The 144,179-nt window shown below is 36.9% G+C and overlaps 1 protein-coding gene across 1 annotated transcript; it reads right to left on the bottom strand.

The window, feature by feature from the left end:
• Positions 1–2,108: 2,108 nt before the first annotated feature.
• On the bottom strand, positions 2,109–87,960 carry LOC133518133 (transcription factor Sox-21-B-like). The gene is made up of 5 exons (XM_061851715.1): positions 87,653–87,960; positions 72,285–72,514; positions 49,368–49,562; positions 22,019–22,155; positions 2,109–4,197 (listed from the first exon to the last, which is right to left on the bottom strand). Exons 1-5 carry the CDS (start codon positions 87,655–87,657, stop codon positions 3,751–3,753), a joined length of 1,014 nt encoding a protein of 337 aa, XP_061707699.1. The 5' UTR covers positions 87,658–87,960; the 3' UTR covers positions 2,109–3,750.
• Positions 87,961–144,179: the final 56,219 nt, after the last annotated feature.

The raw sequence follows: 144,179 nt of genomic DNA on the forward strand, positions 1-144,179 counted from the left end.
TTCAGACGTGACTGTACCTATTGACAACCAAATCAGCTTGAACCGTGAATGGGTCAATTAAAGTCTGACTGTACATACATAGATAGATAGATAGAATACTCTTTATTGGCACACCTCAGTAAAAAGATACAGGAAAAGAAATAAGTTTTTGGCAAAAATTTCATTTTTGGTACAAGCTTTTATCGCTGACTGTACTTTTTTTCCACAGGCAACTAATACTCATCGAGACAATTCTAAAAACTCGAAACACAATTAGGTTGCGTTGTTTTATCACAGAATTCACATGGCTACCTCCTGTCGCTATCATCAGATTAGCTTAATGGTACCATAATACTGCATTGTCACCCGACTTACATATGTATGCAAATTTTCAGCTTCATCGGAAACCGGGAAGTGAATCAAATTTAACGTGCACGATTTGTTCCATACATACTAACAGGGCAAGTTAGATAAAAGCTTGTAGCAATTGATTAAATGTAGAAGTAGACAACAGGCGGTCCTATCGCTAAAGAACGATCTCTTCCAGACAACCTCTTACGCATAGTTTGGTAAGTAAAAAACAACTGCAATTATAGAACATCCTGTGAACCTATTTCCACCTTCCAACACAAGAGGGTGCCCTGTTTATTGTTCCATCGTATTTCGCCACCCGTGTTTATATTATGCCAAATCACTACCCCAATGATATCTATCAACGCATATTTTATCAAAAACCTAAGAAAAATAATAAAAAATAAAAACATTGGGGAGGGTGCGCTCTTAACTAATTTCTACGTCATTATTCCATCTCCAATGCCAAACTAATTTGAGTTTTATTTCTATACAGTTAAGGTTTGAAATAGCTTGGAGTTTGAAGCGAGTGTCGATTGTTTTATTAAAGGGGTTGCCAGTGTTATTGCAGCGGTTTAAAAATAATTGATAGGTGATAATGACAGCATAAATATTGCTGTATTATGGCTTGTGAAAATAGTTAGGAAGTGGGGTTTCATTTTACGCACTTAAGTGTGGTTTAGTAAATTGCACTTGGATTAATACTGAAAATTCATATAAAAAGTGGCGTTTGATTTAAGTGCCTATCATCATCATCATCATTATCATATCAGCCTTTTATCGCCCACTGCTGAGCATAGGCCTCTCTTCCAGTACGCCACTTGTCCCGATCCTGAGCTAATCGCATCCAGAAGTGTCCCGCAATTTTCCGAATGTCGTCCACCCAACGAGCCAACGGACGCCAGGGGCTTCTTTCATCCGAAAGCGGCCACCATATTGCGTTATAAGAGGTAGGTGTTGTAGTTGTGGTATAATATATTATATACAAATACATAACATATCAATTTTAATATCAAATCTATGAAAGCTATGATTATTTTGGTTTGATTTTAGTATTTAAACTACCTAATATTTGGGGCAAAAAGGGCTACTTTACCAGGGACGTGACACGTATCGCAGCTATTTTAATAATCTCCAGAAATCTGTACTACTTCTAATAACCGTTGCGTTAAAAACTAAATTAAGTATCAAACGTTATCATGCTTATAGGTATCGAATTTAAGAGAAGTGATAAAAAATAGCGTTACGTAGGTACCTGGTCCTTTTCTGTATCTGATAGAATGTGTTGCATGTAAAGCTGACCACTGACTAACATATCGCCAGACGATATCGGCCGGTCATTTATTCGGAACTTTTGTCAAATTTTTGTTCTAACTGACAGTCTCCAACGCAAATAAATCGATCCAGTCCCGACCCAGTAAGCTCAATAAGGCATAGTGATGTGAGTAGTAGGTAAAGATATATACAATAGATGTCGTGGCTAGATCATATAAATTGATCATTATATGTCATTCGATGTCACTTAACGTGATATGGTCCTTTACTCGAATATTTGCTCCAAATTGAGGACATTATGAATAGCTTATGACTAACGTTGCAAATCAATATATTATACGATTTATACGTCACATCATTTTACAGAATTGGACTATAAAATCCCACAGAGGAGCAAACTAGGACCAGTTATGGTACATTACTTACATACACAAATAAAAACATACCAAACGTCTGTCTGTAACATCGATAAAAATGTAGGTTTAAAAAATTAAAGCACGAAATCGATTTTTCAATATTATTTTATTTACGTATTTATTATAATTTTTAATCAAGTTCTAGTAAATAGTCTCATCTATACATTCGACTTTAATATACAATAATTGCCTTTGCAAAATCAGCCTAGATTTGAAAGTGTTTTACATCGAAATAATTGAGCAAATAAATAAAATACATAATTTTATAAATGAATTGTTTTCTTTTTATTTCAATCAGTGCATATGGATATGTAATTGATAATTATTAACAGAACAAAATGATTGAATAGTAAAACAAAACAAAACACAAATTAAATCATTAATTTATCTTAAACACAAAGCAATGATTTGTATTTAACGATGGAAAGTTAAAAACAGTACCAAAATCATCACAATGCGTTTGTTGTAACTTTAACAAAAAAAAATAAGGTAAGTTACCCTTACCTTAAATGGCTTAAATAAAATAAAAACAAAAAGACCGTTCTCCGAAGAAAAAACAAACATTTGTACTTCTAGTATTATTATTCAGAAATAAATTATGATTGAGATATAAAAGGTATGGCAACATATAAATGCATGATTAGGGCATGGCCACTGACACTAAAACCGCTGCGTTTGGGCGAGCGTCTCTTTAACCGCAGATGAACGAAAACAATTGCTTCTAAGGCCTTAATCTTATCTAGATCTAATGACGAAACTATTAATTTAAGTTAGCTTAATCCTTTATTATATACAAATTAATATATCCAAATATTTTATTTACATTGAGTTAACACATAGAATCGTTGTGAGTGAAATTGGACATATTGTTTAGAGTATTTTTTATTAATTTGTAGCTTTTATATTAAAAAAAGAACTGTAAAATCGGTGAAGATACATATACACTTGTACATAAGTACGTACTAAAGTATGTAATGGTAATTATCATCAATAATAATTGAGATACAAAATACATCTATACATTGGCAGCGGCAGCGTACATAATAAAAATCATGTGAGCCTGTGAGTGTGTCAAAAAAATATGACGTAGGTTAACAAAGTAAATGCGGGTAAGAATGTACTGTCCTCATTTGAACTTTCCCCTATTTATCTCCACCTAATCTTATTTAAATTATTGTTGATAATATCTTACCAATCACACCAACCAAAATATACCGGTTTCGATTGAACTTTGATCATAAAACTTCGTACGACAAATATGAAAGCCATGAGGCTTGAAACTTACATTTGTATTGGACTATAAATATCTACCAATACTTTACATTTACTTACGCACTAGGAACTTCAATATTTACAATATACAAGAATCTAAGTCACAATATAATTTCTAATCCTACAAGAGGAAACGAAAAGAGGAACTTTGGAAAACACGAAATCGTGAAAAATAGGAAACAAAAGAATGCGCGACTGGGCTAATAACACGGGGCTAATACGGACATATTTCTGTTAAGATAATGACCTTTCTAAATTACTGGGTAAGTATGTACCCGTTGTCTATATTGCATGGTGCTTACACCTAGTTGTAAACGACACAAATGTTAAAAAAATACAGTCCGCTTTACCCGCAGTGGAACCAACACAAAACTGCAAAACTCCCAAACTTAAACAAAAACGAGCACAATAAATAAACCGCTCGCGCAACTTTTAACGAACGCGCTTACGTGTCAGGTCAAAATATAACTGTTAGCGGCCGTCGGAACTCGCCACCTTGGCTAGCCTGGGTATATTGAGCTGGATATTGTGGCATGAGGATTCCTGGGGATCCTTGGTAATATGGGAGTGACGGGGATGGATTTGATCCTGAGGATGAGCTGCCTTCAGTACGATCATGCCCCTTGACGGCTGTGTCGGGAGATTCTGCTGGGGAACGTGGGGATAAGCTCGACGGTGCTGGGGCAACTGAGTTTAATCCAGCCATGGCCGCCGCGGATGCTTCGGAGTACATCTTACTGATGTCCATGGGGTAAGACCGTTGCTGCTGCTGGTCCATGTACATGTAGGCCTTGGAGAGCGCGGCGGAGTCGAGGTAGCCCCTTGAAGGGTCGGGGTACATGCCGTAGCTCCGGTATTTCTCGGCCTCGATGGAGTACTTGGACATGTCCATTGTGGAACCCACCTGTAACAATGAAAAGGACAATTTAGTTGCTGTTGTATTGCGATTCAGCGGGGTAATTCTGCCAGCATCTACGCAACCTTGTCATGGGTGATTTTTTGTGTTAGTTTAGAAGTAGGGTTTTTCTAAATATCATTTAGGATTGTATCATGTTAGTTTATAAGTTTTATTTATTAATTTTCTGAGATTTTGTTGTTGGTAATTACATCCATAAATATAAGTAAAGCCTATGCTTCTCTATACACATATGACCATCGTAAATTATAGGTAAAAAACTTTTGTTTTGTTTGTGTGTGTCGTTTAAACATGTATTGTCTATTCGAACACGTCACAACTACATACAACAGGTGACTTACTTAAGTTTTTTACCTAAGTATAACTAACTTTAACGCAAAAAAAACTAATAAGTGTAATTCAATAGTAAATTATTTAACCATAAAAGTATGCTCATTCTTTTTCTATTCAGCTACTGAATGCGTTAAATGCAAATCAAATTAAGATGAATTTATTGTTTGGCTATAATGTGGCTGGCTACATGTCAAAATATTTTCCGATCACCACCTTCACAATCACAATGCATTTAAAAAAGTAGTTAATTTTATTTAAATTATTATCAAATGTATGAATGGCCACAACTGGTTAAATCCGGCTTTGCATTAAGCACCTCATTAATAACTTCATTCAAAATATAATTTATTTATAAAGTGATTCATATAAATTGAATGACACCTACAACCAAGACCTTTACGTCCTTATTATTTGACTTTAGGTCGTAAGTACCAAAATGTACATACATCATATTGTACCTTTGTACACATTAGGTTTTTAAAGCCGTTTGGAAAAGTGTGTGATTGTGTGTCTACAAATCACAGCGACAAGCGCACAAATATATCGATTATTTGGAATTTAATGAACCGTGTCAGGTATTGTGGGAAAAATATTATATGAACGATACACACTGCTCGTGCGCTGGACGAACAATACTCATTTACAGTACATATGGTTCTACTTTTCCGCACTAGTGCGTAAATTAGCCCATTATGTAACTATGTCGAAAATTTAAAGGGTCATAGGTATGTACTGTAAAACGTTGTACGATACATGTGCGAATAGGTAATTCGCAGCTCGTTTCGATTTAAAACACTCCCTTCAGTCGTGTTTTAAGGGCCTACTAAAGCCGTGAATACCGGTTCGTAAGCCACGCCCGATAGCTTCCTCACTCCCCGCTAGCACGCACACATGGAAGCGCTCCGCGGAGTCCGCGGCGCACGTGAAGGTGAAAGCTCCATCTAGCGTTACAAAAGTTAACTACGATTATACGCGGTCGGCCAGAAACTTAATTCTTAGAAAATAAAAAAGATGGCGTTATTACTTGCTACTAGAAAATAAAAAATTATATTGTTGTAAATTGTAATAAATCTGAGACTACAATATAGCCAATTTTTATTGTTGATTTTTGGAAGATGTCAATAGTATAGATAATTGTAGGTATAACACTACCTATCTTTTTAAATTCGGTATCTTACATTGTTAGTTATCATATTTTATTTAGTAATATATTGTTGAGGCAGGAAATACAGGGTGCCGTTTTCCGACGACCAATTTTTCGGATGATAGTGAATCACAGTTGTCACCTACATATAAAAAAAAAAGTAAGTATATGGTAACAACGAAAACTACAAAAAAGTGAAACTTTTAAACAATTACTCAAACAATCAGGGTGATTCTTAAATTGTGTCCAGAAAAATATTTTTCACATATTGTTACGTATAAAAAGCATTTTTTGATGCATATGGTCAAGCTTAATACCCTCAGGAAAGGTAAATAAAATGAGTACATAATCACGGTTGTCACAAAGTGTCCCTCAGCCGTGACGTTTCGGCATTTTGGCGGCCAACTCCACTATTTTGAATTATACAATATTTTAAATATAGCCTAAGTTACTCCCATGACTACGACACATCGAATGACAGCTCATACGTTGAAATTCGTCAAACTAACGCTGTAGAGCGTGACAAAGAATCGGATACACATCATACATCCACATACACGCGGAAACCATTTTTCTGCTTCGGCAGTTGGGCAATAATAACAAATGAACGTAGCTAATAAAATCCATTTCTAAAGAGTGAATATGCCTCTAAATTAATCAAACGAATTGAGAATGTTACGACCACGTATCTATATGACACGAACGTGGATTCAATAGTCCGTGGCGGGGAGAGAATTTTGAGGCCACTGTCGTGACAATTTGAAACATGTTCGGTATTACCTAAAAATTACCTTTTTGCAAATATTAAATAATTAGCTCAATCTCGAATGTATTAGGTATATCTTATGTTACAAACAATAACGTGAAATGAGCACTGACTTTTAAAAACTCAAACATGGCGGTGACGCGTTAAGGTTGACCTTTTTTTTTTAATTAACGCAAAAAAATAATTTTCGACAACATTTCTCCCTTCAGCCATTTGCAAATCTGACACCAACACAGTATTGCTGTTCTAAAAAAAAAGCGTTAAAAAGGCTGCCAGACGTAAAGGTAACTTTCTACCGAGTACTGCATGTTTATGTTACCACGCGCGGCGGTGACACGAAAACTGATCACAAGATGTATGTTATTAAAATTGTTATAAAGTCGTTATATATCCATACAATTTTTAAACCGTATTGTGGAATAGGTGTAAGTGTTAACATTTGATATAAAATTCTTCCAAAAACACTTTCAAAGAAAAATAAAATATCATAAAATCCGAGGAAGTCACACTACACGTTCCGTGACATTTAGAACTTCTTAATATGTTTCTAATAAATGATTTAGGATATTAGGTTGACATAAAACTAGAGGTAAATTACTAAGGATATTGATATTTAGTTTACTTATTTTCTTAAAAATATATGCTATTCTTACAGGTAACACAAAATTGACGTATGATTATGATTGTTATTTTGACTGTTTTTAATTTAAGTTAATTTGTATTGTATTTTCGTTTGTTTGTGATGTAATTATGGGTCTTTCACCTGAAATAAACGATTTCATAATATTGTTCCCGTGGCTTTGGTTCACTGTGATTTTCATTCCCGTGTGTTTTGATATAAAATGTATTCCTCATGGGCATGTACAATGTAAAATCATATGTCAAGTAAATGATTATTTACTTTCATGGATTAAGTAAAAATTATCGTAATCATAACAGTCGATCAAAGACATACTTATTTCTTTTCCCCTGGTTCTCATTCAATGCCTTTGGACTGGGGTTTCAACTAAAATCAACGTTTGGTACTTCGTTCTATAGATCTTAAAAATAACATTAAGTTGCTAAGAGCGTTCTATGATTCAGTGTATTATTTTGGAAGTAATTGTTCCGAAATTCATTGTCATTATGTCATTCCTTGTCATTCCCTTGTCGGTTTTTTTCATTCCCTCGTCGCTTTTACATTCTTTTTATCGATTTTATTATTCCCCTGATAGGTAAGAAATTGACCAAAATGTATGCCTATTCGATTGATGGGCTTATATTGAAATTATATTTAATAATCTGATTTCAAAGAACGACCCTTCAATGCCCGCCATAAGCTAATTGGTTGGCTAATGGTTTCAAGAGCATGGACAAATAAAGTATTGACTAACATTATCAACACAGAATCGCGTTCCTCTGAAATGAAAAGTTTGATCGGGATATCCAAAATTGCACAACGCCGTCTATTAGGAACTACTTTAATTATCAGACAGTTAGACAAGAGGTTGAAGCACCGAACCAAGTGTAATGAACTGATACTGCTGTTAAATGGTGGTATCTGCTATAGCAGTTGCCTAAACTTACAGGAAAGACATTGTTAGTAAGCGATTTTGCTAAGTATAAAACTTTAATCGTCTTTGTCAAGACTAAGATATATTATTAAGGTAAAAAAAGTATAATTTTAAAATCTGAAAAAAAAAATTAAAAACAGTGTAAGTTCTAAGATATACATTATCAAAAACCACCTGTATATGTTAACATTTATAGTATTTTTCAAACTCGATGGGTAGGGTGACAGGTGTTATCTCTATATAATTATTAACCTAAAAACGCCAAATCTCGCAAAATCGTATTGAAACGACAGCTGTCAGCGTACCCATATAAAAAAACTATAGATAGCACCATACACGAGCTGAATTTTCTTTTTTTTTTTATACTACGTCGGTGGCAAACAAGCATACGGCCCGCTTGATGGTAAGCCTGTATATGTTAACATTTATAGTATTTTTCAAACTCGATGGGTAGGGTGACAGGTGTTATCTCTATATAATTATTAACCTAAAAACGCCAAATCTCGCAAAATCGTATTGAAACGACAGCTGTCAGCGTACCCATATAAAAAAACTATAGATAGCACCACACACGAGCTGAATTTTCTTTTTTTTTTAATACTACGTCGGTGGCAAACAAGCATACGGTCCGCCTGATGGTAAGCAGTCTCCGTAGCCTATGTACGCCTAGAGGAGTTACATGCGCGTTGCCGACCCTAAACTCGCCCCCCCCCCCCCCCTCGTTGAGCTCTGGCAACCTTACTCACCGGCAGGAACACAACACTATGAGTAGGGTCTAGTGTTATTTGGCTGCGGTTTTCTGTACTGGCTGTGCCCTACCACACAAAGCGTGATGAAATTCACAATGCCCATACCTCTCTTATCACAATGCCCATCTCTCTCTTTGAATGGCAATTTTAAGAAAGGGACGATTCGGTACGTTTTTCTTATTGCTCCTTGTCAAGTAAAATCAAACTGAAAAGCATAGTTACTTTACTCTTTGCTGAAAAGTCATATTAGTCATTGACGTTTTGACAGTATCCTGTTAAATAAATTATGTGAATTGTTCTTAAGGCATGCGGATTACAAATCAGAGGTCGCTGGTTCAAACCCCGGCCCGTGCAAACGAGTTTTTTTTTTCTAATAAACATGTTGATTTTTTTCGTTTTTTTTTATATAATAAGTATATTTGTTTTACATAAAGATTACCTAGGCTATAGAAAAATTGGTATGAATAAAATAAAATAATTCGTGTCATTAAAATATGTTTTTAATACACATATTTAAAAGAATAACTTTATTTCTGTATAAGACAGACAAGATTTACTTTTACAATAAAATAGAAAATAAGCAATAAAGATATTATATAGTAACAAAAAAAGAAAACAAAAAGTTACGATTAGATTCGATTGGTCTATAGATGTCTCGCATTTTTTCTTTGGTGTCTACACGACCACACAGCTACCGATACATTACAGATGCTGTCGAAACTTCCTTACCCGTTGTAATTGTTCAAAGAGTATTTGACTTTGACGTAGCTAAGCAAACACGCACACATGCGTAACGTATAGGCCTGTAAAGATAGCTCCATTCGTAGTAGACCTCGGATTCCGTTACTAGTTAATAGAGCTACGACTCAACGTTTATTGGATATGTCGATTTTACGTAATTTGAAGCGCTGCGCGATTTGACATAGGTCTTACCTCTTTGAGGCACCACGGCCATCTAACATTACTGGCATAAAGGACGCATATATGACTTTGACGCATGACAAAAAGAGAAGTCGAACTGCGTAAAATGGGCGTTTTCTGTTGAATTCATAAAATCAAAAACGAGAATAAATCCGTTTGTATAAGATAATAAGTTAATATTTAGTTGAATGATGTTTAAGACGAGATGAAAACCTTTACTTTAAAGTGGATTATGCTGGATGAAGATGTGTTTTCTAGTTGCACTGAGGTAAACACTAAAAATGTAGATGTAACTTTGGATTTATATTCTATCGAGAAAATTTTAAGCCTTTTTGTTTCGACTAGTATCATACCTCTTATCATATAGTCAAGATACATATATCCGAAAATCACGTCTGTTTGTTCCCGGGGCTAGCCACTGCCACGCTTCAAAGATCCCGTTATTTTTCGATGCAGGGCCTTAATGTATTGCCACTCGTTACGAGTTTCCTATTTTTTCGCACTTGTATCGTAAATAACTATTATGAAGCACAAAGCGAAGTACTTTAAATTTAGATATTTTAAATGCTGGATTTAAAACTTTGTATTTGGTGCATTTATAACTGGTAAGCTTAGGCCTTAAAACAGTTTTGAGTTGTTTTTTTTACCTTTATTGGGGCAACTTTACACAAAGGAATGAATTAAATTGTAGATGAACCAATGTATTAACTATATATATATTAATAGTTTTAATCCACCCTAGTAATTATTTAATAAAACGGTCATAAACATCTAACATTTGTTAGATAGATGTTGGTCATTAAGTGGGGACGTAGGTTGATTACCTAAAGTAATAACTGGTCTGCATTATGCATGTTTGGTTGTTGGTTAATTGATTATGTCCACTCTCCATCAGGGCCGGATTTCCCCTTAGGTCCACAAAGCCCGGGTCTTAATTCCAAATTCCAAGTGCCATACCAAGTGCCTAGAGACCCTAGGTCTAAATCCGGGCCTGCTTTCCATTCGTACCAGCCGTGTGTCCCGCATTACCCCTAACATACGACCGCGCAGCGCTAAATCAGGCTTATCCAGCGACAGCACTTTACGCACAATACGCCGCTATTTTATAGCGTCATAAACTGGTGACGCTGCTATAAGCTGTGTCCGAGCGTTAAAATTTTAAATTGTTTACGAGCGAGATTATCCAGGTTTAAAAGGGAATAATGTGGTAAGGATTGAATGTCACTTACGGCTATCTGTGTGTGGGGTGTGTTTGTGTTTAGCCTAAAGGTTTGATCAGACTTGTTTATATAGAGGCGATGGCAAATAAGTAAGAAGTATAATAGTAAAGCAGTAACGGAATAATGTATGTATGTATATACTTTATTGTACATAGAAATAAAAACACGAAAAACACAGTTACAGAGTAAATTAAATACAACAAAGGCGAACTTATCCCTGTATGGGATCTCTTCCAGTTAACCTTTGAGGAAATGAGTAAAACAGAAGTAACGGTGAATGAATGACAAACACAAACAAAAGTGTACAATCACTGAAATTAATGAAATGCACGTTTTGAATACACATTGATACAAATATACATAGATAGAAAAATAACCATAAAATAATGCATACATATAGATATAAATAAAAATAAATAAATATTCAATATATAATATAAATAAATATGAATTCGAACCAGAAAAGTAAAGGAAATTAAAAAATTAGAAGTACTCAATAGAACTAGGAAGTCGTAACCAAAGTATCGGAAAGCCACAATTTTTTAAGCTTCTCCTTGAGTGATGCGACAGATTGGGATTGCCTCACGGACACCGGAATCTCGTTCCATAACTTGACGGCATGGACAGTAAAGGATTTGCATACAGATAGACGAAGGTTTCGGAACATTTTTGACTTCTTTTAATGGTCCACATGACTGACATTTATCTGACACATATGACTGAAAATTATTCCTTAATATTAAAAAAATACGCAATTCATATTTTCCCGCTATAAAATAAGTTGTGATTTTTTAATACAAGTTTTGATAGGCTAAAATAGAATAGAATAGAATAATTTTTATTCGTAAACACAAACAAGACACATTAAATTACATGATATAACAAAAACAAAGAAAGTATAAAGTGCCACGAAATGGCCTCATCTCAGCATGTTGCTGGTGGCTTCCAGCGCTGATCTTCCGATGAGACCATCAAGTGAGAAAAATCACGAAAGGTAACAGACAAGAAGCAAAAAGACATAGAATAATATAGAGTGAACAAATTGAAAAATAGATAAAAGATAACGACTAAATTAAGTAAAGATTATTTATATATCAAGCATCGTAAACATAACACTGTATCGGTCCGGTCCAACCATACCTTGGCTAATTAAAGAAATGAAATGAAATGGCTACATGAAATTTTAGTGTTGCAGAGATGTACTATCATTAGTATTTCCGCACCGTAACGAATTTCAAACCTTTCAGGGAAGAGCGTATTCCCATCTTAAAGGCCGAGAACGCAAGGTGTCGCAAGTGGTCATGGGCGACGGTAATTGCTTATGATAAATAAGTTTTTGGCAAAAATTTCATTTTTGTCAGTGACTGTTTTCTTACCACGGGCAACTATCATCGAGATAATTCTAAAAACCCTTAACACAATTAGGTTGCGTTGTTTTGTTTCATCACAGAGTTCCTATGGTCACCTCCTATCTCCATCATCAGATCAGCTCGTCTCGCCTTACATATGTATACAGACTTTCAGCTCAATCAGAAATCGGGAAGTGGGTCAAATTAAGCTTCCAAGATTTGACACTACCAAAGATAAATAATAAAAGCTTGTAAAAAACCGTGATATAAGTTTTTGGCATGTTATTCTAGCCGCGATCATTGATGCTGGTTGTACAGTTATCTATCGATTTTCTTCTGAATAAGCTTTTCTTAAAAAGTTTGCCGACTTAGGGTAGAATGATGGACAAATGAAAGCAATAAGAATACGGGCGATGTCAATGTCGTCCTCGTATTGATGAAATGCATAATCGATACAACAGGTGGGGGACGATTGGAAACATTGATCGAGTTCTGTGGAAAGGTCAGTGGGCGTCGTATTTTCTTAATATTTAGTTTATATTACGTGAGGTATTGCGTTACTATTTACAGTACGTATTAGCTTATCTTATTCAGGATGGGCCTCAATAGACGGAATAACTTGAACCACAGATTCCGAAGATGAGAGATAAAAACGAATAAGCTAAAACGTTTAGTTTAAAGGAGTTTAGGAGGATATGTTGCGTTGCGGTGTATTGGCTTGTCTATAATGCCGTGTAAATATATTGTTAATAAATAAACAAATAATAATAATAATAAATATATATGTATGGTGTATGTGAAGTCCCCAATCCGCATTGGGCTAGCGTGGGGACTATAGCCCGAGCCCTCTCGCACATGAGAGGAGGCCTGTACCCAGCAGTGGGACGTATATAGGCTGAATTATTATTTTATTATTATTATAATATCAAGGCAATCTCACCTTAATTAATCGAACGTCATAACTCATAAGTACATCGCTTTCTGACATTTTAAAGTGTAGCGTAACTAAAAGCGTTAAATAAATAAATAAATAAATATTATAGGACATTAGTACACAAATTGACTAAGTCCCACAGTAAGCTCAATAAGGCTTGTGTTGAGGGTACTTAGACAACGATATATATAATATATAAATATTTATAAATACTTAAATACATAGAAAACACCCATGACTCAGGAACAAATATCCATGCTCATCACACGAATAAATGCCCTTACCAGGATTTGAACCCGGGACCATCGGCTTCGTAGGCAGGGTCACTACCCACTGGGCCAAACTGGTCGTCAAAAAAGCGTTGATATGATAAAGTCGGGTGAGCGAAATAGTTTTTTTTTTTTTTAAATACAGTAAATCTACCTTTAATAATGTACCCGTAATACCACCAGGGTTCGGGGTCAGTTCTGGTTATCAAGAAAATTATCCAAAATCACATAATGGCTATACCTGGCTGATATAAGTACCTGTAGTCTTGAATGTGCTTAATATGGAGGTGAATAATTTGGGCTGGTACTTAATCTTGCCCAAAATAAACCTTTCCTTTTGTCTCCAACATACTAGTTACTTTATGAAGATAACTACGCAGTACCCATTCCTCCCATTGCTGTCAGTCTCACAAACAAATAATACCTTAATTGAAACCCTATTGTACGGGGCTCCCTTTGTCCAAACTATGACGTAACTAAACGGCCATTCTAAAGCAATTTTAATTGAACTAACACGAATGAATCCAATTAATTGAATGCGTAACGATTGTAGGTACTTTTATCGGGATCGACTTTCGATTTCGAAAGGATTCGGCGAAAGCTTTTGAGTAAGTTTGATGCCTTGAGTGCTAGGTGACCCAACCACACCACTATGCCCGCCTACTACCACAGCGCAAGACCTCCACCAACCGATTTTTCTCAGCGCGCGCGCAGCGTGCGACGCGGCGCGGAGCAATACGCGAAGCACGGCGGTTAGTGCTTGAGAAAGCAGACCTAGGCTCTCCGCAACATGTCGCGCGAGTGACTAAAAAGTTAAAATTAAAAACACGTGAGTGTAAACCGTAAAACTAGTTTTTAGTTTAATGGTAGTATACCTCATGACAGTTTAAAGTTAAATATTGTCCCACATTTGTCGCAAACGTAAACAACTCCGCTAATTAGCCACGGACAATCTATAACCCGGTGACCCAAACCCGACCCTTGCCCATACCATAATCGAATCACCACAATGATTCGTTAAAAACGCGCACTCACCATTTTTAATACAGGTAAAATACTGTTCAAACTCAATGGTAGCTGATTATATTGTTTCTCGGACGGGGGTCGATTCCAAACGTAAATCGAAAAAAATGCGTTTCATTCGATAGTTCGGGGTCTATTAAAGTCGCACAATGGGTGATGGATCGAGGGGCTACTGATAGGTTTTTCTTTTCAGTTTAGTAATAGACTGTACAATATCTGTCTTCGTTGGAGAAAGTAATTTTGTGGATCTAATAACAGTTTTTGGATTAAGCCAGGGGTGAAGAGTTCAAAATGGCTGAATAAAAATAAACAAGGTGTACGTGTAATATTATATAGTACTATTTTCTTCAGTAAGCATCATGTAAAATCACGAATATGAATGAATTTGAAGGAACAATTACTAAAAAACAATTTTGCCGTTATATTAATAAATAATAGTTTCTTATATGATATATATAATTTTGCTTAAAATGTCAGTAAAAAAAACAGACGTATTTTTGGGCCAACCTGTATATTTAGAGGTTTTTTTCTTTCAAATAACACAGATGGCTTATATGTACCTGACAGTGGCTTTAAATACCCTACATATTTATAAATAAGGCCCATTACTTTTTTACTTTATATCAAAGAAAAAGTGGAAAAATTCATCGCTTCGGGAAAGGTTCGAGCTTGCGACACCGGCCCGATCGCTCTTAACCAACTAACCTACCGAAGCTTACCAGAAGCATGCGAATCATTCCAGTCCTTCCTTTTCCTAAGGCCAATAACCTAAATCAGTGTTAAAATGGACTAAGACATGAATCCGCACCCCAACTACGCGACACTAACTTGTAAAATTCAATCCTTCTCTCTGTTTTAATATCCCGAAAATGTGTTTAAAACTACGCCATCTACGCAAATGGTTGGCGTAAGTAACGTGCTACAGGGTGTCTGTAACATCAGGGATTGATATAGAACGTACTTTTTAAATAAGGCCATTAACCTACCTAAATCAAAAATAAGACCAACTACCTAACACAGTGCTAAACTGGACTGAGACATACTCTTATTTGCTACATACTCTTATCTCAGCTACTTGATACTAGCTTGTACAATTAATTCCGCCATCCTCTCCTCTGTTTGGCTATTAATCTCCCGGAGATGTGTTAACACTACGTCATCTATGCTACTGCGCGTAAATAACGTGCTACAGGTGTCTGTAACATCGGATATAGAAAGTGCTTTTTTGATAAGGCCAATAACCTAAAAATATGGCCAACGACCTAAAAATAAGGCATTACCAAAAAAATAATAAGTCTGTTAACCTAAAAATAAGGCCAATGACGTAAATCAGTGCTAAACTGGACTGAGACATAACGCACCCCAGCTACTTGACACTAGCTTGTACAATTAATTCCGCCATCCTCCCCTCTGTTTGGCGTTTAATCTCCCGGAGATGTGTTTAACACTACGCCATCTACGCAAATGGGTGTAAGTAACGTGCTACAGGGTGTCTCTAACATCGGGGTCAATTAGGACGTCCTGGGTACGAATCCCGGAAAGGGTATTTTTTTGTGTATATCACGAATCCTGAGTTATAGATATATCTATGTCATTCAGGATGTATTTCTATATAAGTGTGTATATTATCGCCTGGTACCTATTATTTGCTTAGTTAGGATTTAGGTCGATCTGTGTAAGATTGATCCCGATTACATATTTACATAATTTAAATAAATAGAAAGGATATAGTTTCCCAGATATACCTATATTAGGCAGAATTATCTGCCATCAAAGCGAAAGCCGAGGTTTTTATATCATTTGTGGTAGATGGATGACAGACGAAAATAACCATAGGAATATTAGGATACTCGTAGTTTGAACACCTCGGCACAGACCGTTCTAACGTGACTCGGATCATCCTTTAAACACTAAAAGAAACTACACAACAACTAGACAAGCTATTTCCAAAATCTGTACCTTAAACCCAAGTTGGTCCTCGTAATTATATCACCAATAACACCCTGTATACTCAGTCACTTACGTCACTCTACACGGAGTGTAAAAGAGGGTTCCACCCCGGCCTTATTGGATTAACATTGCTTTTTGCCATTTTTTAATTGTAATTTTTGATTGATTTAAATCTGGTGGGTTGTTAGATTTAAATTGTTTATCTTGAGAGTGCATATGCTTCAGATTTCGGCGGGTAGTAACCGTCATTAAATTTTTGAAATTTAAATCATTGTGGACATAGGGACGAGTAGAAACAGTTTTTTAAATGTGAGATACATTATACCTACTTAGTTGGCAGGTTGGTACAATGTTTTTATTCAGTCTTGGCCTCTAGGGGTATATTCGATGTCAGTATACCCTGTACCTATACCTAAGTGGTCTATGTATTATGTGCATCAATTTGACTTTGTATTTTCTATCCCCCTTATTCATAAACGTCTACTAAACTTCTTCTTCTTTTAAAATATGCCTTCTATCAAATCTATGATGATTTTGCCAATGTCAAGTTTCGTTGTAAGTTTTATGTGTGCTCGCAGAGCATGACGTTGTTCGGTAGTTGCTTTTAAGAGATAGCTGGATTTTACTAAAAGCAACGATGGATTGCCGGATGTTGATTAAAACATGGTTAAACGCGTTTCAAGATTAGTTTTTCATTAATTGCACACTTCCACGATAGTTCACTGCATAATAAGCTATCAATACTACACTTTGAACAACATAAATGAGCAAAACACAAAAAAATATTCTCGAGACGTCTTCGCCATCTTGAATCTCAACGACAACCTCTACTAAACTTGAAAAGCCGCTAATAATCGTTTGTTCATTTCCATCATACCAATACGTCGGAAAGGGACAAACGATTATTAGCGGCTTGTCATCTTTAGTAGACGTTTATGAATAAGGGGGCAAGTATTTAAGTATTTATAAATATTTATTTATTACTTACCTACAACACAAGCCTTAATAAGCTTACTGTGGGACTTTTGTAAATTTGTGTAATAATGTCCTATGTCCTATAATAGACACAAAACCAAATAACTTAGTTCATATGAAATAAAACTATGAACAAGGATTATATCGCGAGATTAGGGGATAATAATTTTATTTCACGAGTAACTCTCGCGGTAACCGAAGACAACGTAGTTCATAGATACGAGGTATGTTTCATATTTGTAAATGTTGAACGATACTTTTAGATCCAGTGGATTCAACACCTATGTACGGTCAGCAAAACTCGTATCGTGTATCCTTTTGCTGTGAATTATAAGTTTTTTAGTAATTTTGCTATGACCACCACATTTCTGAGTCCATTGGTACATGAGCCTCCAGATTATTTGATATTTTAAGTTCAAAAGTTTTTTTAGGATATTGACGATGATGTGTCGGGCATATGTTATGAACGTCCCTTTTATTATACGCCCTCTTACACCGCAATGTTTGTTGTCGTAAGTCCTCAGTCAAGCGATGCGCTCCCCGATCCTCCGATGAACAGATTAATGAGATCGAGTCGAGAGCACCGCCCCCTAGAATTAGTCACTGATTCTTTCTAAATGTTGAGTTCAGTAAGTACTTGTTATTACATAAGTCTGAAATGATTAGTTGTACTTATACTAAAATAATACTGTTATCATGGTAACTTCTTCTTCCTCGCGTTGTCGCTTTTCGGTGAAAGAAAACATCGTGAGGAAACCGGACTAATCCCACAACAAGGCCTAGTTTACCCTCTGGGTTAGAAGGTCAGATGGGAATCGCTTTCGTAAAAAACTAGTGCCTACGCCAAATCTTGGGATTAGTTGTCAAGCGGACCCCAGGCTCCCATGAGCCGTGGCAAAATGCCGGGACAACGCGAGGAAGAAGTAGACAATCAATATACCTACATATTGCGCTATCCCGGCTTTTGTCCACGGCTCATGAGTACTCCGGATTGAAACTCGTAAGCTCTTACCACTAGGCTACCAGCGCTTCTACTTTTAATTCAATAGACTTTAATTTTTTTTGAATTTCTGCAATTTTGCGGTATACCCCTCTTTATAATCCGTTATGCTATAAATAACCCAAGAGAAGGAACCTAATAAATAAAGGTAGACATGAAGCATACGATGGGTAAAGACAAATGATGACATTACAAATCGGGCCTTGTTCCAACTGTTACCCGTCGCGTCTCGCACCCTCGCAGATTAATGATGTTGAGTCGCTTGGAGATCGCACCCAAATTGGTGTAACTGTCAGCTTTATTTTATCTAAGTTCGTTTTGCTTTCTTTGGAAATTAAAACTTAGATTTAGTTATTTACTGAGGTTGGGTGAGGATCGAGTTATTTACTGAGGTTGGGTGAGGATCGAGGTGTTAAGAGAGCTTATTTGGGACGACCGACTGGTCGCCGTCCAGTGGGTCGGCTCAGATACCGCTGGAGCGACAGTGTACAGGCGGATCTGTGCCAACTCGAAGCCGATAACTGGCAGGAAGTGGCACAGGATCGGGACAGGTGGCGTTCTCTCGTTTGAGGCCAAGACCCTCTTTGGATCACTGCGCCACAATAGTTAGTTAGTTAGATTTAGTTACAAATATGCATAAGCACGCAACTATTACTAACAAAAAGCCTAAAGGAGACGTAATACCTAACCGGAGACTACATAAAATGCTGTCAAGGAGCATACGATCTGCACAGATACAGATAAATGTTGACATTAGTTACGAATCGCTTGTTACCGCTATGGTTCGCACCCTCACAGATTAATGATATGGAGTGGTTTGGAGATCGCACTCAAATTGGTGTAACTGACAGATTTTCTTTTAGAATTAGGGTTGAGCATAATTTACGTTTGTTAGCTGGTTTTAGCTACTTTGGAAATAAATGTATAGGTATGTTAGTTGCCTACTTTAGAAATATACTTTGATTAAGTTACTGTTAACCGCCATATCGTCTCGCACCCTCGCAGATAAATGATATCGAGTGGCTCGGAGATCGCACTCAAATTGGTGTAACTGACAGATTTCTTTTACAATTACGATTCATTATTTTTTATAGAAATATTTTTAATCGTCTCTCAAAAAAAAGCATGTCAAAAAATCTTATTTGAAAAGCAGAATGCTATTTTGCTGCGGAATTCGTTTTTAGGTTAGGTAAGTTACTTCTGATCGTTTAAGTACCCTTTTTTATGTAAGTTAGCTGGTTTTGGCTAATTGGGAAATAACGGTGTAGTTTCGATATTGATGGCGTTCCATTATAGAAGGGTCCTTATGCTTCATGTGCATAAGGACCCTTCTCTATGGAAAGCCACATTGATTATCCCTATCATCGCATCGGAAGATCAGCGCTGGAAGCCACCAGCAACATGCTGAGATGAGGCCATTTCGTGGCACTTTATACTTTCTTTGTTTTTGTTATTTTATGTTATGTAATATAATGTGTCTTATTTGTGTTTACGAATAAAAAATATTCTATTCAATTCTATTCTATCATAAAATAATGAAAAAAATTACAGCGTGCGTGTGACGCAGGCAGTTAGCGATATGTTAAATCGTCCGTCCCTTTCGTACTCGTAGGTATTTAGGCTATGTCAAAAAGTGACGTTTTCTTTATAATGTCGTCATCGGTAAACGGATTACGGATTTATAAAAAATATCAAGAATTTTCCGCCGCCGGTAAATTTCTAACACCTGCAAGTTACCTCAGGGATTCTACAAAAAATAATTACATCAACTTTTACACGCATTTTAACGCATTTTATGTAGTTAATAATCTTGTTAACAATACAGGTTTTTTGCTCAAAATTATTAAAAAGGTATGGCTGAAGATGAAGACAATATGTCGTTTCATTACACGCCTGTCCAATAATGGTGCATGACGCCGCAGGGCTGTGAAACTGACTTACATGGTTCGTAACAGGTACTACGCCCATTATGGTTAAGGTGCTGCAAAATCCGTGATTATGGATGAAAAAAAAAATTAAAAAAAAAACTTTATTTAGCTACATGATAGCTCACAACTGCTTACAAGTAATAAATGATACAAGGTGTACTTATAAATAATTTGTACACATAAGTTTTTAAGGTAAATACAATGAAACATTGAGTAAGCGTCATCTGATCCCCGTACTAGTAAAATCTGTATCACGGTGGAACAGGATTCTCCTTGACGTTGTTTAAAAAATAAACTGTTTTTTTTTATACTACGTCGGTGGCAAACAAGCATACGGCCTGCCTGATGGTAAGCAGTCTCCGTAGCCTATGTACACCTGCAACTCCAGAGGAAAAATAAACTTGCTTCAATTCCCGATTGAAGTGCGTCTTGACATTCCATATTATAGATTTTAGGTTAGTTTATTTACCATTTAGTGTTAAACATAGTTTTTTTAGCTTATAAGTAAATGACCAATCGTTTTTTTATCTTATTAAATTGTTTAGAGTAAGTAGCTTACTATTAATAGTATTAATGCATGCTATGTTCCCCTATAATTGATGGCGCAATTGCATTAAATGGGACGCAAATGTATTAGTTTATAAAATGTTGTTGCCACTGTTGGTCCTTAATAAATAAAATAAAAAACTACTCCCAATAAAAAAAAATATTAGTTTCAAATCGTATATTACGGTAAAAACACAGCAAAAAGTGATAGATACAATTATAAGCCCATTGTTAAGTTTTATAAGCAATGCTACTTAGGTACTTATATTTGACAACGAAAATTATTTTGGGTTTTTGCACGAAAAAAAATAATTATTTATAATTATGATGATTTAAACCCAACAATGTTTATCTTGTGTCAGTGGTACATTGAGTTTAATTTATTGACATACCGGCCCAGAGAAAATTCAAAAAAATACCGCCAAAAATGCATATATGTTAGTAATAACTACGAATACCAGTAGCAAATTTTCTCTATACTCATCTTCCAATTGGCAGTTTGTTAGATCGTATTCTCCACGCACGCTCTCCTTATTTCACGCGATTTACCCAATCACGGGTGTAAAAATAGCAAACCCGCTAAATGGGTGTAAAAGTGATTTCAACGCTTCTGGCGTATTAATTATAATGTGCTCGATCATGCAACAGGTAATTATGGAAGATATCGGTTATCCATTAGCACGATTTTGTACGGTTAGAAATGGGTCTTGGCATAAAATTGTGATGACTTTGTGATGTATGTTAAAGGAACAGCTTACCTGCTTAGTAAAGATCGCTTCTCCATACAAACTTAGTCCCCATTATTTTGATTATCGTAAGGGCATTAAAAATAGGTAGGAGATGAGCGGGCCCTACCCCGCATCATTAGAAATATGGAAAATGAAAATAGGACTTTAAGACACCCAAGGCATTATGATCCTATAAGTGTAAGATATGTTATATGTTACCTGTGCGTTAGGCGTCAGCGCAGCAGAAATGGCGTTTTGCTGCGCGGCTGCTGCCGCCGCCGCCATGCTGGCGCCCAGCGGCCTTACGCCGAGCCATAGTACCCTAACTACGTCAAGTGACTCTCAAGGCATCAATATGCTCGTTAGATAGGAGCTTCAAGTGACCTACAAGTGATCCTAGAAGTTTAACGTGTGTTGTTACCTGTGCGTTAGGCGTTAGCGCAGCAGAAATGGCGTTTTGCTGCGCGGCTGCTGCCGCCGCCGCCGCCATGCTGGCGCCCAGTGGGCCGTACGCCGCGCCGTAGTAGCCCCCCATCTGGCCCATGCCGCCTCCCATGCCTGTGAATAAAAATATATACATAGTTAGTTACCATCCTGAGGATGCACAAGACCGGGCAAAATGGAGAAGATTAAGCAGGAAAGCGGACCCTGGCACTAGGCCGGGAAAACGCTACGTAGAAGAAGAAGAAGGTATTATCATCATTATTATCATACCTAGGGGTTTTGGGTGCGTTACAGAAACTAGCTTAACATTTCTAAAGACATTTCGAGCTTACTCTTTATTCTTGATTCATAGTTTGGTAACTATTTTACAATAAAGAATGCTATACGCACACCCTGAAACAGGGTTATTACTGCATTAGCTTTGAAAAAATTATAAGTTCAAAGTTAAAAGTGTGAGACCTATTCGCTACCCTCTACCACCAGTTTCACACTGACAAATTCGCTAGTGTGTGCGTAACCTCTGTGCATCTCGCTCAAACTCGTATATTAGTGCGAGCGAGATGTATAGAAAGCAAGTTACGCATTAGCGAATATGTCAGTTTGACACTGCTAAGGTAGTAAGATAAAAAGATTGAGGTTCCGTCGTGTCGTAATAATTATTATAGAAAAAGAAGAAGGTACCTGGTCCCCAAATTGTATATTGAAATACCGTATGATATAAGGGAATGTAAATCATTTAGGATGTTTAAATGTAAATTGAAAACGTTTCTATTAAACAAAATGAAATTACCACCACAGTAAGCAATAAGACGTACTAAATTATTAATTAACTAGGCAATAAGCTAACCCATCTGTATTTAAGGGAGTTCCGTCTGCTAACAAATTGTCTGCAGTTTGGCAGAAGAAAATGTAAAAGCAGGGTTTTTTTACCAGAATAAATGATTTATTTATTTATTTATTTTTAGTGGATGTAAGGCTTGCCCGTACTATCGTTGGTGTGCCCAAATTACTGCACCTGTGCAAACTGCACGAGGCCATGCCCTTAGTCAGGTACAGGAGCTATAGAGGAATCTGTTCTTCAACAGAAGGACATATCATGAATGTCAGCATTGAAGGTATGACTGAGAGAATTGTAATTTTTGTCACCTGGAAATGTTGTATACCTAAACTATAGCAAACGCATATAAAACTTCATAAAGACGAATAACCCAGAGACGGCTTCGGCTGGCCACTGTCCATGTTCATCAATTGGGCACTAAACTTAATACAGTACAACAGATAATTAGATTTCTTGTATATCTACAAGTCTTTTTGTTATAGGTAACCACTGAAGTTAAACTACGGAATCTTTTACAAGAACTGAAAAGAATGCTAAAAAAGTAAACATTCAACCAAATAGTATATTCAAATATGACTTGCCGTCATAATCTATGCTTTATTTACTACCTACCTATGTTTGTCTATGTACTGTGTAACCCTATTGCGCCCAATGTTGACGTAAATAAACTGCATGAAAGAGGGAAATTAAAGCGAGCTCTCAAATTTCAAAACCAGCACTCAAAGGAGCCAAACTTCGGCTCAAAATCGAACCATTGATAGTTAATTTGATTTGCAGAACCCTTACAAAACTCAAAAGCTGCATTATTAACCCTAAAATAGCTGGCGAACTTCGATCGTCTCCGCCGCCACAATGACGACAAAAACTCAATTAATTCTCGCAAGAAAGGGTTAAATTTACTAGCGAAACCGCAAAAATGCGCCTCTAGAATCAAAAGTGTAACTTTGAATGGATAAATTTAATTAACTAAAGGCTTTGCTTTAATTTCAAACGGAAAATATACCTGAGAAGTCTTACAACTTTAAATACATTAGTTTAAGGAATAATTTCGTACGGCCAAGACTGTTTTTTACTTTAAAAACGTAGCCCATGAAATTCCGAAGTTGAGAAAGTTTTTATGTTTTCATTTGAGATTACAATTTGGAGTCCTCTCCGGTTTTAGCGTGCGTCAAAGTTACTTTAAAAGGTTTTGTTTGATTTCCTTCAACTTGCTCGGATCGTGTTCAGAATTTTCTGTTACTTGTGCACGTGTTTAACCTTTTATTATTGTCGCCAATTGGCCGCATTCTATATTTTGGCTAACTTTGTTATTTTCATTCTACGGTGACTTTTCGTCATTGCGCTCATGTGTTTTTCATCACTTCAGTACCCCTAGTGTAAATAAATTCGATTTCGAAACGTGACGTACGCGTTTGCGTTTAGTCTCATTTTGTATGTGATTTAGAAAGAGCGCGCCAAGCGGGACGTTTTGGAAACTCAAAATCCTATACAAAATGACACTTAACGCAAACGCGTTCGTCACGTTATGATGTCGATAAAACTTACACTAGGGGTACTGATTCCTTTCAAGTTTTCAGGTTTATTACGGTTTTCTTTAGTTTTTTTTTTATACTACGTCGGTGGCAAACCAGCATACGGCCCGCCTGATGGTAAGCAGTTTCCGTAGCCTATGTACGCCTGCAACTCCAGAGGAGTTACATGCGCGTTGCCAACCCTAAACCCGCCCCCCTCGTTGAGCTCTGGCAACCTTACTCACCGGCAGGAACACAACACTATGAGTGTCATCTATCTTGTATCAATCTCCACTATTAAAAGGAAAAATGACTGTAACCGGCTTTTCCTTTTTAGGTATCCCCTATTTGAAAAGATTTCGATGTTGCTTCCCCATTCTCATTACCACCCTCAACGTGATTTGCATACAAAGAGCGCTCGTGAAAAACACCCGATCGTCCAGAAAATGTCCATTTTCCGTAAAATTTAACACATTCGCCCCACAATAATTGAAAAGAGCCCCGAAAGGAGACCCTTTCAGGTACGAGAGGTAAGCCAGCAATGCACGTTATAATATAACATGTTATAATGGGCATATTGTGCGGGGAGAACCGTCATTATGTCCTGGACAGTGAGATATCGCATTGAATCTCTGGGACTGCAATGTTACATTGTTAAATGGGCTTAGGGAGTAAATTAAGTACTATGCAGCGGAACTTACGTAAAGTAACGATTTTAGGTTACTAAAATGTCTACACACTGAGCCAAATATTATATAAATTAAACAATAAGTAGATATTATATACAACACCAGGATACGCACGCACGACACTTCAAAAAAATTAAGTTAACAAATTGATCAATGATGGTCCCTGAAAGTACACATCTATTATACATGTGTTGAATTAAAATAACTAAATAAAACAAATTGTGAGATATCACCATCATCCGCTCAAACACTCACGGACCACTTCATTAAATAGAGTTCCAGAGACCAGAAAGCTTCCCGCTCAAAATTAATAAAACCCTTCAATAGATTGAAGGAGAAAATTCATCACTTTCACGCCAATAGCAGACAGACTAGAAAATACCACAGAGATGACAGCGGATTTAATTATAAAATATAATAATAAAAAACCCGATCGTCCCTTACAAACATCCCTGCATCCCAATCAAGCCATTTTCAACCTTAATTCCTTTTCCACTCACACTTTTTTCATTGCAAGTAAAAATTGTCGGCGATCGTAATAAATTGTAGACTCGACGTCACCGTGAGGGCGTCATATTTTTATTTAAATTCAAAATTCGAATCTTCCCGTTCGATTTTCGAATGTGAGTGTACGTTGACATCCTAATTCGGTAGCTATTCTAACTCGATGAGATACTCAGCGAATTATTTAATAGAGAGCGAACGTTTGACATCGATTGCCGATTAGGACGTCGAGTGTAAATATAAATAAATTAACTGGATGGAATTCGAGCTCCTCTATAATGAACCCGATTTTCCTGTTGATTCTGTATTTCTGTAGGTGTTACTTTCGGAGATTGCCAATTAAACGAAACGTAATTACTTTCTACAAATACATTGCGATATAACTGAATAAGCTAAATCGAATAGTCTCGATTAAATTTTGGATGGCTGTTATTATTTCTGAAGCTCACAGGAATATTTAAGCGAAATGAAGTCCATTGAGGGTTTCTAATGCAAAATGACTGTTTCAATATTTATAAATTATTACTGTCAATTCATTTAATTAAATTGATCAACAAAACAACGACCCAAAAATAAAATATAATAAAGAAATTAGAAAGCAACTCCCACAACCTCACTTTAACGTCAGTTAAACTCGGTACCAATTAAAATTGTCCCACTACATTCATAGCACGTCAAATGAACTCCCAACTAAGGCATGTTTGATAAACACCTCTAAGGAACTGACCGGTAGTTAATGGTCCTCCAGTGACCGACTGTATTACTGCCGAAACGTCGTAAGTTACTGTGAATGCTTGGTCGCATACGCCTTTTCTTAGTTACTTATGCCTTTATGGTTTGGAGGTAATGCAAGCGGTATTCGAGCACAATGAAATAATTAATTGGTGCTCAGGCTTTGTGTTGTCATTGCTTACAGAGCACAGGAAAATCGAACACTTAGGCGGACGAATATAACTGAATTAGAAATCCATACTAGCTATGCTTGACCGGGGAGTGCTTTTATACTGGTTCTCTGGATCTATCATTTCACAAGCGCTTGGCGAGCGATTTAAATATGAGCTCTGGCCGGCCGTTAGGAGAGGGCTTAACAGTCTGTCTGAGGTGTGAATTTGAATTTGGAATGTTTCGAACTATTTCGAATTTCGGTGTGTTCGAAATTTTGAACTAAAAAGTTTCACCTTCATTCATTCATTCGTCTGTTTTCGTTTTAAGGCATATCACACACGAGCAGATTTCTTTTTGTTCATAAATTTAGGCCTGAATGTATAAATTCAGATATTCCGTGATCATACAGATTTTTTCATACAAAAAGACAACTGCCATAAGCGATATCTGATTTCATATAAAAAGGTGCTGAATACTGAAGAAAATTATCTCGTATGTGATGAACCTAAGAGTCTTTAAAGATGCGACTTCTCTGTAGAAAAAATAAATTGGTTACAAAACTATACTTCAGAACAAATAACAAGATTACCTACAAAAGTATGAAGAAATAAGAAACAACGTTGTTTTCTTTAATACGAGTATCTCACGTTTCTATTATTATTATTGTATATTGGTAACCAAAAACTTACATTAGGCAACTCCAAAAATATTAAAACATCCTATATTTTGTAAATAATATAAAAATTAAAAGGAAAAAGTTACGTCGCCCTTTTTAATTGCCTTAAAAAATGTTGACCTGTTACGACTTACGACACGACGAATTCATCAAGATCATCATAGAAGGGAAAGTAGAAGGAAGGAGAAATAGAGGAAAGCCAAGAAGGGCATACATGGATCAAGTGAAGGAGAAAGTGAACGTCGTGTCATATCAGGCCGTCAAGGAAGAGGCCAATGAAAGGCATGCCTGGAGATTGCTTCACCGACAAGAGCGCAGCTCTTAAATTTGTGATCTGTGAAAAAATGTTATCGCAACCAGAATTTGAGTACCTACCTAAACTTACTTTTAAAATGTTCTATTATCATTTTTACTATTTTGTTTTCGTCAATATCGGTATAAAAATCCGTCGCATGAAGCTTTTTCCCCCATTTTGGCCTAGGGTTCATCTATTGTCACATGTAACAGAAATTATGAATTTGAATCGGTATTGCATTTGAAACCATCTCTATTCGGAATAATAATCGGTCCTTAGTCCGTAATCCGAAATGAAAGAAAAACAAAGAGGGCCGAATTCCTACTGGGTTCTATTGAACGGAAACTTATTTGCATAACGTGTATTCTCAGGAATGTATCTAAACTAGTAAGATTTCTTGCAGTATTCGCGTAGTAGCTCGATATTTATTTTTTAGGGTTCCGTAGCCAAATGGCAAAAAACGGAACCCTTATAGATTCGTCATGTCCGTCTGTCTGTCCGATTATTATGATTATAAGACCACCACCGGGTTGATGATGAATATTATTACAAGCTTTTATTTACTTTCACCTGACCGTTGTCTGTTTGTAATCAAATCTCGCAAGTTAAATTTGACCCACTTACCGGTTTCCGATGAAGCTGAAAATTTGCATACATATGTAAGTCGGGTGACAATGCAATATTATGGTACCATCGAGATGATCTGATGATGGAGACAGGAGGTGGCCATAGGAACTCTGTGATAAAACAACGTAACCTAATTGTGTTTGGGGTTTTTAGAATTGTCTCGATGAGTATTAGTTACTTGTGGAAAGAAAAGTACAGTCAGCGATAAAAGCTTGTACCAAAAATGAAATTTTTGCCAAAAACTTATTTTAACTTTATTTATTTGTTAGAAACATAATAACAACCAATTCACAATAAACATTCCAAGACGTCTTCACTATAGCTGGTCCGTACTCGAACTGGCCGCTCGTAACCGCTTACCCGCCAGTTACCCGCCTTTTTATAACAATTCAAAATGGCGGGAACCAGTGACAAGTAAGAGTCAATTGATACTCTTTTATAAGCTTGTCATAAATGAAACTAATTAAAGTAAGAATAGTCATAATATCAGCTATTTATAAATAATGATCCATACATGATATAGGAGGTAGACGTGCAAGCGAATCGCCTGATGGTACGGACACTTGCAACACCATTGAGGGTCGCAAGTGCGATACCGGCCTTAAAGATTTTCTTGAAGGTTAAGGTCCGGAAATACAGTTCATTTCACATGGCCCGATTCGAAGAATGAGATACGATAACGATAAGTTCTGGTTTAGATAAGTTATCTTTTAGATATCGTTTGTATGTCGTATAATTGACAGAAGCAGCTCGATTCGGGCAACCAACGTCACTTTGGCGTTAGAAATATCGTAGATAGATCTTATTGGGATAACAGCGGAATCGAAATAAACGTCAATTTTGACATGTCGTTTAGTTATCGATCTTTTAAAGATCTTAAACGTGTCTTAATCATTCTTCGAATCGGGCCGACAGTAGGTTTAGCTATGAAAGACAGGAAGTTTCTGGAGAAACCGCACAGTTGAGGACTGCCAACTATGTGACCAAGTGGTTAGTTAATACAATATATATTGTATGTAATTTGTGACAAAGATTAACTTTCTAATATCACCTGGTAATGTTACTGAACATTTTCAAAGGGTTGAGAAATAATAAATAAATAAATAAATATTATAGGACATTAGTACAACACAAATTGACTAAGTCCCACAGTAAGCTCAATAAGGCTTGTGTTGAGGGTACTCAGACAACGATATATATTATAATATATAAATACTTAAATACATAGAAAACACCCATGACTCAGGAACAAATATCCATGCTCATCACACGAATAAATGCCCTTATCAGGAATTGAACCCGGGACCATCGGCTTCATAGGTAGGGTCACTACCCACTAGGCCAGACCGGTCGTCAAACAAGACAACACAAGTCATTTCAACATTAATATGATTAACTTAAAAAAAATACATTAACACTCTAGTAGGTATTTTAATAGTCACCACCATACTGGCTGTTCTATAACGTTATATAACATCGTGTGACAGGGACAATATGATGATGTTAGTGTCTTGTCACATAATGTTATATAACTTTTTATACTAATATTCAGCTAATGTGTGACCACCATAATGTTGCCGGATTTATAGAAACTGGCTTATATCATTCGTGATAGTTACAATTAGACAAATACATTTTATGTTTCATGGAGGCCATTTAAGTTCCATATGCGTAATTAAGTTTCCCATTTGTCTTCATCCCTAACACAAAAGTAATAAATAACCTCACCATGATTAGCATATTATATACGCCATATTATAGCGGAAGTGTCCAATCGCGTGCGTCCGGAAGCCCTCTCCTTCCGGCCGCGTGACGTCATTTACATGACATTGGCAGTTGCGCGCGGGCCGCCGGCGCGGGCGGACGTTTTTTGGGGAAATGACGCTGAAATGGCGTGTCATTGTTGTTGGGAAAATAATGCACATTAGTTATTATTAGTCATTGGATAACTAGCTCTTAAATATAGACGCTGGAATTGATGTGCGCTGCATATATAGACAAATAAACACCAAATTAAAATCAAGTGTACAGTACAGTTAGCTACAGAGATAAATGACCCTGCATATAAATTTGCAACTTTGCAGTTGACTGTACTTATTTCCAAATTAAGAGAAAGCATAGTAATAAGAAAGGACACTAAATGATAAAAAAGTAGACAGGCAGGTGATGAATGACAAATGATACTATTAATGCAATTACATAATTTGAACTTCCTTTTTCCGTTTTCGAAAGAAGTGGCGCCATCTACTAGAGCATAGGACAAAGGTTATGGCGCCATCGCTCGAAAAGAGGCCGCCATACTTTTGGCCTATGCTCTAGTAGATGGCTCAACTTTTCGATAAACAAATTAAACACATATAAGTGAAAGCACAAGGATCAAAGTCAAATGGCGTTCTAAAAGTTTTAATCATGTGTCGAAAGATGGCAGTAAATTTACTGTGGCTACAAAGTTTACTTTGACAATCCACCTTAAATTCCAATTCTCGTCCAACGTACTAAGTAGTCGATGGTATTTCAATTCAATGATACAAAAAACTGATATATTTGCAAAAAATATAATTACTTATAAATTTTAATAACCTTTATAGACACGTTAATTACTGGATATTCCCCGAAATTACCGAAAAGCAATAAGAAGCACAATGCAAACATTAACCGTGTCGTGATTTGCAGAACGCGACTAATCTATCAATTTAACCACGGTTTGTTAGGCCCGTAACAACCGCATGTTCCGAAAAGGCGTAACTACACTAACATGACTGTCTTATTCTCATTCCCTACCTAACACTTGCCCAAAACATATCAGTATTTTTTTTGAAGTTTTATAAGGGGTTGTTGTTCCAAATTTAAGCTGTCTCCATCAAACGGTCTCTGAGAAAACCGAATTTAACCAATTTGGAAGACCGAAGTGATTCCATGAGTGTTCCGTGAACAAATCATCCTTGCCCTGCCCTCAAAATATAATCAAACTAAATAAGTGCGCTCTACGATTATGCTTATAAACGGGGCCCTACCGCGAAAAACGATAATCGTAACTTCTTTAACTACCTCTCTATCGCTCGGTAAGCCCGCTACAGTCTGTCAAGCAAAGTATGTCAGTGTACAGCAAAGTTAGAGCAACACTCAAAAAGCAGTATTGCGTTGGTATTGCGCTAAAAAATGCAGCAATATACATCGAACCAAAATATGTAACTATCATAACCTCAAACTTTACAAATATTTACGATCAACGAGCGTGATTGTATATTGTAGGCACCTTGACTTAGCTTAAGTTCATGCACAAGCTTATTTAATATATTGGTATTTAATGGTGACAGCAGAAATTTCTCTTCAAATAGCAATGATTCAGAATGTAAACAAACATGATGGATGCCATTCATTATCCACATTCCACAGATAAAACAGAGATGTCATACGATTTTGGAATTATTCGAAAACACTAACCCGCGATTTTCCAAATTTGCCGCCTTTTGCTACTGACAAGATTTGCTTGACCGAGTATATAGTCACACTTTGACAATACTCGGGGCCCTACCGTGAAAAACGAAAAATGTAATTTCTTTCTGTCTGCCTCTATTGCTTGGTAAGCCCTCTGGACACACTGATCAAATCCGAAACTCCGACTCGCGAACCAATAGCAACACACAGCAGGGACTGGCACATACGCCTTTCTTGTCAATTTGTGTTTTTGGGCGAATTTTCGCTTGTCATTTGCTGGATGTCGGACCGGTGATCTATTTTGAGGGTGACGAATCTATACATTTAAGGGATGAAGTGGTTCGTTCGTAAACAGAGTAAAAAACTTGAGTGTTTTGGCAGACGGGTGCTGATTCATTGGGATGACTAGATATATAACATAGTATGAAAAGTAAGGCTCCACCATTTCTCGAGACGGTCGTAGAAAATGTTTTGAACGGAATGTTAGAATTGGTGCTGCATACGATATGATCTATCCTCATGGTCTGATATAAACGTTAAGGAACGCACCTATTGCATTTACATTTTTTTTTTTTATATACTACGTCGGTGGCAAACAAGCATACGGCCTGCCTGATGGTAAGCAGTATCCGTAGCCTATGTACGCCTGCAACTCCAGAGGAGTTACATGCGCGTTACCGACCCTAACCCCCTCCCGCCCCTCGTTGAGCTCTGGCAACCTTACTCACCACATGCAAATGAAAGAAGCGATAATAAAAGGCATATGACAGATCACTTCACATTTAAAACTATTGAATACTCAATACTTCATGATAGTTAATTTCAGGGCGATGATCCATTCATTCATTTATTATTTTAAAATTATAGCTTCAGTCTAGTGGGATGGGACTATTTCAGTATCAAGGTATTAAGAGCTCTAAATACGTCTAAAACTGTACAGTTAGTACAAGAAAATGTACGGTGATTTTATCAGCTCTTGTAAAGCGATAGCTGGACTTTACAAGTAGCACGTGGACTACCGGCCGTTGACTCCAAAATGGTGTTTAAAAGCCTTTCAAGATTAATTATCCATTCACTGCACACTGCCACATTAGTTTACTGTATAATGAGCTATCGATATTGTACTTTAAACAATATTAGTGATTTTTGCTCACAAAGGAATTAATCAAGATGGCGCTCGAACCGGAAGCCTCAGGGCGATGATAAAACGCATATAACTGATCACTTGACATTGACAACTGTTTATACTCAATACTTCACGATAGTTAAAATTTTTAGCACAAGATTAATCAAACTTCTTAGATAAAATAATAATATAGGTAAAAAACATTCCATATTTGAAATATTATATGTAACTTTCGCATCACTTGCAAACTTAGGTATAGGTAAAAAACTTAAGTAGGTCACCTGTTGTATGTAGTTGTGATGTGTTCGAATAGACAATACATGTTTAAAAGACACACACAAACAAAACAAATGTCTATTCGAACACGTCACAACTACATACAACGGGTGACTTACTTAAGTTTTTTACCTATACCTAAGTTTGCAAGTGATGCGAAAGTTACATATAATATTTCAAATATGGAATGTATGTCCTTACAATACAACCATAAATTGAGGCTAACGATTACAAATCATAAAAATTTAATATCATAATTAACTTTTTATTTTGATTAATCTTGATTAGCAGACTAGTGTCACCATATACTTACATAATTTTAAAAAGCGGCCAAGTGCGAGTCGGACTCGCCCATGAAGGGTTCCGTTCCATTTATGACGTATTAATAAAACGAGAGAAGTTTGAACGAAATTTAGTAAGTAGTAAAAACTACTTACTAGATCTCGTTCAAACCAATTTTCGTTGGAAGTTTGCATGGTAATGTATATCATATATTTCAGGGGGGGGGGACACATTTTACCACTTTGGAAGTGTCTCTCGCGCAAACTATTCAGTTTAGAAAAAAATTATATTAGAAACCTAAATATCATTTTTGAAGACTTATGCATAGTCATCCCACACGTATGGGTTTGATGAATTTTTTTTTTTATATGATGTATTAGAAAAAAACTACTTACTAGATATCGTTCAAACCTATTTTCGGTGGAAGTTTGCATGGTAATGTACATCATATATGTTTTTTGGGTTTATCATTCTCTTATTTTAGAAGTTACAGGGGGGGGGGGACACATTTTACCACTTTGGAAGTGTCTCTCGCGCAAACTATTCAGTTTAGAAAAAAATGATATTAGAAACCTCAATATCATTTTTTAAAGACCTATCCATAAACACTCTACACGTATGGGTGTGATGAAAAAAACATTTTGAGTTTCAGTTCTAAGTATGGGGAACAGTTTTTGTTTTTTTTTTTAATATATTTATGTGTGAAAATCTTAATGCGGTTCATAGAATACATCTACTTACCAAGTTTGAACAGTATAGCTCTTATAGTTTCGGAAAGAAGTAGCTGTGACATAATCGGACAGACAGACGGACATGACGAATCCATAAGGGTTTTTTGCCATTTGGCTACGGAACCCTAAAAACAAACGTCAGGGACAAAAATAACTTACTATATCAATAAAAGCAGGGCTGATTCAACTACCATACAACCAACACAACTGATATTGTAGGTGATAATATTTGTGCAGGACATTCCGTGAATACGAGTTCTTTTATCGGGGGACAATGGGGTGCATGTATGTCTGTTTGTTTTATTGGGATGGTACACTCAGAATAGTGTCAGTTTATTAATTATTTACTTACTTGACTAGTCCATAAGCAGGATCCAACTGATTGCCATACGACCGCCAAAACTAATGTTTTAGGGCGACAACGTATAACGCCGTCCTCCAAACGTAAGTTTTAAAACATATTTTTACGCGATTTAGTCCCGTCCCGTTGTAGTGAGTTATAATTACTTAGTAAAAATGGTGATAGTTTAAATCACAGATAAACAGACAGGCAGAGACACTTTCACATTTAAAATTTTAGGACGGATTTATACACCGTTCGGATTTGAAGGCTGTTAATGGAGTAAAATACCTAATCATCAAATAAAAGTAGTATACTGACATTTGTTCATTTGACGTATATATTAGTCACGATACAAGAAAAAGAGTTGATAGACGAAAAAGACCCAAAGCCTAGAGAAAGTCCGTCTACTGACATGTTTTTGTAAAAAAAACATATTTAAATAACCAGCAGTACCAGATATTTTATATAAATACTTTGATACAATAGTAAAATAAATGCTTAACCTGTTACATTCATCAAGTTTATTCTTCTTCCTCGCGTTGTCCCGGAATTTTGCCACTCATGGGAGCCTGGGGTCCGCTTGGCAACTAATCCCGAGATTTGGCGTAGGCACTAGTTTTTACGAAAGCGACTGCCATCTAACCTTTCAACCCAGAGGGTAAACTAGGCCTTATTGAGATTAGTCCGGTTTCCTCACGATGTTTACCTTCACCGAAAAGCGACTGCTGAATATCAAATGATATTTCGTACATAATTTCCGAAAAACACATTGGTACGAGCCGGGGTTTGAACTCGCGACCTCCGGATTTCAAGTCGGCCGCTCTTACCGCTAGGCCACCAGTGCTTCAGCTTCGCTCCATTCACCAAGTTTATTAAAGAGTACTCGTATATAATATCAACACAGTTATGGCCAGCTAAAGTGAAGTTATAAAAAAATATGACGGTATTGCCCTCGTCGACCTTACCCGCCAAGTTGACACAGGTGTGTGTTATTGGTTCTGTTGTACTTTCCACTTGTTTGATTCGGTTTAATTTAAATACTGACTTTAAGACAATTGTCTCTAAGGGGCGTTCGGTAGGTACGGTTAAAGGGAATTGTTATATACTGTGTTTAGTTTGTTTTGAGTTATGCCCAAAAATGGACATCTATAAGTGTTATTAAATCAGTACGGCTACCACGAGCTTCTCACTGACGCTGACATATTTGCTAACGTCTGCGTAACTTACTTGCTATACATCTCGCTTGCACTAATATGCCAGTAGTAGTTCTCTGGAGTAGTTACGAGGTTTGCAACTTGGGACTCTTGGGAGTCAGTCATATCTGCAGCTTACTGTACATGTATAGGTTGGAGGTTGGAACATAGGGATGTTGTTAAAGTTAGGCCTGGCGCCCACTATCGGCATGGCACGGCAAGGGATCCTTCGGCATATTACCGAGGCAGTACCTGGGCGACCGAGCTTTGCTCGGTTATAACTATTTATTGTAATATGGTGGTATATAGGTGATAATCTTAACTACATTTTTTTACTAAATTAAACTTGACTAAAACAATAAAAATTAAAATATTATATATAAGCATGAACATATAAAAAAAAAAACAAAAGTTAGTCACCGGGCCGGATTTGAACCCGTAACACTTGTTGTTTCTTGCCGCCCGCGTCTTAACCCGCTGGCTGGCAATCTAGCAATTCTTGTATATATATACAAGAATTGCTCGTTTAAAGGTATAAGATACTTGGGCATGCCAGTAATATGCCGAAGGATCCCTTGCCGTGCCATGCCGATAGTGGGCGCCGGGCCTTAGAATGTTCCTAAAGTTCTCTGGTTGACATGAATGACGCCATACATATGTAAGTAGTTTCCTTTTATTTGATCATTAATTTTTTTTCGCTACAATTGATTTTGGGTAGTCGTAAAAAACATTATCGGAAGAATAATCCGCTGAATTATCGAACTCCGCGGCTATACATACCATATAACAATACCGACAATAAGCACCTTGTTATACATAATGAATGAAAAACTTATAAAATTATTTATAATTGTTGAAAAGACATTAATCATTCAGAACAATTGTTCTCAGAACAATAGTGAGCAAACATCAGAATAATCGACCAAACTGCGTCAATTAGCATTATTACATTGAAAACAAGTATCTACGTAGGCCGACCATACAATTTACTTTACAAACATGCACAGAACACAGGTTGCGAAACAATAACCTAATTATGAAACTGTTTGGTCAGGCGAGCACTGTGTACATAATATGCGACCTTTACATTTCAAAAAGGCGTTAACTGTACAATATTTCATAAGCACTTAAGACTTTTTTAAACTAAAGGTGCGACGGCGTATTCAATTGTTGAATTTATAAATTGAATTGGAACAATTACTTTGTATTAAAGAAGGTGGCTGTACCTAAAAGAAAAGCATTCATCTTTTATTTGAATTAAAATACGTGGCATTTGTTATTTCAGACCTATAAATATCTCCTAAGATGTAAATACAATGATTTTATTCAACTGTTGCTCCAACATATTAGATCTAATTTGATATTTCCGCCAAAGAGAATTTAGTACTTATAGAAGCATCACTACTGAATAAACCGCCCTGCAGATGGACCAATCGGCTAGACTACTAGCCTATCCTGGCCTAGCGGCCTCACCTGGGACCAATATATCGATAAGGTATGCTCTAGGCTTGGCCGCGCATGCTTTGCGCTCCGTCGCCTCGCGGGTACCGCGTCTCGCAGCGGCGTAGTATCGTGCTACTTTGCAACCGTCCACAGCCTCTTCACCTGTACGGCGTGGAGCTGTGGGCGCGGGCTGCCGATGCCAATCGAGTCTTTAGGATGCAAAAGCGGGCGATACGCGCAATTGCGGGTGTTCCCGATGACGTGTCGTGCAGAGAGTTCTTCAAGGAATTGGCTATTTTGGCCCTTCCCTGCGTGAGCACATATTCCAAGTTGCTCTATTTACATATAAAAACTACGATGCGTTTAGACAACGAGGTGTGAACGAATCCCGCGCGATGCGTAGCAACAAGCTTGCCCATCTCCTCGTCACTCCCGCACACAAAATACGCAAATCAGAAAAGTCTGTATACAATGTATACATCTCTTGTTATACATACATACCAGCACTTACAGATAAACCTTACGTACTAATAGTGTTATGTGATTATATACTCTAATATTATATTCTATCAAATATTTAATTATTATGTCATTATGAAATTACATTAAATTGTCATCATTATGTATGTCACATTAATAACAAATTTTTATATTAACAAATATTACAGTACAAATAATCCAAACGAAATTTCGACCAATCATCATTATTTCACAGTAAAATTAAATTCACACCAACAAAATAAATAATACATCATAATATCAAACGATTATTAACATTATACATAATAGACTACCTGACGTAATAAAAAAATATGCAACTTCTGATTTCTCTAGTCAGTATTTGAATGTTTTACTGTAATATTTCAATATGTATATTCAAATCAAATACAAACCGCTATCTTTTAAAATCGATATTTGACGGGCTTTTCTGAATATATTATTGGGCGTATGATATATGTCTAAAACACATATCATTATGTCAACACTTATTAGCCGAAATTCCATACATTATTCCTAAATTGGCTTGCTGGGAGCGTGTGGCGGCACCCTAGCGACCTCAATATGTACCAATCCTAATACTATACAGTATAATTAGGGTCAGAAAAACATGCACTAATACGCCAGTACGAACGAGATGCATAGAAAGTAAGTTACGTAGACGTGAGCAAATATGTCAATGTCAAAACTGGTGGAAGCCGTACTGATCACTTTTTTCTGAAAAAAACACTACTTTTTAGAAAAAATAAGCCTGGTCAGGTCAGGGATGCAATACTCGTACATTAAAAAATGCGGATTTTCTATTATTAATTAAAATGCTTAAAATTTACTTGAAAACTTGCTATCAGTCGAATTACACTACTAGTTTACTAGTTATAATTAAAATAGTATAATTTTAGATTAGTTTTAGGCTAAGTTTAGGTAATCTCACTGTGATGCAATGTAAGCAGTCAATGTTAGATACTCCATAATTGTTGTATATAACAGTATTTATTACCTTTTCAAATATTTTTAGTGTAAGTTAATATAATATGTATGATGTGGATGTACTTTAATAATAAAAAAATAATTACTTAAAAATCACTTATTTGGCTTAAAAAAAAATATTTTGAAGTTTGTAACTATTTTTCAACGTGACTTAAATGCAAAACTGACGTTAAGTTAAGCATATTAAGTTTTCGAATCAAAGATATGTATGTGGTAACCCTTAGTGTGAACTTACCCTATATTAAAGCTAATGTGACAGTGTGTGCGAGACTTTAGCGGCACGTGCTCGTCGCGTGTGCAATGGCCCTTTTTATAGGGCTCTTAGTAGGTATAGTTTAAGTAGATATACGTAGTTATATGGTATTTTAGTTATAAATGGAAGGGACATTTTAAAAAATGTATTTTATATCAAACATCAAACATATATTGTGCAAATAGGCCACAATTTTTTACAAATAATAAAATGCAATGACAAATATGGAATCAATGAAATACTTTAATAGACATGTATACAGTCTCTAAATGTCGAATTACAGTAATTATTTACTCAAAAAAAAGCTATGATAAAAAATACAACGAACAAATAGTAAAGTCACAGATAAAATATAATAAAAAAAGCGGCCAAGTGCGAGTCGGACTCGCCCATGAAGGGTTCCGTACCATTTATGACGTATTAAAAAAACTACTTACTAGATCTCGTTCAAACCAGTTTTCGATGGAAGTTTGCATGGTAATGTATATCATATATTTTTTTTAGATATTTCATTCTGTTAATAAGCGCTGGTGGCCTAGCGGTAAGAGCGTGCGACTTGCAATCCGGAGGTCGCGGGTTCAAACCCCGGCTCGTACCAATGAGTTTTTCGGAACTTATGTACGAAATATCATTTGATAGGTATTTACCAGTCGCTTTTCGGTGAAGGAAAACATCGTAAGGAAACCGGACTAATCCCAACAAGGCCTAGTTTATCCTCTGGGTTGGAAGGTCTGATGGCAGTCGCTTTCGTAAAAACTAGTGCCTACACCAAATCTTAGGATTAGTTGTCAAGCGGACCCCAGGCTCCCATGAGCCGTGGCAAATGCCGGGACAACGCGAGGAAGAAGAAGAAGAAGAAGATATTTCATTCTGTTATTTTAGAAGTTACAGGGGGGGGGGACACAATTTTTTTCACTTTGGAAGTGTCTCTCGCGCAAACTATTCAGTTTAGAAAAAAATGATATTAGAAACCTAAATATCATTTTTGAAGACCTATCCATAGATACCCCACACGTGTGGGTTTGGTGAAAATGTTTTTTTTTTAAATTTTATGACGTATTAAAAAAAACTACTTACTCGATCTCGTTCAAACCAATTTTCGGTGGAAGTTTGCATGGCAATGTATATCATATATTTTTTTTAGATATTTCATTCTGTTAATAAGCGCTGGTGGCCTAGCGGTAAGAGCGTGCGACTTGCAATCCGGAGGTCGCGGGTTCAAACCCCGGCTCGTACCAATGAGTTTTTCGGAACTTATGTACGAAATATCATTTGATAGGTATTTACCAGTCGCTTTTCGGTGAAGGAAAACATCGTAAGGAAACCGGACTAATCCCAACAAGGCCTAGTTTATCCTCTGGGTTGGAAGGTCTGATGGCAGTCGCTTTCGTAAAAACTAGTGCCTACACCAAATCTTAGGATTAGTTGTCAAGCGGACCCCAGGCTCCCATGAGCCGTGGCAAATGCCGGGACAACGCGAGGAAGAAGAAGAAGAAGAAGATATTTCATTCTGTTATTTTAGAAGTTACAGGGGGGGGGACACAATTTTTTTCACTTTGGAAGTGTCTCTCGCGCAAACTATTCAGTTTAGAAAAAAATGATATTAGAAACCTAAATATTATTTTTGAAGACCTATCCATAGATACCCCACACGTGTGGGTTTGGTGAAAATGTTTTTTTTTTAAATTTTATGACGTATTAAAAAAAACTACTTACTCGATCTCGTTCAAACCAATTTTCGGTGGAAGTTTGCATGGCAATGTATATCATATATTTTTTTTTAGATTTTTCATTCTGTTATTTTAGAAGTTACGGGGGGGGGGGGACGGGGGACGACACACATTTTACCACTTTGGAAGTGTCTCTCGCGCAAACAATTCAGTTTAGAAAAAAATGATATTAAAAACCTCAATATCATTTTTAAAGACCTATATAGAGATACCCCACACGTATGGGTTTGATGCAAAAAGATTTTTTGAGTTTCAGTTCTAAGTATGGGGAACCCTCAAAATTTATTGTTTTTTTTTCTATTTTTGTGTAAAAATCCTAATGCGGTTCATAGAATACATCTACTTACCAAGTTTGAACAGTATAGCTCTTATAGTTTCGGAAAAAAATGGCGGTGACATAATCGGACAGACAGACGGACATGACGAATCTATAAGGGTTCCGTTTTTTGCCATTTGGCTACGGAACCCTAAAAAAACGATCATCATATCCATACAGATCTAAAGACTTGAATTCTTATATAAATAATTAAAAGACAAGAATTCGGTACCTACCCTGGAGGGCTAAGACAGTCGGCTCTTTATCATTTGTCACCATGCCTGTCACGTTCTAATAAGTATGTAAGCGCGAAAGTGACGGACATAGTGACAAGTGATAAAAATGGAACCATGCTGTCACCATAGTTCTGATTAGGAAAAAGCAAAAAAAAAATTGACGGAAACAAAATTTGGCCTTGAATTGGCCGATCCGGACGACCTGTCCCATAGACAATTTTTTTTTTTAGCTTCAAATTTTTTTTCTACCTTTTCCTAATCAAAACACAATACAGAATATGCCCTAAAAGTAAATTTTTTTTCGTAAATTTCACAGGAAACAAAGGAAAAGAAAAAGAGAAGCTTCCGAAATATTTCCAACTAAGCGACCGGCTCCGGCTTCGCACGGGTAAACTTCAACAAATTATACACTTAAACCTTTCTCAAGTATCACTCTTTTCATAGTTGAAAACCGCATGAAAATCCGTTCAGTAGTTTTTGATTTTATCGCGAACATACGGGGCGGGGGACTTTGTTTTATAAGATATAGTGATGAGGAATTTCGCAATTTAAGAAAATTTCCTAAAACACATCACTACGCAAAATATCTTTTGACTCATTTTTATACTGTGACAAACATACGAACACCAGTAATCGAAGTTTACTATCAGTATCTACTACCAAAAACCACAAACAAGAAAATTATAATAACATCACAAAAACTCGACCTCAACAAAACATTACACCCAAATTTAATTTTAAAGATTAATTATTCACCCCAACTGCGACATCAATTAACTTAAAAGCCAGTGTGCGGCCGCCCTTAGCTAAGGGCTGTTGCACACGTGCTGCCCCGCCTACGACCGCGGTTGAAGTTAAATTTGACAGCTCGGTGGTTTGGAAATGGTGGCAAAACAAATGGTTTTAAATCGGTAATGCTCATTACATTTATTACAGTTTTGAGAAATGAAACTAATTTTTGGGACTAAAACAATAACAATATTACAAGCTTTTATTTACTTTCACCTGACCGTTGTCTGTTTGTAATCAAATCTTGCAAGTTAAATTTGATCCACTTCCCGGTTTCCAATGAAGCTGAAAATTTGCATACATAATAAGTCGCATGTAAGTCGGGTGACAATGCAATATTATGGTACCATCGAGATGATCTGATGATGGAGACAGGAGGTGGCCATAGGAACTCTGTGATAAAACAACGTAACCTAATTGTGTTTGGGGTTTTAGAATTGTCTCGATGAGTATTAGTTACTCGTGGAAAGAAAAGTACAGTCAGCGATAAAAGCTTGTACCAAAAATGAAATTTTTGCCAAAAACTTATTATTTACTTACTTCTAAGTATACCTTCTGATTATTGTTATTATTTTATTTATTTCTGGCCGAAAGGTGTGATATTTCAGCGGTTCCGGGGTAACCTGCCGAATCCTACGCCGAGTCAGACGTAGGGATGAAAATTCCGGAGAAAATCAAATGTTTTTTTCGGAAATATTACCAAATTTCGGTTTTTTTCCGGTTTTATTCAGAAAAATTAAATACGTCATACAAAATGCCGCTTATGAGTGATGACAGTGTCAAATAGGTATATAAAACCTTCTTGTTTAAATTCACAATTAAATTCCTATGGAAAAATACAGAAGTTTAAAAAAAACTTGTTTTTTTGGCTTCATTCGTTTTCTTCGGAAATATTGTAACTAAAATTCTAAAGAAACTTGAAAAAAACGAGTAGTTTGGAAATTTTCCCGTAGTTTTCCGGGTTTTTTCAACCCTAGTCAGACAACCGCTACGGAGTTCTACGACTTTTGTCATTACTTGTGCTTTCTCGTATATTTTTTTATATGTTTTTTAGTTCGCAGTATCTTGGTAGTAATACTGTAATGCTGTATAACTAATTTGAATTAAGATTATTAATACATATACTAATTAATATAAAACGAAATTATCACGACCCATGCATTGTGTGAATTATCTTTAATATTCGTTATGGTATTTTGACTTATAATAAATATTAAATAAATAAATATTATAGGACATTATTACACAAATTGACTAAGTCCCACAGTAAGCTCAATAAGGCTTGTGTTGAGGGTACTTAGACAACGATATATATAATATATAAACATGTATACATACTTAAATACATAGGAAAACAACCATGACTCAGGAACAAATATCCATGCTCAACATTACGAGTATAGAACACGCAATTTTATGTCACCACACCACACCACAGCTATGTCCATTTTTTTTTTTATAAGGAGCTTTTAATAACTTGTACAGAATTAGTTTTTCCACTCCTTACTCCTATAATAATTAAAAAATCTAAAAGAAGTCTAACGAAGGGACATAGCTATGGATAATATACAATAAACTACGCAAAAATAATGCCATTATCTCAATATCCAGGGAGGAAAATGGGGACTACGTGTGTATGGAGAAGCAGTCGTCCGCTATCAAACCCAGACCTCCACGCTACCAGCACCAACCACTGCACTAGTCAATACCCCGCAAGCAATTAACTTAAAAGCCAGTGTGTGGTTGCCCTTACATAAGGGTCAGTACACACGTGCGCCCCGCCCACGATTAGTACTATCACCGTGGGGTCAACACAGTGAACTAGTTACTAGTATAGGCATACACATATCTAAGGACGGGCCTTACGGGCAATAAGAATGGGTCCAGTACAGCGGTGTCACGCACACGAATTCGAGCCAATCGTGCAGTCTAACGACACAACGCGATTGGTTGACGAGTTCGCATCAAGCGCGCGATTGGTCGCAACTAGTTGCATTACGCAGCGGCTTACGTGAGCGAATAACTCGCGAACGCGAAGCGGTGCGGCGCGGCGCGGGTGAATTCAATCTTTTGATACCTATGGAAGTGTCCTACGTGGGCGATCTCGTTGTGAACGCAAATGCCGTTGGGCCGCCGCGCCGCGTCGCATTCGCGAGTTATTCGCTCACATAAGCCGCTGCGTTAGAGTGCAAGATTGGCTCGAATTCGTGAGTGACACCACTGAATTAGCACCATTCTTAGTGCCCGTAAGGCTCGTCCTTAGATATATATGTCAATGGTTACGGGACTATCAGCCCGATTTAAAAGAATTTAAGATAAATAAAGACGTTTATTCAAACAAAAACATCACTTTTAATATTGACATATCTAATCCACATCGTGTTTTTATTAAATGTATGATGTATCTTAAAAGTTCGAATCGGGCCGTTTGACTTTGAAATATTATCCAGCGTGATTATATGTTCAAGTATCTAATAACGCCTTTATGCGTAAATCTTATTACAAACCTCTTTTGTCTCTTTCTAACAGATAGAAATGTCAAAATGACTGATAAGGAAAACGTTTATCGGTTATACTTGTACACATATAGCTACTTATATAAGCTGGTTGCCAATGCAATATTATGGTACCATCGAGCTGATCTGAGATGCCGATGTATTCTTTAGGATATTACGGTGAAAATGCGCTTATTATGTACAGAATAGGGAACTCTATCTATCCACCAAATTGTATCGCAATCTGACATAAAAAGTCGGCAACAAAACAAAAATCGGCCCAAACACAGATATTTATGTTTATTATTATGTAATAGTTGGTCGCCTAAGTACTCAGCTGTTAGAAACAGCTTTAAAAAGAACATTTGTACGGCTTGCCATTAAAAGACAATTGCAATACAATAACTGATTGTATAAACGCTACGATGAAGTTCCATTAAAAAGTTTCGAACCACAAATATTCCATACAATTTTCGTACAAAACGCGTAGGCAGGTGTCACAGAGCGGCCATTTTAGCGCGGCCTTTCATTAAGTATTGTAAAGGTTTACGATACCCGTGATACTTTATAAAACGTGCCAACTGTTTATTACGGCTAACATTGTTGGACAGATTTGGGTTTACGAGCGCTGATATCAGAATAACATCTAATTGATGTCATTCAGTTATTGTGCATTTCACTCATCATTGTCTGTGTATGTATGTGCGCGGGCGAGACGCACTATAAATAGATAACATAATTCAAATATCGTTCTAATGTCAGTTTACGTTCGAATTGGTATGTTGTTCTATGTAATCAGAGGGCAGTTAAAGGTTTTTGATTGTCTGATTATACTTGGAGCTAAACAATTGAAATTTTTATAAATGCCTAATTTACGTAATTGCCAAGGAACTTTTTAGGAGTGCGAATTATTTTTTTCTCGTACAATAAAGTACTTATTTAATACTTTTTATTCAACTTGCGAATGATTATTGCTTCAAAACATCTCCTTTACTTGTACAGTCAGCATCAAAAGTAGCGGATCAAATAACGTTTCATAAGTATCTACCGTTCTGTAACATCTTAACAAAAAGTGATGTCTTTAATATAGAACAACTAAGACTGTAAAAGATATACTTTTGATCGCGAATTTTAGAAATTTATCTATATTTGGAAAAGTTATCCAGAATATCAGATACTTTTGGCGCGTTGTTTCATCCGCTACTTTTGATGCTGACTGTACCAATTGTATCTCAATTAATTAGTACCTTATTCTAATCAAGAGAATTTAAGTTCATTTAAATAAACAATGGCAAGCCAGAGATATAAACGATCTATTCTTCGGATGTCATCGGAACTATACTTTAGAGGTAAGTACAGACATTACAGATCGTGTCATTCACGACGACGCGTGTCTTGAGTCTTGATTCTTATTGTCATGTTGTTAAAGGTTAGATTTGACAAAACTGCGCGTCATCGTGGATGACACGAACTATACAAGTCTACAGCGCTTCGTAAGCTTACGCAATGGCGGTGCTGCGTTTAGATAAGCTGATTGACAGAGTGGAATGGCGAGTAGTTTAGTTCATTGACGGATCGCGATAGCGTCTCCGTTTCAGGTAGCCTAGCCAAGATAGAAAACGACAATTGAGACTTAAATAATATGACTGTGACTCATGTCACGTGACTTTTCATCGTATCTGTCATCCCGATAATATTTTTTGTTTCGGTCGGCGTTTGTCGATGTACGATTTTCATCTTGGACGCCTGGCCCCCAGCTTGGGCAAAACTGTTTTCGTATGTCTTTCGGCTGTCCGGGTGTTCTCTGCAGATTACATTTTGGAAATGTATTTTTAAGTAATTTAAAGTGTCCATGTCTATTTATTTTCAGCTTAACAACTTGTCAACCAGCTCGGCAAGAAACTTGAAAGCACGGAAGGCATTATCGGCATGCATTCAAATATTACAATTAAGATTTTATTTATAAATCAGTTGTTTTAGGCAAAATTGATATATAACTGACAAATACACTGGAAAGCACGCCAACAGTGGTCACGATCTCCGTTTCAACGGTTTTTATAAATCTAAACAGAAACAGCTGTTTAACTTAATTACTCGCCAACTCACTTGAAAAGTAACTAGAAAGCGCTAAAGGCTCATGTGTGCGCTCCTCTGCACAGACAGTACTTATAATTTTTTTTTTATCACGTAGATATTTTTGGTTGTAGTTAAATGTTTATAAAAAACGTATTATTTATGTTTTAACACGCCCTATAAACTAAGCACTTCTTCTAGTTTATTACATGTTGTTGTTGTTGACACTGAGAGTCCTTAAGACTGACCTGATTAGTTTGGCTCCGAATGAATATTATGTATACTAATTAGTGATAAGCGCTGTGGGCCACACATATTATAGACATTATAGTAATTATTATAGTAAGAATTACTTGTAGTAACTTTGTTTACCTAAATAAATTTAAAAAAACCAGCACCACGTGCATAGGCAACACAATACTTCGTTACAATAGCGATAGCGCTAATTGTAACGAAGGGTTACGATCTCCGTGACAACGGCTTTTATAAATCTAAACAGAAACAGCTGTTTTAGACTTCATTACTCAACTAACTTGAAAACAAACTGGAAAGCACTAAAGACAGCACCGCGTGCCTATCGTTGTTGCAACGAAGTGTTGTCACGATCTCTGTGTCAACGATTTTATTATAAATATAAACAGAAATAACTGTTTTGGATTTTCTTCTTAGTCGTTCCACTCCTGACAGAGTGGTCGTGGTCATTATCGGATGATGACGTGCTTCACAACACGCCACCATTCTTCTCTTTTGGCTGCCTTCCTGGCACATCTGTGTGACAACCCATCCACTGCAGCTTTGACCTGGCCCGTCCATCTATTTAGTGGTTTTGTTCATAGGCTGGTACCATCCACTCTCCCCTGTACTACACGTCGCTCCATAGCCACATCCTCCTGGCGGCATACATGGCCAAAGAAGGTAACGATGCGAGATTGCACAAGGGATGACAGACGCTGCTTGATGCCAAGTTCCGGAGTATAGACTCGTTGGTTCGGAATTCTGTCCTTGATACCCCGATCCTTCTTCTCTAGTACCACATTTCCAGAGCGTCTATCTTTTGCTTCTCATGTTTTCATAGGGGCCACGTTTTTGAGCCGTATATGAGAAAAAACAAGTGCTCGTACGTCGAGTTTTTGTGGCCATATAAATGTTACGATATCCCCATACTTTTTTCAGCCGGTCCATTGCACACTTTTAGACTTAATTACTCGCCAACTAACTTGAAAACTAACTGGAAAGCACTAAAGACAGCACCGCGTGCTATCGTTGTTGCAACGAAGTGTTGGTCACGATCTCCGTGACAACGGTTTTTTATAAAACTATACAGAAACAGCTGTTTTTTCGTTTCGATAACGGTATTCGTTATTGCGTAATCCGTAGAGAAATGGGTGCGAATGGATGACATAAAGTTAGATGTAGAGGTACTTGTTACAGAAAGCATTGTATGGGACTGTGTAGATACTACAACCACACTGTACCTAGAATAAAAAAATAAAAAAAAATTCAAAAAGGGCGTCCATCAATTGCGTGAAGTATTTTTGAGGATTTTTTTACCTTGATTTTGTGGATTATGGATGTTTTTAAGGATTTTTTAGCTATGTTTAATATAGATTAAATTGTGTACAAATATTTTCCGTAATATCCAGGGAGGAAAATTCGGACTACGTTTGTATGGAGCAGTGTTCGTCCATTATCCTCTTACCTGATACACACAAAATTAAATTTTCTACACCACAAAGACAAATACACAATTCGTAATTGACTATTTAACCGATTTTCATTTATATGGAATGCAGTCCGTATGTCTCAGCCCTAAGTTGTGCATGCCCTTACGTATGGAGTGTGGAATTAAAAGGAGTGAAATCTCTTATGGTAGAACTGTTGCAAAAGTGTCCAGTTGTCAGCTCAGATAAATAATAGTTCCAAATCTCTCCAGAGTAGCGCTAAGCGTTATTGACGGAGTTACGTGCGCTGTCTATGATTTGATTTTTTTTCAAGCATTCTAGATATTGTAGCGCCACCTATTTAAGGTTTTTGATGACACGTTTTGGTACATGGAAATTCCATTCCTTACCTCCACCTTCCATACCCTTACGATTACTTACGTCGATTGTCATAAGATTTCCCCCTAACTTCAAGTACCGTAAAGTACCGTCGTGTATTTTTAACTAACACACCACACACCACACTTAACCATTATTATCCCACTATTAAAACTCCAACCCCAAATATGAAAAGCGTAGTTTAAGTTTTGCATTTGACAGTTGACAGTTTGTGACAATGGCTAGTGGGGTGCGTCATTCACGCCCTCTGTAGTATTGACAGGCGATTTAAATTATTGAAAGATCTTTGAAAGGGTTTTAGGGTTATCCGCGGGAGGGTCAACGACTTTTCTCTTTGACCTGTTATTTGAATGGCTTCCTTTGGATTCGTGTTGCATCAGTAAGGTATTCAAGTTTATTTTACTTCTTTGTTGTAGGAGCTTTGTAGGATTCTGTTGGAAATAAGTAAACATGGACGCTATTTTCAAAAACAAACTTCCTAATAGACTTTAAAATTGTTTTTTAAAACAGATTAAAACTAAAATTAAACCGCCAACGTCGCGTTGTGTATTTGTATTCCTATATTCTACAAGCGTATATACTTTGATTGTATTCTGAAAAGGGAAAATCAGATCCAAATACATGGAACGTGCCGTGCATTCAAGATGTACCTATTGATGAATGGTTTTTTGAAGAACCAAATTCACGACATGTTATACATAAGATATTGATTTAATAAATACACTAATCTCCAGCCATGTTCATGATTTATATTAACTTTGTTTGGTAGAATAGGATTTTGAAATACTTGTACCTAGTACTATTATTTCGTAATTTTTAGGCAAATGTACGTACTTACGTTTTAGGTTTCCATCGTGTCCTGTACCTACTTGTAGTCAGGATGTTCCTTCATGTGCAAGCTTCACAGACGCTTCGACGAAGCTTTGCTTATAGTGGCCTGTACCTATTTGTAATGGAGAAATTCTTTCAAGTGCTTCGCTCGCAGATGCTTTTACGAAGCTTCGCTTCGCTTAGTAAACAAAAAAAACTCACCAGCTCTCAACGCATCCATGGGCACGCTGGGATACGGTATGGAGTACGGATATCCCTCCTTCCTTAACGTCTTAGGTTTCCGTCGTGGCCTGTACTTGTAGTCGGGATGTTCCTTCATATGCATGGCTCGGAGACGCTTCGCTTCGTCGATGAACGGCCGCTTCGCGTCTTCGGAGAGAAGCTTCCATTCAGCCCCTGGAAAAGAAAATAATGGTATTAAAAAGTGTGGGTGGTGTGTTAGAGTAGGTGGTGTTTTTGTTTTTTATAATTGTTTCTCGCTCTGGCCTGGGTCTGGGCAGATCGGCCAATTGTACCTTGTTCCAAAAACAAATAACATTAAAAAAGCTTAGCTATTTTGAAGGCCTCTGTTTTTATGACTAATCCGTGAATGTCGGAACGCGGATTCCGTGTAAATACGAGGAAACTATTAGAAAAATGTAATCCCCCACACGAGAGGTTAACTTATCATCATCTTCCTCGCATTGTCCCGGCATTTTGCCACTCATGGGAGCAGTGGCAAAATGAGCTTCGCAACTAATATAACACGAGACGTTAACTTATATGTATGTAAAATGTTAAATTATGGATCTATTACCATACAGCTATTAAGTTCGTCGTTTGTGGTGAAAAGTTTCATCCTTTGTGCTTGAGATCAACATCTAAGATGCAATAGTTTTAGTTTAACTGACTTAATTCTAGCCAGACAGGCTCAATTAACGAGTAAATGTTGAATTGAAATACACACACACACAGCCTAAACAATGCTTCGATTAAAAGTGAGAAAGCTGGAAAATATACTCTTTAACCTGCACTCGTTGTCGAAGCCGGATGCAAACCATCTCGGCGTATTTAAATAGCGGCAAATTGCATCCAACTCAAGTGTTCAATATCCGAGAGCCTCTCACGCGACGCCATTGCCTCTAACAAATAACTATTCGCTAATAGGCACATTGGAAACAAAAGAAGGCTATGCCATTGGCTAAAACAAAAGCATAGAGTTTTCAAAGTCAAAAACATTGAGGAAAAGACCAATAGACTGAAACGTATAATCGGGAAAAAGACCAATGGACAGTTACTGTCTGACAGCATTGTCATTAGAAATGACGCTATTACTGCACTGCACGACAATTCTGACAACAGACTAGCAGTTGATTATGCCTAACAATGCTACTGTCATAAGCCACCATTATGAAACAAAAACAGAAAAGTAATTTGCTCTAACCATCCCCCATTCCGCTGACAATGGCATTGAATCGATACAACATAATCGAACGCCCGAACGACCCGTCTCCCGGCGCGATTCAAGAGACCAACCCTTTGTCTCCCCCCATTTATGGAAGGCTGTATTCATCGATACCGTGGAGGGGGCCGGCCATTCAAAGAGACAAGACAATCCCGATTCAGGGCAGCACAAAAGCGAAAACAATGTCGCCAACACAGAAAGGAACAATCCGGCTCGGAGGACCATCTCTCGCCTCTTTCGCGCTTGCGAACGTTGCCATAAGAGCGACTAGGACGGCAACAACAATGGCGGAAAGCGCCGCCTAATGACGAATTTGCGCTTTTCATTCCGCTACAGAAGTTTTTCCCGTTTCGTCATTATTGTCAATACTTGGGAGGGTAGTCCTTTTGTCGCGGATGATAAGGATCGTGTACTTAGCAGCATAATGCCCGACACTGTGGTTGGAGATTTTGCCAAATGAGATTTCGCTTTTTAATTTCCTTGAAATGGCGTGCGTTTTCAATATTTTTAGTTGGAAGATAAATCGGGAGTAAATGACAGCTGTGATTGTTGTGGGACAGCGTCGCGTTTTAAATTATTCGCTGCATAATTTAAGCATGTATTGCATAGTGACATGCACACACACACACCCATCACACAGACATCAAGATATTTTCAACAGTTGGTTTCTTCGGTAACGGGTAACTTCATAAACTTTTTGGTGCCATATTAATTCACGAGGAGCCAATTTTTAATGTTTATGGTTGTTTAGAGGTATATTGAATCTTTACCACCAAATAAACTAGGTGGGGGGCCATTGCAATATCACGTTGACATCCATCTAACTTTTCAATATACCTAAAAGTATTGACAGCCTCCTACCCAAGTTCGTAGTGACTCTGCCTATGAAGCAGGAGGCCCCGGGTTTGAATCCTAGCAAGGCCAATTATTTGTTTGTTTATGACAGATATTTGTTTCTGAGTTATGGATCGTGTAACGGATAAAGGTATTTATTATATCGTCACTTAGTACCCACAACATAAGCCTTATTGAGCTTACTGTAGGCCTAGGTTTTGTGAGAGAGTATGGAAGCTTTTTCTAAAAAAAATATTGAAGACCTAATTCTCACAGATCCTGGTGTTTTTGGGTTATTTCAACTCAGAATCATGATGATTCATTCTTGATGAAAAAAGTGGCTGTGACATAATCGGAGAGACAGACGGACATGACGAATCTATAAGGGTTCCGTTTTTTTTGCCATTTGGCTACAGAACCCTGAAAAGACCCAAAAAAATTTATGCAAATTGTAGTTTCCACTACGTCACACTCACACAAGTGAAACACTTTTTCACACTAAATCGTGACGTAATGGAAATTATATTTTGGGACTTTTTTTTTAATAGTTTGATGGAGAATCCTAACGATTCTGAGTAGAATGAGCCCAAGAAAGTTCAGATTCGTAAGAATCAGGTTTTCAATATTTATTTTGGAAAACGCCCACGTGTGTGTAAATATTATTAATTTTTTTTGTTAGCCTAATTTAGTGTCCCACTGCTGGCTTGGCCTTCTCTCGCTTTCTCTATTCAACCCTATCTTTTGTAGTCTCCCGCCAATCCGGATAAAATACGTCCAAGTCATCCCGCCATCTTCTTTTCGGCCAGGACCATATATGGTGTTCCGTGGGTCCCTCTCGGTAACCATTTTGGCCCACCTTTCAGGGTGCATGCGGCAGACATGTCCAGCCCAGTCCCACTTAAGCTTAGCGGTCTTGACACCTATATATACAACTCGAGTTCTGGAGCAGTTCCGTGTTTCTGATTCAATCAGTTCTGTGAACACCTAGTATACTGCGCTCCATCGCTCGCTGGCAAACCTTCAGTTTGGACTTTAGAGCCTCCGTTAACGACCATGTTTAAGCGCCACAGGTTAGGCAGAATACACTTGTCGATGAGTTTGCGCTTGAGACACAGGGGAAGGTGGTGACCTTCCCTTAAGGGTGCTTCAATAGCGCCTTCATGGACCGAAGCTCTTCCAGGCGTTGTCAATACGTCTATTATAAATTAGCCTTACATAATAATATATGGTGTGCAGTGGACTATCAACAAACTTCTGAAGACAAAATACAGAAATCCACACTTGTATACATTATAAAGTACCGTGAACTACATTCACATAATACACATTAGTGTGACGAATTAATAACATCTATTTAAAGCATGCATTTGTATTTGTATGCAGTCTGCAATGCTAAAAACAAATGCTCCTTTTGTGAGCGCCACAATGCACTTACAACGATGCAAAGAGCTCTTTGAGGTAGGGTTACCATGCTTTACGGGGAAACTGTCTTTTGTTTTGATATTTTTCGCATGAATATTCCATACTTGACGGTACAGTTGAATGTTGTTTTATTTGAATGGATTTAGTTGAACGAGTAGACGCCGTAATAGTTACTTTAGTTGGTTGAGATGGTAAAAAAAAACAACCATCTTCATTGAGTATAGAGTGATCATTTAAAATATTACGCTCAGAAATAAAAATCATCATTTTAACATTATCATCATAACAATATCACTAAAAAGGCTTACGAGTAACTTGTTACAATTGAATGCTAAATTATATTAATTAAAAATGGTTTCAAGGTTTGCCGCTCCAGGAAGATAGGGCCTTATAAAGTGCGAGTTTGATTTGTAACACACCTCCTACACCTTAGGAATAATGAAAAAGGATAATAAATGCGAACAATGTCTGTACCGTAAAACCAACCAACTATAGTCAAAAGGCTCCTATGGTCCAAATTATTTCAAATATTTTCGTTCAGACGAGGCTTTCATTAAATTCATTGTATAAAGATATTTTTATAAATCGCAGAAAAAACACAAACAATACTTACCAAAAAGAACATAGGTATTGAAACAGGTGGTAGTACTAGACCACAGTTGGTTTTACGGTACCAATTACTTGTCACTGACAAAGACAATTCCTAACAAACCTACAACCGCTGACCACCGTACTTCGTGTATAGCAACTGTTGCATTCGTGGATACAACTGTCACATTTTGCATATTTGTCCATCGTCACAATAAGTAATTGTGATTTAAATACGAGTCGACATTGATCATGCGAGTCGCTTGGCAAGACAAAGCTGAAGGGGAATGAAACTGTCGCTTAATTTAAAAAAAAATAACGTTTATGGTGCGTTTTGCGCGTTTAGTACAATTGTCAGACTTTGACAGTAATTTCTGACTTTTGTATTGCTTGAATGCAATGGGCCCATATAGACATTTGATCCTCAAGTTAGACCTGATCGATTGATATCATTAATAAAAGCTTGTCATCTAGCCTATTCAAGACATTCCCAAACAAACCTACAAACGCTGGCCACCGTACTTCGTGTATAGACACAGCAACTGTCACATTCTGGATCTTTGTTATCGCTGTGACAACTATAATGAGTAATTGTGATGTAAATATGAGTCGACATTGAGGCAGCATGCGAATCGCGAGACAAAGCTTGAGGAGAATGGCTGTTGCTTTGTGTTTGTGTGCTGGTGTGTTAGTAAAGTGAAACGAGTCATTTTCTAAAGTAGTGCACAATTTTATACGTTATTCTTAATTTAATTTGACGTGACGTGTAGACACGTGCAATTGTTACTAAGATGACACTTTCCAATTAGAAACATTAGGCTAATGTCCTTCATACATACTCTTCATAGTACAGTCGCGATCACATATATCGGAGCGAAAGAGGTGACAAAAAATATCTGAACATGCATTTTGTCAATAGAGGTTTTGTTTAGATATTTGTGATTACCTTAGCCGCTTCGATATATTTGATGGAGATTGTACAAGAGAGACATTAATTTGTAATTTGTGTATGCCAGGGTTGTCTACCAAGCTGTAGAAAGTGCACCCAATATTCATTTGGTTCTGTTTTTCTCATGCATAGAGCCTAATCGAAACAGGATAGTGATAGTATAACCCCGTAAGAACTACAATTTAGTTGAACCACTGGTGGGCCCCTTATCATGAGGACAGACGGTGTGAAGAATATGGAAATGAGCACAATCTTCAGCATATATACTGACTATGGGCCTGTTGTACCAACCGCAAGACCTCAACTGACGGACTGATCCACTTAGCAGAAATGTACTTGTAGGCAAAAAGCAAATAAACAAATAATCTCAAAACATTTATCAAACTTCCCACAAAATTAAATTTTGCAAAAGCTATGATTATTAAAGACAGGGTTGGTGCAACTAAAACCCAATTAGACTGTTCAAGAACTTGCATACAAAAAATATTCAATACATTGGTAACTACAGAGTGCCTACAATGAATTTAGTCAAGTTGTATGCAGGCAAGTTTTTGACCCGTCTAAATAGGGCTTAACCCTAAAAAGTATACGTAACCAGTGGCGGCCATTATTTAGACAAACTCAGAATGATCATCATCCTACATTGTAGGAACTAAAAGGATGCTTTTCACTTTACAAAAACGTAAATCCGAGAGCACAATTTATCGTGCATAAGCTGTAATGAAAGTTCAAACGAATCCGAAAACAATGTCTCATTCTGTATGCCTTTGGCTGTCTGTGCAACCGCTGCAGTTAACGGGTTTTAGAGTTCCGTATTATACAGGCCCAAAAAAAAAAAACGTTATGAAATCGAACGTGCAATGCGTCGTACAGCTGTAATGCAATTTCAAACGAATTAGACAACGTCTCAATCCGTATGCCTTTGCCTGTCTGTTCGTAACCGCTGCAGTTAACGGGTTTTAGGATTCCGTATTATAAAACTCGTAGACAAGCAAATGAAAATTAAAATAAAATAGTACAGGTAAACATTTTAAACAAATTTCTTAAAAGTAACAATCACAGTTTAGATTGTTGTTTTATCAGATGGTTTGTTTGATCTAAATTAACTTGTGTTCAAAAAAGGGTTAGATAAAAATAAAGTTAGTTTATTTTTCACGTCAAATATAGCTTTCCCTTTACCTTTTACTTTTTTATTGAAACTTAACCTGAGTGCTCACTAATTAATTCTAATCGAAAAGGCACAATAACATTTTTTATTACTTGTTTGTAACTTTGCATAACGCTGACGAGAAACTCATTACTACGAAAAAACAAAACTTTTGTTTTTTCTCACCTTGCTTCTAACAATTATGTACAAAAAGAATAGGCTAGATTTAAATGAAAAATTGGAACAAAGTTTACGCAACAGTTTTACGTGGTTAAGCGTCGGGTTGGGGACCACGATGTTACATAATTCAACATGGTGGGCCCCATTAACCCGACAAAGTTTAGTTAGCTAATGTTTAAAATACTCGTATGTCTATACCGGGTCAGTCCAAAGGCGCGCTGTACGAATCGTCGACAATCCCAAACTCACAAGCGGCATTGAACCTTTAAGTCTAAGGAGAGGCTTTGCCGCCTCGTGAGTGTTCTACCGCTTGTACAATTGGCTGTGCTCTGAAGAATTGTTTGACATGATACCAACCACTTTCTATCACCGCACCCCTCGCCGTCGGCAGGGTGTTCATCCTCATACCCTAGAGACTAAATGGTCGCGTACTGTGTGGTTTAAGAAGAATTTCCTCCCGCGGACGCTACGGCTGTGGAATGAGCTACCTGCCGAGGTTTTCCCGAGGGTCTACAGTATGGGGTTCTTCAAAAAAGGAGTGTACAAGTTTTTAAAGGGTCGGCAAGGAGTTGCAGGCGTCCATAGGCTACGGTGACTGCTTACCATCAGGCGGGCCGTATGCTTGTTTGCCACCGACGTGGTATATAAAAAAACCGGGCGTGGCCTGTTACAACAGCCATACCACCCAACCAAGGCCTCCTGAGCAATAGACTAAACTGTACGCTGCATTCCTCAAATTGACCAACATTTATTCAGCGACTTTTAAAAATTGTTCTGGGTTTAATTTTTAGTATCTAAACTTAAGAAGTAACGTAAAGTCAGGAAATTAGAACGAGACAAAAGATATGGTGAGTCGTATGAAAGTTGCGAAGGAAGATTTAGCAATTTCGCGAGTTTTATCGTTTTACCTCAATAACTGTGATTGATAATTCTGTTTCACAATTTCGGTAGTCAAATCCCTCGGCTATATTACTAGCTATTTTACAAGCTTTTATTTAACTTGCCCTGTTAGTATGTATGGGACAAATCTTGCAAGTTAAATTTGACCAACTTCCCGGTTTCCGATGAAGCTGAAAATTTGCATACATATATAAGTCGGGTGACAATGCAATATTATGGTACCATCAAGCTGATCTGATGATGGAGACAGGAGGTAGCCATAGGAACTCTGATAAAACAACTCAACCTAATTTTGTTTGGGGTTTTTAGAATTGTCTCGATGAGTATTAGTTGCCTGTGGATAAAAAAGTACATTCAGCTTGTACCAAAGATGTTTTTTTTGCCAAAAACTTATTAACTTAAATTAAACTGCTAGCTATAGTAGGCAAGGTAACGATATACAATTGAAAACAAATAAAAATTAGACTTAAATTAGTTTTATCTTTTGTATGAGTTCTAAATTTCCTGCTACCTAAAGATTGTCTGGAAGAGATCGCTTTTTAGCGATAAGACCGTCTGTTGTCACCTGGTTCTATTTCCCTTTAAAATTCATTTGTAGTTTTACATGTATGTAAAATGTATAATTGTTGGTGCACTAAAGAATATTTACTTACTTACTTACTTTATCGTTTGAGGAGCACAACCTATGTTTTTATTATTTTTATAGGTAGCTTTGATCAAATAATGTTTCTTTTTTGTATTACAATTGTAATACATATTTAAAAGCAACATAAAAGCCCAACAACGCTAGTAAAAAGGAATCTATTAACATTTAATAAAATCATGACCTAAATAACGTTTCTTACCATTTCAATTTTCCGGGCGGGGGTACCGCCCGCCTTCATGCGTCTTTGTGTCACCCCCTAGGGTGGAAAACCCCCTTTTCCACCATTGTCGTATGGCACACGAGCTTTCAGAGTAATGAAGAGCATTTTCGTCCGATTCTGAACACAATGTGCTTTAATACAGCACAGAGAGGCAAGTCCTTTGTTGCGATTTGTATTGTGCCTAACGTGTGTGTATTGTGATGTATGTTTGTTTGTTTTTACGATTGTGCAGACAATGGGTTTGTTGGTAAAAAAGTCCGGATGTAACTGGAGGTATCGATCGTGGCAAAGTGGGGCTTTTTATGTAGCTTTTGTGGAGGTTCTGTGGGAAAATACTGCAACTATTGCTATTAATATTTCAATGCACATAACATAAGTCAGAAACAAAATAATCCTAGTTCGCATGTTTAAACTGTTTTATCATTAAAACATTCACTAGTTTTATTTTAACTACTCAACTTAATTTTTGGACATAATATGTAATTATTATTTGTATTACTTAATAAAATAAATAATCATTAGCATTAAAAATGACGCATTTTTCGAATAGTAAATTGGTGGGAGGTAAATGTAAATAAATGATTTGTATTTTATAAGTTAAGTTTGCCAGCCAGCAGGATCACCTATTACCCTAGCCTTGCTCACATAGGTATTACCTGTCTATATTTCAGATAAACGGCCCGATTCGAAGAATGATTAAGACACGGTTAAGATCTTGGAAAGATCTTTAAAAGATCGATAACTGAACGACATATCAAAAATTAACGTTTATTTCTATTCCGCTGTGATCCCAATAAGATCTATCTACGATATTTCTAACGTCAAAGTGACATTGGTTGCCCGAATTGAGCTGCTTCTGTCAATTATATGACATACATATGATATCTAAATGAGAACTTATCTAAACCAGAACTTATCGTTATCGTATTTCATTCTTTTAATCGGGCCGAAATATAAGAGTGTTTTTTTGTCATCAAAACAATTATCACAATTCTTAAAATACGTAGTGTTTCATGATTGATCTAACCCGCCATGTTTTCATTAACACCCCACATTACTTTGTTCCAGTAAAATCTACAAATACATTATCGAACACGTGTTTCAGCTATTAGTTTTAACCATCAACTAGTTAATTAACGAGTCAATTTGGATTTAATAGGGGTTTTATAATTACTAGGCACCGACTTCGTCGTTAAAATGATTTTGACGAAGCTTTGTGCTTTTATTGTAGCAAAAATGGTTGATTAAATCATTTAGCCTTGTGTACACATTAACTTATGTAACATACATAGATTAAAGGCCCGATTCGAATTTTAAGATACGTCAAATATTAAGTCTAGATACGATATGGATCGGATATGTCGGTGTCAAAAGTAACGTTTCTTCAAACAAAAACGTCACTTTTAATACTGAAATATCCGATCCATATCGTATCTAGACCTAATATTTGACGTACAACATAAATATTACGAAGGCATGCGAAAAATGTTTCGTTTTTCAGCTTCTCATTAAAAAGAATAGCATACGGCCCTATTCGAAGAATGATTAAGACACGTTTAAGATCTTTAAAAGATCGATAACTAAACAACATGTCAAAATTGACGTTTATTTCGATTCTGCTGTGATCCCAATAAGATCTATCTACGATATTTCTAACGTCAAAGTGACATTGGTTGCCCGAATCGAGCTGCTTCTGTTAATTATACGACATACAAACGATACTATGAATGAGAAATTATCTAAACCAGAACTTATCGTTATCGTATTTCATTCTTCGAATCGGGCCGTTTATCTATTTTACAAGAAGAAAATTCGTTGGATCGTTAGTTACTTATGTAATAGATATCTCTTTCATTTATTACGGCTTAGTACATTTATATGTACCTATTTGACACTCTGTTAGATATAATTCTAGAAAATAACGTCAATAGTCCAGGAGTAGACACAAAAAAGTAATAAGTAATTAAACAATCCCACAAGAGACGTCACGTAGTTCAATGCACAAGGGCAGATCTAACTCTGCCTTAGTTATGAAATACGCCTTTTTATGTACGGGACATTTTTGTCCCCTACGGCTGCACGGGGCAGATAAGCCTGCGTAAGTAGGCGACAATGCGGCGGTTTCAAAATAAAAACAGTAATGGCTTTTACAGCGTTTTTTGACGCTTTTATGGATAGATAATATGTAAAGTTGTTTTTTTATCTGTTAGTTCGCAGAACGTATTAATTGTAAGTATTCTAATGTTAAAGCTCTAGGTACCATGTGACAGTACCTATATATTAGATATTTTGCTAATATGAATTTAGTTTACTTCATCGAATATAAATTATATGATGACTAATATATAAATTTAATGCTATTCGAAAGAAGAATTCTTACGATGAGTAAAACAAAAACTAGCTTCAATTTCGCATTGTAGTATAATAATACCTCTCTGTAACTTAATAGTTACGATTATATAATACAATTCTAAATGGAGCCGAGATCTAAACTTTGGCAATAGGCATTCACCGTTGACATTTGCACTTCTCAGTTCGTCGACCTATCTAAAAAAAAGAACAATTCAACTGCAGACGAAATCTATTACAAGCCACAAACAGTAGCGTAGCCCGTAGACTAAAAAACTAAAGAAAACGCAACAACGCTCCCGGTCTACCCGAAAAATAGTCAGTCATTCTTTATTATTCAGTAAAATAGTCACTTTAATAGATTCCATGGCAACAATACCTATAGAAGCACAGAAAATATACATTCTTTATAGTTAAAAAGTACCTTTATGGTGGCTTTATACAATTATATACGGTGTTCGTTACAAACGAAAAAAGGTGTTAAAGTATTTGAAATACCTACACGCTTATGACTTTTTTCGTTTGAAGCTTTCGTCAGCGAGTTCAGCAGCCAATAGCGAGTTACGGTTCTTTAATTACTCCATCTGTTACAAAAAGTTGAAACAAAAAATGGCTTTAAAAGGGGAAACTGGTCTATGTAAGGAGCGGGGCGAATCGCTGTAAATTGATAGCGGGCATATGTTGTTACGATATCTTTTAAAACCTTATTATTTTCAATTTAGTACTTAAGTAGCATAGAATAAAGCTGTTGTTCGCATGTATTTCGAACTCTTTTTTTAAATACCCGGATTATGTAATTTTCGTGTGAAGCGAGTGCGTGGATAATGTGGTACATATTTAACCGATGACTTGCAGTTTCTTTGATGTGATCTTTGACTATATATGTAATAGCTGCGAAGCTTCTGTGCACATCGCCTTAAGGGGCTGTCAACACCCAATGTCCTTGAAATTGATGTTACTTAAACAGTTTTTTAAGAAAGACTATTTGTTTTAGTCAAGTAAGAAAAATATATGTTCATATTAATTATATTTCAAAGACCATGGTTGTACTCGATACATGATTGAACGAAATCGGCTCGATAGAAAATAATTGCAAAGATTGGTCTTAAAATCACAATTAAACGGTTCTATGTCTTTATTGTTTTGACTTATGGGTCTGCAATTAAAATCACAATTCCAAAAAATTTATATCTAAACCGCTGACGAGTAAAATATTACACTAATAATCCACTTTTTTTTATTTAAATAAATTTCTTATTATTCCCTTACCCAGGCCCAGTAACATGCGACAGTGCTATCTCATTTACTCCGATACAAATAGACAGTGTGCGCGCTTTAGGTATTGACAGCCTCTTAAGAAAAAGTCAGTGAAGTTATTATATAAAAAATTTGTGTGTAATATAAACTCGATTGTAGCTTTCAGTTCCATGTTGGTTTTATAGCTATATACCTACTTATTGCCAGTGAGAAAATATAACTATTTCGAATTAAAATATTTACAATGCTTATTAAAGTCGTTATTCTTATTTTCATTCTATTTATTATTGAGAAATAAACAGCGAAAAATAATAAATATGTTTTACAATGATAGAATACACACAAGCCATAATAGTTTCCAAATATAATAACATTATTTGTTGATCAAACCAGACTTATACAATTTGGTTCAACTTCTATAAAACGTAATAATTTACCGTAAGAATTTGATGAAATTAAAGGTTATTCGAAAATTATTCATTAAATATATATTACATACAAATGTAATTTTTTTTTATACTACGTCAGTGGCAAACAAGCATACGGCCCGCCTGATGGTAAGCCGTCTCCGTAGCCTATGTACGCCTGCAACTCCAGAGGAGTTACGTGCGCGTTGCCGACCCTAAACCCGCCCCCCCTCGATGAGCTCTTAATTTCAAACGATGATGATGACGATGAGCTTTTATTTTTTTGATTTTCTTAATGACAAACATTCACATTAAATAACATTGAACATTGTTGTGTTCCTGTCGGTGAGTAAGGTTGCCAGAGCTCAACGAGGGGGGGGGGCGGGGTTACGGTCGGCAACGCGCATGTAACTCCTCTGGAGTTGCAGGCGTACATAGGCTACGGAGACTGCTTAGCATCAGGCGGGCCGTATGCTTGTTTGCCACCGACGTAGTATAAAATATAACATATGTTACCTTCGTACAATACACAATCCCCATAACAAAACCCAGTCTCCTGCTATCGAAATGCATATTGAAACATCAAACATGTCTACCACCACATACCTATATCTATATAACTAGCGAACTAGGTACTTAAAACGTCACATAAACACATAAGCAAAATAACTGGAAATGTGTTAAGTGTTTGTGAGGGTGCGATTTGCGTTTGTGCGTGGGTAATTAATATTAAGAGGGAATCCTCAATCTAAGGTGTTATGCGCACAGAATAGGGATTATGACACATTTTGAAATTTATACCAAAATCGAATAGTTAGATAGAAAACGAGTATTTTGTCACAATATATTGGACACAAAAAAATGGAAATGATAATAAATACAAGACCCCAAAGATTGAAAATCTCAGTTTTTTTTTAACTTCCTGAATGACAAAAAATTGTACCATTTGATTACTTACATTTTATTGAAAATAGATTGTTCAACAACTATGTACAGTCAGGTGCACATAAAAGTGGTCACTTTTATGTGCACCTCCCCCCTACCCCTGCATAGAAGTTTGTATGCAAAGGTGCTAAGCGAATAGTATTGCTGACTATACAGTGAGCTGCGAAATTGCATGGAGAAATTATGAATACATTAATTGATAAAGTCGCCATGCACTTTTACAGCTACATGGTACATAACATAAATTTTATCGTCAAAATTCGTGATTTCGTAGCACTCCTTATTTTATGCATAAGTTTATTTTCTTTGTCTGTACTTACGAAAAATATTTTGTTTTCTTTCTATTCTATTCTCAAAATCTCAAAATTTTATGTTTTCTGCGACGTGACGTCACGATCAAATAACAAACATACCAGCATATTATTATCCGAACTAAATTAAAACGTCATATAAACGTTAGTAACGTATGGCTTCTTGTAGCTCTTTAAATTAGCAAGGTATTAACTGGAAACGTGTAAAGGTGTAAGACTTGTTAGGGTGCTTTGCTTTTGTGCGTCAGTAATTAATATTAAGAGGGAATCCTCAATCGTAGGTGTTATGCGAACAGAATTGAGGGAGCATTAATTGCACATTATGCCCTTCTAATTTCAAATAGATATAATGGTCTAAAATACGTTGTATTATAAGGAATATTGCCTAGTAAAATTGCGTACGAACAGAAAAATACTTTTTTTTGTATTTAATTGTTATTTTATCGTATACCTATTATATCAAATGAAAGCTTATTTTTTGTATAATCAAACTGTAATAGGTTGCCTTATTAAAAAGTTGGTCCAGTCCAAGGTTGCCTAGATTAACCGATGTTCATCTAAAATGTAGGCAACCAACTGCAACAACTTCCTAATTTTGGTATATTATTAACAAAATATTTCATATCTGTTAATGCAAACATTTCTTTCAGCGTTCTATCATGAAATGCCCCTGTCCTGAAGAAAATATTTATTCAGCTAACAAGTATAAAACGATTTTTGAGAGGTCTTACCATAACAGATTACCCATTTAGAACATTGCTGGGTCTTCATCGGAGGTGCAGTAGCGGCGGGCATGTTTACGGAGGCGGGGGTTGATGGTTTTCATGCGATCATGAGGAAGCGCTGCTGTAGTCTTCTGAAGGTGTTTGCCGACAGGTGGGACTCACCCATGTTAAAAAGATGGATCAGCCTTCACACTACTTTTGTAAATTTCGATTGGTGACATGTTTTAATTATTATTATAATATTATAATAATAAATATGTCTACTGGTCTACATATTTCATACACACAACTGCCTACCCCTAGATTACAGGCGTGATAGTCGAATGTGTACGTAATCGCTATAACGTAACCTGAGACAGTATGAGGGTGCTCCCCTGTTAATTAATATTAACTGAGCGTAGGTGCATCAGACAGAAAACAAACAGGGGCACGTATGGGGAGACAGGGATGCGAGCTTGTTGGGACACATGTTCGGTAAAAATTGATATGTACCAGTAAAAAATCTGACATAACGGCAAATGGTGCTGAATAAAATTTAAATCAGCGGCGGTATCATGGTTCCATTTTTATCACTTGTCACTATGCCCGTCACTTTCGCGCTTACATACTTGTTAGAATGTGACAGGCATGGTGACAAATGATAAAGAGCCGACCATCTCTATCATTTGTCACCATGCCCTACAGGAACATATATTTCTTTAATTCAATAATTTAGCAAACAAGATAGTAGTATCGCCAAATATTAAATTTCTTAACTAAAGTTTCTTTAATTTCAGTTGTGCGTAATTTTCCTACATTATTGGTCACCCTCCAGAATGTTTCGCGTTCGTTATGAAATTGAAGAAAAATACATTTTTAAAAGTAGTTTACTTGGGTACTGACTGAATTGATGTATTTTGTATTATGTATTTGTCAAGAACATGTACAAGACACGTAAATCAGTAGGGTGTCCACGTCCGACTCGTCCAAGGATATTTTTAAATAAGGATATATTTCAATATATTTTAATTTGAGGTCTGATAAACAAACTTTATTTACAATAACAATATACATAATTAATGACGAACCTCCCTAAACCTCATGACCCCATGAACCACGAGCTACGAGCCAGGCATATAGACCTGTTCTTATGTATGATGAGTGAATTCACGAAAGCAGCATTATTAACTCTTTTTTATATTGAATAGGTAGTAAGTAGGTAAACTATATTTGAACTGTTTGATATAAGTACTTGATTTTGTATATATTTAATATTTTGCCAAAATATCGCATTGGGTTCTGTAATGATAATTGTATGTATGGAAATAAATAATAAAAAAGATTTCCCTCTCGCTCCTCATTCTCGCGGCCGGTATATCACAATCCAGCAAAAACGTTCCATTGTACACCTACAGCATTTCGATTGATTCCGTAAACAAAACCGTTTTGTTCGTCGATTTATTAGTGCCGAACACATAGTTACACCCTTATCGTACGGTAATAAGGGTGGTTTTTGAACGGCATTTTAAAGTTTGTAGATACGTATTGACAGGTGGACAGATGTGAGGGTGTACGGTCTCTGGAGTGAACTATTGTTTTATTGACAATAAACTGAGGTAATTTGGAGTGCGTTTGATATCCTGTTATTATGCTGTCTTGTTTGAATTATTAATTATTATTCGGTTTAATAATCAAGTACGCTCCGATTGGCTATTACTGAAAGAACAGGACTGAACTAATAATAGTGATATTCTATTTGGGAAGCATCAGTGAAAGCTTCTTATGATGTAACTGTGTTTGAATTTGGGAGAATCAACTTTTTAGCGTCACTCGTTGCCATGGTTACGATTAGTTGTCCAGGGGACAAAAGTTCATTGAAATACTGATTTTATGGTACTTCAATGTATTAAACTTGCGTTTTTGTGGTCGTTATAACCAATGTCCATAATGGGCCCCCTACTAAGCATTTTAATAGAACGGCATACAACGTCTCTTCAAACAAACTGTGCCACTGTTGTCCCTTGGACAACCGGACAGGATAACAAAACAAAAAAAGTTGATTCACCCATTTACTCTTTGAAAGAATAATTCTCAAATTAAAGCAAGCAATTTAATATTACTTTGCTAATCCGCGAGAAAATAACGTGTTAGTAAAACAGTGCTAACCCGTTATACTTACTTGCGTATTTTTACATGCAATTAATATTCCCACCCTCCCACCGCAAAAATAAATACGCAAATAAATATAACAACCCACCACCAAAAGTACAAAACTCAATATTAATTATTTATTATTATTTTTTTTTTTTTGCATGTAAAAATACGCAAGTAAGTATGACGGGTTAGCACTGTTTGACTAACACGTTATTTTCTCGCGGATTAGCAAAGTAATATTAAATTGCTTGCTTTAATTTGAGAATTATTCTTTCAAAGAGTAAATGGGTGAATCAACTTTTTTTGCAAAGTAACGCCTGATTCTATTAATTATAATTCTCAAATTCAAATTAGATCAAACTGTCACTTTTGATAGTCTCAATGATCTAATACACAAAACCTGTTAAGGAGACAAGATAAAGACTTCAGGTTATATAGCTCGGTGTAAACTAAGCCTTATTTACCGATTGAGCAAAATTTTATTAAGGATTGTAGTAAAACCATTTTACTTCATATGGAGATGGAACATTTTTTTTTATACCACGACGGTGGTAAGCAAGCATACGGCCCGCCTGATGGTAAGCAGTCACCATAGCCTATGGACGCCTGCAACTCCAGAGGTGTTACATGCGCGTTGCCGACCCTTTAAAAATCTTCACTCCTATTTGAAGAACCTCATATTGTAGAGCCTCGATAAACCATAAAGTTATATTGTATGGAAAGATTAGTACGGGGCCAAAAAATCAAAGAAAAAACCGATTTCAATGGGAGAAATAGGATGAAAGACTATCCCTTTAATATGCTCTAGCAAACAGATATATTTAGAATCGGTGTCAAGCCAAATAGACCAAGTCAAGAGAAATAGATTACAATCCAGATTAATACCAGTAGCAAGTATTGAAAAAAAATCACTAAAAAAACTCCATTTTTTAAATCAGTTGAAAATATACTCTTCACTACCTGTAGCAGCAAGTATATAAATAAATAAATAAATAAATATTATAGGACATTATTACACAAATTGACTAAGTCCCACAGTAAATACAAATACAAACACACACACACACACACACACACACATACACAGTATATAAAGTGTACAAAGCATTTCTCGCCCATCCTTCAAGCGGAAAACAAATTCATCCTAGCCTTAAAAGCCATGAATAAGTTATTTGTATGTTTGTATGGGACAATACGGTCCACTTTTAAGCGCGCCATTGTCACCCTACTCGCGAAAGCAACTGTTACTGACTGTTTTCCGATGACGGTGACAGCCCTTTATGTTGAAAACGGGACGGTTTCAGGTTGGATTATATTAACATAAGGAAGGTTAGAAAGATAAATATTCCTATTTTTAAGACTCGGTATTTATGACGTAACTTATATGCATGGGCAGTCTTCCCCCCCCCCCCCCCTCCTCCTGGAGCTCAAATTTTACATACGATTTCTTTCGAATCTTTATGACAGTCGGTAGTTTTTGTATTTAGGTACTAAATATATCGTAAAGATAACTTCTATTAGAGTTCCGTGCCCAAACGGTAAAACGGGACCCTATTACTAAGACTCCGCTGTCCTTCTGTCTGTCTGTCCGTCTGTCACCAGGCTGTATCTCATGAACCGTGATAGTTGGACAGTTGAAATTTTCACAGATGATGTGTACTTCTGTTGCCGCTATAACAACAAATACTAAAAACTACGGACGGATCCCTCAGTGGGCGAGTCCGACTCGCACTTGTCCGGTTTTTTAATTTAGGTACTAAATATATATAATAAGGATAGCTCTTGTGTTTATTACAATATGAGTTTAAGTCTTATCGATTTTTCGTGTTGTCAAGCACTTAACTTCACAAGAAAAGTTTCATGCCTTGTGATATGACTTCAGGAAATACAGTTTCATGGCGATATTCATAACCGTTTGTTAAATTTAAAATGCCATTAAGATTTTTGTCTTTATACAATTTTTTTTTCATGTAATATTCTATAAAATCTGTAATATTATGTAATGAATAGATATAATATTGTAGTATAATTACATTAAAAGTATAAATTGTAACATTAGCAATATAATTTACTTGCGACTTCCCCTATTAAATATTATCGATGAAAAAAATGTCTATACCTAATTAAAGCGCACAAACTAATGAATTGTAACAATGTTCAATTCAAATCAAGCTCAGCATTGCTTTTTAGTTGTTTTTTTATTCGGTCGGTACTTATCTCCATACCAATGTATCTCATTTGTATTTATAGCGTAACAATATAGAAGCCGAGTTTTTCAGTACAAAAAAAAACAAGAAAGCACGCGCCAACCAAATCCACAAAACAAAATAGAAAATGGCGACGTCACCAGCAGGTTTATTTTGCCATCGCGTCTCACACGAGAACAGTGTACAGAGTACACTCCCAAAATAAGAACCTACGACCAGACAAGAGGCTGTAACACGGTCGCATTTTGTCACTATACCTGTCACTTTCGCACTTACCTACTTGTTAGAACGTGACAAGCATAGTGACAAGTGATAAAAATGCGACCGTGCTGCAGCCGCTGAGTATCCAACGGCATATTTCCGATTCCAAATTCAAATAATTTTGAACGCGAACTTGACAGAGCCGCTGGAGGAGGGGGTTTAGTTCCGTTAGTATTACGGAGTGATTAGTCAAAGTGACAATGGATCGCTGGCCAGCAGAGCAGGCGGGCATATGTTATGGTGGCTTGTAAGGGCTTTTCATTTATACGCAAGGCGTAAGTTTTGCATTTATGGGGTTGGTAACTGTCAAAGGTTAGCTTGCCCCTTGTAAAATACTTCGATCGGTCAACGACATTTCGGAATATGCGGAAAAAGATTGGAGAAGAGGTGCGTACACTACACAGGAAAGGTAATGTTGAAGTCATAAAATCCGTATTCATCTTGTTTTCATTATAACAAGTCGATTACTCCTAGAGCTATATCGCACTGTACGAAGTTCGCAATATATTGTTTACTCGTAACTTGTTATTTACAATCATTCTTATTATTAAAGCGAAAAGCTATGTAAGTCTGACACAGTAGCAGGAACAGCCAACCAATCTTCACAAAACATTTTCTACTCCTTCGCTCCCACTATACTTTGACTTCCAGATTCATTGCAACAGCATGCGAAAAGAGGTCTAATTTAAATTGGTCATGGTTTAAAGCTTAGTGAATTTAAAGGCTTTTGGTTGTTGATTAATTCGGTGGCTGTCCCCCGCTGGGTGCACGGTTGATTGCGCTCACTTTTTGTGCTTCAAGTGTTTTTTATCGGTTTAAAATTTTCAAAAGCTCTTGAGGCATAATTTAAGGCAGGTTACAGAATGTTTTCTTATTAGAATGCCGGATGGTAGGTTTGTGGTGTTTATTTATTTTAATTACTTGCGGATCTTAAGAGAAATATAAGTAAACAACGTTTACAAAGTGTACTAACAATGGAGGCTAATTACTTTACTTCTATACCTATATTATGTATTTGCATAGGCAGTAGGTATTCTACAAGGTGCCCGTGAGCATTAAGAAAGATTTTAACGGTGCATTCCTGATGGCAACAGAAGCAAAAAAATTTATATGACTTTTTGTGAAATTCGACAAAAAAAAAATTTTTTTTGTTTGTTTTTTTCCCTTTTTTTTAACACTCCTGTACATAACACGTAATTTTATTGATAAACACATAACCTAAAATTAACTAAAAAGTTTTTTTTTATTTGGGGGTAGCCTCTCGAATACATTTTTTTATTTTTCGATGTCAATCAATAGGTATGTCCAGACTAGACCTCAAAGTGGCAATACCGCAGTCAAAAATGTGTTTTGTACCGACTTATGGCGAAAGAATGATTTCGAAAAACATTTAATTATCTCTGAAACTAGGCCTAATCCAGAAAATTTTATATGACATTTTAGTTTCTAAATATTACCAGGAATGCTTAGTTAAAATGTCTCGCAACGCTCACGGGCACCTTGTATAACCTTTCATTTTTGATTAACTACTTGTATAAGTACATGTACCTATTCATTTACTATATTATCGCCTAAAACATTATTAATTTAACAAAGACAAGCTGTATGATATTTTCGGATCAAACGAATGTTTCGTTCTTTGAAATAGTTAATATTAGCTGACCAAAAAAATATTAACTCTGAAACAAGTTCCCTGCCATAACATAAACAAAGTATTCACCGATCAAATCTGATTCTTTAATGTAAAGAAACCTCCCTAATGATCGCAAAAACTGCCTTTACGCATGTTTTGTTTCCATAAACTGCACAAATTGCCAGAAACCAACATTAAAGTACCCAAAAACCATAAACAAACCCAAATTAAGACGCTCGCTATATAAATAACCCGCAAATTAGTGTTTCCGACACATTTGCATACAAATAATGGTTCTTGACGCGAATTTAAACATTTACTTAAGGTAAATATGGATAAATTGCATGGCGTATCGCAGGGAGCAGATATAATCTTATAAAAAGTTGTTGAATATATGCAAGATTCTTTACTGAACTTTAAAATATCTGCTAAAGTTTGCCTCTTTCCAATAAATATTGGTATCGGATAGGATAGGCACATTAATTCCAATTACATTTCAAATTTGATTGACGCTTATATGTATAAGTCCATAAGTGGTTATATAGTTTTTTATTGCTACCTACTTCCGGCATCATCAATCCAACACAGCAATGCTAATACTCGTATTGCTAATATAAGTAACATACTTCAAGAGTCAAAACTTGAACTCAATTGTACCCCAAAGTTTATTTAACTTATAAGATTTGTAATTTTGTACAAAACAAACCGGCCTACACATAGTCCATAAGTGAAGATGAAGACAAAATAAATAACAGCTTGTAAAAGTAGCACCAACGCTTTTATAGTGAAGTATATGTATTTGTACAGTTTAACGCAGTGGCTTACGTGAGCGAATACCTCGCGATGCGACGCGGCGCGGCGGCCCAACGGCACAACGAGGTCGCTCACGTAGGACACTTCTATAGGTATCAAAGGATTGAATTCACCCGCGCCGCGAGACACCTAAGGATAACTCACGCTAGAGCGCTCCAGGAGGCCTACCGCGAAAACCGAAATTCGCCAATTGCGGGGATTTTTCTCTTTTACTCTCTCTAAGGCGTCATTAGAGTGACAGGGAAAAATGCCCGCAATTGACGAACTTCGATTTTCGCGGTAGGCCCCCAGGTCCGGGTAGAGATAGAGAGGTACGTCCAACACTTCCTTTTCTATGACGGGTGAACGGTGATCACGTGATGCTTTAAGGATAACCGTAGTGTTGGACTTCTCTGCGCGGACCCGGACCGTCCTAGCGTGAGTCCTACTTTAACCAACTTCATTCTTTCTCATACTCGTAAATTGACAAAGGAAAGAAATTAAAATCAACGCCTATTTAGTTACCATTGTTCTCCACCATGTTTAAAGCGGTTTTCATACTGGGTCGTTTTATATACACTGAATGAAAATTGTAAAATTCCCAGATGGAAAATTTCGGAAACGACTCATATCCTCATACCCTAGAGCCTAAATGGTCGCGCACTGTGCGGTTTAAGAGAAATTTCCTTCCGCGGACGCTCCGGCTGTGAAATGAGCTCCCTGCCGAGGTTTTCCCGAGGGTATACAGTATGGGGTTCTTCAATAAAGGAGTGTACAGGTTTTTAAAGGGTCGGCAACGTGCATGTAACACCTCTAGTGTTGCAGGCGTCCATAGGCTGCGGTGACTGCTTACCGTCAGGCGGGCCGTATGCTTGTTTGCCACCGACCTGCTATAAAAAAAAATATAAATTTTGGTATGGGGAACGGATTTTCCATTTACGGAATTAAAACTTTTATTTTCCCGAAGTTTCTGAAGTTTTCAAAGTTTTATGAAACCTAACATACACATCTGTAGTTCTGGGAATATCTGGTATACCTCACACATAATCATTCACGTTTACCTACATACCAAGGCCAAGACAACTAATTATACCAAATCATTCACTCACAGATCCGCTCAGAGCGGTGAATGGTCAATTTGCAATCAAATGAGCCCTTTACACCGAGCAATCTCAGGTGCTTTCCATCACAATACATCGAGAGATAAGATGAAGGGCGAGGGATCAGCTTGATGGAAGAATAAGACAATGCCTTTGGTAGCTACTGATGGCTATCAACTTAAGATTCACTTAAATGAGCTTCATATATTGTTTAAGTGATGTTTGCTTCTGTAACGGCCAAGTTGAGAGTCAATATTGTCAAGGTGAAGTGCATGTTTGGATATTTTTAATATTTCTGGTATGTCTGGATTTTAATGTAGTCAGGTCAGGTTATCACTTCCTCTAGATATGTATTTAACTATTTGACTAAATTTAGTAAAAGTTATATAAGTGCACCATATCAAATTTATTGCAGATTTTGGATTTGTGATATTTTCCGAGACTTTCAGTCCATCTTTGGAAATAACAATTTATGTTGCATCAGTTGTCATACTTTTTATAGTATTCCAGAATCTAAACGCCCTATCAGTTTTATTTATGTTCTATTCTTCTTCAATTCACTTCATTGACATCAGACTAATTTCTTATTCTTCAACAGTAGTCTTCTTCAAGACCTGGGCATCTGTAAAGGGACGTATTATATATACTTATGTATAACTACAACTCACCTAATCTCTTAGAGATCTCAGAATTGTGCATCTTAGGGTTGTCCTGGGCGATCTTCCGCCGCTGCAGCCTGCTCCACACCATGAACGCATTCATGGGTCGCTTGATGTGTTCCTCTGGAGACTTCTTTTGCCCAATCATGGGCATGGAGCCGATGGATCCCATGGACATGCTCATAGGAAAGCCCATTGAGCCGCCGAAGCTGGCTCGGTCGCACATCGCACCAGCGGCACTGGGGGGAAAAGGATAGCGTTAGATATATGTTGAAAATGAAATGTTTTGCGAATAGAATTACATATAATATATAGTATATAAGTACCTAGTTGCGTGTCACATAATATTGGCATTACCAGACAGTGCTTTTCAGTGATAAGATCACCTGTTGTATACATTTTATTGTGTTCTGTAGGGCTAAGATGGTCGGCTCTTTATAATTTGTCTGTCACGTTCTAACAAGTACGTAAGCCCGAAAGTGACGCTTATACTGACAAGTGGTAAAAATGGAACCATGCTGCCACCGCTGTATCGAGGTGTGCATTGTGCAATGAAGAGCATTCGTATTATGGTGACAGTTTAATGTGAGACAAAAAGTAGTTTAGGGTGAGAAAAATCTAGTAGTTCATCACAAAAAACTCAACATATTTTTAAACTGAAATGCTATTGAGATCTAGAGATCTATGTACGTTCGACAGGCGAAAAGGCTATAAAAAATGTCTTTGAACATTCCGTAAGTAACATAGAGAGATACGGTTCTTCGTACAAACCGGGGTTTAAACCCACGACCTGTTCGCAACTCACAAGCAATACTACAATGCTTTTTCGGCCAGTAAGTAAATTAATACATTATTTATACAAAATAATTCCCATTCCACCAAGCCCCAACAAAATCAAACCACTAACAAACGGAATAGAACTAAATTAAATACTTTCAAATTCCAAAACGATATATGTGCCCGTAAACCAATATAATTATTCACCATTTTGAAATAACACATTAGAACCTGTATTACCGGAACAAAACCGCATTTCTGCACGTAATTACCCCTCAAATTTGCATTAACGTTCAACAAATCATCGCGGACGAGTAAATTAATGTCCTATTTCTATCCTGGTGTAAAATATGTTCAGTTAGTGGTGTGCCATGACCTGTTTCCTCATTTTAGAAAATATTGCCATTCACTCACTCACTTACCGGGGAGGCACAAGATACAGCAAAGTGGACATTTATATACGCCGACGATGTGGCCATTTGCGCTGAATGCCGTAGTCTTCTTCCTCGCGTTGTCCCGGCATTTTGTCACGGCTCATGGGAACCTGGGGTCCGCTTGGCAACTAATCCCGAGAATTAGCGTAGGCACAAGTTTTACGAAAACGACTGCCATCTGACCTTCCAACCCAGAGGGTAAACTAGGCCTTATTGGGATTAGTCCGGTTTCCTCACGATGTTCGCAGAAAGCCGTAGTGAGCTACAAAAAGCTCTTTTATCATGGAAACACCAGTTGCAAGCCAGAGACCTAGTGTTGAGTGTTGCCAAGACCCAGTTTTTTTTCTGAATGAACCAAGCCCACGCGACGATAGTCCGATACCCATCGATGGGCAACTAGTTACCATGTGCGTCAATATAAATATCAGGGTTGTATGATGCATATTTCTGGGGAAGTAGAATGCAACATTCAGCACCGAATAGCCGCTGCATGGCTAAAGTGGCGGTAAGTAGCAGTTGTCACCTGTGACAAAAGAATGACTCTCTGCATCTGATGGTACTTTCGCTTAAGACAAATAAAAGGCAATCGGCACGAAATTTACATTTTATCGCCTAGCAATATTGCCGGCAACGTCCCACCTTGAGCAATATTCCCGACAACGGTACGTCTCTTTCCGGGATAATTTGTCGGGGTACAAAATGAGACGGTTATAGGATTTGCTAGTCACTTGCACTTAGCTTGAAACGCAGGTTTCTAATAATACGGGATTATTAGTTAATTTATAATTAAATAGAATGTGTTGAATTCTATGAAATGTGTACGTACATACAGAATGTCAATATTGTCAATGTTTGTATCTAAAAAATTTCAATGTGACGCCATCGCAACCATAGTAAGTCCTTACGAATTAATCGACATTCATGCCAATATCATTTCTTCCTATTCGCAATTCTACACAGTCTAAATTCCTCACAGTAAGTATTTAACCACATTCGCCTGTCGCCTTTTACAAACGATAAAAAATACTTTTCCCACAAATGGACGGCAAAGTCAACTTTTCCTGTTAAGAAATATGTCGCGTAGTGCGTAGTTTATGGTCAATCAAGAATTAAAAACTTAAAAACATTGCACTCTCGATTTCAGGACTGCAATGTTGCATACAAATTTCATTATTTGTCGAGTAAATAATAATCCTTACTTTATAAAAAGTTGAAATGGCCATATGAAATGAATAGGTTCATTCAATAGCCAAACAGATGATCAGTAGTCAGTACTTATTATTATAATGTTGGTACCGCGACTATTTATTTAGCTGTCTCAAATAGGTTGGCGGATATTAGGCAAAAATTACACTTCTATTTTTTTTATAAAAAATAAATAAAAAGGCAGCAAAGCAAATCTTTTCAATTCTTTTTACTTTTTCTGTGAAAATATATACGTAAGAACGTTGCTTCTGTAAAATATTTATATTATATTTATATTTCTTGCACCATTTTTGAGAAAAGCACTATATATGACTCGGCCGAAAGGCGACTTGCTGGCTTCGGATTCAATTAAACGGACTCCCAAGGTCATCCGTTAAAACGAATCTTGTTTTTCTTAGCCCTTATCAATCTTTGAGATGTAGGCCTCCTTCTTTTTTTGCCATTCTGGTCTGTTTTGTGCTCTATGTACCTGCTCTATGTTTCGATCCAGCTGTTCTCGATATCATCGTCATACCAACGCATTTTTGGCTTCCCTGATGGGCGCGACTCTCCCCAAGGTCTCCACTCTACCAGCCACGAGCCGTCTTTTCGGGCCACATGCCCAGCCCACTCCCACTTCAGTTCTGCCATTCGCCTGGTTACATCAGTGACTGTGTTCTCGAAGCCACTTGTTTGTTTCCCTATCCCTAAGTGAGATTCCTACCATTCTTCTTTCCATCGCTTTCTGGGTTACTTGTAATCTGTGCAAGATTTCTTTTCTAAAGACCCAGGTCTCCGCTCCGTAAGTACTGGTAGGACACACTGGTCAAATATGCGAGCCTTTTGTGCTGTGAGGTTCATTTCAAAAGCGAATTTCAACTTGGAGTATGCTGACCATGCTAGTCTTTGCCGTCGATATATCTCATTGTCCTGGTCTTCCTTACCCATGACATTCTCTTGTCCCAGATATACATACGATTAAAACGAATCATCAGGTAGCAAGTAGTTACTTCCAAGCCTCAACAATAATATAATATTAAGGGTTTTAAAGTACAATTTTAATTAAAGAAAGTCATTGAAAATTAAAAAACTACAGTCATTTAAATAAAACAAAACATATTATCTTCAAATCATTATCCTTTGGCGTTGATACACAAACGCAAACTTTGTTTTATTATCAAATATGTCCTAGTAAAAACTTGTGAAACAGTATTTATCAATAAAGTGTGCCTAATAAATAAGCTACATGTACAATTGTACAGTACAAGGGAGTACAAGTCACAATAAACCACTTTGCGAACGTCATAAATCCAGCTAATTGTCGCGAAATACCTTCCAGAGGGTCTTGAGTCCCAATTAAAAACAACTTGGACCCCCCAGTTCCATATTAATATTTTCCACCTTTATGAACGTCGTAATTGTCGCTAGTATTAAAAGTTACAATATTCCCTTAAAAAAGACACAACTCGAAAAAAACTGCAATGCAAATTCAACTGTAACTTCGTACCAACAAGATTGAAAATGTAATTAAACTGTTGCAAGAAACGACGTTTTCATATTTATTTTTGAACACGTGGATTATCGCATAGGGCATTCGGGAGATATTAATTTTTAACATAAGGGATAACGAGTTTGCTTCAATTATTGAGAATGAGTATGGTAATGCGTGTGACATAAATAAAACATGTTTTTGGTTCAATGTAATTATGTATTAAGGTAATGCACGTGTCACGAATTGGCGATGTCATGATTCATATATTAATAAACCATTTAATATACTTATTAATGGTTGGTAGCGGCTCGTAGTTTGCACAATTGGCTCACACTTATACTGTATATACTACAAAATAACATGTTCTTCGGTAAAAAAGGGAGGAAACTTGCATAAACTTGAGTAAAAAAAAACGCAATTTAGAATTCATAGGCACACGTTATAGCGACATCTAGTAGGCGATTTAGGTACTAAACTAATATTAAACCCCCCAGACTCAGGCCAATTCGAACGTACACTGACATCAGAATGGTATTTGAATCATGTTATTTAGTTATCGTGCGTCTCACCAGCGCCTACACATGTACGAGCGAGATGCACAATAATTAAAGATGTCATTCTGATATCGGTGTGTGTTCGAGTTAGCCTGACTGAATATTCCGTGGCTATAAGTATTTCATAGTCTTTGGACTTGAGACAATGAAAGTTTGTCGCTTTGTAAAACAAATAACTATTTTTCTTGGGTAGAAAAAAAAAAGTGAGAAAAACTTGCATACCTAGGTACACTTTTGTGAAAAGAAACACAATTTAGGAGTCATATGCACACGATGTAGCGACGTCTACCGGGCAATTTAGTTACTAAACGAATACTTAACCAGACTGGCTTCGATCGACGGTAGCCGACCGACAAATATTGACTCACGACAAACATGTCTCATTCCTTCTCAGAATGGCCGACTTAAACTAATAGCTAAAGTATTCTTTTCTGTGGCTAAATCTAGTCTTCGGAGTTAAAGCAATGGACACAGAAAAGATAACTATAAAACTAAAAAACCCTTACTTGTTATGCCAAATAACTCAATTTTAAACCAAAATGCCTTAGATAATTACGGAAAAGAGCTGATACTCAAGATGACAATTTATATCTGAGGATCCGAAAGGTACCTTAATATGAATTCGTAGTCAAAGTTGAAAAAAAAGGGCCGCCATTTTGAATTTCTTTATTTTTAGCATGTCTGTTCCACCAAACCCGGTAGTACCATTGCCATTGTAATTGATGGTGGCTTCCTTCTATGGCTCCTCTACATGATGGCCCAGCGTAGGCCAGTCCTAGGGACGCATTTATGCGTTAGAGGGAGCAAGTGATATTGCTATCTCATTTCACCGCATAGCTGCGTCCCTTGGACTGGCCTACGCTGAGCCATCGTGTAGAGGAGCCCCTACATCAAGTGGCATTCCTCAAAACCCTTTTTTGGTCCTAATTTGATTTGCCTAGAAGTACTAAATCAGAGTTTGTTCTGATAAGAAAAACTGAGTAGTACCTACCGAAAGATGTTACTTTTAAAACATATATTTTGGTAAAGTTATGGGTAGTTTAAAATATATGTCCGAAAGTGTAGCTACAAAAAAACCCATTTGCTACTTGCTACTTACCTATAGTCACGGAAATAACAAGTCTACTCATACAAGCAAATACGCTACTGGACTACGCCTGACTACCTACCAAAAAAAAAAACACATCAAAACATTTTTAACCTTAACACAATGGCATAAGGTGCAACTATGACTGTAATTATGTTATCTTGAATAACGCTACCGACAGATAAACCTTTACGATTTTTGTAACGACCAGCTAACCTGAGCTCTGTTACTATATAAACTATGCATAATCAGGGGTCACACAACACTGGATATAGAGCCAAGGGTTGTCAAGCGTTGGGAAGACATTGCTTAACCAATTAACGAGACATCCGACGAAAAAACTATTTGAAATGTCAAAGACTGTGGGACTGGGAGTGGAATGTGTACCAGTTGGATGTAGAACATTTCAGATGTTCGTACGAGTATTTTAAATGTAGCAGTACGTATACTTGATAACTTAAAACAAAGGCCAATTCGAACATACATTGAAATCAGAAAGATATTTGAATCATATTATTTATCGTGCTTCTCGCTCGCGCCAATACATGTACGGACAAATACGAGCCAAATGCACGGGGTAATTGAATTACATCAGTTAAGTAATTACTTACCTGATGTAATTCAACTAACCCGTGCATTCTTAAGTTGTTGTTTGTAGAAGTAAATTGGGATGAATTTTGTTTGCTTAAAAGAATGAAACAAAAGAAATTGTACTTTATTTGGTTCATTAAAGGTTCTAATTAGAGCAACGAATATGTACATTGTAATGTACATTGAGCCTTATGCGGTTAAGTGTGCTCCAAAACCGATAGGTTTAATAATTAGATAAGCGTCAGCCATGATTGTTACATAGATTATTATCGGTTGGTAATCCTTAATAAATAAAAAAATACAATAAAATACACATATACGCAAAAATAAACATACTGTAAATGTACATTGGCTTGAAATACCTAGTTACCCTTCGTTAAAATATAAAAAAAACTTATATGAATGTAGGTAGAATAAGTGATTTATAAATAAATGCGGCAATTTTCGCAACAAATTTACGCTATGATTGTTTTTTTTTGTTTCAAATCTTTTATAAGCCATGTCTCTTGAAATACATACAATAAATAAGTGAAATGAGTAACAAGGTATGCTAAATGGACTTAAAGGAAATCTTCTAACCCAAAAAAACACAAATCTAAACTAATATTTGTTTTCCACGACAAAACTATGTAGCACCAATGATTACATATTAGACGCTGCCGACTAAAACCCACTTGTTCATCGATTTTCACAAGTATTTAACAACAACTTTGACCATCGGTGAACCTTACGTCTTAGCGAATAAGGTTCACAAAGTATCAATGAATATGTGGTCCAATGCCACTGATAGTTCTTGAGCCCTATTACCGAGACATAAAACCTACCTATGGTGAGTCGAGTGTTGCTGAGTGTACATTATGATGGGCGAAACACATTGTCGCTAATGACCTGTGTTCTCGCCGCGGCAAACAGTGCGTTTGCGTTGGCAGTTAGCGACGTGCGCCGATTTCACTCAGAAGGTGCCGAATATTAGCTTAAAACAGAGTTTTTTTTATGACACAGGAGGTAAACTAGGAGACGCATCGCCTGGTAGTAAGCGATTACCGTCGCCTATGGGCAACCGCAACACAAGAGGATTAAGATGAGAGTACCCTTTTCTTGAAGGTTTGAAGGTCGTATCGGTCCGGAGATACCGGAGGCGCCTGTTCAGTTCAGGTTTAGTATCGTATGCTTAGACTTTAGTGTATGTGATAGGTATGTATGTGACACTAGACCCTACTCATAGTGTTGTGTTCCTGCCGGTGAGTAAGATTGCCAGAGTTCAACGAGGGGGGGTGGGATGCTAGGGTCGGCATGTCGGCAACGCGCATGTAACTCCTCTGGAGTTGCAGGCGTACATAGGCTACGGAGACTGCTTATCATGAGGCGGGCCGTATGCTTGTTTGCCACCGACGTAGTATAAAAAAAAAGGTAGACATATGCTTAGAGCAAGTATATTCAGTGAAACAGTCGTTCATTGAGTAGACTGTTGTGTAGTACTGAAAATTGCTAACAAGCTAAGCTAAGCACAGATGGTGCTGCGACCTTTTCGATTCCAGCTTCCAAACTTCTAATTATTTCAAATTCTGGGTATGAATTTTTTAATAGATTTAAAAAAATGTCTTAAGTAAGGAGTATGAATCGATAGACAAATACGGAGCGGAAGAATGCCATAAATTATAGCTATTAATTATGGATTTTTGTTTGGTTCTAATTAATGCCATTAATCGTTCCCAATGCTCCCACATTGACTGATGTCTTGTGACACTTCGAAAGAAGTTTCCGTTGATATCACCTTGTAACGACGTCTTGCCACAACAATACTTTTACACGCCTAAAACAAATATCATGTTTTCATAAAAACTCGACATTTAATCAATATTAATAGCATGTTTTTTTTTTTTTATATACTACGTCGGTGGCAAACAAGCATACGGCCTGCCTGATAGTAAGCAGTCTCCGTAGCCTATGTACACCTGCAACGCCAGAGGAGCTACATGCGCGTTGCCGACCCTAACCCCACCCCCCTCATTGAGCTCTGGCAACCTTACTCACCGGCAGGAACACAACACTATGAGTAGGGTCAAGTGTTATTTGGCTGCGGTTTTCTGTAAGGTGGAGGTACTTCCCCAGTTGGGCTCTGCTCTAGATCTGGAATGACATCTGCTGTGCTGTGCCCTACCACACAAGACGAGATGACATTCACATTGCCCATACCTCTCTTTTGGACGTAGTTTAAGGACATACCCGGGTCCAATGTGATGTAGTTTTGCTCAAAATTTGTTTAAATTTCCAGCCCGCGTAGCCAACGTGCATATCGTTCACGCTCCGTGGCGAACGAAACGCACCTGTCACAGTCGCACTAATATGGAAGAGTGATAGGGAGAGATAGCTACGATACGCTACGGAGCGTGTACGATTGTAACGTTGGCTACGCGGCCAGATATGAATTCGCATGGTGACGTCTTACAAAAGTTCGTTGGTTAGTGTCGACTAGACAAGTGGTATATCGATAAAATAATTTCGATAATTGATGTGAGTAGACTAAAATAATGCAATTTTTAAATAAATCAAATTAATATGTTTATGTCTTTGAAAATTAGTAAATAAAGTACCTAAACATTTGGTTAATACGGCAGCGCACTTGCAACCCATCTGGTGTTGCAGGTGTCCATGGGCGGTGGTAATCGCTTACCATCAGGTGATCCGTCTGCTCATTTGCCTCCTCTACCATAAAAAAAACATTTAATATCTGATGATACGTTAATATTTGTATTTATGAAGTGAAGCCCAAGTGAGTGACATGAGATGTTTTTTTTCTTCTCATTCACCACTAAAAAAACGTAAGTTTGCTAATAGAACATTGAAACTGACTTGGCTGCAAAAAAAAGATACTTTGGCATCACTACAAGAAACGTCATTCGAAGTGTCACAAGACCCACCTGTCGCCGGCCGTGGTATAGTTATAACCAGACATAGGAATCCGTGGGGCAAAATTGTTTCACAAGTAGGGAGTTCCTGTATCGATAAACTCAACTATCGATGCTAGTTCTATATACTAGTGATCACTCAAGGGTTTGCTTGTAAAATTATGTTTTTATTGAGAGTAGAAAAAATAATTGCTCCTAAAAATGTATACTCACTGTGTAATAAGTTGCAATTTTGATACCTAAATAAATCATTTTTATTTTCATTTTTCATTTTCAATTAAATAATAACTCAATTTACTCTTCTTCGTTTTTAAGACAAGACAAGACAATTTTACAATTTTACGCCCTTAATTTTAGACGCTTATTAATACTCGAAAATATTTAACAAATTATGGTCGTTCACGAAGAAAAAAATTGGGATGAGTAAAATTATAAAATTGTCTTGTCTTGTCTTAAAAACGAAGAAGAGAACATGGAGTTATTATATAATTATTATTTTTACTATTAATAAAAACGTATTTTTTACAAGCAAACCCTTGAGTGATCACTAGTTAAGTATATAGAACAGCATCGATAGTCGAGTTTATCGATACAGGAACTCCCTACTTGTCAAACAATTTTGCCCCACGGATTCCTATGTCTGGTTATAACATTGTGTGACAGGGACAACATAATAAATTACACTATTAATACTATCATGCTGTCTCTGTCACACGATGTTATATAACATTTTATAACAGCCAATGTGGCAGCATAAAACAAAATACAGACGAAGCCATATCATCTGTACCTAAATTTATCGGCTTATTAAACTAATTAGTATTTTAGCTGGTAATATAAATGACTTAAACTTAGGTAATCTGTTTTGTCATCGTTGTGAGGTTTAGCTCGAGAAAAAGTAATACCCGGGTACGTCCTTAAATGGACCCGGGTACGTCCTTTGGACCCGGGTACGTCCTTAAACTACGTCCACAAGAGAGGTATGGGCATTGTGAATGTCATCTCGCTTTGTGTGGTAGGGCACAGCACAGCGGATGTCATTCCAGATCTAGAGCAGAGCCCAACTGGGGAAGTACCTCCACCTTACAGAAAACCGCAGCCAAATAACACTAGACCCTACTCATAGTGTTGTGTTCCTGCCGGTGAGTAAGGTTGCCAGAGCTCAACGAGGGTGGGAGGGGGTTAGGGTCGGCAACGCGCATGTAACTGATCTGGAGTTGCAGGCGTACATAGGCTACGGATACTGCTTACCATCAGGCGGGCCGTATGCTTGTTTGCCACCGACGTAGAATAAAAAAAAAAACCCCACGTTTTTTACGAGCATGTTCTTTGTTTTACCTACATACAGATATTTTGATAAGACACATTGCTTACTCAGCAAAAAGTAAACAGCCCTTCAGTTTCTTCCAGTACCCATAAATAAATAGTATTCACTTAAAGAGCACTGAACTCTTAGTTTCCTACGAAAAAGGACTTAATAAGGTACTTAATTATCCACCTAGCAACAATTATCCATAATGTATCATAAGCTCACGAACAATTTATTTACGCACTGGTCAAAATAACAGGCCCTGAAGAAGAAACATAATCACTTCCACAAAAACAGAAAGCCGAAAATACGCGCCAAATTAAGGCATTGTTTTTAACTTTTTATCGCCGAACATCATTTGAGCGCCATTCTAGGGTTCCGTAGTTGAAGGTTCGTAACAGGTACCCGTATTTGCCTTAATATTTATATAAGCAACATCTAATTTATTAATACATATTGCAATGGAAACCCATATTTGCGCATATACAAAAGCAAACGACCATCAGTTTGGCCTAGTGGGTAGTGACCCCGCCTACGAAGCCGATGGTCCCGGGTTCAAATCCTGGTAAGGGCATTTATTCGTGTGATGAGCATGGATTCTGTGGTTCCTGAGTCATGGGTGTTTTCTATGTATTTAAGTATTTATAAATATTTATATATTATATATATCGTTGTCTAAGTACCCTCAATACAAGACTTATTGAGCTTACTGTGGGACTTAGTCAATTTGTGTAATATTTGTCCTATAATATTTATTTATTATTTATTTTAAACTAGTTTTCTAATATCAGAAAATACGTCTGTAAATCCTCCATCACACAACAACGGTAACATTGGAAGATCAGCGTGTTGAACTTATTGGAATTTATTACATATGTATACGATAAAAAAGTGAAAAAGTTTACGTTTGTCACGGTTTTATGCGTGCTGGGGTTTTGCTTTGATGCACTGCCTTTCCAGTTCTACTGAGGCGGGCATACGAGACGTGCGGGTCAACCAACATTAGTATTGGCTGAATTGAAATCCAGCGGAGCGGAGAAGAGATGTGGATTACAATTGGCTGATTTAGACCTGAATTTAGATCTAACTAGAATATTAAATGTGTGGTACAGACGCCATCAGATATATCGGAGTGGCCGAGCTGCTCAAAAATGTCTGAACACGCACTCTAACGCGTTGACAATAGAGGCATGTTCAGATATTTGTGAGCACCTTGGGCGCTCCAACATACATTGATGGCGACTGTACAATAGTGCAATGCAAACTATAGAAAATCAGAAAGAAATACGAAAAACTCATTTAATTTTAAAATTATATATGTATAGTTTGGCCAGGGGACAGTCCCTCCAACATAACATAATCATACTATCTTTGTCTTACGCTAGTACGTACTACCACCCAAAAAAAGGTACGAGTATAGGTAGTTTTTTTTCATCGTATTTTATTTACTGACATATTGGGTTTGCCAACGGAACCCTCGGCACGCGGCTCCGACTCGCACTTGACCAATTTAATAACTGGCATAAAAACGAATTGCGCATTTAAGGTGAATAACTTACGTTATTAATTTTTTAAATTGTCCGTCGGCCGGGCACAAAGACTTACTATTGTAAATGTGTAAAAAAATAAAAAAGGTTCTTTATGGCGTCGCTCGTAAATGTCGGGCGATTGTGCGTTCATTAGGCTATCTGTAAAATACCTAATTGGTTGGATAGTAGGGGCTAATGTTAAGCCATATTTTTATAGTGGTTTTGGTAACTGACATAAGGATGTTAAAGCAGGTTAAACTAAGAACAACACTTTATCGTTAAACTAACGGCTAAGGAGTGGAATTCACTTCCTGCAAATCTATTCCCAGTCCACTGTAATTTGGATCTTTTTAAATCGAGAGTGAATAGAAATCTTTTAGGTAAGCATGTTCCTTACCATCAGGTGAGATTGTAGTCAAATGCTTACCTTTTCCTAATAAAACCCACTTGTAGCCCTCTTATATTGCCGTGCCCTAGCAGGGTGTCACATGTATACCTATATGTTCCATTCCATCGATGCTTGTAATTACATTTTATTTATTCTATTCTATAGGGCCCGTGCGCGTTGGAGGGTCTGCCATCTTGTGGCTTGAATCGGAACCATAAACATGTACATTTACACGTCACGTGTTTTCTTGCGCATAGTAGGTTCTGCCATCTTGTGGGCTACATCGGAACAATAAACACCACATTTACGCCTCGCGCCAAAAATCTGACGGCTCCTGTGCTGCCTCCTACAGTTCATGCACGCTCCCTATTCTAACTTGCCCTGTTAGTAGTGTTAGTATATATGTGTGGGTCAAATCATGAAAGCTATATTTGAAAATTTGCATACATACCTAATGTAAGTCGGGTGACAATTAGACAATGCAATATTATGGTACCATCGAACTGATCTGATGATGGTGGTCATAGGATCTCTGTGATGAAACAACGCAACCTAAGGATTTTTATAATTGCCTCGATGAGTATTAGTTGCCCGTGGAAAGAAAAGTACAGTCAGCTATAAAAGCTTGTACCAAAAATTAAATTTTTGACAGAAACTTATTATGAATTGAGGTTTAGATAACGGCATATACTAACTTATTTAGAACTAAACATACACCCAATAAATGTCATTATTAAAACGTTAAAATAAGATCTCTACACACATTACACCCTAACAACCCTAATTCGTTGCCAACGGGGGTGGGAACCCCTTTTAACCGATTTTAAAGTAGCAGTACGGCTAGCATGACTTAATGGCTTATTTTCGATTTGCTAGTCGCGCGAGATGTCCGATTCCGTTGTTACTATAAGAATGAAGGGGTTGTCTATCTCGTCCAGTGTCAGGTCAGGGGCGTAGGTAACGCAAAGAGATTTTTTAAGATGAGGTGCATTGTCAAAGAACATTTTGTAGCCACAGTAAATTTACTGCCATCTTTCGACACATGATTAAAACTTTTAGAACGCCATTTGACTTTGATCTTTATTATTTCACTGACATGTATTGTTAAATTTGTTAAACATCAAAAAGTGCCGTAGTACGTAGTACTAACTACCTACGTAGTTTCATTAAGGTACCTAGGCTATACATAATAGTAAGGTAGAAAAACTAGTGCTCGACGCTGCACTAGTAACCGACATGGGCACTTTATTTCATGGAAATATAGGTTAAATTTGAACAACGAAGATTTTTCTGTATTCGAACTTAATCCTTGTCACTTTGACATAAAGTGCCCATGTCGAGTACTAGTGCAGTGTCGAGCACTAGTACTTCTACCTTACATTGTGCAACGAGGGGGATAAGTGAAATTTTGGATACGAGGGCGGTAATTCCCGACAGCCGCAGGCAGCTGGGAATTAAAGACCCGAGTTTGCAATATTCTTACTCCGGAGTTATTCATCACACTTGCGAAGAAAAAACTAAATTTTAAGCGGATAAATTCTTACGAAATATCATTTGATATTTACCACTAGCTTTTCGGTGAAGGAAAACATCGTGAGGAAACCTGTATACATCTGCGAAGAAATTCAAAGGTGTATTTGAAGTCCCCAATCCGCATTGGGCTAGCGTGGGGACTATAGCCCGAGCCCTCTCGCACATGAGAGGAGGCCTGTGCCCAGCAGTGGGACGTGTATAGGCTGAATTATCATTATTATTATTAAATTCTTAAATACGGTGACATATTAAACATTTGTCCGCCATTGTGTAATTTCTTGTCAGATTGGGCATCGGAAGCATATACCTATTCGGTATTCAGCTACGATTGAAAATTATGTAAAAATATTTAAAGGGCTGTTAAATTAATCAAATTAAATAATTTTAAAAATAATCAAAAATATTATATTATAAATTGTTAGTATTTTACTCATTCATGCTACTTGGTTTAAAAATACTAAGACATAATTTAAAAAAAGAACTATAACTCCCCAGGGAGCTATAGCTTTTTTCACAATCCATAACTCCCGCGGGGACAAAATAGGCATTTGTCCTTCAGTACACCTGCATGAAATAAGATCTTTTTCGAGCAAGTGTGATGAAAACATATTACTCACACAGGTTTCACAGTTTACGGGTGTATTTTTTTGGAAGAGCAAAACTCACCAGGTAAGGGTATTTTGACGTGAAACGTAAGGTGAACGTCTTTAAAAACCCGTAAAGGGTTATGGCGCAGTGGCTTTTTGCTTTAAGGCGGCATCGAAACTCATACATGTAGGTAAGTACTTGAAAGATTTATCTACTCATTTTACCGCGAATTTCATGAAATGCACGTAATAGGTGACGTTAAGATCTCAACTGCACTGTCAATTGCCTCTATAAAATGAGTGACGGAATGAACGTCATAATCGCGGCAATAATGCGGCGGTGAATGTCACTCATTTTGGAAATTGACAGCGGCGGCAGCGACGACGCCGCAACAGTAATGCAGCTGCAGTTGAGATCCGAACGCCACCTTTAACTGTACTACCTACGTAGATACCTTTAACTATGCCGTGCGAATTTAAACGATTTATTTTCTTTACATTATTATTATTTGTTTAAACATAAACAATACCATCATGAATAGGTGATAAATAACCTGTCAATAAATTTACATTCATCTAAACAATACAATAATAGGATTTACAATATGTAGGCGAGTATTTAATGCTTATAAGAACATCAACAAACACCTACCTACCCTATTATTGAATGAAACATGCATATACCTACCTTAAGAAAATATATTTAACTAGACTTACAATGTTTTGTTCATTGTTTAGTTTAGTCAAATCTATTAATAACGGCTCTGCTACAAACTATATCGTTTAGAAGTTATTTAACTTCTAAAACTATTCTAATAAGACTTCGGTAACGGTCAATGCTACCTATCTACTGGAACGCCGAAGAAGCAAAACAAATTCCTTTTGTTCGCAGTTCAATCACCCCTTCCTCTCGCCTCACACTTAATTATTTCAATCTATACTTACCCGGTCGTTTAAAAAAGCATTCGAAAGGTGTTTTATAGTGACATCTTGTTTATTTACCTCATAAAGTGCCCGCTGGCACGCTGATGTAAGTCCAGCTCCACGTTGTCGCTTTTACGCACCGATAAAACACCCAACAGTCCGCCGCACTACACGAAAACCAAACACTGTTTTAATTAAATAAAAAAAATTAACTTCAGCTAATGTCGCATAATCCGAAACGGTTACCGATCGATTAATTCGATTAGCGTTTTATCGATATTATCGCGTGCTAGTCGGACAACCGCCGCGCGCGACTCCCGGTACAATGGCGACAATCGACAATCGTGCGGCTCGACTGCGGTGACCGCGCTCGCAACAAATCCGGCGATAAACTCGCGCGGCTCCGCCAATCAGAGCGCGCCAATACGCCCACGAAAGCGCGCCGCGCGCTCCCATTGGCCAAGCAACTGCCATTGCCTTACGGATGTTGTTATGCAGAACGAGACCAACTGTTCAAAATTCGAAATAAGAATTTAAACGTTTTTGAGCCGGGCGTAGCAACGTAAATTGGTTGCGCGCGTGGCGGCCGTGTTCTCTTTCAGTTGTTCTTGTCTTCTTTTTGTTGTTTAAGGTGGCTCGTTGTATGGAGAGGGATATTCGTGCGACGTTCTTGGGATTGTTTCTCCTGAATCGCTCAATGCCCGTTTCAGCCGCCATTGTATTGTTCTCATTGGTTCACGAATAGCTTTACGAATCGATTTAGAAGGCTTCTTCGTAATTCTTCGTACATCTTGTATGATTAAATATGCATAAGGTATATTTTGTAACTACCTAGTACCTTATATTTATGAAGGTAAGTTAGGAAATAAAAATGTTAGATACCTTTCAACAATTCGGAAAAAATATAAACATTGCTACCAAGCATAAACAAGTAGTTTTCTCTACATACGAAATGCTATCATATACTCTTAATATACCTACAGGTACACCATAGGCATAAGCACCACAACAAAACGCACACAAACGTATTGACAACCTGTGTGGCTTATTCATAAATAAAAATAGGTGGGTGTGTAAAGTGCTTATGGAGCACCTGATACAAAAATAAATATCGAACACTTTTGACGACGCATATCAAACTTGAGATTTTGAAGAGATATGTATCGGTAGAACGAATCATTTAACATATTCATTTCAATAAAATAGATACATACGTTTTGTACCCAAGTAGTATACCTATATAATGTTGAATACAGAAAAGTCCCTATCTGCATTTTAGAAAACTTTTAAATAGAAAATTAAAAAAAAAACATTTATGGAACTAGGTAAACACGTATCGCACAGGAAATTCAAAAATTATATGCCCACTAGACGCTGATATATGTACCATATGTAATATTACACACATGAGATTATATTAATATTATCTAGGTATCACACCAATAACGCTTCGTTATTATTGTTTACATTTGATTATTTATTAAATATTTGCGCTGGATCAGGACAGGTGGCGTTCTCTCGTTTCGGAGGCCAAGATTCTTTTTGAATCGCTGAACCAAAGCAGTTAGTTATTAAATATTTCTAATATGTAAACTTATAAAAAAATAGCTAGGCGTAGATGCAACGTAAAGGCTTAAATTAACAGGTGAATGCTTTAAAAGCTTACCTAGTTTTTAGTTAGAGTCAAACCAATAAAGAGCTCTACGAGGGTGCGGAGTGTTAGGGTCGACAACGCGCATTAACTCCTCTGGAGTTGCAGGTGTCCATAGTCTAGGGAGACTGCTTACCATCAGGATGGCTGTATGCTTGTTTGCCACCGACGTATAAAAAAAAAGTTGGCAGCGGTTTTGATAGCCCAGACGGTGTACGGGTTATTTTTAACGTCAAACGTCTAGGTATTTATGACGTTTACTTGACACAATGCATAGCGCTGCCAACTTATCTTAGTCTGACTCTATGCCTGTACAGAAATGTAAAGATAAAAGCTGCGAATTTAAAATGGGATATGATTTCGTAATTGTGCGATTATCCAGTTTATCCACAGCATTTCTAGTTGGAATCTGATAGGAGGTGCCTACGAAATGCGTGGATACTTTTAATTATTTAAGTACCCATTCCGCCTACCTTTGTCATTTTTAGGATTCGGTACCAAAACGGTAAAAAGGAATCCTTATGGTGCGAGTCCGTGCGTCCATCTATCTGTCTTATCGTTTAATATTTCGAGAAATACTTACGAAAAAATTAATTACTTATTAACGTTATTGATTTGAAATTTGGAATAGTTCACTAAGTCAAGTGTGGTATCAGGTGAAAGAGGTTGAATTGCATATTCTAAGACCATTATGTTTTTTTCGATATCTATGCACTTAGATTAGTTAGGTATCATGTCTTCATGTGGTCCCATGATTACCATGTGTTCATGTCATTTAGGGCTAATCTAGGTATAATCAGCAAAACCATTAGCTTAGCACACATGTATTTATATGTGTATAGAATAGAATAGAATAATATTTATTCAGGCACCAATTATAAAGAAGAAAATACATTAACAACAACAAAAAATAAAAAATGAAAAGTGGAAGTTGAAGAATTCAAAACCGACAGATAAGGATGTGAGGCTGAAATGGTCTCCATTCAGCATTGCAGAGATGCTAAGCTAATAAATTTGCCGACTGTATAATGTTCACTATATTTTCTTCAAAAGTGTTTTGTTCTAAAGTCTCATTTTGTATGGGATTTTGAGTTTCCAAAACGTCCCGCTTGGCGCGCTCTTTCTAAATCCAATACAAAATGAGACTAAACGCAAACGCGTACGTCACGTTTCGAAATCGAATTTATTTACACTAGGGGTACTGGTCGGTAGTGATCCTGCCTAAGAAGCATTTATTTGTGTGTTTATGTTTGTTCCTGAGTTAGAGATATAGATTTTGACGACCGGTCTGGCCTAGTGGGTAATGACCCTGCCTATGAAGCCGATGGTCCCGGGTTCAAATCCTGGTAAGGGCATTTATTTGTGTGATGAGCATGGATATTTGTTCCTGAGTCATGGGTGTTTTCTATGTATTTAAGTATTTATATATTATATATATCGTTGTCTAAGTACCCTCAACACAAGCCTTATTGAGCTTACTGTGGGACTTACTCGTAGTCAATTTGTATAATAATGTCCTATAATATTTATAATATTTATTTTATAGATGTTATCTATGTATCTAAGGATAAGTATGTGTATTTATCTATAATATAGTATGTATATCTTCGCCTAGTACCTATACTACAAGCTTTGCTTCGTTTGGGGCCCGGCCGATCTGTGTATGACAGTCCTCCAAATATTTAGTTATTTATTTCATTTGAATACCTTATCGTTTGTAGGTATATCATGTTTTTAATTGGTGACAAATAATGACTTATAATCCAGATACAATAGACAAAGAAGTAATAAGAAAAAACAACTGAATAACTATCTCCTGAAACACAAAATTATATAAAAAAGTTGGTAAGAGTAGAAATTCGTCTCAAAAAGCCGTAAATGCAGGTAACTAAATTCCACGTATTCTAATTTTCTGCAAGTTAATGCATATTAATTTACTGTTTAGTTTAGGTAATCGTTACCACAATTATGATTGAATATTGAAATATTATTGCCGTGTTTAATAAAAAAATCATCGTGAATGGTTACTTTAGTATTATTCCATAAAGACACGTTAATAAAAAAATTATAGAAATAAAAGTTAATCTTCAAAGTGATCTGAGGATCCCTTTCACATTATATTTTGTAAAACAGATTTATTTTAAAACATATAATATCAGCTCAAAACGTTTTGCTATAGATCAGCAATTGATATTCGAAACGGTAGAAAGTTTTGCATTTGAATCAAATATATTTTTATTCTCATAATCTTCATGTTATTCTTAAAAATACAATGAAAATAAGTATATCGATTTCCAAGTACAAGACCGTTGGAATATATTAAAGGTCAAGAGGATCACAAGGGTCGCCCGAATATTTTTTCTTGTATAAAGAATATCATAACGGATATTGATTAAAGAATAACAAGGAGTCATGACTTCTTTCACTTGACTACCGTTCGACATTTGAAATCGAAATCTTTTAGAAAAATTAACATACGTCCATCATCCAGGATATGATCCGCAAAATATCAATGCAAATTGCAAATTCGATATCGATACGAATTTACAAAATGTCATTCGTTCTTTCAAATTTAAATATCGAACATCGGTATGGCCAGCAATAAATGGAAGGCCGTTTAAAAATTACGTTTATGAATATGGCACAAAAGCGGGATTCGATAATTGAATTGTAACGGTTCAAAGGGACAGCGGGTCGCGCCCCCCGACCTCACAATGCCCACAATGCACCATACGCAAATTAACTACATATAGTATACAATTTTTATTGCCAATAGAAAAATCCTATTCACAAATTCGCGCCGCACAGGTCTTGTGCCAGTAAAAAAGGAATTTTAAACGGCAATAAATGATTTTTGCATATGGGGCATAGTGTCATACATATGGAGATTTTGCAACATGCGTACAGGTAGTTTGGTTTATTGGGTGCAATGTGTACGTGTAATTTAAATTGGATTGTTGGATTACAACTGAATTCGACAGACCGTTACAAATGTGATTATTCACAAAGCGATATAAATAAATTAGTAATAGGCAAATGATTCCATTAAAAACTAACATTAAATTGGGGCTACAACACAGTGTAAACTAACGCAGTCTCCAGGGCTCCAACTGCATATGTACCATCTATGGTTTGAACAATAAAAAAAATATTTATTTATTTATTAAAATATTAATGCTTTGCAAATTTATTTGTGAACGTATTGGATTAAGTCGCTTTGAAAATGAACTAAACAAGCATATAAGCACCGTTGTTATATTGACAGTATATTTATATTGATAACTCAGATAAAGTACCAAAATAACATCGAAACGATCATTTGCATCAAAACAGCGACGTAGTAAATTACACGTAAGAAGTCCTTCCAACCAGAAATGCCGAACCTACACATATTTAAAGATTGATTTAATAAGCGTTAGAAGCCATAGGACAATCTAATAAGCTAAATTGTTCTCTATTGTGGACAATGGGTCAGCGGACAAAGTCATTATTGTTTATAAATTATTGAATATTTTATTAGGTTACGGTTCTTACTAATATAACTGACACGCTATAATATAACTTAACACATTTATGGACTACATGTTGTCTTTAATAAATAAATTTTACACGCCTCCATGCAGAGTATCCAGCGGCGGTAGCACGGTCGCGTTTTTATCGCCTGTCACCATGCCTGTCACGTTCTAACAAGTATGTAAGTGCAAAATTGACGGGCATAGTGACAGGCAACAAAAATGGAACCATGCTGCCACCACAGATACGACATATTTCCATAGAAGCCTGCCCAAACTCGTCCCAGGTTTTAAATTAGCAACGAATTCATACCATAGGACCATACAGTAAAATACACTTTTACGAGCACAATTAAGCAACATATGAGCTTTTAGAAATTATGTCCTAATTCCGATCGCACAATGCAATTCTACACACCAGCAACAAATAAATTCAATAAACTGACATTACCATATTTACCATGTACTACTTCAATCAAAAATGACGCATGTGTCTAACAATTACAATGTCGTTTATGACTTTTTTAATTCATTTTAATAAAATTGCTATGCCAAATGTCAAATATGGTAATAAACCGATTGACGTACAAAACGTTCCATTTTCAAATTTGTATCGCTTTGTGCAAATCTTTGTACGGCGTGCAAATCCGTTAGATATCATTTTTATGCAAATTATGGATAAAAGTAGTCGATTTAATATCGATTGCGTTGCCTTTGTGTGTGAACGGGCGTGAACGAATGGTATGGAAGATTTCATTTGATTGACAATGCTATTGACGTCAGTATCATACATATTTAAAATGGATGCTACTGAACTGATATCCTTGGGTGTGTTATCAAGCGTTGTATGAAATGCAGAAGTTACTATTAATCTTGTATAATCGTTCAAACCCTACTTACTTTACTCATTCCTCTCATCACCATAAGATGTATTACGTTAAACGATCAGGCAAAGTTAAGGAATAATTATTTATTTTATGCGAGAATATCACTGAAAGCCATAAGTATTTAGAATATATATTATTTAACTTAAACTTTGAAGTATGGTTTTAATTATACGAGAAACCTTGTATAGAATTATTCTTCGAAATTATTCAGGTTTCATTATTTTTTTGTACTGGCTTGTTTTCAATAAAACTTATATAATTTTGTTTTTCTATATCGTAGTGTGTATTGTATATATATAGTCTTATGTAAATTGATGATTTTTTAAAATACCTTAAAAATAGTTTTACGGTATTTAATTTTATTATCATTGTTTTTTTGACATGTGAATTATGAATGCATTTACATATTATAAAATAAAGGTTTGGGTTTTAAAAGAAAGTATATTCAAATTTACACTTACCCAATATTTATGTACATAGTCTACATTTATGTACTTTACTTACATGTACTGTATGTATACTCAAACAAAGAAATCCGTCATGCCTAAACCGCATAGAATATTTGTTTTTCATTGTTACCTCCACATTTGTCAACCATTTTCGGTCTTCAGTAGCAACAGGTTAAGTAAACCGTAAAATCGCCACCGCAAAGATTACACGCCGAATGACGCAAACTGTCGCTAATACCTCTTTATTTACATTTCTCACAGCCGATTATCGATTCATTCGATGGACAATCGATGAGTGAATGGTTCTGTCGTTGAGTGGAATGCGAATGATGAGCATTTAGTATCGATGCATTGTTCTTTTTAGGGTTGCATTATGCCGTCCACTTGTAAATGGTTGACAAATCGGAGGCGTTTTTTGTTAAATCATTAACGTATTATTTCAATACAGATACTGCTCCAAAGATGTTACGTATTGTTTTAAGCTTATTTAATATTATTTAAGATGTTAATTCTGTCTAAACTAAATTTAGCTATGTAGGTAAGACCACCTACCTATATTATATAATCATTGACGTAGGATAGTTTGCACTATTGGAGTGACAGGGACGCAGGGTAATAACCATAAAGCACTTCGTTCGTTTGTCTTTACGAAATTAGGATTGTCGATTTTCGTAGTAGGCCCTGAGTTAGACCATTTTCGGATACCGAATTTCCTTCTAGGTCTTGGTCAGAATAATGGTATGTATAGTCTACTTGGAAATAGTAGAAAGAAGGTAAGCGATTTCGACATGTAAGTATTTTTATTGAAAAACATTTTTGAAAAATAAATCACGGCAAAAATATGTAGCAATTGCAAAATATGTTGCAATAGTAACACCCGTCTGCGAGGCCACCAATATAAGTTAATATCTGAACTGTCTAAAAACCCGCAGACATTTTCTCAGCAACAGAGTGGTCAAAGCTTGAACAAACTACCAGAAGACGTCTCAGCACTGAATGTCAATCAGTTTAAGAATAGACTAGACAAATCAGGGATCGGAAACCGGTATTTTTTGTATGGGAACGAAAACGGTATTTTTTCGTTCTTTGTTAATTATTTCATTCCTAATCGGGCAATCTAATAATACGAAGTCGTTATCTAAAAACACAACTGAGTCCTACATTTTGAGTATAAAATAAACCGAAATATATGGTTATTTCGATGTTTTTGCAAAAAACCGGTTCCGATCCCTGAGACAAATACTTAACCAGCGCAAAGAATTCATTTTAAGTGAAGATCACTCAGAAACAGGCAACTATCAGTTTTTTAAACTGCCTGCCTGATTAATAAATAATAAATTACACGACATACACAATCATTTACATTATTTTGCTTTCATAAATAACAGTTATTGATTGTTAAAAAGCGTTTTCAATAAAAAATACATGTCAAGGTTGTTTACCTTTTTTGTAATGCTAAAAAAATAATGGGGGTAACTGCCTAACATTATTTAACGTACTTAAGTATATTAAATCCTTCGTAAAAATCGGTCGCACGGAGAAACCTGTAGAAAGATGTCAAATAAACATCAATGGAAGATTTTTGGCTTCCTAAGTAGCTTAGGATTTGCCATTTGCATAAAAAATAAAATTGCACTTTTATTGTTTCAACTCAATTTTTCAAATTCTATTTTTTACTAATATGTGGAGTAGAGAATGCATTCCGTTAAATTATAGTATAGAAATTACCGGTAAACCGGTAAATAACCGGTATTTCTCGTACTAAATATTGACCGGATGCATTCCCTAATGTGGAGTTCCATTTGTCGTCTTTGTAAAAAAAAATATTAATTTTATTCGGAATTCAAGAATAAATAAATAAATTTAATAAAATAAATATTATAGGACATTATTACACAAATTGACTAAGTCCCACAGTAAGCTCAATAAGGCTTGTGTTGAGGGTACTTAGACAACGATATATATAATATATAAATATTTATAAATACTTAAATACTTAAGTACATAGAAAACACCCATGATGACTCAGGAACAAATATCCATGCTCATCACACGAATAAATGCCCTTACCAGGATTTGTACCCGGGACCATCGGCTTCATAGGCAGGGTCACTACCCACTAGGCCAGACCGGTCGTCAAAAAAACAATTCAAGAAGTTCTGTTATTCTACTTTCTATACGATACGTTACAACTCGGTACAACGTCAAAGTGGTTGTTCGACAATCTATGAAATTTAGAGCGTTCTATTTTTAAAATTATAATATAATCCTTAGAAATGGCGGCATTTTCGTCTCATGCCGGTCCATGAATGAAGTCACACGTCCGGACTTACCACTATTGTTGAAAAAAAAAAAACAGTTTCAATCCTACTCGTCCGTTTCCGGCGTAATGCTAATCAGAGATACAATGACATTTTGTTAAATCGCTTCACATTTTCAAGTCATTAATGTAATGAGCAGAAGGTTTTATTTCGCTTGGCCTGAGTGAATACTTGATTTACTTGTATAGTATTGAAGACTTAGACACTTGGATAATCCGAAATTCGACTTTATTGAAAGGTAGCAACGATGTTTATGGATGCATTGTTGTGGGTGGAAGATAATCCTTGTGATAAAGGATTTATACATTTTTACGTTAGAAAAATATAATATCAGAATTTATACCTTATTACTTCGTATTTAGGGACAAAAGTAAAACAGAAATGGATTCTAATAAGTGGATACGTTTAATAACAGTATCATTTAAATATGAATTGTATGTAGTGAGTCTTAAGGTGTATTTTGCAGTGGTGATAGAAATGTAGTACAAAAGTCCTTTACTTTATGTTACTGTGGTTATAAGAATAATCTGTTCTTTATTTGCATTGAGTCTATTTTAAATGGTTTGTTAATAAAGTGCCGGTAGTGAGGTGTTGGTTTTGGTTTATTATGTTTGCTTTGAACAAGATTCGTCTTTTGAGGTTTGCTAAATACAAGGATTATTAGTCTTGTGAAACTGGCGGTTATTTTTCATTTTTTTATCGTATCGGAAGTTTAGATTAAATTTTAAAAAGCCGCTTAGTGGCAGTTACTTTTGCTAGATAAAATGTCAGGTACATGGTATAGGTTATTAATTTTAAAATGATAGCTGAATTTAAGTAAGTAATGATAATTAAGTTATATTTTTTATTTTTGTTATAATAATAATTATCTTATATAAACATTCGAGTTAACTTATTAAAAATTATAATAATAATAATTCAGCCTATATACGTCCCACTGCTGGGCACAGGCCTCCTCTCATGCGCGAGAGGGCTCGGGCTATAGTCCTCACGCTAGCCCAATGCGGATTGGGGACTTCACATACACCTTTGAATTTCTTCGCAGATGTATGCAGGTTTCCTCACGATGTTTTCCTTCACCGAAAAGCTGGTGGTAAATATCAAATGATATTTCGTACATAAGTTCCGAAAAACTCATTGGTACGAGCCAGGATTTGAACCCGCGACCTCCGGATTGAAAGTCGAACGTCATATCCACTTGGCCACCACCGCTTAAATTACTGAACCAAAAACTCATGATACAATTTAAGGTTCTATTTGCATGTAAAGACAGTTATATCAAATAATATTTCAGCAAAAATAAATCGCAATCGCATGGATCAAGTGAAGGAGATAGTGAATATCGTGTCATATCAAGCTGTCAAGGAAGAGGCCAAAGAAAGGCATGCCTGGAGATTGCTTCACCGAAAAGAGCGCAGCTCTTAAATTTATGATGATGATGAAATCGCTAGCAAGTAAAGCAAACATATTTTTTTTTTAATCTTTATTAGAGAGCTTTATCGCTTAGCGATTATGTCGCTCCATATAATCAACATACAATAACACTCATTAACGCTTACTAAGACCTATATTTACGAGTCTGAACAGTGCTCTGGCCTCGTCCGACAATGGAAAAGCCAAGGCACTATTACAGCCACCGACATTGTGAAAAGTATTATGGGCTATTTTCTGTTGGTTCCTAAAGGACTCGTTCCGCACACATTCCACTAATATGTGGTACACGTCCTCAATCATATTGCACTCTGAACATGTTCAATCAGCAATCACCAGTAGCCTTTGCCAAGAATCGCAAATCCTTATTTTGTGAAATAGATCATTATCTGCTTCAAATAGCCGGTTTTGAAGTTAATATCCGGTCTTACCCTTTTCCTTACCCCGAATCTAGACCTTATTCCATGGGTTTATAATTCATTTTCCTTGTTAAAGTTTTTGTAAATGATACAATGATTATTGTCAAGTCAAGAGCTTTAAAGCAGATGCTTTTGGAAAGTAGGTAATTAGCTTAATTTTAAAAGGGTATATGTTTGAACGAAATATATGTATGATTTGGCGTTTGGTTCTAAGAGGGTTGAAAAGGATTTAATTTTAATGAAGTGAGAGTCGTTTAAGATAATCCTTTTTGTAGGCGCGTGTTTGGGACAAATATATTTTGTATGGGTTTTGTGTATGGATGGGAAGTAACGGTTCCGGCGTAGGTCCATGGTTCGATGAGAAAGCTACACATTTTGAAATGTGACAATACGTAACATTTTCTTTAAATTTGAAAAGTGTGTTGCCCTAAAGATGGTAGGCCTTTTAAATGTTTTTTTGAATGATGATGAAGATAATTTTTTCTTTTTTCTTCCAAGCATCTGACAGGCGGCATATCTAAGTTCAGGATCTGGTCTCTGGTTTAAAGGTATTGCAGGTCCTGTGGAAAAATATCAGAAATTAATTGTTCTTCTATCTCAAAATGTATTTAGAAACAAAAAGGATGAAATGCTATGATATTTTGATTTTTATGAGCGCAGGCGGCGATTTAAATAAAGGTCACTGCAGTCGACGCCAAAAATGTACCATCAAATATGTAGACTGTAGTTAGGGTCAAAAATATATCGCCTTCAGTTACGGCAAACCTTTAAGGGTTCCGAAGTCATAGTCAACTAGGAACCCTAAAAAGGTTTGCTGCAACAACCTGAGTGATATCTTTTGGCCGGTAGGTACTGTACATACCTAATTTTTTTGTTATACTACAACTCCAGAGGTATTAGGTACATGCGCGTTGCGGACCCTAACACTTTGCACCGTTGAGCTCTGGCAACCTTACTCACCGGCAGGAACACAACACTTTGAGTAGAGTGTTATTTGGCTGCGGTTTTCTATAAGGTGGAGGTACTTCCCCAGTTGGGCTCTGCTCTAGATCTGGAATGACATCCGCTGTGCTGTGCCCTACCACACTAAGCGAGATGACATTCACAGTGCCCATACTTCTCTTTTGGACGTAGTATAAGCACATACCCGGATCCAATATTTAGTACTGTAAAACCTACTATAGTCCAGTACCATATCAGTGGAACTGTGGTTCACCAGCTATAAATCGGTTCTTGTCTGTTTTAATTTTTTGTGTTTTAATTATTTATATAAGAATTCAAGCCTTGGCGACCCTCTACATCTCGAAGGATAATTTAATATCTTTTTTTATATTTTATCTCCGACACTTAGAGACTTATACATCTCTAAAGAATTTTAGTATTTTATGGGTTTATTTTATTTATCATAGTTTTTTTGTGTAATTTGACATTTAGAGACAGTATACATCTCTAATAAAGTATTTATTATTTCATCGATTCGATATTTGTATTTTTTTTTTTTTTTTTATTGTTTGTAAAAATGGACATGTAAAAGTGCCCCTGTGGCCTATTTGCTGAATAAATGTTTGATATTTGATAAATACATACCTATTAAGTACCAATGTTATTTTTGGTTTTACGCTAACAATATTTGAGTTTATTTTGGACCATCATAGTAAGGAGTTTTCGGATTAAAGGGAAGTTTTGCAGTATCAAAAATTAGTAGAACTGTCGACGGCTTCAGCTGGCCACGCAGTTCTCACGGAACTTAGCCCGTGGCCGTCGACAGTGTCGACAATTGTGTGAATTGTACTCGTACTTATTGCGTTAGCAATTGTTGTTCAGGGCTGTCACTGTGAACATATCTTACTTTAGCTAAATATACAATAGATGGTTACAAGTATTTGAGTTATGGATGTTTTCTATGTATTTAAGTATTTATATCTATCTATTATAAATATGTACCTTCAGCTAACTTACAACACAAGCTTTATTGAGCTTAATGTGGGGCTGAGTCAATTTGTGTAAGATTAAAAACGAATAGACAAGGTGGCCATAGACCTTAAGCATATTTATTAAATTCTAAGAAGTTTTATACAAATTGTAGTATATACGGGTGAATTTCATAAATAATAAGTAAAATAATATGCTTTTGATAAAAGATGTGTACTGCAACGTTGTGCTACACGTACAATCAGAGACAAAGTGAAATAATTACCTTGGATCTATTTCAACAACATTCTATAATTATACATAAGTATTACAAATATTCTAGGATTTCGCATAATTTATAAATTTACAGGGTAATTAAGTATGTAGTATTAGTACTAATTTATTATCAAAGTCAGGTACGAACTTACATGTCCAATAGCTGACAACCCTAGCTGTAATAAGGAAGTACAGGGGTGTGAGCCGCATGACCTCAAGCTACCCATCACGCACCCTCAGCATCTTCCTATTTCTTTCTTTCTTTTTTTTTTGGCTATTGTCGACGTATCTAGAGCGAGCAGAAAAAAAAACGCAATAAATATCATTGAATTGTATTTAAAAGGGTTTTAAATTTAATATCCGATCGATTGGGGTTGCTTGGAGACAATGAGCTGCGAATTCTGAACGATTGAACGATTTTTTGCAATCATATTAGGGTTGCGTGAAAAATTGTTGATATGAAAGCGTTTCTGATGACGATCCGAGAAACCATTGACGCATGTAGCTTATTAGCAGATTTTTTTTTCGTTTTGAATTTTGGAGGTTATTATATGTATGTTTTTTAATGATTTTATTTTATTTTTCTTTATTGGGGGAAAAAACAGACATAGGCAGATGATACAGAAAAGAGGATATTGGTATATATATTTTAATAATATGGTATATATTTAAATAAAGAGGATATATTTTAATGCATGAATGACTTTCCAAGATATAAACGTATCTAAAACCTTGTTTTTAATTAATGATTTAAAGAAATGTAGTGAAATAAACCTATACGTATCCATTTGGACGACAACTAGAATTGAAAATTAAAATTAAATGCATAATTTTATCGTATATTACTGTAAAAACGAAATTACTTTGGATAAGTTGGTATGAGTTTTTCCCGTTGAATAACAGGTGACTTTATAGTTTCTTTTTATATATTTTTTTATACTACGTCGGTGGCAAACAAGCATACGGCCCGCCTGATGGTAAGCAGCCTCCGTAGCCTATGTGCGCCTGCAACTCCAGAGGAGTTACATGCGCGTTGCCGACCCTAAACCCGCCCCCCCCTCATTGAGCTCTGGCAACCTTACTCACCGGCAGGAACACAACACTATGAGTAGGGTCTAGTGTTATTTGGCTGCTGTTTTCTGTAAGGTGGAGGTACTTCTCCAGTTGGGCTCTGCTCTAGATCTGGAATGACATCCACTGGCTGTGCCCTACCACACAAAGCGAGATGACATTCACAATGCCCATACCTCTCTTTTGGACGTAGTTTAAGGACGTACCCGGGTCCAAGGACGTACCCGGGTCCGTCCATATTATTGCTATAATAATACACAATGTATATGTATGTGCAATATAAAGCCAAAAACTTAAAAATATATCTGATACCAACTGAACCCTTTACCCGCATCGCCCGCTCTCCCCTGACCCTCGTCTTGACGTTTTGGTGACGGATGGTCTTGTTGCACAATATACACCTTATTTCATTTTGCTTTCGTTCTTTGTACTCTTTTTACACGCACAAAAGCATTGCAAACGGCATTGCACTGTTTTTTTGTATAGTTTTTTTATTTTTATTTAACCGTACGATGTCATATGACTTGATAAAACCCATTTAATATTATTTTCTTGAAACATTAATTGAATTTTTAGCGAATTCACATCTTGACAAACGGTTTTGTAAATATTTTTCGTACGCTTTCTTATTTTACGTTTTTTTTTTTCGGTCTATTTAATGTTTTTATAAATATAGCTTAAGTACCTATTGTATTTGTTAGTTGTTACGTAAGTTATGTCATTTTAATAACGTTATAAACATAATAAGGTTAATATTCACTTCTCAAGGTAATGTATGCAAAGTAACAGGTTTACCATACTAAGCGTTAATTTAATGTTACGAATATTTTATAAATAAGTAGTCCTTATCATCGAACCAAGTAAAAAGCAAGTTCAAGTCCAAAGTAACATAGAAATATAATATGTAATAATAAAAAATCAAGTTGCTTTCAATCTGGTAAGATACTCGTACAATTTTTTCACTCATTTTGGGTAATTTTATGACTAAGAGATCTTTAAAACACGCTTTAAAAAACGCTATCCCATTTAATTGTGTTTCCGATTTATTTAAATTTAATGTAATAAAGTTAATTATTTCACGATATTGTAGTTACGATTCCTAACTTGGAATACCTACATGCATAATATTGTACGTTACGTACAATTTTTCTATAACACTTGGCAAGCTGCTCTTCCAAGCAGCTTTCAATATACAATAGTATATATACTATTATAATACATTATAATAAGTTGACATATTGAACACAAATATGTTTGTTTATTTTATAGCTGATTTATTAATTATCTTATTAGTCATTTGAATTACACTATTCTAAGTTAATCAGGAATCAGGATATATGTCACTCATATTAACTATAATTGAATATGTGATTTTGTTTCAATAATGATGAGATTAGCATTTTTGCCTTTGGTATTTAAATATTTTTAAGGTGTTTATGTAAATAAGTTAATAATCCAACCTTAACATATGGACATACCGACATACAGGCCAATTTGAACGTACACCAACATCAGAATATCTGTCGACAGTTATCGTGCATTTCGCTCGTACATTAGGTACATGTATTGGCGCGGGCGAGACGCACGATGACTAAATAACATGATTCAAATATCAATCTCATGTCAGTGCACATTCAAAATGGCCTGATAGATGTAAAAAATGTACTTAATAACAAAATTAAGTTCTCAGTAAGTTAACGCCGCCCCATAACTACTTAAAAACAGTAATAAAATTATTCCCGCACACCGCGTATCAATTGCACAATTTCTGCATAATTCCGCAATAACATTATATAAATAGATACATTTAGTGACAACTCCATTCTCCCCGACTTCCCTAAAGGGTTACACACCAACTTATTAAATGCGAGCGGCGAAATATGTAACTACAATTATCACGTACATCTTTCATTTAATTCTTAGACGGTGGCGACATGGATAACTGCAAAGATAAATTTGTATTATGAAGCAGGGATGGTCGCATAGGGGAAAGTGGGCGGAACGGTGTCAAATTTAATAAATTACGTGGAAGATAATGGTCTTGGATTATGGATAACATATTTATTGTGCTTAGGGTCGGATGAACTTATGTTTTAAGTGATGTACGTGACAGAGATATGCTTGTAGACTAATAGTAGGTAATAAAATAGATTTTGATTTTGTCAGATTTTCATAAAATTTTGTCAGTTTGAGGAGTTCCGCATTCTGGGTGGAATAAATACGAAATGGGGATAAAAAATGCATGTGAATTTTGGTTTTGGGAAGATTTTGTCAGTAAAATTACTCATTACTCATTTATCTTTGGACGAAAAAATGCAACAAAATAATAATCACCATAATATTTGTATGATAACTGAGTAAAATTTATAATGATTATAGTGAAAATCTATTCTCTTACATTTGTTCTGGTTTTTCGATTTTCGCTTTTACATTTAGAAACTTATCTACTAAATAAGGTCAATACATAAGTTCATATACTTGCACGCCCCAAATAGGGCGCCTCAATGTGAAGGCCAGATTTAATGTAGATAGATGCGCACATATTTATGTAGTAATAGTATGTAATGACTTAATAAAACGCAATACTTTTTTGTATGGAAATAGAACCACCTTAAGGCGAAGGGTAGGGCAAGCTCTTTCCATACAAACTTTGTGCGCGTTTTTCTTCGTTTTTTTTGCGCTACAGTTATTATTTTTGGTAAATATGGTAATTTTTCTGTTAGCTAGGGCTTGATGTATTTTTTTTATTTGCCCTACCCTGCACCTTAACGTTCGCATGTCAACTAAATCAACAAAAAAATCTTTATCAAGGAAACTGACAGATACAGCGGCCATAATATCGACGCCGCAACAGTAATGCAGCTGCAGTTGACATACCAACGTCACCTTTAACCGTATTGGCCTATCCTCCTGAGACCCCCGGTACAAATGTTTGTACATATTCCACAATCTATTCTGAACTTTCATTTATCAACAAAAGGTTCCAAATTCAATATCAAAAAACTGCGTCTGGGTCTCGGGAGGCTATATATATAAAATATTTGAACATTTTTTTCCAAATCACTGCGTATTTAGTCAGTGATTTGGTGCTTTATTTACATTTGCTTATTAGAAAAAAATCTTCCACTTGGAACCAAATAATACAGCAATTCTAATGAGCAAAAATGTCACCCGAATAAGAAATTGAATGCAAAGCGTGGGGTAGTGGGTGCGGTCCACCGTCAGAGAAACATTATGTGTACCAATACCAAGTAGGTTATTTTTATGGTGGATTATGATAAGTTATGTATTCAGCTATGATCTGTACGTAACTCATAGAGATCTCACACTAGCGTCTTTTTAGCGTCGGCGTCTAGTCAGCGCTGTGGAAAATGGCGTCACTGGCGAGCAAAAATGTCACCCGAATAAGAAATTGTATGCAAAGCGTGGGGTCGTGGGTACGATCCACCGTCAGAGAAACATTTTGTGTACCAATACCAAGTAGGTTATTTTTATGGAGGATTATGATAAGTTATTTATTCAGCTATGATCTGTACGTAACACATAGAGATCTCACACTAGCGTCTTTTTAGCGTCGGCGTCTAGTCAGCGCTATGGAAAATGGCGTCGCTGCGCAATTGCGTCAACATTGGGTCGAGCAGCAGCCATAGAGTTGACTAGATGCTGACGCTTGGGAGACGCTAGTGTGGAGCGTCTTTTGAGCGTCGGCGTCTAGTCAGCGCTATGGAAAATGGCGTCGCTGGGCAGTTGCGTCAACGTTGCGTCGAGCAGCAGCCATAGAGTTGACTAGACGCCGACGCTTGGGAGACGCTAGTGTGTTGGGCTCTAAGTGTGAGCCAGACTAGCGTAATTTTGTGAGTTGTGAGCTGCGTCATTTCAGCGTACACATCAGTTAGGCATGGTCAACTAGTTTATGTAGCTTGCATACTATTTACTTAAACATTATTTATAAGATTCAATAATATATAAATGACAGACTTAACGGCAAATAGCATGCTTTACCAGTCAAACATATAGGTCCAAACAAACATATGAATAGAACAAAGAGAAAAGTTGATCGATAATTTAATAACGACGAATTATACCTAGTTAAGATACCTAAGGTTAGAACATTTTCAATATAGACATTGTCCCAGAAAAGGCACAAGCCGGTACGAATCGAGTTCTGTTTCACTCATTCATTTTTTAAATGTCTTACTGTACTTATATTGTTTATCCTAAGATACTGGAATAAGCTGTGGTTACCTATAATTGGACAAACATCTACCCTCAATGTTATGTAAGCTACAGATTACTTCTCTGATGTATTGTCTGTTGGTGATCCTAAATAAATAAATAAATAAAAAACATTTACGTATATGATAATATGACGTATACGTAACCTAAAAAAAAATCGATGGTAGTTTTCATTGATATATAATTAAAAAAATTAAAAGTATAAACTGTAGATAGATACAATTATGTTTGTCCATAAAATGTCCGAGATACGAAGAGATTAATGTAAATTGGTTTGGTCTGTGGTTACATTATTTGCCAATTTTGCCATACCTATTGAACTCCACTTTCTCTTCTTCTAGAAAACTTGTGTTACGTACCTAGTTAAAAGAAATCGACCAAGAGTATGTTGGGCCATGTTCAGTGAAGGTAACTTTCCGATGTCAACGAAATCAAGAACAACAAAAGGAAACTTTTTTTTTTATTACGTAAAGGTAAGCATTTGACCACAATCTCACCTGATGGCAAGTGCCGATGCAGTCTAGGATGGAACATGCTTACCTAAAAGATGTCTATTCACTCTCGATTTAAAAAGGTCCAAGTTATAGTGGACTGGAAATAGATTTGCAGGAAGTGAATTCCACTCGCTTAGTGCGAATCAGTGGTAAAGTAACGACGTAAGGGTGAAACGCAAATCCGCGTCGAGTCCGACGGTGGCAGAACGGAGATGGGAGGATAAGATTATGTAATCCCATCGCAGTTCGCACACTCCCCGAAATGTATCCTGTCGAATATCGATAAACAAGCTACCTTTCTACGGTGTTCTAGGCTCTGCAGTCTAGCCTCTACCAATCTCGCATCCCCAATAAGCTTCCTAGCGCGTTTGTCTATAGAATCTAGGGTGGCTAGCTGATACTTGGCGGATCCATCCCAAAGGTGACTGCAATACTCCATACACGACCGGACTTGAGCTATGTAAAGCTGAAGAAGCTGCTCCGGTGTGAAGTACTGCTTGACCTTAGAAAGGATAGCATAGTTACTTTAAAACTGACAGATATAGCGGCGACAACATCGACGCCTAACAGTAATGCAGCTGCAGTTAACATACCAACGTCACCTTTAACCGTATACCTATATAGTTTGTAATTGAACGTAAAGCAATTACTCAAACTCGTTAATGTTTAGATCATACTGAGCTACTTTTACTATGGGACCAAACCCGAAATCGCGAATAAAGAATTTACTCTCCCATTGGAAATTTCAGCATCAGATCCGCAAAATATAGCAACTTTTAGTACATCTAGTAGCAAATTATTACGAGTTTTTACTAAGAATAGAAGATTTTTGCAATACCTCAAAAACGGCTTGAGCGATCATGTTATCTATAGTTTTCATTTTAAGTATTTACTAAGCCTTTTGCTTCACGATTTTTTTCATTGCTTTGCATTGCGATTCATTTTTGGACCCATGGTTCAAAAGTTAGAGAGGTTCAAAACTAAACCACATTTATTTTATTTCGGAGCGATTATTTCCTAAAATATTACCTTTATCAAAAGATGGTTGTTGAAGACCCATATTTATTTTAAAAGACCGATCCAGCTAAACTGTAGAATGAACTGTCGCCTGCGGTATTTCCGGACCGATACGACCTTCAAACCTTAAAGAAAAGAGCGTACTCCCATCTTTAAGGCCGGCAACGCACTTACAACCCCTCTGGTGTTGCAGGTGTCCATGGGCGGCGGTAATCGCTTACCATCAGGTGATCCGTATGCTCGTTTGCCTCCTCTACCATAAAAAAAACACTATTGGGTCAAAGAAAAAAAAATCAAAAAATGAAATTTGTGTGAGAGGAACACAACATTTTTTTAAAGTTTTTATTTTAGCGTTATGTTGCCGTGCATGATTTATGTATTCATGCCGAATTGCAGCTTTCTAGCACTAACTATCACGGAGCAAAGCCGAGGACAGACGGACAGACGGACATGGCGAAACTATAAGGGTTTCTAGGTGTCTACGAAACCCTAAAAACGTGAACATGTTGATCTTAAAATTATAGTAAATTCAATTTACCCGAAACATTGTACATAAATATCTTCAGCTATAAAGCAACTATCAACAACCAGAGGCGTACTAACCGTGTCCAATCAAACAAAGCGTTGTCGCAACAATAAATAATTACAAATAATAAGTGCGCCGGCGCATTGTTGCCATAAATAATACCCATTATTTATGGGCCGTGTTTTAAATCTTATTTTATGGGAACTGCGGTCGGCCGGCTTAACGGCTTAGCAGGTGACAGCTACTGATAACCACAAAATCAAAAAGACTTTAAACTCTTTCAAGATTAATACACTTGCGCCCTTTCGATTTGGGGGAATTTTCAAATTCACAGAGATAAGGAAACGCTTGATTCAAATGAAAATGAACTTTATGTGAACGGACTAAGGATGGGTAGGTACGAGTGGATAGTATGGTTTTATAATGGTCATAGTGGTAGTACTGGTCAGAATTTGGCTACGTCATTTGATGATATGGGAAATGCAATTAATGTCCGTTTGTATTGAATAGTTGTCTAGCTCAAGAGTGTAACCCTATTACTAGGGTTCGGTTTTTTCGTGAAGGACATTTCAGTAGTCCTTGTATTTTTTTTAAATTGAGTAGTTCTTTTTAAATAAAACAAAACATATCTGTGTCTCTAGTGAAAAAGGCTTCAAGTTTCGCGCAGCAAAGGTAAAAAACTATCTTATTTAAATTGGTTACGTTTATCCAGCAATTGCAATGGGACACTAAAATAGAAATATTAAAGACAAATTGTTTCTGAATTGCTTTTACAAGCTTTTATTTAACAACCTGCCCCAAGTGCAACTGCATACCTAATTGATACTGGGGCAGACTTTATCATGGAATCAGTGGCATGGAATGTTAGAATAACACTAAAATCCGAACAATTATGACTGATACTCATAGACAAGTCATACGACATTAGCTCGCAGCGGCTTAAGTGAGCGAATAACTCGCGAATGCGACGCGGCGCGGCGCAGCGGCACAACGGCATTCGCGTTTACAACGAGATCGTCCACGTAGGACACCTCCATAAGTATCAAAGGATTGATTTCACCCGCGCCGCGGCGCTTTGCGTTTGCGCTTCGCGAGTTATTCACTCACCTAAGCCGCTGCGTTAGTATAGAGTAATTACTAAAACAGTAAACTATTATATGATTTATTTCAATCTATCGTGTATTCTACTTGGCGAAATATAATTTTGATACAGAAGATTTTGTGTTGTGGATTGAATTCTGGGGTCATAGAAAATAAGTTATGTAAAAAACGAAGTACCTAATATCTAATCAATTATCATTGATGTGTATCATATCACACAAAATTTGACAGATCCACAAACGATCTACAAACTCATTTCAATTAAAATATTAACGTCATCCAAGCTAAAAACAGCCAAATTGACACTGAGATACTTATCAATACTCTAAACTTCAAGTTGGACGATACAAACTTCCATAACATCTCATTTTTTTTCTTCCATACAATCAAACTTGAACCAACACAATTTAACAATTAGGTTGAATTTTAAAGAAACAATGGTTATGTTTTTGAGAAGTCACTCCGTAGACGCGGAGTCACCAATCTTTTCCCACGTCGGGAGCGGCCTACCGCCTCAATTTACAGAAGGTCGTAAATGACTCGTTTTTTATATGGAAATATGTCCTTTGGTGGGGAGAAGGAGGTATATAGCCGCTTAATAAAACCCTATAAAGGTCCGCAACGAGCCTGATCAGATGCGCGGGCGCTGGTGGCCACAGTATATACGAAACTAACAGATGAAACTTTTATAATGCATTCCACGGGCTGTCCCGGTCCCGTACAAACGCATTTGATTCCTTGTAGAACTTTTTTTGGCGGTTTAGGCCGATGACTTCTTCCGGGAGTAACCATTTGTCTAAGAAAAAGAAACTCCTATAACTGAAAATTTTCAGAAAAATCGCGATTGTTTTTGTACGGGACAACTTCATGTAATGTCTCCAAAATTTCAGGTACCGGATTACCGAGCGCCTGCTGTAGTTTAACTTTGTACTTTTATACAGAATAGATCTATTTGTCTATCTCATCTTTCTTTAGTAGCTTCCATTAACGCTATAATTGTGATTTATAATCGTAAAAGATCCCAAAAATTTTAGATTATTGCATATTATATCAAACGTACTAGAGTCAAACGAAGATAAGTTGACAGCGATTTTGATAGCCCAGACGGTGCAAGTGTTATTTTAAACATCAAACTTTTATGAAATCATGACATTTACTTAACACTTGCACCATCTGTGCTATCAAAATCGCTGCCAACTTACCTTGGTCTGACTCTATTAAAGTCTCTGTTCTCTATTGAATTTTGAAATCACTAGCGTTTTTGCAAGTTATATCAGCGCCTGATAATTTGTCCCGAAGATCCAATAATGCCCGGTTAGCTGCCACCATCTCAATCCACGCATATACTGCCCAGGTTTAATATTCGACACATTCAAAAAGCATAATTCCTCACACAATTCAAAAATAAAAAAGCGGCCAAGTGCGAGTCGGACTCGCGCATGAAGGGTTCCGTACAATTTAAGACGTATTAAAAAAAAGATCTTGTTCAACATTTTACCACTTTGGACACACATTTTACCACTTTGGAAGTGTCTCTCGCGCAAACTATTCAGTTTAGAAAAAAATGATATTAGGAACCTAACTATCATTTTTGAAGACCTATCCATAGATACCTTACACGTATATGTTTGATGAAAAAATTTTTTTTTAAATTTTATGACGTATTAAAAAAAAAACTACTTACTAGATCTCGTTCAAAACAATTTTCGGTGGAAGTTTGCATGGTAATGTATATCATATATTTTTTTTAGATTTTTCATTCTGTTATTTTAGAAGTTACAGGGGGGGGGGACACACTTTTTTTCACTTTGGAAGGTTCTCTCGCGCAAACTATTCAGTTTAGAAAAAAATGATATTAGAAACATTAATATCATTTTTGAAGACCTATCCATAGATACCCCACACGTATGGGTATGATGAAAAAAAATTTTTTTTTTTAATTTCATGACGTATTAAAAAAAAACTACTTACTAGATCTCGTTCAAACCAATTTTCGGTGGAAGTTTACATGGCAATGTATATCATATATTTTTTTTAGATTTTTCATTCTGTTATTTTGGAAGTTACAGGGGGGGGGACACACTTTTTTTCACTTTGGAAGGTTCTCTCGCGCAAACTATTCAGTTTAGAAAAAAATGAAATTAGAAACATTAATATCATTTTTGAAGACCTATCCATAGATACCCCACACGTATGGGTATGATGAAAAAAAAATTTTTTTTTTTATTTCATGACGTATTCAAAAAAAACTACTTACTAGATCTCGTTCAAACCAATTTTCGGTGGAAGTTTACATGGCAATGTATATCATATATTTTTTTTAGATTTTTCATTCTGTTATTTTAGAAGTTACGGGGGGGGGGACACACATTTTACCACTTTGGAAGTGTCTCTCGCGCAAACTATTCATTTTAGAAAAAAATGATATTAGAAACCTCAATATCATTTTCGAAGACCTATCCATAGATACCCCACACGTATGGGTTTGATGAAAAAATATTTTTTGAGTTTCAGTTCTAAGTATGGGGAACCCCCAAAATTTATTGTTTTTTTTCTATTTTTGTGTAAACATCCTAATGCGGTTCATAGAATACATCTACTTACCAAGTTTGAACAGTACAGCTCTTATAGTTTCGGAAAAAAGTGGCTGTGACAGAATCGGACAGACAGACGGACATGACGAATCTATAAGGGTTCCGTTTTTTGCCATTTGGCTACGGAACCCTAAAAAGGCATTAAAAATATATCCCTCATCGGAGATAACACTCCATAATGACGCGGGTCCAGGCGGTTAGAACAAACAACATGGACGCTATCAATACAACTCCTAAAAAAAGACCTAAAAACCATAAAATCATAATACGCTTACGGCCTTTTAGTTTCAAGTAAAGGATACACTTTCAAATGAAAAAAGGTATAGGGTAACCCTATCCCGTTCACGTAAATGGTTATTTAAGCGTGTAGGAGTGGGATGGAATCGGGTTTCGAACAGGTAGACGTGGTGTCTGCCGCGCCAGACAACCGGGCACCAGTTTTGTTTAATACAATTTTGTTTATAGCTACTTTCGGATTTCTTTCATAGTTTATGGTATGCTGCTAATAGATTTCACTTTTACCGTTTTTTTGGATACTTATGAGAAAGTTTGGGTTTTGCTAACCCTTTTGTATAAATTTTAATACAAAAAATATGGTAAGTTGCTACCTACCTTAAGCTTCAGTTAGAGCTGAGGATTAGGTTGAATACATAATTTTTTTTCATTTACGACTAATATATTTATCGAATTTTAAATACTCCCGATAACGTATTTTAATATATCAATCAGCTCAAGTGGGACTGGGCTGGACATGTGTGCCGCATGCACCCGGAAAGGTGGGCCAAAATGGTTACTAAATGGGACCCACGGAACACCATAGACAGACCGAAAAGGAGATGGCGGGACAACTTGGATGTATTCTACCCAAAATGGTGGGAAAATGCCAACGACAGGGTCGAGTGGTGAAAACGAGGGGAGGCCTTTGCCCAGCAGTGGGACTAGTGTAGTGTAGTGTAGTGGGTGTAGTGTAGTCAGACCAAGAAAAGTTGGCAGCGATTTTGATAGCCCAGCTTGTGCATGTAAATAAATAAATAAATATTATAGGACATTATTACACAAATTGACTAACTCCCTCAGTAAGCTCAACAAGGCTTGTGTTGAGGGTGCTTAGACAACGATATATATAATATATAAATACTTAAATACATAGAAAACACCCATGACTCAGGAACAAATATCCATGCTCATCACACGAATAAATGCCCTTACCAGGATTTGAACCCGGGACCATCAGCTTTGTAGGCAGGATTACTACCCACTAGGCCAATCCGGTCGTCTACATAATTTCATAGAAATTTGACGTTTAAAATAACACTTGCACTGTTTGGACTGCCAAAATCGCTGCCGAATTATCTTGGTCTTAGCTCGCAGTAGTGAATACTTAGAGATTAAATATTAGCAAATATTTCTGCGAGGAATTAGTATCTTGGGGCTACCCAAGCTCAATAAAAATCAGATCAAATAAAAAATAAGCTATTATTTTTTATTTGATCTGCTTTTTATTGATCCACCCATAGTTTAACGCCCATAAAGATATCTAATTGGTCAAAAATGCACAACAATTCTATATCCTAGCTGTATATAGATATTTTGATGGAGTTTTAGTTGTTTACCTATTTTAAAAAATTGATTTTATACCATAGATGCATCCTTACTGCCAAGTTTGTGAAAAGTTAGCGCAGTCAGAGTCTATGCTTTATAACAAAGTGTTCCGTTAACTTGAACTTCAATATTTAATTTTATTATATACTAGTTACACTTAAGCACGATTTAAATATCATTATAACATCTGCAAGTTGGCGCCCAACACGGTCAAATTGCTCAGGTCGCGACCCTGCGTATGGCACTGTTTGGACGCGTCATGCCACATGTCACTAATTTAATTTAATTTGATGTTTATTCACGATTTGTTCATCAAGAATTTGTCACGGACTAGTTATAATGATGATTTCATTGAATTGCTTCAATCGGGAAGACAACTGTCCAATTCACATTGCCAATGATGATCGGGAACTAATTTTATTTATTTTTGCCAATATTACTTAATTTTTGTATCATACAGGTAACATCTAATACGCGGTGTACTAACAAATACAATCGAAGTTATTGAGCTCTCATTTTAAAACAACATGTTTAAATTACATGAAACTTGACATGAACATTCTAGCGACCAGTACCCCTAATGTAAATAAATTCGATTTCGAAACGTGACGTACGCGTTTGCGTTTAGTCTCATTTTGTATGTGATTTAGAAAGAGCGCGCCAAGCGGGACGTTTTGGAAACTCAAAATCCTATACAAAATGACACTTAACGCAAACGCGTTCGTCACGTTATGATGTCGATAAAACTTACACTAGGGGTACAGTACCCCTAGTATAAATATTTTCGACAGCGAAACGTGATGTACGCGTTTGCGTTAAGTGTCATTTTGTATGAGATTTTGGACTTTCCAAAACGTCCCGCTTGGCGCGCTGTTTAAAAACCCATACAAAATGAGACTTAACGCAAACGCGTACGTCACGTTTCGCTATCGACTAAATTTAGACTAGGGGTACATATTCGAACTTTAAGATTCATCTCATATTAGGTCTAGATACGATATTGATTGGATCGGATATGTCAGTGTCAAAAGTGTCATTTTTGTTTGAGAAACGTTACTTTTGACACTGGCATATCCGATCCATATCGTATCTTAGACCTAATATTTGACGTATTTTAAAGTTCGAATCTAATGCTAGTTACGTTGCTAAAGATTGTTCTGTACCCCTAGTGTAAATAAATTCGATTTCGAAACGTGACGTACGCGTTTGCGTTTAGTCTCATTTTGTATGAGATTTAGAAAGAGCGCGCCAAGCGGGACGTTTTGGAAACTCAAAATCCTATACAAAATGACAATTAACGCAAACGCGTTCGTCACGTTATGATGTCGATTAAATTTACACTAGGGGTACTGAAAACAAAAAAGAGCAAGTAGAGTTTTGTATGTAGGTACTTAAAACTTAAGATGAAAATGGAGGACCCGTGCGAAATCGCCTCTTCATACAAACTTAGTCCTCATTTTCTGGATATTCACATTATTGAAAATATTTTGACACAATTTGTTGTATACCAACCACAGCTAGGCCCCTACGTTAGATTTTTTTGGAATTATTAATTATTATAACAGTTAGGAACATTTTAAAATTTGTATGTAATCTGTTTTTCGCTCTAATTTTTACGATAACCAGAAAATCTTATAAAAAAGTCAAACGTAAGGGCATAGCTATGGTTATTGGTCAAATTATGTAAAAATATTGTTCATAAAGCCAGAGAGGAAAATGGGGACTGCGCTTGTACGGAGAAGCGGCCGTCCCCTTTCGTCTTAATTGTCGTTGATATTAATACATCCATACCACATCATGGCAAGAACATCAGTGTCATACATACCACCAACACCCATAACGTTATTTCTCTTTTGCACGAGTTGCTATTTCCAGAGACTCGGCATAATCTCATGCACGACTTATCAAAAACTAATTTACAAAAACTCTCATCTCGCTCTCTTATCTTTTCAAATTCAACCTTGCATCACAGTAGTAAAGTTCAAATTGTATTAAAAGGAAGAGTATAATATTCGCTCGCGAAAACTTCCGATCTTAATTGCCTTTCAGTTCAAACTGGACACCGGTCCGCAAAGTTAAGGACTCTCCACAGCCCAAATCTATAGAGGCCTTTCAGGCTTACTCACTTTGAAAAAGACACAGCTCTGCTTTCTTTCTATAGCACATACGTCATTTTTGTTTTAAAATGGCCGTATAAAGCTGGTATAAAGGATCAAAGGTGGCACTTGCCTTGCTTTGATTCGTCTGAAGAGTCTCTATTAGCTATTATGTGTGACGCTTTGCATTCAGTTTTGATGTTGGTGTAAGGTTCAGTTGAAAGTATGAATTTTCTTTTTATCGATTATATGGAGTACTTATAGTAATGAAAATATACAACAAAAAAGGTTGTGTTGGTCGGTATAGGTTATATCAATGAGGTTCCCCTTATATAACTAACTAACCTACTTGGTTTAATTCATAATTGAAGCCGTGTTCAGTCTTACGCAGCAGAGTTTGTACCTATGTATGTAGGTATAGTCAAGGACATTAATTGCTGAACTATTTAGGGTTCAAGCTAATTTGGTTATAATACTAATTTGGTTGTCAAATATTTACTTACGTACTTACTCATCTGGCGCAGCGACCCAAAGTGTGTCTTGGCCTCCAACACGACTGCTCGCCACTGATCCCGGTCCTCTGTAGTTTCTCATCAGTCTTCAACCTGGAGCTCGCGCAGATCCATGTGCACCACATCCGTCCATCGATACCTAGGTCGACCGGCCGGACGGCTTGCTGTCGGTTTTCCCCCAAATGCTCTTTTCACGCTCTTGTCAATAATAAATAAATAAAAATACTAATGGTATAAAATGTCCAATGTAAAGCCTTAATGGCTCAATTATTAAAGTCCGTGACTGCATTAATATTTTCATGTAAAATGCCCATTTCTCTTAAAAAAAGAACCATTTGATGAATTAACACATATATTTTAAGTCGATGATTGCTCGACACGTTTCGTTTCATAACGAACCCTTGAGGCTTTACTCGTTAGGGATAAAAACGAAAACGGAGAAATACGAAAAATTACCCGTTTTAATACGTGTGTGTATGTATTGTTACTAAAATCACCATTTGATGAACAACCTGCGGATGAACACTATAAAAAGTATTATAGGACAATTCTGCTGAAGAACAAACACTATGAGGTGGTCAACAGAAATTCGTATTCCTACTTAGGTCCTTTAAATTGATTATAATTACCACTAATTATATGCAACATTTAAATCTGTTTTGTTGAATGCTATATATATATTTTTTGAATCATCTGTTGTTTTGGTAAGTATAGCTTGCTTACGAGGGAAGAATAGCTTTGCTATCCTAACGAAATAACGGAACTGTTTCTATGAAATATCCATTTCGGGAGAAAACGGCTTTAACTAAATCTTAACAAATTGCTTTGATTTTGATGTCAATTGCGTCAGTATATATATTATTATAATATATTCTAGGTTTTATAGATATCGCTTAATTATTTTTGTTTTAGTATTGCAAATTTTGAAAAAAAAAAGGAAATATCACGGAGAATGGAAAATATTTAAAAAAAAAAACACTTTTTGTATGGACGAGTATGTGGTATACTTCCCTCTTAACCGTAGACTCCATTCTCAGACATATTATATATAATAATGGTAAAGTAGCAAAACAGCTTTATGATCTAATCCTAAGTACAAACATTGGATTCTCACCCATTCTTCGACAAACCGATTAGTCTAGCCACCTTCATGAACGGGTTTGACTTGAATCGGGTAAACCCGTTCTGCATGCGGTTCCGCCGAAGGGTTCTGCTGATTATGGGTCACTTGACGACAGGATGGTATGATTGTTATTTATTGATGTAAGTTGTTAAAAGATAGATTAAACCTTTTAAAGCTAGGCACGATTATACTAGACTTTTTGATTTCTGACCAAGTTGTCCAGTTTATATTGGTTTGCACTTATTCATTTTGGAGTTTTTTTTACTAAATTTGAATTTGTAGTTTGAATTCGCACATAAGTAGTTGACCAATAGCAACTGAGACGTTATCAAGTTACTTCCATCAATTAGGGTTGTTACGAGCCACTTTTATTTTTTATAACAGAAATGGCTTAATTAACGACAACCGACAATAATTAATGTTTTGCTTAATGGTGTCACATTTGTCTTGTTCTATTCATAACTCGTAGGGTATTACTTCAAACTGTAGTTTTAAGCGAATTACGGATGTTTAAATACCTGTCGCAGATTCCACGGAACCCGCTCTAGTCTACTTCCTACATATTCTCACAATACCCTGTTATCAGCTCCCCAGTTGTCTTACGACAAAACTAGTATGTTAAATATAATCCTAGCCGCAAGTCACGGTCCAACGCGTCCTGAAAGGGGCACTGGACATTGACAAATACGCCAATACCCTTCTTGGACAAAACGACGTGTTTCCATAGGAACTCTACGGCGCATAAGACGTTCTAGAAAAGTAGGAAACTACCCTTTGTTGACTTATTGTCTGAGAAACGGTCATATGACGTTGCAGCTTATGGAAACATACGAGTTTATGAAGGCAAGTCAAATTCTAAATCCGCTTGGTAGTTCGAGGACAGAGGGTTAACAAAATATACTTGGTAATAATTTGTAAAGTATTCACAATTTGTATGATAATTCAGCCTATATACGTCTTGCTCCAGTCATGGCCTGGCGCCCACATGGCGTATTTACTATACTAGGTTATTAAAATATTTTAAAAGTACCACCAACATGGTGATACTCACCAATAAAGTACTTCATAAGTCAATTATGCACCGGTTTTTGCCTGGATCAAACAAGGAAATCTTACTTCAGTAGTCTTTAATGAGAAACCAAATTGACCAAAAGATTTATATGAAAAAGCACAATATCATCATTCCCGATGTTGCTTCCTAGTACAGTTTAATCCATTTCCCAAAAATCGATTCAGGTACTCGACACCAGCTAGGCAAGAATGAAGCTATCGAGAACCACAAAGCATTCTTTGTAAACGCAACATATTATGACGAACGCATCTATAAGACATGAATGGAATGGAACGTAGCATCCCGCCATTAACATCACCAAACATGGCCGCGCCAGACGCTCTGGAACCGAAATAACAAACGACCAAAAAAACTAAGCATAATTTATCTATTCCGATTTTGTCGTGTGTTCGCCGCGATATTAAAATACAAACATGAACAATGACACTTCATTGTTGAAAGAAAAAGGTATACGGAAATTTATATCCACCGCCTCCGCGCGGACAATGGACGGGCGGGGATACTTCGAGAAAAAAAACATCAATGAACGCCACAATTCTGGGAATCGGAGGATTTAGAAGCAAAGTCGGCGTGAAATTCGCGTAGGAGCACTCATTACCTCCCTGACATAGTAGCGGGTCTCATTGTCGAGGTACCTTTTGTTGCGTAAGATGAGTTCCGAATTGAAATTTAATGGAAATATCAAATGAAACTCTTCGTCTTTGGTCGATGCTCGACGCCGATAATGCCTTGGTCGGAATGAGCCGTTTTATACTCATTGATGTTCATTTCTTGATGTTAAATTAAACTTTGTGGGGCACAATGATGAATGCTATTGGAGCGCTTTGAGTTTAACATTGAATGCTATAGATAGGCATTGTTGATGAAGGCAGCATGTATACTAACAATCGTTATTGAAGCCGCTCAGGCACGAGTATTTCATTAAATAAACAGAGGGAAATATTAATAATAAACAACCCGTTTTGTCTTAGCGAGCGTATATTTAGGTATCTTAGGTAACTTTACTAACTACAGTATTTGTAAAGAAGCCAAGCAGAGGCTTTTATTGTTTAGTTTAGGTTTCTTCGCTAATAATGATTTATTTAATTACTACTAAGTTAACAATCGAGAATCGGTGCCTATTATAAATATTGTAGTACTTTTCTTATTAGATTATTTCGTCATAATCATTGAAATATTAGAAATAGAAAGATTTATCATCAACAAACACGTACATGATACAGACACCTATGGTTCCTCATTCCTCAACTAGGGTTTCCTGTATTATGGAACCCAGTAGGATAATAAACGAAAATAACATGCATGCATGCAATAAGCTTTTTATTTTGCCTCAGCCAATAAAATTGGGTACAAGCTGTAATAAAAATGTTGCTTTGTGTTTCATGCTGTAGATAAAGACGTGTCTTATTGGAATTCTTATCATTCATTATTATTCTCATAAATACTGCTTGTAAATATCAGGTAAAGTGCAAACTTAATCCTAAGGTAGCTTGTAGACGTCCGGTATTTTCGCCGGACATCGGACTGTGTTACGCGACTACGTCCAGTTTTGTATGTGGCTACCGACAGCTACAACCAAGAAAACAAGACTTCATCGCCGAACGCGGACAAATGTCCGGTGAAAACGCCGAACGTCTACAAGCGACCTAATAGTCCAAACTCCTTAAAATCAATTTCTAAGTTGCTGCTTCAAGTGAAGGAAGGAATGATTAAGATTTTACCTCGGAAGGAATATACTTGTAAGATTTATAATCACAATAATATTCTCTTGCTGGAAAGTAATGTTTTTTTAACGAATCGGGTCAAACGTAAGGTGACAACTATGACATTGATTTTAAGGGATTCGGACTATTCGGTAGCTATGAGGTTTATCAGTCAATCTCTTATTTAAGTTTGCTTAAAATACACGTTTTAGTTTTATTACCTAATTTAAATAGGATTATTAACGGCTTATAAGCACGAGTTAAGTTATATGATAATTTCATCTAGCAATAAGCATGCATCTTTGGAAATAAAATCGAACACAATTAATTTTACATCAGCTTAACGACACCATAGTAACTAGCATTCGCAGAACGATCAAAATAAAACTGTGGGCGTGTAAAGGTGCACTCTCACGGATAATGGCCACCGGCTAATCCCAGGTTCGATTCCCGGGTATTGTCGTCATCTCATGTGTACGGCCATTGTGGGGGGCTTAATCAATTAAATTCATCGCGTCCAGGATTATTCTGATCGTTCACAAAGCGCGGAAGAGTCGAAGGCTTAGAGCAACCAGCTTAATCTGTTCAACGATTACGCCTAGTTGTAACGGATTTCGAAATCAAATTATACTGGGCTGATCAAAAACTTGATTCGCCAGCGTCTACGCAAATGATGAGAATATCCGATGAAAATTATGCGCGTGAGTTGTTTGCTATAGCGACACTCGGAGCTTTTGTCTGTTGATTATTTTTCAAGCTTGTTGCCTTTATTGGATCAGGATATGTCAAATAGGTATTGTATATATTCAAAAGGTTCGGATTTTGCGTGGAATCGTATCTTGATTTAATCCAAATGTGGTGGTATCGTAGACAGTATTTGTCGTCGTCCTTGGGATTTTGAAAGCGCTGTACCTATTCATGTCTTGATTGGACTATTGTTATACTGCTTAAACATGTTTAACTCATAGAGATGGGCAGCTGATTTTATTGGTTCATATGTAGGCTATGTTTGTCCTTAAATCAAAGATAGTGTATCTTAAATTATAATTTCACTTAATATTCATTTGATTCACTGTTACCTTAATATTTTATATTATGCCGATTTTATTAAAATAATCCAAAAGTTACTCAGAGCCTTTTAATCGATAAGAAAACCGAGCACTCGAACAGAACCAGCCACTTCGCCGAAATTCATTCACAACCGCAAAATGTAACAAAAGTCATACGAAGGCGGTCCCTCAAAGCTCGATTCCTAATCCTACTTAAGAAGTTTCACAATACAAAGTTTACACTTCAGAAGCCACAGAGAATGAAGCGATAGAAGCAGAGGATGTTAATGAAATAGATAATAACAATATGGATAAGCCGGTGCCTCTCCGTCTGGTGTAAGATGCTCTGTGATAAATTAGAGTTTTAGACTACCAACTTAAGTCGATTGTTGGTCTTTCCGGACTACCTCAAAAGCAATTGTAAACTAAATGGGTTATTTAAAATTGTACGCTAATTCTTTATTAATGGAGTTATTGTAACATTATGTGGAGATTACGCATCCGTTTTATAGTCAGAAGTGGGTAACAGATGTTTTAATAATGAATTGTAAATTATAATAAAGGATTAGGATTCACCGTTAGGTACTTGGTACCTACAATAGCTTGTTGACGCTGACCAACTGAAGAGTCTATTGTTGCAAATTTACACACGTGTGAAACTAAGTTGGATTATTCTCTACACAAATTGTACTTTCAATAATATTCAGTTAACCCATCTTTTATGTATAGCGGCCTTTGTATCAGCTCATACATAGGTACCTTAACTGTAGCATGCAATGTATATACTATTTTGCTCATTTTTCATTTAACTTAATAACCTGTTTGCTACAAAGCGGCCAGCAAAAGTGTTTTTATCTGTTTGCCATTTGTATATTTGCGGTTTGTTTGTAATTCTCACAAATCTGGAACAATATATATTCCGTTCGCAAAGCGGCGAGCTGATAACATCTCTGAAGTTTTCAAAAACTGCATTTATGAATGAAATAAGAAATTTGGACAAAGATGGGATTACTGGACGATCAAAGCCCAATTGTCTCGCGTATTCCTTACTAGGATGAATGAATGAATGAACTCCTGAGCTTACATACTAATGCTACTGTTGTAAATATTTATGAATGAAACTGAACTAGGTACTGAATGGGTTCCGAGGACATGTCCTTTGAATGCTATCGCTTGATCTACTAAAGTCGCCGCTTCCGCGGTTGGCCCCTTACTGCCTTGATCCGATCAGTCAATAAGCAAAGCGGCATCGCCATTGATGTAATCAGTAACTAATTGTTAATTTAATCGCACTGTGTAATCAGGTTTTTCATGTCTGGGATTTAAGCAATTTGAAAGACATCAGTCGCTCGATGATCACGCAACAGTTCAACTGAAGAAGCTTAAAGATTTAAGCACTGTATGATATCCAGACATTTACCATGAAACAGTTCAACTGAACAGGATTGTAAAAGTAAATAAGTATGTATAAACATAATGAGAACGCAGATGTTTCTCATGTATTGAATGTATTCAACCTTCTTAACAATTTACTTGCCAGGGTACTCCAATTTGTCAAGCAATTTACGCATAATAGCTATTGGTCAGATTGTGTACGAACACGACGATAATCTGAAAGGTTTAACCACAGGACACTAGTATTCAGGCCACACCTTGCAAGTACACTTGACTTCCGGCTGACAATTCAATTGTACAAATCTGGGAAATTGACCGGATGTGCAATCCTTCAATCTAAAGACGAAACTCATGACAAAGTTAGTGAAGAGCATACTAAAGGTTTTATAGCTTATGAATAAGGTGCAGAATTGTATTAAAAAAATGTTAATGAATATAAAAGTTTAGTTCCAATAAACGCAACGCTGGTAAACAATTATAATTGTAACAAAGTGTTGAATGATACAATTCGCACAAAGAATTTTATAAAACTAATAGTTATGGCCGGATGCGACGCGGCGAGGTATAGTTTTCGACATTGTTTGTGAGGGATTGGGAATAGATGAAAGGCATGTGGAGACAGTTTCGAATTCCAATAAATCGTGCGTGGGCGGAGCAGCGAGAAGTGTGGAGTCGCGTTATTATACATTTTGAACCGAACAAATAAGTGTTCAATATGAAATATCTATCAATAGTTTTAGTTTAGTATCATTTGTTTCTGAGTTATGGCTGTTTTCTATATACGAGTATGTATATCGTCGCCTAGTACCCAAACCCAAAGTACAATTTTTGCTTAGTTGGGGTCTATATGTGTAAGATTATCATCAAATGTTTATTTTATTTTAAATTTTTAATTTCTTTCATAAGCTCAAATATAATTTTATCTAGGGAGAATCAGATTAATAAAATATTATTTTGATCCCAGAAGTAAGCCTGTCATCCGAAACGTTAGTCATTTTACCCACCTAGTCGGTAATGGAAAGGTTACGATCAAATTAAACGACATGTAAGCATATTAAATTTGATGACCTCTTTGATGTCAATTCAGGTGTGGGACGTTATACTGCACTATATTAATAGCCCACTTATATTGAACCCGTTAAATCCATTTGATTAAGGAGCTACTTAGGTTCCAAAATTGAGTTAGGTATAGTAGTAAGTGGTAGTAGTAAAACAACCTTCGCTAAAAACAAGTACACAACACAGAGAAAACAATAAATGTGTACATAACCTCTTCAGAAATCTCTTCCAGCTAAACACTAGTTAGCAGCTAGTAATTTTTTCAAAATATCACCTACTCCTCACCTCTAAGCGCAGACGTTTATAATTTCACAATATTAAAATGTTTCGCATTGACCCACCCGACAATGCTACAATCGCACAATAGGTATAGGTAACAATGACACTATGGCAAACATGTGAGATGCCATTACTACCTCCCATGTTCACAACGACGTAACTCCACAACTAACTACTCACCAAACAGTACCGTATTATGATATAGATAAAGATAAAAATCCGAGTAGTGTTCGATGCTAGATCGGATGTTAGATGAAAGATTTGTCAGTATTGTTAGTTGCAAAGTACTATTGTTGGAATAAAAGAGTAGCTAAAGATGGTCCCATTGTTGGGCATTGTGTCTGGTGTGTGGGGACAATGGACTGATCACGTTTAGAAAATTTTTGGACAATTTCTGACTGTTTTTGCAACGGGTTGCACCTTGATGCGCAGGGCCGTATTTGGAATTTTCTTTAGTCCCATAGACACCCAATTATGTATATTTTTCAGATTTTTTAGTAATATAATACTATTATCATTAATGCATACTTCAAAACAAGAAACGATACAGATCACAATCTTAAAAGTAAAGTAACTAGTAATAAATACTCAGTCAATTGCAATCATGAAAACGCTGTCAAACAAAAGTCAACCATTGGAGTCCCTTTTTTAACTACTGAACTTATCTTTCGAGATTTCCTGATGCTTCTCTGTTGATTTCCATGGTGATACTATAATCGTCATTAAGTAAACTGTTGTTTTACTACCTTCAATAAACGTAAGTAGGTAATACCTATCAAATTACAAATATACGTACAAAAGTTCCGTCAAATTAGTTACGTCCATGTTGTTTCCACCCAAATACATCCCTGTACAAATTAGTACCAGTAACAGGGTGGTATATTTTTCTGAAATACATGTCACTGCACAAAGGGCCGATTCGAGCGAGCAGACGCCAAAAAGGGGGCAGAGATGCGCAAAACGTGGGCCCACTGGGCATCGCAAGGCAACAATGGGACTGGACAAAAACCGACCACGTTTTCGGAATTGCGTGGTAGATAAAGGGAGACATTGAATGGAGTTTCTTCCATATGCTTGAGTGGAGATAAGTCAATTTTGTTCATTCAGAAATTATTGGGCTAACGGTAGAAGTTTAAGTTGGTATGTTTCGTACGACTTATGTAGATATGAGAAAAGAATGTAGGTAGAATGAAAAACATCATTTTACATTTTGATGTTTCAATAGATTTAGTTATGAAGCGTTCTTATACATAAGTATACGCGTAAATCCCTATCTTCTAGACCAAATAGAGACTTGTTAAATAACTACAACTTCACATGTAAATGTACTTTTTTGAAGTTGATTGCAACAGACAGGTAGGTAATGAAAAATGAGCGTTATTAAACATGATATAATAAAAAATAATAAATATTATAAGGACTATTTTACTGATCGACCTAGTCCCACAATAAGCTCAATAAAGCTTGTGTTGTGGGTACTTGACTATGATTTGGTATATATGAATACTTATATCATAGAAATTACGCTATACATTGCCGTACGCCATTGTTATAATATAAGATACTTATTATGTCCTTAATGTCTTGAACAATTCCGCGTTGTCACTTATCATATATCGCTTCAATTAGCTCAAGCGATCTGCGTATTGAGAAATATCAGTTTCGTTATCAAAAACCATTATTAAGACTGACGAAATTTCAGAAAAAACTTCATAAAGTAATATTTTTACTTGTTTTGTCATGGTGACTTCTTAAAAGTTGGCTAACCACTAAGTTACGACTATGCCTGAGGAAAATGGGTCAAACCACCAAGAAATATGAACCGAAGAGCCACATATTGCTTGAAGATTCTTTTAAGAACAACTGACAATATCATTATTAACAGATAAAGGGTACGCATCCCCCGCGGCGGTGGAACAATGGACGTATGGCGTAATTTGCTACGAGTATTGTTTATTATATTTGCAAATTGCTATACAAACTGCTGTCCACTTTGGATTTAAGGTGTGAGGGATGAGCGACGAGCGGGTTATAATTATTTCTTTCGAGTTTAATAAAGATAAATAATTTTATTGAGTAAATAAAGGTTCGTATACTACTTACATCCTTAAAGGTTACTCATTACTCAGTTTCCCAAAGGTTAACTGGAAGAGGCAATTCGCCCGAGTAGTAAGTATATATATATATATATATATATTTATTGAATTTTTGGGTTGTAATGAAAATTTTAATATTTTTTCATAATTATTGTATTATACCTACGAATAGTTCTAGTATGTATGTAAGCGACTTGCTTTTAAAATTGTAATGCTTATATACTTTATATTTTGTAATAAATAAACAATTGGGATGACAGATGCTACGAAAAGTCACGTGACTATTTCCATATATTATTTATGCTCCAATTGGCGTTTTCTATCAACGATTGTAATCTTGGCTAAGCCCCCTATTACACCGCTAACAAGAACGCGTATCGTACATGACTTGCGTCCTAAAGCCCCGAAGCAATGCACATGGCACCTCAAAGATAATACTTTACAGAAACGTGCAATAATGCCACTTTATAGATCGAACAATGCTTCACAGCATTTAGAACTAACAATAGCTGAAGAAATAATTCTTATGGTTATAAGAATAATTTAAGCCTAAAACTTTTCTCATTAAAATACAGCAGGAAAGTCGCCTCCAGTGCTCAGGCCATGGTCAGGTCAGGTCCCGGGTACAAATCCTGGTAAGGGCAATTATTCGTGTGATGAGCATGGATATTTGTTCCTGAGTCATGGGCTTTTTCTATGTATTTAAGTATTTATAAATATTTATATATTATATATATCATTGTCTAAGTACCCTCACCACAAGCCTTATTGAGCTTACTGTGGGATTTAGTCAATTTGTGTAATAATGTCCTATAATATTTATTTATTTATTATTTATTTATGTGTTCTTTGGCACTAAAATTAGTTGATTGGCTTTAGGTAAATCATCCACTATTCCTATCTACTTATTTTGACAGAAAACTTATTATTAGACCCCATTGAAAGCATAATTGTACAGCGTCCCGTCCGCGGTGACCTCGTCGTGTGGATTTAGTTTATAAATAACGCACAAATGGACCTCGTTGTCCTAATCCTGATTTACTGACTTACCTGCACGACCATATAGCATACGGCTGCGTTCATATACCTTAAGGTACAGTGGGTTCTGACGGCATATTTTGAAAAAACGTAGCACTTTTATAGATCATAACTTCAATTTCAATTTATTTATTCAATAGACAGCAATGGTCCATTATAGTTAGTAAAATTTAAGATTTAAAACTAAGTGTTAGTAGAACAAAAACAGAAGAACAATACAGCAAAAAAAAAAAAACAATCACCTGGTAGCGGTCATGATACAATCAAAATGTCGCACAATAGATGAGTCCTCTAGGCCCGCTACAGTAGCCAGGATGCCAAAAATATTATAATATGGTTGCCAAAAATAATCTTTAGTAACCTCATCGATTTGAAATCTGATTAAACAACTTTCGCTCGATAAAAAAAATACGAAATAGGTCTAAAACGCACCATAAAAATGTGTAACTATTTTTGCACAAAAACTGCCAATCAATATGAAATTTGCTTTTTAAAATGCGTATTATTATATTTTTCGTTAGAACTAATCGATGACTTTTTTGTTAAATCCAACTAAAAGTAACAATTCAAAAACAATCATATCCATGATCCCGCGGCACGCACGGCCGTCCGTTCAGTGCTTAGCGAGCTTCGTTCGGTTGAGGACTTGAACTCACGGCCCCTTAAATTCAAAAATATTTCTCGTATAATCTTTATCGATTGAGGACATTTTTGTGTTATAAAATGTAATTATTTCTCGTTTTGGTCCTTCGGTGTGTAAATAAAATGAAACGAGCTGAATTTTATTAAATGACTGTTTCTTTATGTTTGGTTGTGGGTGCTTTAATACATTATTGAAGATTATTATTGTTATGGGTCCGTTAAAAGATGCTATTGTATCGATTAAATTAAATGTATCTTTCTTAGTTCCCTGCTAAGTGATTTTGATCAGTCCGTTGATTGATGGAAATGGTGCAACTAGTTAATATTATAATAATAATAATTCAGCCTGTATACGTCCCACTGTTAGGCACAGGCCTCCTCTCATGTTCGAGAGGGCTTGCTGCGGGTTGGGCACTTCACATACACGTTTGAATTTCTTTGTGGATGTACGTATCTTTCCTCACGATGTTTTCCCTCACCGAATAGTTCCGAACTCATTGATAGATTGGTACGTGCCAGGAGCCTTTGCGTATAAGAAAGTAAATTGTTCTTAAATAATTTTCCGAAACTAACTCATTGATACGAAATTAATGCTATTTTATAACACGAACAAAAATATGAATTCCAGACGATTGACAGCCATAGACACATGTGAAATTACGCATCAAATTAGTTACGAGTTATTGTTACATATTAATTGGATTTTTCGTATAAAATACCGAGATAGAGAATGTATCTTATATGAAAATATCTAAAATATCTTATATATAAAGGTATAATAATCCCCAGGACCCCAGGCTCCCATAAGCCGTGGCAAAAATACCAGGACAACGCGAGAAAGAAGAAGTAATTCTCTAAAAACATTAACATTATGGTAGTTCATGAATACCCAACCAACCAACCAACAAACCAACCAACCAACCATTATTAACCATTTATTTCCAGTGTAGGCTAGCCTTTACGACCCAAGATTATAGCGCTCTGTACGGTATTAGTTTCAATTTGTAAGGGCGCGTGTACATTAACGTAAGAGCCTTAGGGAGTTCATGATGGTGGCGGTGAGTGAATCTGAGTGATTTACGGGACAGTGCTAGCGGAGTCTTAACACTAACTGAAGTCTGGACACATGCGTACAGTCAGCGACAAAAGTGCATACTTATTAACGCAGAAATAATAAATGAATGATACAATACAATACTATAGTACATTGTGCAACGGGGCGTAAGTATTTATTTGTCTTAGTATTAGGCAAAGACTGCCTTACTTTCTAACTTAATGTAATAAAACGAAACGGTAATAATTTCCCAGTGAAGTAATACTTCTTTGAGGTACGCGTTTACCACACCTCCAACATCCGAGCTGAAGGCGGATCGCTCCTGCTGCGCGGGCTCCCTCCAGAAACTTTACTAGGCGAACGAATTCACACGCATATTGGAATAGCTATGGTATTTATTTTCAGGGCAAATCAAGAAATATAAACCTAAAATTCTGACAATTCCTACCGTCAAAATAATGACGTAACCTCAAAAGACGGTGAGAAGTAATAAATACATTCGTTACGATTGAATTTACTGGACATAAAAGTAAATAGTGGTTCCCCAACTGGGGGACCTCCACCTTACAGAAAACCGCAGCCAAATAACACTTGACCCTACTCATAGTGTTGTGTTCCTGCTGGTGAGTAAGGTTGCCAGAGCTCAGCGAGGGGGGTGGGGTTAGGGTCGGCAACGCGCATGTAACTCCTCTGGAGTTGCAGGTGTACATAGGCTACGGAGACTGCTTACCATCAGGCAGGCCGTATGCTTGTTTGCCACCGACGTAGTATTAAAAAAAAATAGTGGAAAGAACTTTAAACAAGTAAAGTACAGCGCCAGGTGTTTTCAAGTAAAAATGCAACAGTAATGCTACAATATACTATGGATGTATAGTAGGCATGCTAGATTTCTCATGGAACAATAAAATTGATAGACACAAAGATAAGAGCAGATCATAATTATCACCATCATATCAGCCCTTTGTGCATAGTCACAACGCCCATTGCTGAGCATTGGCCTCTCTTCCTGTATGCCACTTGTCGCTAAGCTAATCTCATCCAGAAGTGACCCGCAATCTTTCGAATGTCGTCCACCCAACGAGCCAATGGATGCCAGGGGCTTCTTTCATCTGAAAGCGGCAACCACTCCAACTCACTATGCCTAGCAAGATAAGAGTAAATAGATACCAATAACTACTGCTAAATCGTTTTCCTACTCCTCTGCTGTTATCTGTCATTTATGCATTCATTAAAACGAATATAAGAACATATATAAAAGATTTCAAGAAAAGTCTATATTGTCTATTCCTCATAAAAGCTCTTGTGCTTTTATAAGCTATAATGTTACTGCGATTAAAGGCTACCAACCTAACAAAACCAAAACGAATACAGTTTTAAACTAAGTGCATTGATGCCAACTTACAAAATATTCATTTGGTTGCATAGTAAAAATAATTACTTCATAAGTCAGAAACACGCATGTGACACCCGTAATATAGCAACACCCATAGACTACGAAGACCGCTTAGCGTTGCTTGTTAGTCTCCGTAGGCTACGGTGGCCAAAATTGAGAAAAAACTGTCCAAAAAATTAATTTAGCAAGTAGCAAGTACCAGGGCCTCATGAGTTACGAGGAGGTGTCGCCGACCGGCCGGCCGCGGCCCGGGGCGGACCGGGCGCGTAACAAGGTATGCTCGCGCGTCTTGGCTATATACTTTTGCTGTAATTTGTTTACCTAAATTAAGATTTATTTTTGTTGACTCGTAGGAAAAATATTGTATGCAACGTTGTATAAGTAGGTCAAAAAATTCTCGTGGCGTATTCCTTTACAATGTTCGCCTACGCCTTCGGCTCCGGCTCACATTGTAACTCACGCCACTCGCCTTTTTTGACCCTTCTTATACAACTGTTGCATAAAATACTATAATAGGTATAAGTAGATCGCAACACAATCATTAAACTACATCAAATTCAGCTACATATTATGATTATTATTTTCCTTGAGAATTAACTCTTACAGAGACCATGTACCAGGGCACCACGCAGCGCGAGAAGTTCCACCTCTTCAAGTAGAAGGCGGGCCGATCCTGCTGAGTGCACCGCCCTACAACATGTAGCATTAATTAGGGATGAAGGAATTCAATTCACACGGACACGCTTCCCAAGGGTCTAGGACATTCCTTGCTATACCTTGTTTGCTTACTATATAATTATATATATATTAGTTTTTAAGATTATTTTTTAATTATTACGTTTAGTACTACCATACATATATGTTAAAGACTAAGTTTTATTTTGAATTATTACGAGTTTCAATGAAGGGCAAATGTAATGGAAAAATTCACATGGAAACCAGACTATATTTTTAATGGCAAACTCAAAGAAAAACATTAAAAAGTTTAAATTGACTCGATAGAATAAAATCACGAAAACATTTCTAATTTTCATTTACTTATTTTCAATGGTACATCGTTACCCTGAATTCCATAGCAGTGTTATTTTAATATAAAATAACTAGTGATATAGCCGAGGGATTTGACCAGCAAAATTTTAATCAGAAGTATATTTTCATAGTAATTGAGGTCGTCCCGTCAAACGTCAAATCTTCCGTCGCAAGTTTCACGCGGTGCACCGTATTTTTTGTTCCTTTCTAATGACGGCCGGCCGTTTCTCCATACAAACTTAGTCCCCATTTTCCTCTCTGGATATTTATATTATTGAAAATATTTTTAGATCATTTGTTGTACATATATCACTACGTTTGTATGAATAGGAGATTTCGCACGGGTCTTCGACTTTCGTCTTAACGGTTTAAATACATAATTCAGGCATTTCCTCGAAAGCGTTTTGACATAGGTAATATTATTATCCCTTTCTTTTTAAATACCTATATAAAATGTATTTAAAAGTAAATGCAATATTAATATTGGTGGTAAATTTACTGTTAATTTAACCCTGTTAAAAAACTCACAAAACACAATTGCCTGACAAATCCACAATCCCACAATGCTTCAGTCAAAACACATTTCTGGACATTATTTACCGCACAATGCATTGTGCAGACAATTTGGCGCATTGGGCACAGTTATAAAATAACTAACGCGCACAATAAGTAACAGCGGTGTTTTGAATGTTCGCGCCATCTATAATACTTAGCGCGGATTCGATGCGCGGACATGGACGTAGGTAAAGTCACGTTCAAGAAGAGACCCGAGGATATTTAGTCATTTAGATAACTATAACAGATTATGAATATGATTATCCTGACCGATTGTGGCCACAGCGAATGTGCGCTCTCGAGATGCTCCACTCTTTGTTACGCTCGCGTCCCTGTCTCCCTGCTAAGTAGAAATTATTACAGCGTATTTTGGGTACATGGCAAAGTTTGGAAGTTCGGAGGTCGCGGGTTCAAACCCCGGCTCGTACCAATGAGTTTTTCGGAACTTATGTACGAAATATAATTTGATATTTACCATAGTCGCTTTTCGGTGAAGGAAAACATCGTGAGGAAACCGGACTAATCCCAACAAGGCCTAGTTTATCCTCTGGGTTGGAAGGTCTGATGGCAGTCGCTTTCGTAAAAACTAGTGCCTACGCCAAATCTTGGGATTAGTTGTCAAGCGGACCCCAGGCTCCCATGAGCCGTGGCAAATGCCGGGACAACGCGAGGAAGAAGGAAGGCAAAGTTTGGAAGAGGCCTTCACCTGAGAGGGGTTCCTGTTACATATCTACAAATTATTTAGAAAATAACTAACAATTCCAAAACTAGTATGTAAGTAAAAAAACAAAAAATGATTTACTAACCATCATAAAGTAAGAAACAAATAATTGTACTAATTTAGCGGGAAATAAAAGGCTTTTTATTTTTATTATTTATTTATTTTGGGTACGTCAGTACACAACCTACATTATTGTAGAAAATTGGCGTTAGCGGCCGAGTCTTAAGCTGATCTCGCTTTCTGTCGAGTTCACTGCGACGTAAAATGGTCGCGTACTGTGCGGTTCAAGAGGAATTTCCTCCCGCGGACGCTCCGGCTGTGGAATGAGCTCCCTTTCGAGGTTTTCCCGAGGGTCTACAGTATGGGGTTCTTCAAAAAAGGAGTGTACAGGTTTTTAAAGGGTCGGCAACGCGCATGTAACACCTCTGGAGTTGCAGGCGTCCATAGGGTGCGGTGACTGCTTACCATCAGGCGGGCCGTATGCTTGTTTGCCACCGTCGTGGTATTAAAAAAAAAGTATAGTCTCAAGATAGCGGACTCGATCCGATCATAACAGGTGAACAGAGCACAGCACCACCAAAGCTAGATTGTATCACAAATACTCTCAAAGTTCCTACGTTACCAGCAGTCGGTAAGCATAAAAGTTTTTAGTGTTTCTCTACGGTGGTAACCAGACTTCCTGATAAATGCGGCTGCAGATACAGATTAATACATGAAAACTGTAAAAAGTTCTACAATAAAGAAAAGCTATAAAAATATAGTAAACACCCATATAATGGAACAGGCACCAGTAATGGGATGGTATAGACAAATCCTGTAAAACAAATATTTACCATCAGTTTTTAATCGCTGGTAACATTTTACCATGAACAAGAGCCAAAGAGCCGCTTAAGTTTTATTTTTCATTGATATTTGTTAGTTTGAAAATTAATGATGCCCTACATCCCACGACTGGAGCAAAAAAGTATAGTTTTAATTGGTTATTAATATTGAAAGCAATTGCAGTAGCTTTCATTAAATACATAGAAAACATAGAGAACGAATTGGACATTCGACTTTTAAAGCATAAAGCGGTAGAAATTTTACAGATGTCGGTGAAATATCAAAAATACTCCAATTGTTCTCTTTAATGTCCCATGATTGGTGCCGTTACCATAGATAATATTAATTGATTTGTATGGTATATTGATTGGCACCTGTTGCTTCTGGCAAATATTTTAGAATAGGTATAGGGTTAAACCAAACTTTTGTTTTAGATGTTTAAAGAAGTTTATGTCTAGCAATCCTCTAATTACATCCTAAAGTCCCAAACAAGCATACGGCCCGCCTGATGGTAAGCAGTCACCGTAGCCTATGGACGCCTGCAACTCCAGAGGTGTTACATGCGCGTTGCCGACCCTTTAAAAACCTGTACACTCCTTTTTTGAAGAACTCCATACTGTATACCCTCGGGAAAACCTCGGCAGGGAGCTCATTCCACAGCCGGAGCGTCCGCGGGAGGAAATTCCTCTTAAACCGCACAGTGCGCGACCATTTAGGCTCTAGGGTATGAGGATGAACACCCTGCCGACGGCGAGCGGTGCGGTGATGGAAAGTGGCCGTTGGCATCATGTCAAACCTAACCCTAATTAGGTTTAGGGTTAGGGTTAGGCTTAGGGTAGGCTAATTTTAGCCTAATAACAGCCAGGCAACTTAGGTTTTTATTGAGAAGACAGCGACATTTGTATATTTAGCTGTAATGTGATGCTGTTCCAAGCATAGAGCTTCAACCAGAGTCCATGTCATAACAAATCGTTGAAGACTGCAAAATCCTAAAGCATCGAAGCGTATCCAGCTACGTTCTCGCAGCGCACAAATCACGTTTACATTCTCGTAGTGAAATTGTTATTGATTACGCATTGTGCGCGCGCCATAACTCAGGATCGCTGTTTGACGCTGTGACGCGCGTTAAGACGCGATGTAAAAGCGATTTGTGCTTTTTTGTGGCGATAATTTGATGTTTATTTGCACGCTTTACGGATGTTTTCAGTAAAGGTAAAGTTGGCATCGCTACAACAGTTTATCGCAGCCATTATAATAAATACAAATGAATGAAGCAAATAACTAACTAACTAACTAACTGCTTTGGCTTAGCGATCCAAAAAGAATCTTGGCATCCGAAACGAGAGAACGCCATCTGTCCCGATCCAGCGCGGTTTCCTGCCATGAATTGGCATTCAGCCGACGCAGGTCCGCCTCCACGACATCACACCAGCGGTACCTACAAAACAAATACATTTTTGAAACAGATTTTGCCAGAAATTGCGTTTAATTAGTCATCCGTGCTTATAAACATAGCCCGGTATTTCTGGAGCAAACGTACACGTACCAGTACGTAAACGTGCACGTGCCAGTGCTAGTGATTAATCAAATATCGACTATAACGTTATCGATATCGATATCAAGCAATCTCTAAATCATACTCATAATATCAAATGTGTCTCGATCATCTTCGAAATAAACAATATTAATTACTTATATAGTGTTAGTTCCGTTTTAATATTTTTGAAAGCCTCTAAGGTTTTGAATTAGTGTTTCGCTCACAAAAAAAACGAAAAAAAAACCAGGGGGTATAGCTACGGTTAATAACAATAAATTGTAGAAATAGTACATTACGATACAGGTGCGAAAAATAGGCAATTCGAAACGAGTGGCGATAAATTAAAACTCGACCGAAGGGAGTGTTTTAAATCGACACGAGTTGCGAATTACCTATTGGCACATGTATCGTACAACGTTTTACAGTACCTACATATGGCCCTTTAAATGTTCGACACAGTAACGTAATACATTATGCTAATTTTCGCACTAGTGCGGTAAAGTAGCGCCATATGTACTGTAAAGTAAATTAATGTAATTTTGTAGCGGTTCTTAGTTGATATTGTAATGTTCATGTGTATAATTTTTTCCTCGTTTTTTTAATTTTACTGATACTGATACTTGGGGTAACTCCAGCCAGCAGATCCTGCAGCAAGGACTAGGAAGGGGAGACTACAAGGGGGAGGCGATGTTGATACAAAATAGCACTGTAAGCTCGCATGACTCTGCTGATTCAACCTAAGAGGCTGCGAGTCGGTGGATTATGTCAGCGTCACATCACACCGGCTAAGCCTCAAACGCGAAATCAAACAAAGTACGCTCGCACACCGGCTCATTACGCAACAACTCCTGCCACCCCGCCGTAGGCACCCGCAGCCTGCCCGGGACACCGGAGCACCCAGTAGATAGGACTGGAGTGTAGGGTTTGCAGTCAGGATAGTAGGAGAGACGGGAAAGTTTTAGCCGACATGATTTTTTTCCTGGTTTTTTAGTTTTGTATGTTTAGTTTTTATATCAATGTGTTATGTTTAATGTTTGAATGTTAATTTCTTTATGTATCGTTGGCATACATGTCACCATTAACTCTAGGCTAAGTCAGGTCACCACAGAAAACCAGCGTCACGGCTGATCCAGCGGATCCTATTTTAGCGTCCAAATGTTTTTTTTTATGTCTGCATACCTTCTTTTTTAACCGACTTCAAAAAAGGAGGAGGTTCTCAATTCGACTGATTTTTTTATATTATTTTATTTTTGTATGTATGTTACTCCATATCTCCGAGACTCGTGAACCGATTTTCAAAATATTTTTTAATCGAACGGGTATAACCCCGAGATGGTCCCGTTGGCACCAAGTCGGGGTCTGATGATGGGATCTTGGAGAAATCGAGGGAACTCTTCAAATGTTATAGGTACATGTATGGCGCTTTTGGTAATATTTGAAGTCGGTTTTATTTTTTGTTAATTATGTACTATGTAGTTGCGTTAAATAAATGTATTTTCTTTCTTTCTTTCGAAATAACACATCACGCAACAGTAGTAGTATTATACACCGACTGTGGAAGGCCGATCATCTACTACACAAACAATTATTTACTAAACAATTGCCTGCTCTTTTGCGTACACCAAGATATTAAAAATACCTCCCCACCAGAACACAGGCGTGAGGCAAGCGCCCCAGAATACAAATTCAAATCCAAGTAAAATATTATCCGAGACACCGCAGCTTCCCATAATGTAATCTTGACCGTTCTAATTTTCTCATGACCACACATTTCTCTATAAAATTATACATTCCCATACAATGTAAACATGACTTATTGTGTCCCTGGAGGGTGCGCGCGAGCACTATGGCTCCTTACTCTATTTGTCTATGCTCATACAAGACGCGGAGTGTATTACAAAAAGGCTAATTATGCTTTATGGTAATTTTATGGATAAAATGCCTTTTTATGATCTTGGGGTGTATAATTTTGTGTCGGCTGAGTATGTGAATTTGAATGTTTTTAATGACATTTTGAATGTTTTAATGTCAGATTGACGGCATTAGTGGTGGATTAGAGAGGAAAGTGACAGCTCTTACGAGAATTAAATTTGGAATAAAACGTTAAAAGATTAGAAAAGGTAATATGTATGTAAGTTATGGTATGGTGCTATTATTTCTTTATAGGAATAAAAATGGAGTATTACATAAATATTATAATTAGCATAGCAAAACTAACCGTTATATTTATCATGTATAGGTTAATTTACAGGTAGAGTACCAACAAATAGCGAAACTATAAATAAACATAATGAAGAAAACATAAACAATTTTAAAAGTTAATAATATAAAATTTAAAAATAAAATCATCGGTGTTTTAATAACTACTCTACTTTTTTAGATTAAAATGAATTATGATTTCGATACGTTTATTTTAATAACTAGAAAAAGTATGTATAATTTTCGCTTCCTGGTTTAAAGACGATAGTGCACGGCGTAGTCCCCATTTTCCTCCCTTGACATTATATTACATATATTTAATTAATTTAATGTATATTGACCATAGCTATGCCCCTTCGTTAGTTTTTTTAATTATTAACTTTACTATAAGAGTTAAGAGCTTTAATTTTTTTTTTATGGAATTTGTTTTTTGCTCATAACTATGGTTAGTAAACATCTAGCCTTTTAAAAACATTTTCCATAATATTAAGATCCGAAGAGGAAAATGGGGACTACGTTTGTATGGAAACCCGGTCGTCCCCTTTCTTTTTAAGCATACACAATATATTTCTCGGCGCCGTATGATTATCGGGTCATGTGAGATATGAACTTACATTGGCGTTAAAAAGCTTCTAAAATAAAATAATCTTCTTCTTCTTCCTCGCGTTGTTTTTGCCACGGCTCATGGGAGCCTGGGGTCCGCTTGACAACTAATCCCAAGATTTGGCGTAGGCACTAATTTTTACGAAAACGACTGCCATCTGCCCTTCCAACCCAGAGGGTAAACTAGGCCTTGTTGGGATTAGTCTGGTTTCCTCACGATGTTTTCCTTCACCGAAAAGCGACTGGTAAATATCAAATGATATTTCGTAAATACGTTCCGAAAAACTCATTGGTACGAGCCGGAGTTTGAACCCGCGACCTCCGGATTGCAAGTCGCACGCTCTTACCGCTAGGCCACCAGCGCTTCTTCTAAAATAAAATAATACTGCATTAAAAATGGTCAGAAATGGCACAGTGCCAACTTATCTTGACATATAATATGACATATAATTACAAGGGGCCTAGCCAATGGACAACCGCTGATAGAAAACGCCAATAGAAAATTAAATAATACACGGAAATGATCACGTGATGCTAAATTTTTAGCATTACGTAACTAAAGGGTAAAACGGGATCCTATTACTAAAGACTCTGATTTCCGTCCGGCTGTCTGTCTGTCTCTCCGTTTGTCACCGGGCTGTATCTCATGAACCGTGATAGCTAGACAGTTGAAATTTTCACAGATGTATTTCTGTTGCCGCTATAACAACAAATACTAAAAAGTACGGAACCCTCGGTTGGAGAGTCCGACTTGCACTTGTCCGGTTTTTACTTTTCGATTGTCGATGTACGATTGCCATCTTGGCTAGCCCCCCATGGTCTTACTTAACGTGTGAAACTACTTGGAATTCCTTTGGTTTCGAATATAAGGGCGGAGCGCCCAGCATGGCCGGCCCGCCTCCGACTCCAGTCGGGACTGCAGTTCTCAAGCCATGATGGGCGTCAATTACTAGTGAATTCTAGAAAATTCTGCACGTAACTGAGTATAACATCTAAAATGGTTCTCCTATGGGCGATTAGTACCCGTACCAAGGTCACTGACAGTGTCAAAACTGACATATACGCTATGGAGCTAATTTACTTTCTATACATCTCGCTCGCACTTATATGCGAGTACAAGCGAGATGCATAGAAAGTACCTAAGTTATGTTCTCGATAGCGTTTATGTGAGTGCCGAACAGGTTGGTAGCCACATAGTTGTGACTTGGTTTACACAACTACCTAAATGAACCGTTCAGATTCGCACTACCTACACCATTACTGCCGACTGCTTTGCTGCCTAATATGTCTAAAATACGGGCAGCAAGTTCGATTTTACATTTGCGGCAGTGATGTCGTGCTGCTATACTGCTGTTTTATTTCTGACTACTGTAATACTGTTGCAAATCAAATTTAATATAAATGTTTCAATAAACCCTCTTTGGCCTTGAATTTTTATAATAAAGTACACATAATGACAATAAAAATACCAGAAATGCTAACACTGGTCAAGAATTGTGACTATTACCTATTTTACTGAGAGGGCATCGCCTTTCTCTTGTAGATTCTGACCTCTTTACATAGGTACTTAACATCCGAATTCCACTACTACTAAAAATGAAATTTAACTTCAGATAATCTTTAATTACTTTTGATCACTGCTTACATAGAAAGGGTTACTTCGACATATTCAGTAAGCGCTCTCAAGTTAATTAAAACCACTCATTTTCATGCTAAATAAACCCAGCTTACTCAAACGTATTAATCACACTTAAACTTCAATAAATGAATTCATAATTCCTACTCTAATGCATCATAATATTTTCCATACACGTTGCCAGCAGGACGTCTTGCTCCCTCTTCTACCCTAGGGCCGTAAGATGGGTTGACCCATCCCGCTGCGATGATTTGAGACATGCTTAGGTACTTCTGTAACGTAAGTCATGAGAAAAATAGGCGGGTTTACTGTTAAATGAGTTTACTGTGACTTTATAATTGTAGGTTTTGTGAGAAATTTGGATAAGGGCGTGGAGTATGGAGGTAGCGATTAATATTTAAATGAAGTGCATAGGTACAAACAAGGTATTCGTTAGAATGGTCAATTTTATCGTTTAATTCATTATTATTCAAATCATCTACATATTCAGAGTCAAGTGAATGCAGTGGACATGAGAGCGTTGAGAAGTGTGTGTGGTGTAAAATTACAAGATAGAATTAGGAACAGTGTGATAAGGGAAAAGTGTGGACTGAACGAAGATGTAGTGACAAAAATATTGAGAAAGGTATGTTGAGATGGTTTGGACACGTGGAAAGAATGAGTGAAAGAAGGTTAACAAAGAGAGTGTATAAGGGAGAAGTAGAAGAGGGAGCTGGAAGGGGTAGACCTCGGCGGACTTTCTCAGATCAAATCGGGGAAATCCTGAAGAAAGGCCGGGTCAAGAGCACCCTAAACCGACGAGCGTGTATGAGGAATGTCATGAAAGTGAAGGAAGCGAAAGAGGTATGTCAGGATCGTAGCAAGTGGAAATCCGTGGTCTCTGCCTAGCCCTTCGGGAAATAGGCGTGATTATATGTATATATGTATGTATGTATGTATGTGTAAGGTTCTATTATATTTGGAAAATAAACTAAACCGAAATTAGTAAGTGCATTGACTATTCTGGTGACGTCATGCCCGATGGCGGAAAAAGATAACGGGAGTGAGGTGACTTGGCGCGGAGGGGCATTCTTGACCGGGGAACGGAACCGAACGGACGTCTGTGACTAAAATAGTTTGAAATACAAAAAGTGTTGATTTGTTTCTGAGGTTGTTTACAAGTGGTAGCTTGAAATATAATTTATCTTCATCACAACAAGTGTTCATTATTTCCGAGGTTGTTTACAAGTCAGCCAGTGGGATAACGAAATTCCGTAAGTACTCGCTCACATGTATATTCTGTTAATGATGCATATTATATCAAATATGATATAAGGAGTCTTTGCTAAATAAGGTGCTAGGGTAATTTGGACACGAGTGTAAAGTTAGGTTGGTATATTTTACATAGTTTTGTGTAAAATATATTTAAATGCAATAAGGACTCGGATTTCTAGAACAAATACTTTTATTTCGATAAACTACGGGTTAAGTTGTGACATCGCCTGTTCCTGCATATTTTTATTAGTGATTACGATCACGTGATAGCCACGTGTTTTATAAAACACATGTTTTATACAACATCTGAATTACGCCTGCCACCTGATATGCGGGTGATACAAAAAAAAACGCAGATATAGGTGTACCTCAAGGTACTATACTACCTACATGAATGCTGTAACCACTTAAACATTTTTTTTGGAAAACTTAGGATTTTCTAAATTGTTGTTTTGTCAATCATCGTGCCTAAGGTCAACAGGGGTATCACAGGGGAGCTAAAATTTCATTAGTTTTGCGCTAAGACGCACCGTTTTCGAGATATAAGAGAAAAGAGAAATCTTAAAGTTCTAGTCGTCTAAAATTACTCCCTGCCTCCCTAGTTAAGGTACTAATGTTACTGTATGCGACGAGTTTCAGATAATGGATGAAGAATATGGGAAACGCCGAAGCTTAGTGACTCCAGAGCGTGATCGCTCCCGATCGAGGCGCAGTGGGACGTATGTACGACGCAGGAGCCGCAGCCGCAGCCACCGCCGCCGCTTGAGGGAGCGAGACCTGGCTCTAAAGAGGGAGCGAGAGCGTATTCGGCAGATGGAGGAGGATCTGCAGAAAGAAAAAGACGCCGAGCGCCGCTCACGGAGGAGCGAACGCAATTCGACGTCAAGACGAAGCCGCGAGCGCCGCAGCCGCAGCCGACTACCGAGAGCCGGGATCAGCCACGAGCCGCGCAGCCGCAGCCGAGAGCGGGGCCCCAGAGCAACGCGCGATCGGGCAGGAAGGGATTCCACGAGCATCGATCGACGGCATAAAAGGTCATGTAGTCCTTCTTTCTCTTCTAATGATATTGTCAAAATAATCAAATCAATTAAATATGTCTTACCGTCTCAGCCGACAACACAAAGCCAAATTCCGATTAACAGAAATATCGACTACAAAAACATTATTCCAGAATTTAACCCATCCGAAAAAATCAAAGGATTGATGTGTGGTTAAAAAAAGTCAACGAGTGTGCTAAAGTTTACGGCTGGGATGAAAAGACGGTTATACATTTTGCTATGCAGAAACTGACAGGGTTAGCTAAGACTTGGTTTGAGAGCCTTAATACAATTTTGTTTTCATGGGACGAATGGCAAACTAAATTGGCTAACGCATTTCCATCAGAACAAAACTACGGGCAATTACTAGAAGACATGTTGAAACGTAGGAGTAAATACCAAGAATCTATGGAAATTTACTTTTACGAGAAATTAGCGTTGCTTAATCAGTGCGAAATCACGGGTAGGCGAGCAGTCGACTGCCTTATTCATGGTATCACAGATAAAACTATGCGATCTAGTGCTTTAGCTTTACGGTGTGAGGAACCCGATCAGCTTCTTAAATTTCTACTAAGCAATAATAAAGAATCATTCGTAAATATGTCGTTGCCTAAGGATAGGAGCGTGACTGGGGGTGATGAGAAGACGTCTAGTAGAGCCAGCACGAAATTAAATCCTAACATATTTTGTTATAACTGCAAGGAAAAAGGGCATATTTATTCTCGCTGTCCTAAGCCTTTAGTTAAATGTAGTACGTGCCAAAAGGTGGGCCATAAACCAGAGATGTGTAGGCTAAAGTCAGACTCTGGTTCGACAAAGGCTGACACTGTACCCAGAGTGATGCGCATATACGGATCTAACCCGTCTGACAAATTTAGAAAATCAGTACAAGTTAATGGTGAGACAGTGGGAGCCTTTGTCGACCTAGGAAGCGAAGTCACTCTTATACGAGAATCCAGTTTCTCTCATCTTGGGCTTTCTCATGATTGCATTCCTATTACGATGATAGGTTTCGGTGATAAGCTCGTACAGTCTTTAGGATCGGCGGAGTTGACCATAACAATTGATGGCGTATCCGCCACCGTTATGTGTAGGGTAGTTAATGATAGTCTGCTTGAAAAGTCGATGCTCATAGGTCAGACTTACTCTGAACAACCACATATCGTGGTTTACAAAGATGCAAATAAGTTGCAATTTTTACACATAGGTACAGAGCTTCCTAACTTACAAGAGCGTGTCGATGAAAAGTTAGAGAGAGTAAGAATTGTAGCACGTAACAGGATATATGGGGTAGCTAGCGTAAGAGCCGCCACTGGGACAGAGTTTAGTGGCAACGTTGTGTTAAATACTAAAGTGGTAGGGAAACCTCAAGATCAGTATTTGGTTTGTGGCGGGATTTATGAGGTGAAGCAGGGTAACCTTTTTGTAATGGTTATGCCCTGTGCTGCGTCTTGTTACCTACAAGAAAACTTTGTATTTGCGCGAGCAGAGCGTGTAGAGGCGGTATATAGGTTATCGGATATAGGTACAACAGTACGCCAGTACGAAAATGAAATAACTGTAGAAGAAACCGCGTCATCACCGTTTGATGAAAAACAACTCCATATAGGTAAAAATGTTACCGAAGATGATAAAAACAAGCTCGTCAAACTTCTCAGCTGTTACGAAGATTGCTTTGCTTCTGATTTAGCTAGTCTAGGTTGCACTAATACGACCGAAATGAATATAGAGTTAAATAGTGAGCGACCGGTCGTATATAGACCTTACAGACTGTCACATCATGAACGTGAGAAGGTCCGTGCGATGATAGATGATATGTTACAAGCTGGTATAATCAGAGAATCCGTATCTAATTACGCTAGTCCTATTATACTCGTCCGAAAGAAGGATGGTGGCGTCAGACTTTGCGTCGATTACAGACTACTCAATTCGATAACCGTAAAGGAACGCTACCCAATACCGGTGATAGAAGACGAGATCGCTCGTTTGGCCGGCCAGTCATGGTTTATCACGTTGGATCTGATGTCCGGGTACTACCAGGTACCAATCTCGGAAGGTAGTAAGCATTTGACAGCGTTTGTCACGCCGGATGGCCAATACGAATATAACCGGATGCCGTTCGGCCTGGCAAATGCGCCAGCGGTGTTCCAACGTATGATGAACCGTGTGCTGGGACCGGCCAGATTCGATAAAGCTACCGTATATATTGACGACCTGTTAATTTTTGGCAAGACCTCTGCGGAATGTTTAAGTAGGTTAGAAGAAATCCTTTTGTCGCTAAAAAAGGCTAATTTGAAGCTTAACTTATCTAAATGCAGTTTCCTACAAAACGAAATCAACTACTTAGGGTTTGAAATTAGTTCAGCTGGCATGCGGCCGGGAAAAGCAAAAATCCAGAGTGTGGTCGATTTCCCACGACCCGAAAATGTGCATAATGCTAGACAATTTCTTGGACTTGTGAGTTATTTTAGAAAATTTATACAAGGTTTTGCTCAGTTAGCCCAGCCTATAACAAAATTGCTTAAAAAGAATGCTATATGGGAGTGGGGAAACGACCAAGAGGAGTCGTTTAAAACGTTGAAAGAAAAGTTAGTTGATAGGCCTGTACTGGCAATCTATGATCCTACTGCAGAAACGGAACTGCACACAGATGCGAGTAGGTTAGGCGTCGGCGGAATTCTCCTACAACGACCCTCGGGGAGTGGGGGCTCTTTTCATCCGGTGGCATATTACAGTCGCCAAACTACCCCGGAGGAGAGGAACTTCCACTCCTATGAATTGGAGACATTAGCCGTGATATGCTCGCTTAAAAAACTGAGAGTGTACTTATTAGGTAAGCCATTTAAGATAGTCACCGATTGTAGTGCTCTCCGCTCCACGTTCGAAAAACGCGATCTTATACCTAGGATCGCCAGGTGGTGGTTAGCACTGCAGGAATTTCAATGCACGGTGGAGTATAGGGCAGGAACCAAAATGGCACACGTCGATGCGCTATCTAGAAATCCCATTACCGATGTAGAAACCGAATGTCCCGAACAATACCCTTCTGTCATGACAATTTGCGATGATGACTGGCTTCTTACGCTACAAATGGGTGATTCGGAACTCTGCCGCATCCGCGATACTATCAGTAGTAATCTAGACCCCAAAGGCGTAGAATACATTAAATCAAATTACGTTTTACGGGACAATAAAGTATTTAG

Source organism: Cydia pomonella, chromosome 5 (assembly GCF_033807575.1).
Source record: "Cydia pomonella isolate Wapato2018A chromosome 5, ilCydPomo1, whole genome shotgun sequence".
Taxonomy (NCBI): domain Eukaryota; kingdom Metazoa; phylum Arthropoda; class Insecta; order Lepidoptera; family Tortricidae; genus Cydia; species Cydia pomonella.

Coding starts and splice junctions, on each gene's coding strand:
- LOC133518133 (XM_061851715.1), bottom strand. Junction 49,563..72,284: donor TGAGATCTCTAAGAGATTAG/GTGAGTTGTAGT, acceptor TTTCTTTTCCAG/GGGCTGAATGGAAGCTTCTC. Junction 4,198..22,018: donor CGCTAACGCCTAACGCACAG/GTAACAACACAC, acceptor TCATTGTTACAG/GTGGGTTCCACAATGGACAT.